Raw genomic sequence first — 125,442 nt, 5'->3', positions numbered from 1 at the left:
TATATTTTGGAAATCTAATCGGGGGATTGCATGTTCTATATTGTCTTAACACGCATGCCAATTTTTATACTATTTAGATTTAATTTACCATTTGATCTATAAACTCATCTTTTATGCATTATTTTAAACTACAAAAATATGAATTTAGACAATTGATTAATGACACGCCTATTAATCTTTGATCACATTGAAATTTTGTAAGCATAAAAAATATATGAATATAATGTAATCTAATGGTACGTTTATCAAAATTCACATCGAATTAAGAAATATAGGGTTGAGTTCAAGTTACACTTGACGTAACTGTAAAAAATGTTACACTACACAATAACTTATTATTGAATTCATATTTTTAAAATAAAATTGTTGGATTAGATGTTCTATATGGGCTTAACATTCATGCCAATTTACATGCCAATCAGATGTAATTTACCATTTGATCTACAAACTCATCTTTTATGCATTATTTTAAACTACTAAAACTTGAATCTGTTGAGGTCTAAAAAGGATCATAGTAAAGGAAGCCCAAAAGAATAAGTCAAGCCCAAAATGATAAGTCAAGCCCAAAAGGAAAAATCAAGCTAAGCCCAAAGTAACAGACGCAGGAAACCCATGAAGGAATAAAAAAGCCCAGGGGATCCTGAAGCCCAGACAAAGAAGCATCCAAAAAAGAGGATCATGGCAAGGGATAAGAAGCAAGGATCCTCAGGAACCTTCAAGAGGCGCAGACCCCTTCAGGCACAAAGACAAAGGAAGACTAGGACAGCTCGATAGAAAAAGACAGAAGAAGGAAACAAGAAACAAAAGCAGAAAAAGAACACAAACGCCAGTATAACCCAGCGACCTGTCATGGCACAGACAGAAAAAGCCTCGAGGAACCAAAACGGAGAAGCATAGAAGAAATAATGATAACAAGTGGCTTTCAAAATGGCAAGCAGGATTCCACCCGGATGGGAAAGAAAAGGGAAAAGTGGAAAACGCTAGAAACGGGGATGCCGAGAAGGGCATACCTCAGCACATCCCAAAGAAGATGGCCAACCAGGAACTTTCAAAAGAATCAGAGCTGAAAGAAGGAAAGAATGAGAAAAAACGGAAATGGAACTTACCAAGATGATGGATACAGGACGTGCTCTGTTTACAAAAGGGTAAAACAGGGGAACCAACGGTTCCCCGGGAGGACCAAAAACTCCATTATAAAAGGGGGGAGGATTTTCAGTAGAAAGAATATCATAACAGAGTCATTAGAACTCTGTAAAATTTAAGAAAAACAGAGGAATGTCTCTCGGTATCCTAGAAACAGCCACTATAGCACATACTTGGATTCAAAAGGATTCAAACTTTGCAAGTCTTAGAGGCTTGAATAGCCATCAAAGTCTGTAATTTTTGAGCTTATTTGAACCTTGTATCACGTCTTAGTGAGCACATTTGTAATCCACAATCAAGAAAAATAATGAAATATCTCATATTGATTTGAGAATTTCTAACAATTACTTTGCATATTTCTTTACTGCTTCTTGCTGCTCAATACATATATATTCTTGCTTGTAAAGCTGAGTCCCTGCCCAAGCAAAGCCACTCAGACTTGAGTTCCAAATCCCACAAGTCTTGTGCAAAAGCATAAGCCTGTGAGAATTGGGGCCAGGATCCTCGTGGCTGAATCATCCTTATGAAATTCATTTACATATATGTATATGTATTAATATATATATATATATATATATCCTAATCTAAGAAACTAACAATTATTTGAAGATATGTGCATTGTATAGTTGTTCTTGTGCAGGACCTATAGAGGTAAAAGGAAAGGACAAAACTCCATTGCATAACAAGCATGGAGAAAGATTGTATAGTGCAAAGAACTAGAGATTCTGGGTTCTTACAGGCCTAATACGCCCTGGGATCCCACGACAGTACGTCCCGGGATCCCACGACAGTACGCCCGGGGAGGAATCGCATTTTTGCCTTGAGGAGATTTATGTGACTTGCGCACAACTTGGTTCGTAATCAGCCCCCATTTAGTTGCGGTGAACCAAGCCCAGTCCACCAAAACACAACTATTTGGCCCAGGATCCTTGGGCCTGTGTGCTAAAGAAAAAAACACTCTCACATTTTGGCGACTCCGCTGGGGACTGGGAAAAAGGAGAGGGAAAAAGTAGTCCCTTCGCAAGCATGGCTCCAAAGCTAGGAAACACCTAGAGGAAGGAAGGTTCCTCTTAGTGCGTTCAACATCAAGATCCTAAAAGTGTGGGTTCCTCCAACGAACGTTCTACCGAGAGACTCTATATGGAATTTTGGGGAATTTCCCAACACAAGATAAATTTTATGCGTTATTATTTTCTCTGCTTTACAATTTGAACATAATAAATCATTGCCCTGCTTTTTAAAAGAAAAACAGGGGGTCATGTAGTAATATTTAAACCATTATAATATTGTCTCATTACTTTAAAGAAAAATGGAGAAGTGAACAAATAAAATATATTGATGAAATGAAGATTGTATGAGCTACATAATAGAGAAATGGCCCCGCATTTGGGGGCTAATGTATTCTTTCTTAAAAAAAAAAAAAACTCATGATATTGTTTCATTTGTTTAAAAAGAAAAAGAAGAAAGAGAAATAAGTGAATCAAAGAGATTTGATGAAATGTAAATTACATAGCAAAGCAATTTCCTCACGTTGTGGGGCTAAATAATTTTGTAGCAACTTGATAATAATATCATATGGCGTAGGTTAACAAAATGGACAAGTTCCTTGGCTCCACCCACGGGTTTAGCAAAATGGAGTAGTTCCATGATCCCAGCAAAGCCTTGGAGATCCTTGATCCCAACAAAGCCTAAGAAATCCTTGGTTCCAACAAAGTTGAGGAGATCCTTTATTCCAACAAGGCTGAGTACATTCTTAATTCCAGCAAAGTCTAAGAGATCCTTGACTCCAGGAAAGCAAAGCCTGGGAGATCCTTGATCCCAGCAAAGCCTAAGAAATCCTTGGTTCCAACAAATCTGAGGAGATCCTTTATTCCAGCAAGGCTGAGCACATCCTTAATTCCAGCAAAGTCTAGGAGATCCTTGACTCCAGGAAAGCAAAGCTTAGGAGATCCTTGATCCCAACAAAGCCTGGGAGATCCTTGATCCCAACAAAGCTGAGGAGATCCTTTATTCCAACAAGACTAAGTACATTCTTAATTCCAGCAAAGTCTAAGAGATCCTTGACTCCAAGAAAGCAAAGTCTGGGAGATCCTTGATCCCAGCAAAGCCTAAGAAATCCTTGGTTCCAACAAATCTGAGGAGATCCTTTATTCCAGCAAGGCTGAGTACACCCTCAATTTCAACAAAGCCTAAAAGATCGTTAGTTCCAGCAAAGGCGAAGTATTTCCACGAATCCAGCAAAGTAAAATGGTTGTGAAAAAAAAAAATGGAGGCATCCGGAAAATGGATAGAAGTTCCATAATAGCATCAAGAAAAGGTGGATCAAGCATGATTCAACAACCGCCTCATGTCTTGGGAGCTAAAGCCTATTATGCAGTGGACCTTAAATATATTTTGAAGAAAATCAATAGAAACACTATATTGCAAGTCAGTAGCAAAATCAACATTATTGAAAGCTCAACAACTATACAATACATCTATCATTTCTTATAGCTCAATAATTGGGCTCACCTATGGAAATAACAAGATTTGGAGGAGATACAGAGACCACTGGAAGACACCTACAACTAGCTCTAAAGGCCAACCATGACATCACAACTATTGCCTAATCCTCTCAATGTATCACTAGTACGTGAAAGAGGGATTGAATGGGAACCCCACAAAAGTCACTGCCAATCTTAGTCATTTCATCCAGCACAAAGTAAACTTTGTGAAAAATATACTTTATGATGAATCGACTCCAGCTGAAGAATATCTCATTGTTAGGATCTCGGGGAGCTCCCATATTTGGGATCCCGGGGGTTCCTATCGCAGAAGAAGAAGAAACCTGGAGGGAAAGTAGAATATTGCTTATGAAGGCACGCGGGACCTGAATGTAGCTTACAAGAGGATCTCGGACCACCATCTTACATGATAGCACAGGAAGAGATCCTGGAGGAACCTGGGGATACGATGAGTCAGAATTTCCCATCTCCATGATCCCGAGGGGTTCCCATCCTAGAAGAAGGAAGCAATGCCCATTGTTTGAGGGATCCCTTGGACAAAAAAAGAAAGAAGGAGGAAGGTTAATATACTGCTTATGAAGGTCCTGGAGAAACTTACGGATATGGAAAGGAAGGCATAAATCCCACCAAAGAAAAAACTAGAAGAAGTGAACTTGGGGGCTGACCCAAGGAACCCAGGGCCTATCCTACTCAGCAGTCAGTTATCAATACAAAAAAGGAAAAAAAAAAGGAAAAAGATCATTTTTGGTGGGGCTCCTAGCCATCAGTCTACCATTGAAAGCAACCTTAGATGACTCATAAAAGAAGATTATTTCCATAAAGAATTTGTTCACAGCCAAGAAAGGATATTTTAGAAGATCCTTGGAGAAGAAAACAAATCCTCATCCCTTTAAAGAAAAGAAAAGAAATCAGTTCAGTAAGCCCACTTGAAAATGAAGGGCTATGAAGGAACTTTTTTTGAAGATTGAAAAATTCAATGGTCATGAACAAATTTTTCAAGTGGCATGGCCTAGGACTTGGGAAAAGGCAAATTTTCCATGTACCTAGCCCAGAACTTGAGCAGAACAGAATTTTTTCCAAGTAACATGGCCTAGGACTTGGGAAAAGGAAAATTTTCCATGTACCTAGCCTAGGACTTGATCAAAACAGAAATTTTCCAAGTAGCATGGCCTAGGACTTGGGAAAGGGCAAATTTTCCATGTACCTAGCTCAGGACTTGATCAAAAAAAAAGAAATTGTCCAAGTGACATGGCCTAGGACTTGGGAAAGGAAAAATTTTCCATGTACCTAGCCCAGGACTTGACCAAAACAGATTTTTCCAAGTGGCATGGCCTAGGACTTGGGAAATGGCAAATTTTCCATGTACCTATCCCAGGGCTTGATCAAAAAAAAAAAATTTCCAAGTGGCATGGCCTAGGACTTGGGAAAGGGAAAAACCTGTCAAAGTTCATGAACTGGGACCGTATCTCAAAAAAAAATATAGGAAAGGATACCAGTGTACCCAGTTCAGTACTTGCATAATAGATTACCGGGTACCTGGACCAGAACTTACAGTGAAGCCTGTGGAAACCATGGTCCAGGACTCAGGAAAGAAAAGAAAAAAGTCATAGGAAAGAAAAGGCAATATATCGAAGAGAAAGGCAGATTCACATACTAAAAAATGAGAAGCAGTTTTTTGAAACACAGAAAAAAAATAAACAAAGAATAGAGCAATGTTCAAAAAAAAAACTTATACAAACCCAAATTGTTTATGTAAATCTAAAATAAGCTAAGGAATGAAGCCAGCCAACAGGGAGGCATCCGGAGGAATAACAGGCACAATCAAAGCAGAAAGGATCCTCTGCCGCTTGACCTTCAAGTCTTGTAGAACCTTGTGAGCATGAGCCAAAGCTTCCTCAGCAGCAGCTATCTCGATGTCTATACTCTTGGATGATTGCCTCTGAAACAACGTATGGGCCAACAGACGCAAGTGATCCAACAAAAAAGACAAATTGAACTTGGCCTCCAGAAGATCTTGGACCACCCCTCTCCACTCCAGAAGTTTTTCTTCAGACAAAGAATCTACAAAAGAATTCCTCAGGGAAACCAGCACAGCATATAACAACTCCATCAAAATATTGCCCAGAAAAACGCCCCCCCTGAAGCCACTGGTGAAATCCCCGTGACTCTTGAGCAGACTCTCTAACAGCGGCAGGCCTTCAACAGGAACAGAGAAGCGCAGGAAATTGCCATAAGAAGACCCAAAAACATGGAAATGGCTGGCAGGAAGACTGTTAAATTCCAAGAGATCAAAGCGAGCCAGGAAGGAGGAAAGCCTTGAATCAAGATCTGAGGCAGCCACTTTCGAGGCGTCCCTCATCACTGTGTCACCACTTGCAGAGACAGGAGGACTTGCAGCCTTTCGCTCTGGATGAAGGTCAGCAACTTGAACGGGTCTCACAATTCCTTCAGGGATAACAGGCTCAGAATCTGCAAAGCCTATATCGATATTCAAAAAAAAAGAAAAAGAAAAAGGAAGAACAGATTTATTCTTAAAAAAAAAAAAAAAAAAAGAGAAAAGGGGAGAAAGAAGGACAAACCAATGTTGGCTTCTTGGGGGCAAAGCCTCCTCTTCCTGATCCCCTGACTTCCCCGAGGATTCTGGGAAAGAACATAAGGCAAGTTGAAGAAAGGGTGAAGAACCAATGGCAAAGTGGCTAAAGGAAGGAATAGATGCAGGGGGCTTCGTCATAAAAAAAAGAGAAGGGCGAAGGGAAGGAAATAAAGGAAAAGGAAAAACAATGAGAGCAGCTCACACTCACCTTCTGAGCTTTCTGATTCTAAAGAAGAGGCAACACTGGGAGCGGATTTCTCACTGGTTTAACCTAAAAGGAGAAGGAAAAGGAGGAACTCAAAAAAAAAAAAAAAAAAAAAAAAAAAACTGGAAAAGAAAATAGAGATCTAACGCTATTTCAAGGAAACAAGGCTTACCTGTTTGTTTAGATAAAGGAGTGTCTCCCAAAGCGTCTTTATCTGACAAGGTTTGAGGAAACACAGTCCTGATAGGACTAGGAATGCGTTCAAGATGGGGACTTTGAGATGAAGGGATCCTAGAGGCTTTGATATCCTGAGAACCTTGCATCAGTTGCCCGGTTTCCCCAGCCAGACCACCAGTAGGGGGCTCCTCCCCCACAGTAGGAAAAGCAACAGAAAGAGCTATGACAGTTTCCTCTCCCAGAGCCTTGCCAGTCATAGGAGGGGATACCTCCACCTAAAGGAAGAAGAAGAAAAGGCAATGCCAAGTAAAAAAATGGGGAAATGCTAACAACACAATGTCAAAAAAAAAAAAGGGGGGGGGGGGGAACACACGTACCACATCGTCACCAGAAGATTGGCTTTTACCCTTCTTGTGATCAGACTTGCGCTTGGACTGCAAAGGAAACAACCACTCGTCAGCAAAATAGAAATAAGTGCAACAAGGTGAACAAATGAAAAAGAGAGAAGAAGGAAAGAAGTCTTGCCCTTCTCTCTCTCTCTACAGATTCTCTGGAAGTCTTTTGCTTACTACGAGTACACCCAGAGGGTCCTAAAGGAGGCTGGGATACAAAACCAGAGGATCCTAAAGAACCATGGACTGAAGCAGTCATAGGAACCTGGGAAAAAGAAGACTCTACCTTGGTCTTCTTCCGGGTCCTTGAAGCCAAAGGTTCCCTGACATCCTTGCCTTCCTGAGATGCCAAGTGTGTTTGAGATTTCCCGGTTTTTCTTCTTTTTGTCTCAGAACCTATCTCCACACCCCCTGTACTTTCATCAACATCAACAGCTTTCATTTTCTTCGGCCTGACATCCTTACCTTTACTCGGAGCAGTGGCAGCACTTATCGTCTCCATTGCACCTTTCTTGATGGGCACTCTAGAGGAAGCGCCAATAATGAGACTATAACCCAGCCAAGTCTCAAGAAAATCCTATCCATAAGTCACCCAACCTCCCTTGGAGGCATGCCACACTACAAACCCAATCTTACTGCTTGTAGCAGCAGAAACAATCCCAGCAGTAGGAAGGGATAAACGCCTATTGGATGTCGGAGCAGAAACAATGCTAAGATTCGGGGCTTCCCGAACTGTACCAGAGCCAACATAGTCAACAAAAGACTTCTGTACTCTTCTCCAAAAATTGGTATAGCCACTAGAAGCAAAGACTCCTCTCTGGGAGTTAGGCACTGCAAATTGGGGGCTCCTCCTTAACCAATAAGAAAAGGCCTGCAGCCTCAGGAAAGGATCCAAAGAAGGAAGAGACGGCACCACGTCCTTAAAAACTGGAGGAATGTCTTGATCAAAACCAAACTGTCGGAGCACCCGGTGTGCTGAATAATGAGTATATTTTGGGCCACTTGAAGAAGGCACAGGAAGCCAAGAGGGGCTAATGCAGGCAAGATAAGCCAGACTGCCCCCATCACCACGGCGCAAGTCAAAGGTATTACCTGTAGAAGATAAAAAAGAAGACAACACAGAATCACACGCAAAGCCAAGGCCAAACTCACGAGGGGATCTCCAATGTAAGCTCCCTACTTGGTCAAATAACTCCACAAGATTGAGGCCACCACCTTTCAAGCTAATCCAACGTAAGATGATGGGAAAGGCATCGATAGAATTGCCACAAAGACCCTTCACTATGTCGGGGGATCCTTGGAACTTGTCCTTCACAAATTTCAAATTCCTGCACTTGGCCAAAGTAGCTGTAGAACAGTCCCACATGAAAATCTGAAGGATAGCACAGTGAAGAGATGAAGTGATCACATAACAAGAATCACCCTCAGTCTCATCTCCATGAAGCTGGTCCAATTGAGAGTAAACATTACCCAAAAACAGAGGGGCCAAAGGATACTGGGTACCTCAAGCCAACTTGATTGCCAACGGAAAAAAGGAAGACTTAACTCCGTACCCAGGGAACTCACTAAACAAGAACTTACTAAGCCAAAAAGCCAGAAAACTGACCCACCTCACTTCCTTATCCTTCTCACGAGAGAGGGTCATCACCCATCTCCCCATCCTAGCCGGCTTACCACCAAAAGAGGCAGCACGACCACCAAAATGACCAAACAATTTATCTTCTACCACGAGATCCTCACCAGAAAGGTTAATATCAAAGGGGCTCTCTTCACCAAACACCGGGAGGAGGAAGTTATTAACCACATCTTCCAAGGTGATCGTCAATTCACCAGCAGAAAAGAAAAAAGTATGAAGGGAAGGGCACCAACGACGTACCAGATGCCTGAGCCCTTTGGCGTCTCTGAAGCCCTCAAGGTTTCTGGAAATAGCCACTGCCTTTAGGATACCGGCGCGCTCCAAGTGACCCACAAACTCAGCATCAGACAATTCCTTGTCTGCCCATATAGGCCAGCCCTGAATCTTTCCCGGAACAAAATCAAAGAAAATAGGAACCGCCTCTCGAATTCCTTGTCTAATCTGAAGATCAAAAATCTCTCTAGGGTCAGGAACCTGGGCGGAACCAGCGAAACCCGCTTGGCTAGAAAACATCCAAACATGAGGGGATGGAGGAGCCTCACCATGAGATACATGAGGGAAAAATAAACTGGGAGAATACCAAGGATCCTGTAAAGGGAAGGCCGGACGTTCGGTAACCTCGTGAGAATCACTCGGAGCAGAACTAGAAGAACCTTCACCCTCAGAAGGACTGGGAGTACGCTCTCTCCTCTTTCGGGAAGAAGAAGAAGCCATCGGAACAACACGTACTATGAGAAGAAAGGAGATTGAAAGTGCGAAAAAGGAGAAAACCGGAGTAACAGAGAAGAAGAGAAAAAGAAAGAGAAACTCAAAGAGTGAAAGACTCAGAGAAGCAAAGTGATAAGATGAAACGGCTACAATAAAGGCGCCAATAGCAGTTGGGGAAAACAGTTTATGGAAAGACGCGTCAGTTGCCAAAAAAAAAAATTTAATTTGAAGAAGGGATTAATCAGCGGTTATTAATAAGAAGTAACGGGAAACGAGAAAAGTGGGTAGAGGAGTTTTACCTTAAATACCTAACTGCCACGTCCCGTGTAAAGAGGAAGCTGCAAAAAGTAATGATTATAAGGGAACACGACATGCAAAAAGGAGGTGACCAAAAGCAGCAGAAAAGGGTCGGGATCCCAAGTAAAAAGGAAGGGAACCCAGTAGAAGTTGGAGAAGGGGATCCTATGAAAATCTTAGAAAATCTAAATCACTCACGCGTGGGCTTCAGGCAACCCACGAGCTCGGGGGGCTAAATGTTGAGGTCTAAAAAGGATCATAGTAAAGGAAGCCCAAAAGAATAAGTCAAGCCCAAAATGATAAGTCAAGCCCAAAAGGAAAAATCAAGCTAAGCCCAAAGTAACAGACGCAGGAAACCCATGAAGGAATAAAAAAGCCCAGGGGATCCTGAAGCCCAGACAAAGAAGCATCCAAAAAAGAGGATCACGGCAAGGGATAAGAAGCAAGGATCCTCAGGAACCTTCAAGAGGCGCAGACCCCTTCAGGCACAAAGACAAAGGAAGACTAGGACAGCTCGATAGAAAAAGACAGAAGAAGGAAACAAGAAACAAAAGCAGAAAAAGAACACAAACGCCAGTATAACCCAGCGACCTCTCATGGCACAGACAGAAAAAGTCTCGAGGAACCAAAACGGAGAAGCATAGAAGAAATAATGATAACAAGTGGCTTTCAAAATGGCAGAGCAGGATTCCACCCGGATGGGAAAGAAAAGGGAAAAGTGGAAAACGCCAGAAACGGGGATGCCGAGAAGGGCATACCTCAGCACATCCCAAAGAAGATAGCCAACCAGGAACTTTCAAAAGAATCAGAGCTGAAAGAAGGAAAGAATGAGAAAAAACGGAAATGGGACTTACCAAGATGATGGATACAGGACGTGCTCTGTTTGCAAAAAGGTAAAACAAGGGAACCAACGGTTCCCCGGGAGGACCAAAAACTCCATTATAAAAGGGGGGAGGATTTTCAGTAGGAATAATATCATAACAGAGTCATTAGAACTCTGTAAAATTTAAGAAAAACAGAGGAATGTCTCCCGGTATCCCAGAAACAGCCACTATAGCACATACTTGGATTCAAAAGGATTCAAACTTTGCAAGTCTTAGAGGCTTAAATAGCCATCAAAGTCTGTAATTTTTGAGCTTATTTGAACCTTGTATCACGTCTTAGTGAGCACATTTGTAATCCACAATCAAGAAAAATAATGAAATATCTCATATTGATTTGAGAATTTCTAACAATTACTTTGCATATTTCTTTACTGCTTCTTGCTGCTCAATACATATATATTCTTGCTTGTAAAGCTGAGTCCCTACCCAAGCAAAGCCACTCAGACTTGAGTTCCAAATCCCACAAGTCTTGTGCAAAAGCATAAGTCTGTGAGAATTGAGGCCAGGATCCTCGTGGCTGAATCATCCTTATGAAATTCATTTACATATATGTATATGTATTAATATATATATATATATATATATATATCCTAATCTAAGAAACTAACAATTATTTGAAGATATGTGCATTGTATAGTTGTTCTTGTGCAAGACCTATAGAGGTAAAAGGAAAGGATAAAACTCCATTACATAACAAGCATGGAGAAAGATTGTATAGTGCACAGAACTAGAGATTCTGGGTTCTTACAGGCCTAATACACCTCGGGATCCCACGACAGTACGTCCCAGGATCCCACAATAGTACGCCCGGGGAGGAATTGCATTTTTGCCTTGAGGAGATTTATGTGACTTGCGCACAACTTGGTTCGTAATCAGCCCCCATTTAGCTGCGGTGAACCAAGCCCAGTCCACCAAAACACAACTATTTGGCCTAGGATCCTTGGGCCTGTGTGCTAAAGAAAAAAGCACTCTCACAGAATCTAAACAATTGATTGATAACATCGTTATTAATCCTTGATTTCCTTGAAATTTTGTAAGTATGAAAAATATATGAATATAATGTAATCTAACGGTAGGTTTATCAAAATTCACATTGAATTAAGAAATATAGGGTTGAGTTCAAGTTACATTGACGTAACTCTAAAAAATGTTACACCACTCAATAATTTATTATTGAATTCATATTTTCAAAATCCAACCGTTGGATTACATGTTCTATATGGCATTAACATTCATACCAATTTTCATGCCAATCGGATGTAATTTACCATTTGATCTATAAACTCATATTTTATGCATTATTTTAAACTACTAAAACTTGAATCTAGACAATTGATTGATGACAGCGCTATTAATTTTTGATCTTCTTGAACTTTTTGTAAGCATGAAAAATATATAAATATAATGTAATCTAACGGTAGGTTTATCAAAATTCACATCGAATTAAGAAATATATGGTTAAGTTCAAGTTACAATTGACGTAACTCTAAAAAATGTTACACCATCCAATAACTTATAATTGAATTCATATTTTCAAAATCAAGCTGTTGAATTACATGTTCTATATGGTCTTAACATTCATGCCAATTTACATACCAATCGGATGTAATTTATCATTTGATCTATAAACTCATCTTTTTTGCATTATTTTAAACTACTAAAACTTGAATCTAGACAATTGATTGATGACATTGCAATTAATCTTTGATCTCCTTGAAATTTTGTAAGCATGAAAAATATATGAATATAATGTAATCTAACGGTAGGTTTATCAAAATTCACATCAAATTAAGAAATATAGGGTTGAGTTCAAGTTAAACTTGACGTAACTCTAAAAAATGTTACACCGCCCAATAACTTATTATTAAATTCATATTTTCAAAATCAAGCTGTTGAATTACATGTTCTATATGGTCTTAACATTCATGCCAATTTATATACCAATCGGATGTAATTTATCATTTGATCTATAAACTCATCTTTTATGCATTATTTTAAACTACTAAAACTTGAATCTAGACAATTGATTGATGACATTGCAATTAATCTTTGATCTCCTTGAAATTTTGTAAGCATGAAAAATATATGAATATAATGTAATCTAACGGTAGGTTTATCAAAATTCACATCGAATTAAGAAATATAGGGTTAAATTCAAGTTACACTTGACGTAACTCTAAAAAATGTTACACCACCCAATAACTTATTATTGAATTCATATTTTTGAAATCCAACCGTTGGATTACATGTTCTATATGGTCTTAACAGTCATACCAATTTTCATGCCAATCGGATGTAATTTACCATTTGATATATAAACTCATCTTTTATGCATTATTTTAAACTACTAAAACTTGAATCTAGGCAATTGATTGATGACATCGCTATTAATCTTTGATCTCCTTGAACTTTTGTAAGCATGAAAAATATATGAATATAATGTAATCTAACGGTAGGTTTATCAAAATTCACATCGAATTAAGAAATATAGGGTTAAATTCAAGTTACAACTGACATAACTCTAAAAAATGTTACACCACCCAATAACTTATTATTGAATTCATATTTTGAAAATAAAACCGTTGGATTACATGTTCTATATGATCTTAACATTCATGCCAATTTACATGCCAATCGAATGTAATTTAGCATTTGATCCATAAACTCATCTTTTATGCCTTATTTTAAATTACTAAAACTTGAATCTAGACAATTGATTGATAACATTGCTATTAATCTTTGATCTCCTTGAAATTTTGTAAGCATGAAAAATATATGAATATAATGTAATCTAACGGTAGGTTTATCAAAATTCACATCAAATTAAGAAATATAGGGTTGAGTTCAAGTTAAACTTGACGTAACTCTAAAAAATGTTACACCGCCCAATAACTTATTATTGAATTCATATTTTTAAAATTCAACCATTGGATTAAATTTTCTATATGGTCTTAACATTCCTGCCAATTTACATGCCAATCGGATGTAATTTATCATTTAATCTATAAACTCATATTTTATACATTATTTTAAACTACTAAAACTTGAATCTAGACAATTAATTGATGACATCGCTATTAATCTTTAATCTCCTTGAAATTTTGTAAATATGAAAAATATATAAGTATAATGTAATCTAACGGTAGGTTTGTCAAAATTCACATCGAATTAATAAATATAGGGTTGGATTTGAGTTACATTTGACGTAACTCTAAAAAATGTTACACCACCCAATAACTTAGTATTGAATTTATACTTTGAAAATCCAACCATTGGATTACATTTTCTATATGGTGTTAACATGCAAGCCAATTTTCATGTGCGCCAATTTTCATGCGCATCGGATGTAATTTAACATTTAATCTAGAAACTCATATTTTATGCATTATTTGAAACTACTAAAACTTGAGCCTAGACAATTGATTGATGACATGACTATTAAATCTTTGATCACCTTGAAATTTTGTAAGCATGAAAAATATATTAAGATAATGTAATCTAACGATAGATTTGTCAAAATTCACATCGAATTAAGAAATATAGAGTTGAATTCGTGTTACACCTGACGTAACTCTCAAAAATGTTACACTACCCAATAACTTATTATTGAATTTATATTTTCAAAATCCAACCGATAGATTACATGTTCTATATGGTCTTAACATGCAAGCCAATTTGTCATGCGAATCGGATGTAATTTACCATTTGATCTATAAACTCATATTTTATGCATTATTTGAAACTACTAAAACTTGAATCTAGACAATTGATTGATGACATAACTATTAATCTTTGATCATCTTGAAATTTTGTAAGCATAAAAAATATATGAAAATAATGTAATCTAAAGGTAGATTTGTCAAATTCATATTGAATTAAGAAATATAGGGTTGGGTTCGAATTAAGAAATATTTTGAGGTTATTTCATGAGTTTTTGCTCATTTTAGAGATTTTGGTATATTTTGGTCATTTTAGTTTTTTTTTTTTTTGGCATAATTGGTGATTTTAGAGATTGTAGGAGTATTTTTGTCATTTTAAAGGTTTCATGGATATTTTGCTTATTTTTAGAGATTTTGAGGATACTTGGTCATTTTAGTGGTTTTTGAGCTTATTTGATGATTTTATAAAAATCGGCTTTGGGTAGGGTGTGGATATCTATGGATAAATCGACCGGGTTACAATTGGATATGGATACTAATTGAGTAAGGTAATCAGATATCCATGGATAAATTAATTTGGTCGGGTATATATGGGTATACCATACCCATGGCCATCCTTAATTATTTGTATACAATAGGTGACGAACACTTATTTCGTCACCAAAACCACCTCCATCTTAATATTGGATGATGAATTTGAAATTTCATCACATCAGGTTAGTCTTTCGTTAAACAATAGGTGACGAAAATTTATTTCGCCACCAAAAACACCTACATCCTAATATTGGGTGACGAATTTAGAATTTTGCCACATCTGGTAAGTCTTTGGTGACGCGAATATTTCGTCACCATAGGTTTGCCTTTTTTTCATGACCTATAGTGACGAAATAAATATTTTGTCACCAATTGGTACATCTTTGGTGACGAAATATTGATTTCATCACCAATTTTAAATTGTTTATAATATTTGGTGACGAATTCTTCTTTTCCTCACTAAATGTTATCATTTGGTGACGAAATTGTTTATCCTTACTAGATTTCGTCACCATAGCTCACTTTTGTTGTAGTGCTTGAACAACATGTTTCTTGAAGTACTAACCCCATCTTAGATCTACCCAATTACAAGTAAAATGCATTTTGTTAAAAAATTAGCCAATTATAATAAATTATGACCCTAACATTAATCATGAAAAAAAAATTTATGAATTATAATGCTTATATTTATTATCTTTAGGTAAATTTTGCTGCCCATCATGTGGGTTAGAGACTAATAATTTATAAAAATATTATGTCTATTGGCCCATCTATATATATATATATATATAACTGAAACCTCTAAAACTCTCACAATTTTCCATGCCAGCACAATATTTAAAAAAAAAATCATAAACACAAAAAAAAAAAAAAAAAACTTCAACGCAAAATCAAAGAAGCCCTAACACGCTCTACCTTCTCCTTCCTCCAAAACGCAAACCATGCTCTACCGTTCCCCCACACGCAAATCACAGCTCAATGGCTTCACCTTCAGTCCAAAACGCAGGCCACCATCAGTCCTTCTCTCCCACAACTCAACAGCTCCACCTTCTCCGGCACCACCCTTCTCCAGCTCTATATTTGTCGGCCACCCATAAACATTCTGTTTCTAAACATTCTGTTTTTGAAGTCCCATCATTTGATTATCTCTTCAGCCCTTTATCTATTAAGTATACTCATCCAAAACCTTCTTCTCTCTAACCACTTCACCCATTCCTAACGCAGACCTCTAGGTTTCATCCCTAATAAAAGTAAAACACTCCCTCTTTCAAAATCTGGGTATAATCCTCTCTATCATTCTCTCTAAGGTATTATCCCAAATTGCCGACTCTTCCAAAGAAGGTAACTCTTTTCTCTCTTTACGATTAAATCTGTTAGTACGAATCGCATCAGATAACTGTGAAACATTTTAACTTTTATTTAGTTTTACTAATTCGTTAATGTTTGAGTTGCTTTCAATTTGATTATTGTTGATTTCAATTAATTTACACCTAAGAATTTGTTAAATTAATTTTTTTTTTAATTTGATTTATTTCTCTGATTTCGTAGTTGATAAATCATGTTCTTCTTCATCTTTCTCCTCCAACCCAGGTTAGTTAACTTTCCTAGAATCAAAATAGTTTCACTTTTCATAGACGCACACCATCTGCTTGATATAAAGCTTCCAAAGTATTTTCACGATTAGACAAACTTAACCAAATTGAGCATCTGTTTAGGTGTTAAGGAAAAAAAAAACAATGAACCTTTGTGAATTGTGAATTTTGCTTTGTTAATTTGCCAATTGTGAATTACTTTATGTTATTTCTACTAAGATTTTTCTATGGTATTCTATTTTATTTCACTTTTGTTGCAGGTGCTTGCATTTTCTTTTTTCTTTTTTTCATGTTTGTAGCTGAACATGATTAAGGAGGGGTTACATATGATTCTTTGTACTACAAGTCGAGGAAAGTCAGGTATTTACCTTTTCTTTATTCTATTTTTTTTCTTGCATATTTATTGGTAATATGTTTCTAGAAAGAATTTGAAATTGGAATGTGATTGCATATTTAAGTTTCTTGGTTATCTCAAACTTGGGGGTATTCCTGAGTCTGTTGACTCTGTTTTGTATTTGTAGTTTTAGTTGTGTATTTGCACTAGCTGTCATTCTGTTTCATATATATATATATATATATATATATTAATAAAATTTTGAAATTGTTAATTGTCATAGATGTTTTTTTACCTCCAAAACAAAGACTCACGCCTAAACCCGCTCCCCAAACCACCGATCTCCACTTTTGAGAGACAAAATGCAAACCCTTTGACCTTCCTCAACCATTCCCCTTCTCCTTCGTCCAAAACAAAGACCAACAGCCACACCCACTCCCCAAACCACCATACCTTTGTGACATGAAATCAATTTTTTTTAATGATTGGGAAGAGCACCAATCTGTCTACAACCAAAGGAAAAGGAGAATTAAATCATGTGGATGGGTCTTTGGGTTTATTTCTACCCAAAATCAAATTAAATGGTTTCTGATCTTTGTTTTTTCTTTACTTTATCAATAAATATTATATTTTTATAATTAAAAGTGTTGTATTTGAACAAGCACAACAATTGTTTCAAATACATGCACAAACGATTACACTAGAAGCACTTGAGAACGTAAAGGCTGCCCTTGCAAGCAGTGAGATTGAGCACAATGCAGAAACCAAGAAGAAAGTAGTTCCTCACAAAGCTGCTAGCCAAGCTTGGGAGGACCCGACACTAGCAGATTGGTCAAAAAGTACAAATTATTCCTCCCTTCTCTTATTCACTATGTGTTGGTACTTAATTTATATGACACTAAGGCCAGATTTGCTAATCTATAATGGGTGCAGGATAATATTCATAATTTTCTAACCGATTTTTTTCACAAATTTTTTATAAAACTCAATTCCTTCAACTACCAGGTCTTACTCATGTTATCCTTTTATAACATTTAGTCTGATTCTCTTACGATGATACTATGATAGTAACGTGGGAATTAAATAGTAAATTTTATTGTCTTGATGCTAAGCCAAAAAATGAAGTTACTATGTCTAATTTTTATTTTAAATAAATTGATAGAGTTTATGTTTGATTGAACTTGGATCAGTTGAAGGTTTTTTTCACTAATTCAGTTTGCTGTGTATCTGCTATACTCAATTTTCTTTACTGAATTTAATGTGAAAAAAAAAAATGTTTTCTTACATGGTCTTGACATTGATTTGACTTAATTTATATTCAATTTATTTTCCATTTTTAAATTATTCAATCAAGCACACAAATTATAATTCAAACCCTGATATTAAATTCACTTACAAATGAACATGAATTTGCTATGGCTATCAGGAAAAAGAAAAAGTTCAACTATTTAGTTAGAATTCTTTTTTATCATTGGTTGTGTAATACTCTATTTTTAGTATTACATAACTAGCATTGCATACCATTCCTCTTTCTCTTTTGTCTTTTTTTTTTTTTTTTTTTTTTTTTTTTTCCAGAGTTTCCATGTCTTCTTCTTCTTCCTTTGGATTGGATTTCTAGTATTGGACTTTATTTTTCCCTTTTTCTTTGTATGCAATTTTTATTGGTTTTTAACAAGTATGTTTTTAACATGGAGATTGAGACTATAAACTAATGAGTAATGACCCCCACACACTAGGACAAAGTTTATTATTTCAACATGATTTGGTTATTATGGTGCATGCAAATCTGCAAATGCTTGCAATCATTTAGCAAACTCAATCAAAATATTAGCAAATATTTGTTGAAGCTCATTTTTGGCAAACCCAGTAAGAGAAAAGGCCCAACAACATGGGCAAACCAAAGTTAGCAAGCAAGAAAAAGCCATTAAGCCCAAGTGGCAGGAATGAATGGCTCACGGGCTCATAAAGTGCGTCCTAAAGAAGCAAACAAGCCTGAATGGGCCCAGAAAGAGAGAGGAAGCAAACCCATGGGCAATATGTAGAAAAGCGAGAATGGGCCACAGCAAGCCCAAAGTAATGCAAGCAAAGAAAGTAAGGGACTAATGGAAGACCCATCAGCCCCAAGGATGAAGTATAAAGTAATTGGGCCAAGGAAGCCCAAGAGAGTTAGTAAAGGCCCATGGGAAAGCAGGATTGGAAAATGGCCGAGGAAGCCCAAGGAAAGCAAATGGACCAAGGATGCCCAAGAGGGAAATGGAACACAGGAGCCTGCAAACAGTGTAAGAAAAGGCCTAGTGAACACACTGAGTCACTAGGAGGGAAATAAACAACAAGCCCAAAGAGGCCCAGCAAGATTGAGCCAAACAACATTACAGTAGGAATAGCAGAGTGGAACGGCAGGAAAATGCTAACAAGGCCACGGAGTGAACACAGAATAGGCCGGGGTAAGGAAGGCCCATGATCCAACAAGGCCCAATCCCCAAAAGAAGTAAGTCATAAAGAATGGCAGATCGGAAAACAACCCACGCCATAAAAAGCCAAAAGTGCACGACAAAACGTATAGACCAATCTCCAGAACACGACAAATGCATGAGCAGTGGGTGAAGAAGGTGAAGCACGCGCAAGACCCAGGCACCACCAACCTGTACCCAGCCAATATAGGAAGTGGTGGGTCATGGGTCAGAGGGCATGGTCTAGCGGTGGGGAGAGGGAAAAAACCTATTCTAGGGTTCTTGCTCAAGTTCTAATGTCCTGCTGGAATGACATGCCACCCAAAAGAAGCAAGGATGAGTTGGAACCACCAAGTGCATGCCATGAGGGATAAAGAGAGAGAGCACACACACTGTAACGAGTAGAAAAGCCACAACAAGAAAATGAACAAAATAGCCTTCTTTGTCTAGTAGAGGGGAGCGGCATAGCCAGCATAGGTAAGTGGTGGTGGCTGAACCACTGATGACCAATAAGTGGTCGGCAAGGACACCCACACCAGACAAAGGCAGTTAAGGGCTAAAACAGTAAATACCAGTCATAGCAAGCTCTATAAAGGACCCCTTGCTGTGCATTGAGAAAGAGAATTGAAAAATCACAATAATAAGAATTTCTAGAGAAAAACATAACCCAGAAGTAAACATTGAAAAGAAAAGGGAGTAAAACAAAAGAAAAAGAAAACTAAGAAGTAGGAAGGAGAGGAAAAGAAAAACAAAGAGTTTAGAACGGCAAGCTTGCACCAATAGGTTGATTTTCTCTCTCTCTCAACAGCCTTGCTCTCTATAAAAGGAAAAAGATCTGTATTTGGACATAGACCATTTAAGCCTGTTCTCTCAAAACAATTAATCTCTTTTCTAAGATTACTCGTGTTGAGGGAACGGTCGTCCCTTTCTTAGTTTTAATCCCATGTATTACTTGGCATGGCAGACTAACACTTTGATTTTGCTAACTCTGTTTATCCTTCACTTAGCCTATCCTGTGTACGGAGAGCCTTTTGTTGCTTACTTTTATTTATTGTAGTTAAAAGTAGTGACTATATTTTCTTGTGTTATCCATATTATATCTGGCTGCCATAACTTCTTTATAGCAGCTCTGCTTGTCATGGGCATGTAACCAAAACCTGGGAGACGTGGTGTAGTTTGTGCACAAGTCGAACCAAGGTGGGTTTCAATTGGACTGGTCCCAACTCTCTTATCAAGAAAAAACTTAGGCCTAGTGCAGTAAAAAGCAGTCCAACATTACAAACAACGCCCATCACCTTACAATATTATGTTCATACTAACAATCATATCATGGCTCTAATCCAACTTCAATTCTCTGTTTTTCAATGATTTTTACACTTTTTTTTTTTTTTTTGCTCAAAACCTAATTTCCCAATAGCAAGATGCAATTAGGCTAACTATATATTACAAATTGCAGATGATATGCTCCCATTTATGCAGATGATTGCTGTGGCTGATATTGATTTTTCCTTAATTGACACAAGCTCTCAATCCAATTTCTAAAATTAAAAAAATAATAATAAAAAAAAGAGCCATGGTTAATAAATAGAGCCTCAAAATTTATAATTGAGTAGATGACAGATGTCTTTAACTTATAAGACAATTTTCTCCTAAACTTCTCTGAGCTCAAGTGGGATGGTTTGAAGTAATTGCTGAGCTGGTAACCACTTGGAGTGGGTACTTTCTCTTTTTAGGTAGCCGTGGACTAGTTGCCCCATCAAGCACAATTATACTGCCCCGACACTAGGTGGATGTGATGTTGACAATAGGCCTATATTCTTGAAGCTAGCATGGTATTTTAACAAGTATGTTTGATTGACATTGTGAGTACAAGCACTAGAAATTTGGAACTTTACAGACTAATATTACTACTTCTTCCTAACATGGGTGTCCAGAGCTCCTCAAGCACACAACTATTTCTTTGGATGTGTTTAGTATCCCCATCTCTCTTACATGTACATAAGCTGTTTGATAAAATGCTATGTGATTTTTTTTTTTTTTTTTGGTAATTCTAGGAGTCATATTACTTGGAGATTGGTAAGGAAGAAGATAAGTAAAGAATGTAATGCTATGTTGCTGATTTAATCAGGTTGAGATGTGTTTGTCGGCCTTCTTTTTTCAATGTCATTTTTTGCGATGTAAAAAAATGACTGGCTAGGTTGCATATGCCTCTAGACGATTAAATAATTTTGAACAACAAAATTACCCAAACTCATGATTTGGAATTGGCTGCTGTGGTTTTTGCTTCAAATTTGATGGTAAAGTATTGAATGTTAATAATAGGCCCTTGGTTACAAAATTGTTATGATCCGATATGTAGGTATGACATAAAAAAGGTCCATATATGATTTTGGATGAGGGATAGCATGAATGGTTTATATAAATAGTGTAAAGAACTCCACTCATTTTTCTTATGCTTTTTCAATTGAACCAGGATGGATTTTGTTTCTCCAACTTAAAACGAATGATTGGCTTTTATGTGCTACACCTATTCTTTGAACTTGCTTTCAAGTTTCATATGATTGTATTGTTTAAGAAAACATCTATTAAAAATTTGTTGTTTTTTACCTTCTAGAATATGCTTTTACATCCTTTATGAGATTTTGTGTTACCAACATTTGCTATAGCTCAGTTTGTTATATAGTTTATATTAGTGGAACAATTGAGTGTGTATTTTGGTTTCTGTAATGAAAATAGTTGGTTTAAGATCTCTAAAGATGACAAGAATTATCTGCAAAGTTGTGAAGTTTGTTTAATTCTTCATATTATTTTTTTCCTATAAAGTTTTTTTTCCCCCAAATTGTCACCATTAGCAATTCATTACTATTTTTTTTTCTCAAAGTCATGATACATTTAGTGTTAATTTTGTGATTTTTCTTGGGTTTTCCTTGATTAATTTAAGTTGAATCTTTGAATTGAACAGTGATTTTTCTTGTTACATTTATAGTTTTGCAATGATTTATGACTATTATGCTACTATTTTAAAGTTGAGTATGGACATTTTTAATAATGTTCACTTTCATTAAGTGTTGTTTCTTTTACATGTACACAAGGTGTTTGATGAAATTTCTTATGAGTTCTAGAAGCCATAATACATGGAGAGTCGTAAGGAGGAAGATAGGTAAGAAATGTGATGCTCTATTGTTGATCTAATCAAGGTAAGCTATGTTTGATTCTTATTACTATTTATCAATTAAAAATGTAATGTATATAAATGTTTTTTTTTAACAAGGGGTTGCTGATATTTCCTAGAGGTATGAAAGGTTTGATTTAGCATTGACAAAAAGTAGATAACCCAATTCAATTATGATCCTGCTTTCATGGAGGAAATGAGTACAAAAAGACAAATATCTCATAAGTTTCACATCCACAATTGTAGAACCAATTCATAAACCATAGAAATATGGAATATGCAAATGGACAAATGTCCATGTACAATGATAGATTTGCTAAGAAGTGTTCATAAAAGAAATATTCAACTTGTGGTGGTATTCATAAAAGTAACGTTCAACTAGCATTGATAACACCTACTCTTCTAAGTTTATGAAATTTTACATGTATTACTTTTGTGATCTTTTGAAATTATGTTGTTTTAGGTTTCTATAAGTACTATGTTTTTTTTTTTTTTTATGTGAACTTTTATTTTGAACAAATTGTTTTTATTTTCATATATTTTCAAGTCAATACCTTGAACAAAATAAATATATTTAATTTCTATTTAACTATCCTGTGTATCGCACGGGTTAGCGACTAGTTTCTTTTGTTCTCATGTTGGCTCTTCATATGTTATTGTCTAAATTTGTAACTTTGTATACATTTCTTAATTGTCTCTTATTCGAGCCTTTAAACTTTAATCCTAATAGAAGATAAGTCAGCATTGAACAACCAATATCAATATTAATGGATAGGCATCGTTCTCATTTCTTAATAACATCGATAAAAATTAGGAGAAATGGTAATCGTAAGTTTTAAAAAGGTATTGCAGAAATTGATTATTAAGGATGATAACGTAAAATCAAACTCTAGGATGATACATAATAAACACGATAAAATAACAAACAATCATAAATTAAATCTTCGCATAACATTTGAGATATATATTATATACTAGAAACAAGGAATCCCTCAATATCGTAATGCATTTGTACTATGCAATAGCAACACAGGGGTCTAGGATCACACTTAGGTAATAAAACCACAACAAGTGTACCCGCTCTGATACCAATTGAAAGTTCAAAAACGTGTACAAAACACCTTTGAACGTTTAGACCCCCAAATTACAACTTAACCAATACAAGCAATATGTCAAACAACTAGTGTGCGGAAACTTAACACATGCTATAATAAGAAATTGGTTAAAGACTATCTAAGCCATAACAAAATAAAACCACAGCAGATAATAAAAAGGCAAAGATAGAGAGGAAGGAAGATGCAAACACAAAGACAACACGCGATGTGTTATCGAAGAGGAAACCGAAGTCCTCGGCGAAAAACCTTTCCGCCGCCCTCCAAGCGGTAAACAATCCACTAGAAAATACAGTTGGGATACAAGGACAGCAATAGACCCTCCAAGCCTAATCTACCCAGTGCACCTAAGCCCTCCAAGCTTCTTGCTCCAACGAGGTTGCGCCGAACCTTTTTCTTTTCTAGCTTCCCGGATTCCGCTACTAGACCGTAGCATCAACCAATGAAGATTGATTCCTTCCTAACTGCTTCCCAGAAATCCAAACAACTGTCTCTCAGTGATGATGATGGTGAGAACCAGGTTTGGTATAATGCCTCTCAAGGATTTGACAATGGAGAGGAAGAGAGTTGAGGAATTTGAAGAGACTCTAAGGTAGAGATTGTGGGTGAAACAATCTGGTTTTTCTTTAGGGTTTCTCTCTCAAAATTCTCTCTGGAAGCTCTCTTTCAATCGTGGGTAAAAGGGGTATTTATACTGGAGTGGGAGAGGAATGTGAAACGTCAGGTTTTACAAAACAAGGGTGGCTTGCGGCTTGACCTCGCGGCTTGACTAAGTCGCGAGATCCAGTCGCGAGTTAACCGTATAACCAGTTGTCCTGTTTTGTCCTGTAGTGCTCCAGCTAGCATGACTGTTCATCTTCCAGCATGCTTGGCACGTGTGCTGCTTCTGGCGGCTTGCAGCCGCGAGCCACCCGCGAGTCCCAGCCGCGAGTCTCTGTTTTCTTGCACACTCTTGAGCAATCTTCACTCTATCTCACTCACTACCCTTACAACAAACCCACCTAAATACAGGGTTACTAAATGCTGAATTACAAGCAAATTTGGCACGGAATAAAGCCAATTAGATGGTTGAATAAATTCAACCTTACAATCTCCCCCTTTGGCTATTCCGTGACAAAACCCTAAAACAGACTCTAGACTTAACATGTGAGTTAGGAACAGTTGAACAAAACTCACTCACAGCTAACTCTAGAAGCTGTGAAACACTTGAATCATATGAACATAATACTCCTGAAACACAACAATACACCATGATCATTGTAAGCAGAAAATTATAAATGCATATGAAACAGGCAATATGTGATCAAGCAAAGATGGAGTTAAGAAATAAACCATGGCTTGATCAACCAAGTGAACACCACAAGGTAGTGATCACAGTGCTCATTCACACTTGGAATGAACACAAGGACATACAAGTTAACAAGCACAAGGCAAGACACTTGTATGCTCAACACTCAACCAATGCATAACACACAAGGTATATGCATCTAGGAACAATCTTACAAGGGCACAAGAGTGACAATACATAAACCAAAATGCAGAACATTTAGATTAAAGTACTGATTTCAACATAGCATAAAGGCTGCATTAAGCAAGGTACATACCATAAAGCCTACAAACTATGCATAAAACATTAACCCTAAAAGCTTACAAAAGCACATGGGTACAAACAAAAAAACATCCTGAATAACAGTTTACAAAACACAATATATCAATCTTAAAGAGAAAATTGAAACTGAAGAAGAATGTAAAGACACTCCCCCTTAGGTAATGACACTCCCCTTTAGGTAATATCCTCCCCCTCTGATCATGCCTATCACTCCCCCTTTTTGTCATGGAATAGGCTAGTCATCCTCTTCCAGCTTTCTCTGAATTTGATCCAATTGAGTTTGAAGAGAAGTAAACTTCATATCCCATCGAGTGCTTTGGTGGTGTAGAGAAGCTGTGAGTCCAGACATCTTTGTATTCAACTCGTGGACAGAGGATACAATGCGATCAAGTTTCTCATCTAGGGAGAGAGTGCTAAACTAAGAGTCACTGTGAGATGCAGAAGTTTCTGGTTTGGCTCTCTTCCGACTATGTCCAATGCTTGCATTGAATGTACGCATGTTGATTGGACTTGGTTTGGAGATAGGAGATTCATCAGCCGTTGGATAAATTCCCTTGAGTTTCAAGATCCGTGAAATGAGACTGCAGAAAGGAACGCATATCCGAGACTCAGTTCGAAGAGCCGTTTTGCGCAGAACATGAAAGATATGAGCACAGATGTCTATTTCCACATCAGAGATTAGATCATGAAGAAACAAAGCACGTCCGAGGTTCATATACCCAGTGCTTGATAAAGGGTACAAATTGTGAAACATCACAATTGTAAGCACTCTCAGTTTTGGAGAAAGAGAGGAAACACTGATAGATTTGCCATTGGGTGAGAACTCCAAGTCTTGACCAAGACTTTCTTTGAGAAGCTCCTCATCAGGACAGAGATCATCATAAACCGGTGAATGTCGGAAAATGGGTCTGTTGATGTGAAGAATTTCTGCTAGATATGTGGGAGAGACAGAAAAACTCTTTTTCCGTACCCAGCACTTAAGTTCATCTCCTTCCACAATTGCGTTAGCATAAAATTCTTTTTCCAACTCTTCATACGCGTCATCCGGATAAGAGAGAAGGTAATTCCAATCCTTGTGAGCAAACCATTTCGGAATGTCAGTGTCATGAAGTGAGGACTGATCCAAAGCTCTTTCTGGTAATGGTTTGGCATGTAGAAAGAAATTCTCATAAGACTGATAGGCTGCATATGATCTGAACTTGTTGGGATCGAATCTCTTTGATGAAGAGCGAGTCCCTTTTGGTTGAGGTGGGTAATCATCAACATCAATTACTGGTTCCTTCCCTTTGGAACTACCTCCTTTCACAGCAACTTTCTTGAATGGTGACATGACCAGTCTGCATTATGAACAAGGGAAATGACAGAACACAATCCAACAGACTATACTAGCAGTGGGTTAGTGGAAATTTAGGGACAATGAAGAAACCCTAATAGCTGGATGAAAATGGTCAGAAAATAGCAATGAGGGACACAAATGGCACAAATTGAACTACACAGTAGAGGGAGTCCAAATAGAACCACATAATCAGCTGAAAAAGGATCCACATTCAACAACACATCAACAGGATACCACACAGGATCATCGTGAAACACGACATCAACAGCAGATCAGACAAAAATAGCTAACCCTAGCTAAGCACATGATGAAGAACTCAACCACCAAAATAAACTAGCACAAAAACAGAAACACAAGCTTCCATAAGCTAAGCATGGACAAAGAGTAAAAGTTGAGCTAAAAACCCATCACAAAATCACAATCAAATGTGAATAATCCAGAGGGAAAACCATAACAACAAGTAAGATAGAGTTCAAGACAGAAAAACCATACCTGTTAGTCGACGATTTTGAGCTGAAAAGAGGCAAATAATGGAGATAAAAAATGGAGGCACGGTGTGAATGGGTAAGAGCAGATGAGAAAGACAAAGAACAGTCACAAAAAGATCAAGGGAAAAACAAAAAGTTTAAAAACTGCCCCTGTATGTCCAAAACACGCGATTTTCGCGACTGAAACGAGTCGCCAAAAAGTCGCCAGATCAAGCCGCCAAAACACTCTAGGACAAAAATTTGAAAATTTTTCTAAGTGTTTTTCGCGACTGGAAGGTCTACCCGCGAGTGAGTCGCGAGCTGAGCCGCGAAAATCTCTGAGTAAACCACGCGACTGGACCTTCCACTCGCGAACAAGTCGCCAAAAATTACTCGCGAAGACGCGACTGAGGCACGCGACTTGACATACCTGCGACTGAGCCGCCAAAACAGGGCAAAACTAGATTTTTAAAATTTTCAGATTTTTCAAACAAAAGACTTTCCAAAAATACCTAAAACACTCAAAAATCTTTTTGTGCTTGAATTAACAAAGATTGAGCATGTGAAAACACATTTCATCAAGTACAATCACATAAATGAATATGGCATTTATTAAACATAAACTTGTGTATTGTGTGTGGATATCAACAATGAGATAGTCCTTCGTCTAATGTGAAACTTCAATGATCAATTCAACTAAGGCATACACAATTAGCACTAGATCATGTGACCCATCTCAATTATAGAAATATGTATATATGACCTCCCACACAACTTGATAACATAACTTGGAGCTTATCATTTGACTCCACTTTCAATCATAACATATGATCTTTTTGATCTTTTGAGGCAATCATCTCTCATTGTGAGAGTGATATATGACATTTCACTTTAAAGAACAGGCCTTTGGCCTTTTTGAATAAACATTCACTTTAATAAAAGGTCGCTTACCCTTTTTCCTAGTCAAATACTAGAATGTGCGACAGGCTTTTGCAACTCAATATCTCTTTTCATTTGGAGATTTACATTTGGTGAGCTCTTTATAGCAAAACAAAAATAAAGAGTGGGAAGATATATAGACACAAGTCTATGCATGTCTCAAGATCAACAAAACCATTCACTAATCATTCATGACAAGTTTGAAGATCTATTTACAACAATCACAAAGATTTCAAGATTTCTCCCACAGAGATATGAGTGCAAAGAAACAAGCAATGCTCGAAAATGCACAATGCCATTAGCACAAAGGTACAAGGCAAAACAAGTTTTGAAACAAAAACTCAACAATGTCAATCAAGCTTTCTGATTTTCTAATTTTTATGTGATATTTGGATTTTTGACACAAAAGAAGAAAATGATTGAACAAACATAAAAAAAATAAAAAATAAAAAAAAAAAAAAAACAACAGTATTCACAAATGGACAAACAAACAATAAACATGTTGCACAAAGAGCTAATCAAAGAGGTGTGTGCCCCAACACAAACAGACTTATCATATTATAAATATGTGAAGCACACAATACACAAGAGAGTCAAGGAATTGTACCAACACCAATGGTCTTACGGAGTGATTCAAACCGTGGACCATCGAGAGGCTTGGTGAAGATATCCGCCTTTTGATTGTCGGTGTGTATGAACTCAAGACACACAACTCTTTCCTCTACCAAATCCCGAATGAAATGGTAACGTATCTCTATGTGTTTGGATTTTGAATGCTGGACAGGATTCTTGGAAAGATTGATGGCACTGGTGTTGTCACAGAAGACACACATCGTTTCTTGAGGAATTCCATAGTCATGAAGTAATTTCTTCATCCAAAGAAGCTGAGTGCAGCAACTTCCAGCAGCGATGTATTCTGCTTCTGCAGTAGATAGAGACACTGAATTCTGCTTCTTGCTCATCCACGAGACAAGATTGTTACCAAGATAAAAACAGCCGCCTGAAGTGCTTTTCCGATCGTCTACACTGCCAGCCCAGTCAGCATCTGAATACCCAACAAGACAAGCATTTGAGTCTTTTGAATACCACAGACCATAGTTTGCAGTACCATTCACATATCGAATGATTCGCTTAGCAGCAGTCAGATGAGATTCCTTCGGATTAGCTTGGTACCTGGCACAAACGCCCACACTGAAAGCAATGTCCAGTCTACTGGCTGTAAGGTAGAGCAAACTCCCTATGATGCTCCTATACAATGTAGGACTTACTTCAACTCCCGATGAATCCACATTCAGTTTAGTGGAAGAGCTCATGGGAGTGGAGGCATGTTTTTTGGAGTCTAGTCCAAACTTCTTGACAATGTTTCTGGCATACTTCTCTTGAGATACAAATATACCCTCCTTCTGTTGTTTGACTTGAAGACCCAAGAAGAATGTGAGCTCCCCCACCATACTCATCTCAAACTCCTTCTTCATCTCCTTAGAAAATTCAGTAGCACGATCTTCGATAGTTGCCCCAAACACTATGTCATCAACATAGACTTGTGCCATAAGGAGATAATCTTCATCATTTTTGACAAACAGAGTTCAATCGGCATACCCTCTCTTGAAACCTCTATCTAGAAGATAATGTGTAAGACGATCGTACCAGGCTCTAGGCGCTTGTTTTAAGCCATAAAGGGCTTTCTTCAATCTTAATACATGATCTGGAAAATGAGGATCCTCAAATCCTTTTGGTTGCTCAACAAATACTTCTTCATTTAGATATCCATTCAGAAATGCGCACTTTACATCCATTTGATAAAGTTTGAAATTCAAAGTGCACGCAATGGACATGAGGATTCGAATGGATTCGAGTCTTGCCACCGGAGCGAATGATTCATCAAAATCCACTCCTTCTACTTGAGTGTATCCTTGAGCTACTAACCGAGATTTGTTTCGAATTATCTCTCCATCTTCATCAGTTTTGTTTTTAAAAATCCACTTTGTGCCTATAACATGAACGTTCTCAGGCCGTGGAGCAAGTTCCCACACATCATTCCTCACAAACTGATTCAGCTCTTCATGCATTGACTCAACCCAATTCTCATCTTGAAGAGCCTCTTCAACCCTTTTTGGTTCAAACTGTGCAAGATAACAGTGATATGTTACATGATTGGCTAGCAGAATGTTTCCTTTCCTGAGGCGAAGACCGTCATCAAGAGATCCTATGATATTACTTTCCGGATGATTCTTGATAACTCTTGAAGATGGCCTTTTTGAAGTGGAAACTTCATCACTACGAGAGATAGGAGGATGAACTTCTGGAGGAGTAAGAGGACTTGATGTTCTAGACATTGATCTCGTTTCCATTCTTGGGTTGATGGGAGTCGATTCTACTTCTGGTATAGGTTCTTCACCTTCTATATCCAAAGCTTCTACCTCAACATCGGGCTCTTTGCTGCTTGGCCCTTCTACATCATCAATCATTTCCACCCTAGGTAAGGCATCATCAATCTTGACATTTATGGACTCCATCACAGCCTTTGTTCTCTTGTTAAACACTCTATACGCTCGACTTGTAGTAGAGTAGCCAAGAAAAATACCCTCATCACTTCTCGCATCAAACTTCCCAAGATTCTCTCGATCATTTAGGATATAGCATTTACTTCCAAACACCCGGAAATACTTCACCTTAGGCTTCTTCCCATTCCATATCTCATAGGCAACTCGAAAGAAAATCCTATTGCCAATGTGACACGAGGTGTTGACAGCTTCTCCCCAAAATTTTTGAGGTATTTGCTTGTTAAGCAACATGACTCTTGCCATCTCCTGAATCACACGATTTTTTCTCTCTACCACTCCATTTTGTTGTGGAGTTTTGGGAGCTGAAAATTCTCTTTTAATTCCATTCTTCTCACAAAAGGACTCGAATCTTGCATTCTCAAATTCCCTCCCATGATCACTTCTAACTTTGGCTATCGGAATCCCTTTTTCGTTTTGTAGTTTCTTGCACAGAATCTCCAACCTCTCACAAGCTTCTGATTTTTCTCTAAGGAATTCAACCCAAGTGTATCTTGAGTAGTCATCCACAATGACCATAATGTATCTCTTCCCCCCTAGGCTTTCAGTTCTGGTAGGCCCCATTAGATCAACATGAAGTAACTCTAAGCACCGAGAGGTGGCTATCACATTCACCTTGTGATGACTTGCCTTAGTTTGCTTCCCCATTTAACATGCACCACAAACGGTTTTCTTCACTTTTCCAAACTTAGGAAGTCCCTCAACTGCTTCAAGTTTGGAGACTTTTGCTACTTGTTTGAAGTTGGCATGCCCAAATCTGTGATGCCACAGCTCCAACATATCCACACGAGCAATTCTACACGATATGGGTGCCGTGGGAACTATTCCATAACATTTATCTGTAGTCCGATTTCCTTCCAAAACCTGAATCCCCTTTTCATTGATGATCAAACATCCCTTCTTAGAGAATTGTACCAGGAAATCATCATCACAAATTTGAGTGATGCTCAGCAAATTCGCCTTCAGCCCTTTTATGTACAGCACATCTTTCAACAGAGGCAAACCAGGTATCTCAATGGTTCCTTTGCCTAGAACTTGAGCATGACTTCCATCACCAAAGGTCACATAGTCACCAACCTTTTCTTTGAGTGTCTTAAACAGTGACTTATCCCCTGTCATATGGCGAGAACACCCACTGTCAAGATACCACAAACACGCATTAAACACCTTCAATGAGGTATGCACAAATAGGTTCACATGTGACAGACATTCTTAACCTTCAAACACAAACTCATCACCAGTTTTCATGCTTCTTTCAGATTGATTTTTCATTTTCAGATTCTCAATCTTCTCACACAACATTCTATTCTTTCTTTTATATTTCTTAATCAATGATTTAGATTCAGATATGCTACTGTGTAAGACATGATTCTGATTTTCAAGATATTCCAGCATGTGAACAAATACTCTAGCATGTTTCTTAGTTTTTAACAACTCTACAAGATCATCAGTAAGACACCTTTCAAACATATGCATAGAGTCATTTTCACAAACACTTAAGCTACAATTCAGCATGGTATATACCAAAACAACAATCACAACACAGGGGTCTAGGATCACACTTAGGTAATAAAACCACAACAAGTGTACCCGCTCTGATACCAATTGAAAGTTCAAAAACGTGTACAAAACACCTTTGAACGTTTAGACCCCCAAATTACAACTTAACCAATACAAGCAATATGTCAAACAACTAGTGTGCGGAAACTTAACACATGCTATAATACGAAATTGGTTAAAGACTATCTAAGCCATAACAAAATAAAACCACAGCAGATAATAAAAAGGCAAAGATAGAGAGGAAGGAAGATGCAAACACAAAGACAACACGCGATGTGTTATCGAAGAGGAAACCGAAGTCCTCGGCGAAAAACCTTTCCGCCGCCCTCCAAGCGGTAAACAATCCACTAGAAAATACAGTTGGGATACAAGGACAGCAATAGACCCTCCAAGCCTAATCTACCCAATGCACCTAAGCCCTCCAAGCTTCTTGCTCCAACGAGGTTGCGCCGAACCTTTTTCTTTTCTAGCTTCCCGGATTCCGCTACTAGACCGTAGCATCAACCAATGAAGATTGATTCCTTCCTAACTGCTTCCCAGAAATCCAAACAACTGTCTCTCAGTGATGATGATGGTGAGAACCAGGTTTGGTATAATGCCTCTCAAGGATTTGACAATGGAGAGGAAGAGAGTTGAGGAATTTGAAGAGACTCTAAGGTAGAGATTGTGGGTGAAACAATCTGGTTTTTCTTTAGGGTTTCTCTCTCAAAATTCTCTCTGGAAGCTCTCTTTCAATCGTGGGTAAAAGGGGTATTTATACTGGAGTGGGAGAGGAATGTGAAACGTCAGGTTTTACAAAATAGAGGTGGCTCGCGGCTTGACCTCGCGGCTTGACTAAGTCGCGAGATCCAGTCGCGAGTTAACCGTATGGCCAGTTGTCCTGTTTTGTCCTGTAGTGCTCCAGCTAGCATGACTGTTCATCTTCCAGCATGCTTGGCACGTGTGCTGCTTCTGGCGGCTTACAGCCGCGAGCCACCCGCGAGTCCCAGCCGCGAGTCTCTGTTTTCTTGCACACTCTTGAGCAATCTTCACTCTATCTCACTCACTACCCTTACAACAAACCCACCTAAATACAGGGTTACTAAATGCTGAATTACAAGCAAATTTGGCACGGAATAAAGCCAATTAGATGGTTGAATAAATTCAACCTTACAAAAAGTCTCATGGCCTTTTCTTTACAGGCCTTAATTTGCTCCTCCCTAATCTCATTGTCACCTTTGGTGTGGTACTTACAAGTGCTTTCAAGGAAATCAATATTGTACCAATACTGGCCATACCAGGAAAATAAATCATACTTGCCATTGACTTGATACCGGTACTCATTTAAAATGTACCGAAAAAATATCAGGTCGTACCAAGCATATTTCAGGTGTTTCGGCCGGTATTGACGTTTTAGATGGTACAATAAAAAAAAATGTTAAAAATTTTATTTTTATTAAAGCTAATATATTAGTTAATGCACTTAGACTAATATTTTGGGTTATAAAATATGTGGATTTTAAATTTTATGCTGTTAAATATATATAAATTCATAACCACATAAATAAATACAAACATATATATGTATAGAAATATATAAATAGTTGTAATCACGAAATAGGTCACCAATATCAATTGGTAGCGAAATATTTCATTCCCTTGACTAAACCAAAACGACCTTCAATACAAAATTGACTCCTTAAGTGCTTTTCAAGATGGATCCTCCATCAGGCCACTAGCTTGATCTCATACAATATTTTTTTGAGTGTGTCAGTCAAAGCATCACCTTCAATCAAACTATAGCCATGTGTGAAGTTTGCATTGTCAATCTCATTTTGCTTCACATAGTTAAATTGGCTGCCTGCATGGAAAATCACTTGCTACTTTTTTTATATGATGCCATGAAAATAATATATGTGTGTGTATATATATATACATATATATATATATATATATAAACAGAAACCTCATGCGGGAGTGCATGATATCCTACCAAGTAGCGCTCTAATTTTGCATTTAACCTTTTTTACCTCTTTCATTAAAAAATTTTTTACTATTACCCAAAAGTTCACATTAACTTATATTACTATTATCTCATTAATATCTCATTAATTGCCTAAGCTTACACCACACCTTTCTCTATTTTAAATGTCTTTTAGCATACTCACTATTTTAGTTTTTTTTTTTTTTTTTTTTTTTTTAATGTAAGGACTATTAGTAATAACTAATCAAATAAGGCCCTAGAGAGAGATAGAGAGACACAAAAATACTGTGGATTGTTAAATAAAACGCACTATTTCACTATATATTACCAAAATAAAATACTAACAAAACATTTGAAAGAGAGAGAGAGGAATCTGAGGGGTCACCACCTCCGTTATACTGGCCTCCCACCACCATCAAGATGCCAAAACCCCTACGGGTATTTTCCTTTTTTCTTTTTTTCTTTTTAAATTAGGGGCTTAAATATGATTTAGGTTTAGGTAACTTGGTTGGATAGTTTTTGTTTTGGGTATATAAGTAGGGAGAATATTTGGTGTGCAATGTAAAGCCATATTCTACCATAATTTAATTTTAAATCATCTATAAGACACTTGCATATACACTTGCCCACACCATGTCTTAATGTCGCACTATCAATGAATGAAAGATGGTCAAAGAGTTGGGCATACTTTCATTTCATGGTATGAAATATGTGAACACAACACAAATTAGTTGATTTTCATGGTCCCGTTACTCTTCTGCATTTTTTTTTTTTTTTTTGGTTTCATTATTTTTTCTTTTAAAAAAAATTAATCTTACCTTAAAAATGCTACAAATATGCAGTGAAGCTACTAAACTAATTTTTAATATCTCAAAATGTATATGTTTCTTTTACTCTGATTTAGTTTTTTTTTTTTTTATATATATAATATATGTACAACATTATCCAAAACTGTCTTACATAAAACATCATAAAATTATCTGTGCATTGCATGGACAACTCACTAGTAATAATAATAATAATAAGAATAAGTAGCACATTGTTAGTAGTTTGTTAAAAAAATATTTTACATGGTCACATATGGTAATTTTTTCTCAAAATTAAGATAAGTATTTTTCATGAATGAAAAATTAATTAAACACAACAATGAACACAAGAACAGTAATAACAAAAAACTTCAAAACAACCCAAAACTATACTAGAAGGATAAGAAAATTACTTTAAAATTTCTAAACAAATATTCCACTTACCAAGAGGACTCCGGGCACATGGTCGGGACTGTTAGAATAATGGTCATCATCCATTTTGATTAAGTTCTTATTCAAAAGTTAAACATTCTACATATTAACTGTGGGGCCAAAGAATTTGTGATTCCGGCCCACTTTGCATTAGGGCCCAAGGCCCACGCCAAAGATAGGCGTTGCCGAGGACATGCAACGGAAGTCCAAATGGCCTAGAGATACAGCTGAGGACGATTCTGTCCTCGACATCCCAAAGCACTGTTAGAAAAAAGGGCGAGTACAATATAGGAGTGGTTCAAGGAATAGCTAAACACCTCCGCATTGATGGGGAAAGGACCCCTGAACAGTGTGGCGACAAAAGACAAGGGAAAGGCTGCCATTACCGCAATTAAGTACTCTGCACCTGACAAAGTAATGCTTTTCAGCTTTTACAACCACCCCCAACCACTTTGGGTATGGGCTGATAGGACAAGTATCAGCCCCAGAAAGCTAAGCCTACACGTGGACGTTAAGGGGAGGGTAAAGCCTAGTATAAAAGGAGAAGGAAGCAATCCAAAAAAGTGGCTGGGGAAAAAGGCCAAGAGCTAGAGCCTCCAAGGCCGTGCAAAGGAGAAAGACTTCTTGGGCAAACATGGTTCACCTCTGTGCGATTATCACGAATATCATGACTAACCACTGTCCGGTGATCAAGGCCTAGCCTTTTAGCCCACTCTCTGCAAATTTTATTATTTGGGCCTTTAACGTTCGAACTCAATAAACCAATTTGGGGTCGTCAAAAATCGAGTCCTTACAATTGGCGCCATCTGTGGGAAGGCTTGTGCGTTGGCACAGGCGGTAGTTAGTCATGGTGGGATCAAGCCCTTGTCGACAAGGGTCCCTCAAAAGAAGTAGTTTTGGCGGTGGGGCTAGCTAGGCGAAAGCCTCTCCATCATTTCCAGCAGCTGTTGTCCTAACTCAGCTCCCACTCAAGGCTACCCTTCGAAGTGCCAGTGGCACGGGCAGTTCTAGGGGCTTCCAACATCAAGTCAATGCCTCACACCTTTTTCAAGGGGCTAACCCTCGAGTCATCGGACTCAAACCTATGGGGAAATCAACTACTTAAAGAAAATCTAAGTTTTTGATAGAACCGAGGTATTGCATGGTCCTCGAACTCAAACCTATGGAGAAACCAACTACTTAAGGAAAAAATCTAAGTTTTGGACAGAACCAAGGTATTGCATGGTCCTCGGACTCAAACCTATGGGCAAATCAACTACTTTAAAAAAAAACTATAAGTTTTGGACAGAACCAAGGTATTGCATGGTCCTCGGACTCAAACCTATGGGAAAACCAATTACTTTAAAGAAAAACTATAAGTTTTGGACAGAACCAAGGTATTGCATGGTCCTCGGACTCAAACCTATGGGGAAACCAACTACTTCAAAGAAAAACTATAAGGTTTTGGACAGAACCAAGGTCTTGCATGGTCCTCGGACTCAAACCTATGGGCAAACCAACTACTTTAAAAAAAATAAAAAAATAAAAAAAAAACTATAAGTTTTGGACAGAACCAAGGTATTGCATGGTCCTCGGACTCAAACCTATGGGGAAACCAACTACTTAAAGAAAAAATCTAAGTTTTGGACAGAACCAAAGTATTGCATGGTCCTCGGACTCAAACCTATGGGGAAACCAACTACTTTAAAGAAAAACTATAAGTTTTGGACAGAACCAAGGTATTGCATGGTCCTCGAACTCAAACCTATGGGGAAACCAACTACTTCAAAGAAAAACTATAAGGTTTTGGATAGAACCAAGGTCTTGCATGGTCCTCGGACTCAAACCTATGGGGAAACCAACTACTTTAAAGAAAAACTATAAGTTTTGGACAGAACCAAGGTATTGCATGGTCCTCGGACTCAAACCTATGGGGAAACCAACTACTTTAAAGAAAAACTATAAGTTTTGGATAGAACCAAGGTATTGCATGGTCCTCGGACTCAAACCTATGGGGAAACCAACTACTTCAAAGAAAAACTATAAGGTTTTGGACAAAACCAAGGTCTTGCATGGTCCTCGGACTCAAACCTATGGGGAAACCAACTACTTTAAAGAAAAACTATAAGTTTTGGACAGAACCAAGGTATTGCATGGTCCTCGAACTCAAACCTATGGGGAAACTAACTACTTAAAGAAAAAATCTAAGTTTTGGACAGAACCAAGATCTTGCATGGTCCTCGAATTCAAACCTATGGGGAAACTAGTCGCTAGAAAATGGCTTAAGTCCTAGATAGAATGGAAATCCCGCACGGCCCTCGGATCCCCAGCTCTAAGGAAACTAACATAAACCGAGTGTTTAGACTCAATACAGTCATACCTCGGTCCTCGGACCGGATGCCAAAAAAAAGGTTCAGGCTATGAATATTGTCAGGAATGTGGCAAAGCACCCTAGTGCTCAGCGACCCCCACGGATAGTTCATTTTAGATTACCCATCCTCGGGTGATCACTCCATATGCAATACAGAACATTCAGCGGTTATCTCGGTCAGTCTCGTATGGCTAACCTACTTCAAGTCGGCATTATTGTGCCTGTTAGTTTTAATAAGTTCAAAGTAATAGCTCTTTGTTAACAAGGGTTTCGGCCCTAAGTATTGTTCAAAAGAAAAGAACACCAGCACATCCGTTCACAAAAAAATTATGGCAGAAAAGAAAGAACACGCAAAATGGGATAAAGTCATCTTTTATTAGACAAAGAAGCAGTACAGGGTACAATAAGGGGCTTAAACAAGCCTATACCAGAAGCTAAATACAGAAGCAAAAAGAAAAGCAAAAAGAAAAAGATACAGGGGAACGATAAATCCTTCAAAATTTTGCCCTAGCAATAACTAAGCACGTCAGGATGGCACCAGTGATGGAAGAGAAGAAGAAGCAAAGGCAACTGGGTGGCACCAGTGATGGAAGAGAAGAAGAAGCGGAGGCACCTAGGTGGCACCAGTGATGGAAGAGAGGAAGAAGTAGGGATGCCTAATCCCCGTACCAACTCTGACTGCAATCAAGCAGGTATCATATTAGCAGCACTCAAGAGAGAGCGGATGGTACCGACGATGAGAAACCTCAATGTTGTCGCACCAAAAATTTGATGTGACCTCCACCTGCTTTGGATTTTGGCTAAAGGAAGAAGGGGCTCCTTTCTTGCCTTATCAAGGGGAAGAAGTGTCTTGAGTCTTTGTCTCCCTTGCCCTGACCGGGTCATCTTGAGTCTCGGGGAAACCCAATGCTTCTGGAGAGGGTGTGGTCCTTTTGCCCTCATCCTAGACTTGACCATATCACTTCCTAGGGCTTAGTCACAATGGTAGTGGGGACTTTGAGCACAACTATAGGGTCAGGGATTTGAAAAGCTTAAAGGGTATGTACATAAAGGAAATGACCTCCCATTGTGCGTCTTATATGGAGGGCAAGCCCGGTGGCATTTAATATGTACAAATCTCCAAGAAAAACTATAAACGAGATAAGTCCCGCTCAATTCCCAAAGCAGTCTTCGGCCGTTGGATTTACGTCGCCTCGTAAAGAGACCTTATTAAAGGCGAGCTTCGTGTACCGAAACGGCAGGAGCACAGCGTGGGTAAACCAAAACAATGTCTTACAATCAAGAGCGTGTCCCAAGCAAACGAAAAAGCTCCGGCATTGATGAAGGACAAGACTTGGCAAGTCGTGACATAGGCCCGACGTTATCAAAACCCTCCTCTCCATCCGAGGAGCCGAGTAGCAGGATTTTGAGGGGCTATTGTGGGGTCAGAGAATTTGTGATCCCGACCCACTTTGCATTAGGGCCCAAGGCCCACGCTGAGGATAGGCGTTGCCGAGGAGATGCAACGGAAGTCCAAATGGCCTAGAGATACAACCGAGGACGATTCTGTCCTCGACATCCCAAAGCACTCCTAGAAAAAAGGGCGAGTACGATATAGGAGTGGTTCAAGGAATAACTAAACACCTCCGCATTGATGGGGAAAGGACCCCTGAACAGTGTGGCGACAAAAGACAAGGGAAAGGCTATCATTACCACAATTAAGTACTCTGCGCCTGACAGAGCAATGCTTTTCAGCTTTTACAACCACCCCCAACCACTTTGGGTATAGGCTGATAGGACAAGTATTAGCCCCAGAAAGCTGAGCCTACACATGGACGTTAAGGGGAGGATAAAGGCTAGTATAAAAGGAGAAGGAAGCAATCCAAAAAAGTGGCTGGGGAAAAAGGCCAAGAACTAGAGCCTCCCAGGCCGTGCCAAGGAGAAAGACTTCTTGGGCAAACATGGTTCACCTCTGTACGATTATCACGAATACCATGACTAACCACTATCCGGTGATCAAGGCCTAGCCTTTTAGCCCACTCTCTACAAATTTTATTGTTTAGGCCTTTCACGTTCGAACCCAATAAACCAATTTGGGGTCGTCACAAATCGAGTCCTTACATTAACATTGAGCCCCCCATTTCAATAAGTACTTTTTCTACTTGAACTTTAGGAATACTACTTTCTGCGCTTAACGATTAATGCTTTAAGTGAAACCGCCCTTTGTGATAGATTTAAGTCCATGCATGAGTAGTTAAGCACTAATAATGATTTAGCTAAAAAACATTAGAGTAAGAGTCGCCACAAACTACCACCGCGCACCCTTGGTGTGGTGGTCACTGCACAAGTATAAGTGATTGTAGGATGTGGGGGCAAAGGCCGAGGTTCAAGTCTCCAAGATGGAGTTTCACACATATATACACTTAAATTATGTTAAAGTAAAAATTCTATCTTGTATTAAAAAAAAAAAAAAAAAAAGTCGCCACAAACTATGTTACAATATTTTTACAAACTATTGATGTGTTAAATTCTTATTAATTCTAATATGGATCCACCACTAACATCACATTTATGTTTACCTATAATTATTTAAAAATTACTAAAGCCACATCAACAGTTTATAAAATTGTTGTAAATGTAAACTATAAAGTACTAATGCATTCGTTTGTCATATAAACAATTAGTTACCTTTTTTCTAGGGAAGATACCCAATTTGTTGAAAAGCTTGACTAAAATTACGGCCAATTTTGTTATATTAACTTCTAAAAAATTTTATTTTTCTTCCATGTGAGACTTTAGTTCACGCATTCATACTCATTAGCTGTAGTCTCAATCCTAAAGCCCAAAATAACAAGAAAAACTTTAGACACATCCTAATCCACAATATGCTTAAGCATTAACTAATGATTGGTGAACCTAATCCACTCTTTCACCTAGGTACCCATGGTGATCTATGTATAAGTGTTGTAATATAATAATAAGCTTATGAGCTGCATGATTAGCACTTATATGAGTTTAGAAATTATTTAAAAAAAAAAAAAACTACCTTTACCCCCCCCCCCCCCAACAACAAAAGAGAGAGAGATTTTGAAGCACTTGTATTTTGGATCTTAAAAGCGGGTTTCGTAAAATACCATTTGGACATTTTTTTAATAATACTTTCTATGAAAAATTGAAAGAGTTATAAAAAAAAAAAAAAAAAAAAATCAATTACTTTTTTTTTCATAAAAATTTTCCTAAAATGGTTCATTAACAAATGTCTTTAGAGCATCTATCAATAAAATTCTTGTAAATTAACTAATCCTTTTCAAGTATGACATAAATTTGGTTTAGTCCTTTCTGAGGTTGTAATGTTTGCACTCCAACAGGAATTTAGCCATTATATAATACAAATCCCACTAAATTCTCAAATTCACACACTTTTGGTGGGGTTGGGAGAGTCCTGCACACATCATTTGCAAGTAGTACTTTAATTTCAAGTTGATTTCATTACATTTATGTATTTATAGTGTAATTTAACATTCACTTCTAGCTCTTCCAGCTAAAATATCACATGAATCAAAACCAAAAAAACACCTTTAATTATTAGTAAGCCCAAAAGCAGGATTGGCTAAAAATAAAACATGAAAGCCACAAGATTTGCTCATGATTGAGGGGACAGATACACAACACAAGATTTAGTTGTAGGCATCAGGATGTGCTAAGAGGTAGCTCTCAATAGCCTTGAAAAGTCCCGCAGCCTTTTCTTTGCCTGCCTTAACTTGCTCTTCCTTGATCTCATGCTCACCCTTTGTGTGGTACTTGCTGGTGCTCTTCAAGATGGATCCTCCATCAGGGCTTGCCACAATTTTGATCTCATATGAGATTTTCTCGAGTACTTCACTCAAAGCATCACCCTCAATCACGCTGTAGCAGTATGTGAAGTTTACGTGGTCAATCTCATCAATTCTGTGCTTCACATACTTGAATTGGCTGCCTGAAAAATTTAAAGAAAACACTTTGTTACTTCTGTACAATATCTACGTACGTTGCCATGAGAGCCAAAAAATAAATTAGTAATTGTATCTGATCCATTTTATTACTTTGGAGGTAAAGTTCTTATTTTTGAGAGCCAAAGATCATACTAATAATTATACCTTAATTATGTAATTGAGAAGGAGGAAAAATTAACACACTGGAGATTAGAATACTAAATATATGATACATTGGAGATTAGGATATAGAAACTAACCTTCTCCAAAGGTGATCTTCTTGATGGTTCCTGGACCTCCATTTCCTTCAACGATTTCAGCACTCTTAATGGCATGAGGTGCAACCTTTGGGACGAGGTTGTCACCATCAAGGACAAAAGCCTTGAATAGTTTAGCGGGTGCAATGATTGAGGTGGTCTCAGTTTCATAAGTGAAAACACCCATGATGACCTTAGAGATAAGAGAAGTATGAAAGTGATCAAATGAAGAATGAAAGGAGTAGATGAGTTTATTGAACTACTTTAGGTAGTTTGCAAGCTTGAGTATCTGAGGGTGGTATTTATAGACTGAGAATAAAGGGTTTCGTTTGTAATAATGTGACCTCGTTGATCAAAGAATGTAGATAACGTGCTTTTCTTTTTGAATGTTCCCACCGTCCAAAGAGAATCGAAATTTTCAAAGAATATATTTTTTCATTTAGTCAAACAAAGAACCTTTAAGAAATTAACTTACATTCAGATCTCAAAACCAAAACTTTCATTCAATAATGGCAACCACCGACTATCATAGCCTACCAAATTTCTCTTGAATTCGCTTTGGTTTTCAGTGCTGACTATTTGGGTAACACCTTCTGTAAGTGTTATGAAAACTGTCTGCCATATCTATCATAGTTTGAGGTAGAGAGTTATCCACTAAATTGAAAAGTTTTATACTCATTAGCTGTTAACTTAAATTGGACATTACAACTTAATATGAATTATGTTGTTGAATGCAAAATTTTGAAATTTATGACACATATTGCATATACTCCTATTGTGTAGAGTGGATGATTGTAATTAACCCTTACATTGAGGAACAAAAATCTAGAGTTAATCACAGAAAACTTGCCTTTCGTTTGGGAGGAGGTTAATGAATAATTTTAGAACATTCCTTTTATTCCCTTGTTTAAGAGTTTTGATCTTATTTGGGAGTTTAAGTGAAAAAGAATGAAATGAATATGAGGTAACATCCATTCCTCCATTTTCCCTCATCAAAACCTCAAATTTTCATTCCCTTCAAAATTAGGAATAATTTAAGCAAACGGATTTAGATTTAATGATGATAAGGAATAAATTACAGCATATACCTTGTCTAAAAGGCCCTATTTGTCCAGGAAAGTTGTCCAAGGATGTCTCAGCCATCTAGGCATCAAGAACTACTACCCTACAATCATGCGACCAAAGCGATACTTGGTCACCACACCCGAAGATCCGCAACCAAACCACATCTTCTAAATATAAAAATAATCCCCGAAGATCACACTACCAATTACTGCATGCCCTCACTACACCTCCTATAAGAGAAATGGGTGAAATCACACTGTCAATAGGGATGGCAAAAAGTACCCGACTCGCGGGTACCCGGCCCGACCTGACCCTAATGGGGTGGGTTTACCCGACTCATGAGACAATAGGGCTAGGTTTGGATTCTAATAATTCAACCCATAGTAGGTTTAGGTCGAGTTCAAGTATTGTACATACCCACCCCGAACCCAACCTACATATATGCAAGTTTACTTAAATACCCTTAATATATATATAAACATCGCACACTTCCAAACCCTAATACCCTATCTCATTCTCTCAATCTCAGTTATCTAAGCCACCACCCTCTCTCAATCTCAATCATTCTCACCGACCCACACCAGCTCACCACTACCCCCCTCAATCGCTCTTACTCTCACTCCTTCCTACGTCTTCATCTCGCCATCGACGCCAATTAACCCTCTATCACTGACTCACCGTAACTCATTCTCAATGATTTGGATTCATTCTCCACCATTTTTTTTTTTTTGGGTTCATTGTCATTCCTATTTCTCAATGATATGTTCTTCTCTCCTTTTTTTGTGATTTCTGTGTTTGTGTTTGATTTTGAAAGGGAAAATCATAAATCTAAAATTTTTGTATTTGTGATTATTGTATTTATGTTTGTGTTAGGATTTTTTTTATTTTTTTTTTTTGTGTGTTTGTGTTAGGATTTGTGTTTGTGTTTGTGATTTTGAAGGGGAAAATCATAAATCTGAAATTTTTGTGTTTTTGATTTCTATATTTGTGTTTGTGTTAGGGTTTGTGTTTGTGATTTTGGGCTAGGCATGACAATATGGGTTTGGGGGTTTTAAAAACCCATTTATTAAACGGGGCAGGTTCGAGTAATGGGATCGGCCCGCGGGGCAAGTTTGGGCATAAAGAAACCCACCCCAAACTTGACCCGTTGCCATTCCTAACTGCCAATTTCAAAGGTACATGTGAAATATTTCAACTCTTGCATGTTTAGAGTTGTAAAAGATCTCTTAGAAGTTCTAACTTAAGTATCGGAAGGTCATTGGCAGACACCACATTGGTACACTCCATGAGTAATTTTTCTTGCAGGTCTTCCAGAACTCACATTTGGACAATCAGCTTATTGATTTTTCTTGCATTAACATTAACCATCAATAAATTTAGATAAAAAGTACAATAGTAATAATGTTATAAAATAATTCTATTTCAATCCATTTATCCATTTATGTTACTTCCAAGTCCCAAACAAAGTTTCTTACCTTCACAAAAATAAGTCTATCAACTGAGAAAATTTAAGATTTCTTTATACTTGGTCAATTTAAGCCATTTTATGGGAATGGTTTCATTATCATATTGGCTAAAATTTTAATTGTCAAAAAATACTATTGTGAAAACAATAGGATAAGGATGGCCAATGCTGACCGATGCCAGCCATATATTGCTGAATGAAAGTCAAGCTTCAAGTCGTTCTTAGGAGGGCCTGACTTTGAAAAACCTCAATGCCGTGCATTCTAGATATTGCTTACTTTCTAAGGTATGTTGTTTACAATTTCCAACACAACATTCATCTTTTTGAAGAAATTTCTAAATTCATCCTAGTGGGTTCCAGTTAGCTCAACTAGTAAAATCTCTGATGGTTGTATAAGAGATTTGAGATTTAATTTCCGCCTACACCAAAATCTTATTGGTGTCTTAGTCTGATGATAAAGAGCTATTATCTGGAGTGGACATCATAAATTAAAACTCTCTCTCAAAAAAAAATCCTATTTTAAATTAATTATTAGCATTTAATTAACTTTTGAAAATTGATACACTACATTTTAAATAGATAAATTTAATGTTCAGATTAAATCTTACAAATTTAAAGTATATTTAGAGTCAAATCAATTAAAATTCTAAATGACACAACAGAATATTTATTGTTCAATAAAAAAATTTTAATAATAAAACGAATTCTCACCAATATCACACGTATAATCCAGCTCATTTATTTTAAGAGTATATTCTTAGCTCCAAAAAATAAAAATAAAAATAAATAGATTCATGAATAAAATTCATCTACACCCTCATATATGGATTCTCTTCCAAGTCTGATCATTCTTGCAAAAATTTTGCCATGATTACTGAGATGTCAATTTACTTTGACCATTCCTCTGTTTTGAGATGCTGCAACATGTAGCTTACTTTCGATGATCTTACCTTGTGGCTTGTGTCATCCATCTATCTTTCTATCTAAAGTAACACTAAATGAATGATTTGTAATTTGATCATGAATCTACAAATTATATTCCAGAAGGCAGAAAGCACTAATATGAAGTTCTAAAAAATCCAAATGCTACTTAGGTTCCCTCACCTTGTTTTATTATCTTGTTACTGTGAGCTCTCAAGAGCCATAAGTTTGTTCCCTTCACATGTCTTTAGAGACTTTTTGTTACATATCTCGGAAATAAAATGTGGTCAAGACGGCATTTGGAATCAAATGGGGTGTATTTTATTAGACCAATTTGCAAATGTGCTTTCTTTGACTAAATTATAAATGCTTTTCTTAGAAAATTATCACCCTTGTCATAATGAGGTCGTCCAAAAAATAAAAGATAAGAAATTAAGAGAATTCTTTGATCTTGAATTCATTTAGGCTAGAAATACCACCCTCTAGTACTCACTTCTTGCCAACTCAAAAACTCCCAAGTTCAATCAACCCTCCTTTCAATCTTCATTTCATCATGTTAGAAATACTGAATGATTGTATTGTATTTCTTGAATAAAAGAATATACATCACTGCCTTTATATAGGAGGCATATGTGTGCAGTACAAGTAGAGTGTAGTACAAGTACAAGTGTGCTATACAAGTAACCTAATTGGGCCTAAAGCCCATAACACAATACACGTTAACAGCCCCCCTCAAACTCAAGGTGGATGTGAGACCAACTTGAGGTTGTCAACCAAATCACGAGTGCGTCCCTTAGGAAGTGACTTGGTGAAGATATCTGCAAGTTGATCTTTGGAGGAGACGGAGAAAAGCTTAAGAGCACCATGGACAAGATGATAACGGATAAAATGACAATCAATCTCGATGTGTTTAGTCCGTTCATGAAAAACATCATTATGAGCAATATGAATGGCACTCTGGTTGTCACAATAAAGGGGAGTAGCAGAGGAGGTGGACACACCTAAATCCTTAAGGAGCCATCGTAGCCAAAGGAGCTCAGATGTGGTATCAGCAAGAGCACGATATTCTGCTTCAGTACTGGAGCGGGCCACAAAGGTTTGTTTCTTGCTTCGCCAAGAAATCAAAGAAGAACCAAAGAGAAAACAATAACCTGTAGTAGACCTGCGATCAGTAGGATCTCCTGCCCAATCAGCATCAGAGAATGCACGGAGTACAAGAGGAGACTGAGCTGAGTAGAAAAGGCCATGAAAGAGGGTGCCCTTCAAGTATCGAAGAATGCGCAGAACAGCAGCATAGTGAGTTGATCGTGGAGCAGACAGATACTGGCTCACCTGATGAACAGCATAGGAGATGTCTGGACGAGTAACTATGAGATAAACTAGGCTGCCAACCAATCGTCTGTAAAAAGAGGGATTAGACAATGGTTTCCCCCCTGAGGGAGTCAGATGCGCATTAAGCTCAACTGGAGTGTCAACAGTCTTGCTATCAGTGAGTCCAGCTCGAGACAAGAGCTCAGAAGCATACTTAGCTTGAGTAAGATAAAGTCCATCAGTAGAATGAGTGATTTCAAGACCCAAGAAGTAGCTGAGATGTCCAAGATCTTTCATCTCAAATTGCTGACTAAAAAAATCCTTGAGTTCTTAAATGCCACTGAGGTCATCACCAGTTATGATCATATCATCCACATACAGGAGAAGTAAAATAGTGCCTTTGTCAGTGCGACGAAGAAATAAGGCAGAATCATAATGACTGGCCATGTAACCCAAATGAGAGATGGTAAAGCTGAATTTGGCAAACCAAGCTCGTGGAGCTTGTTTAAGGCCATAAAGTGCACGTCGAAGGTAACAAACCTTGTTTGAGTCAACAAAGAGACCAGGAGGAGGTTGCATATAAACTTCTTCATGTAAATCCCCATTAAGGAATGCATTTTTGACATCCATCTAAAAAAGATCCCATTTACGGGCAGCAGCAACAGCTAAGAGGGCACGGACAGATGAGATACGAGCAACCGGAGCAAAGGTCTCTTCATAATCAATCCCATACTCCTGTGTAAAGCCTTTTGCAACAAGACGAGCTTTGTAACGCTCAATGGACCCATCAGAGCGAGTCTTAATCTTGTAGATTCACTTACAACCAACCACAGATTTCCCGGGAGGGAGTGTCACCAAATCCCAAGTATGGTTTTTAGATAATGCATCAAGTTCCTCTTTCATTGCAATCTGCCATAAAGGGTCAGTGGAAGCCTCACGATAGGTGTGAGGCTCATGTAATGTAGCAAGAGCAGTGTAACAATGATAGTCAAGTAAATGTGTAGGAATAGATCTTACTCGAGTTGAGTGACGAGGTGGAATGTCTTGTGCAAGATCTTCAGGCGGAGCAGGAGCAGGGGACCCAAGCTCAGGGTTGGGGTTGGGTAGCTCGTCTTCAACCTGTTCATCTTCCACCTGTTCATTAAAGGGTGAACTAGGAAAGGGATCAGTGATATCTGGTGGTTGGACAGAGAAGTCTACAAGAGAATCAGGAGCAATTACAGGAGGATCAGGAGCAGCTACAGAAGGAATATGTGCCTCATCTGGAAAAAGATCTAAAACAGAAGAGGAAGATAGGGAGGCACGAAAGTGAGAGAGCTCGACAAAGAGGCGATGTTCCCAAAAGACAACATTGCGAGAAATACGAAGACGATGAGAGACAGGGTCATAACACCGATACCCCTTTTGAGTTTCGCCATAGCCAAGAAAGCAACAAAGCCTTGACCGAGGCTCAAGTTTGTTATGCTCATGTGGCTGAAGAAGAACGAAACAAGCAGAACCAAAGGAGCGAAGGTGGTGATAGTCTGGACATGACCCAAAAAGGCGCTCATATGGAGTTTGATTTTGGATAACCGGACTCGGAATGCGATTAATAGTATGAACAGCATGAAGAGCAGCTTCACCCCAAAAAGGAGCAGGAACTTTGGCAGAGAGAAGAAGAGCACGAACAGTGTCAAGAATATGACGAAGTTTCCGTTCGGCTCTACCATTTTGCTGAGAGGTACCTGGACAAGTTAGTTGATGAACAGTACCATAGGAATTCAAAACAGCTTGGAAAGCATATTGAGTATATTCAAGAGCATTATCAGATCGAAAAATTTTGATGCGTTTGGAAAACTGAGTTTCAACCATTTTTGCAAAATTAGAATATACTTGCAATAATTCAGAACGATGTTTCATATTAAAAATCCAGCTATAGCGAGAGTAATCATCAACAAAGACAACAAAATATCGAGATCCACCAATACTAGAGACAGAAGAAGGGCCCCAAACATCAGAATGAATAAGGTCAAAGATATCAGTGGATATTGATTCACTAGTATTGAAAGGCAAAGCTGGTTGTTTTCCTAATTGGCACGAAACACAATCAAAATTTTTTGTAGACACTGAACCTAACAAACCTCTAGAAGCTAATTGTTGTACCCGAGAGGAAGATGCATGACCAAGTCGAGCATGCCAAAGTGCAAGGGAAGGAATTGAAGAAGCAGTAGCAGCTGCAGCAACAGAAACTGGAACAACAAGTGGAAGACGAAGGTTGTCCACGGGAAACATACGCCCAACTCTGGGACCAGTCCCAAGCTCCTGTCCCGTCCTCGGATCCTGCACAATACACCCAGAATAATCAAAGATAATGCGATAACCCAACTCAGCTAATTGTCCAACAGAAAATAAATTATAAGAAAGGTCAGGAACATTAAAGACTCCAAGAACTGAGAGATTGGAGGTCGCAACAGAACCTATACTATGACCAGACATTGTGGAACCATTTGCTGTGCGAATATTAAGAGGGTGCGGTGCAGGTTTAAGGTCAGAAAATAAGGACGAGTGAGGTGTCATGTGATTGCAACAAGCAGAATCCATAAGCCAAGAGGTAGGAGACATACCAGATAAAGCTGAGAGAGAAGAGGAATAAGATGCATTACCAACCATACGAATGACATTGGCGATGATATTTATAAGGTCATCTCTAGAAATGGTGAAAGTGGATCCAGAAGACTGAGACTTTGTAGAGACGGGAGCCATAGGTTGGACACTCTCAGTGTTAGCAACAGTAGCAGCAGAGATGGAAACAGCTGATTTGTTGCGTTGATAGCAAGTCTCAATATTATGGCCAAAACGTTTGCAAAAATTGCAAAAACGTTTGTTGGATTGTCGGCGACGATTGTTGCAAGCGGAAGAAGACTTGTCCTTATTCTTCATTTTGAAGCAAAATATGCAAAAATAGACTGCAAAAATGAAATCTACGCGAAAAACTGGGTAAGGAGAACCTGGACTAAAAAAAAGTCAACCCTGGAAAAGTCAACGGTCAACGGCCAGTCAAAGTCAACGGTCAACCTGAAAGTCAACGGTCAAATCCAGATCAGAAGGTGACGTCAGCGGATGACGCAAGCAGTGACGTCAGCAAGCTATTAGGGCTGACGTCAGCGATGACGTCAGCGAGGCCGTTAATGCACGTGACGGCGCGTGACGGCGGGTGGAAGCGCTTGGAGGCGCGTGACGGCGAGTGATGGCGAGTGGTCGGAGCGTGAAAAGAAGATGTGGCGCGTGGAGGCACGTGATGGCACGTGACGGCGCGTTGTCGGCGCGTGAAAAGAAGCTGTGGCGCGTAATGGCGCGTGTAGCGCGTGATCGGCGGAACAGCAACTTTGAACGGCGCGTGGGGGCGCGTGCAGTCTCCGATGGCAACGAGGCTTCCACGAGTGTGTAGATCGGCGCTGGACGATCTCAGTGGTACCTTCAAAAACGTAATCGGAGCAATAATTGCAGCGGCGATGCAAAGAGCAGTGGTCTGTGCAGTGTGAAACTCCTTAACGACGGCGACTACAGGTCCGGAACCCAAGGACGACGACTGGATGACGTCGGAAGTTCAACGGCGAGAGGCTGCGGCGGCAGTGTGATAGCGGAAGCGTTGTTAAAAAGAAATTCACACTAATGAAGACAAGACTGCTAAGAAAAGGTCAGAGCAGTGGCTCTGATACCATGTTTGAAATACTGAATGATTGTATTGTATTTCTTGAATAAAAGAATATACATCACTGCCTTTATATAGGAGGCATATGTGTGCAGTACAAGTAGAGTGTAGTATAAGTACAAGTGTGCTATACAAGTAACCTAATTGGGCCTAAAGCCCATAACACAATACACGTTAACACATCACTTTCCAGTTTCAAACTCTCAAGGTCATCATGGGTGTTTTCACATACGAGACTGAGACCACCTCTGCTATCCCACCAGCCAAGCTATTCAAGGCTTTTGTCCTTGATGCTGATAATCTCATCCCAAAGGTTGCACCTCATGCCATTAAGAGTGCTGAAATCATTGAAGGAAATGGAGGCCCCGGTACCATCAAGAAGATAACCTTTGGCGAAGGTAATTCGTTTCTAGTACTCTCATCTCCAACGCATCATTAATTTGTTTAGCAATTAAAAGTACTTATCTTGTTTTTTAGAAGGGGAAAATTGCCATTACTATCATCTTTCATTCTTAAAAATAAAAATTATATTCTTTAAGAGTTTTGTGATTCAATGGCATTATTTGATTCTCTTATAAATGATAACCTGGATTTGAATCCCGGGGAAGAGATAAGTAACTAGTATTTTTACTATATTTTTTCAGGCAGTCAATTCAAATATGTGAAGCATAGAATTGATGGGGTTGACCACGCAAATTTCACATATGGTTACAGTGTGATTGAGGGAGATGCTTTGAGTGAAGTACTCGAGAAAATCTCATACGAGATCAAGATTGTGGCAAGCCCTGATGGAGGATCCGTCTTGAAGAGCACCAGCAAATACCACACGAAGGGTGAGCATGAGATCAAGGAAGAGCAAGTTAAGGCTGGAAAAGAAAAGGCTGCAGGACTTTTCAAGGCTATTGAGGCCTACCTCTTGGCACACCCTGATGCCTACAACTAAACCTTGTGTTTGTGTGTGTGTTTTGCATTCGTGACTATAAGGAGTTAAAGTTGTGGGTTTCATTTTGTTTTATGGCTTGCCAAGACTGCCTCAGGTTTGCAAATAAAGGAGTTTCTGGTTTGGGATCATCATCTGATTTTTTGAGATTTGGAAAAGTGAAACGAGAATGTTGTTTTACTTTTGTAATAATGAAAAATCAGTTGGAAATCTTAAAATTACTTGCAAATGATGGGTGCAATTTTTTTTTTTTTTTTTTTTTTTTTTTGGAGAGAGTTTCAACCTATGGCATCCGCTCTTAATGATAGCTCTTTATCGTCAAACCAAAACACCAATTGGTTTTTGGTTTAGACGGGGATTGAACCCAGACCTCTTATTCAATCATCAAAGATTTTACCAGTTGAGTTAACTGGAACTCACGCAAATGATAGGTGCATTCTTTTCTCTTTTTTTAGGTAAATTCTTGGTGCAAATGTTAGTATTAAAAATTGCTAACAACAATGGGGCATCAAGTATCATTAACAAACTCAAAAATTCCCCCCCACCCCCCACCCCTTCAAAAAAAAAAAACAATAAGCTTACATGTTATGTGTAAAGAGAATATGTCATTTAACTTTAACACCAAATCTATCAATATGCATGACTGTAGAAGGCAATGATAGGAACACAATTATTTTCAAAACCCTTTTCACAACTTAGGGATAGAAGACAATGTGGGTTTTGACAATGAAGGCAAATGTGCTAGAGTTTGTAGCTGAACATGATTAAGGAGGGGTTACATATGATTCTTTGTACTACAAGTCGAGGAAAGTCAGGTATTTACCTTTCCTTTATTCTATTTTGTTTCTTGCATATTTATTGGTAATATGTTTCTAGAAAGAATTTGAAATTGGAATGTGATTGCATATTTAAGTTTCTTGGTTATCTCAAACTTGGGTATTCCTGAATCTGTTGACTCTGTTTTGTATTTGTAGTTTTAGTTGTGTATCTGCATTGGCTATCATTCTGTTTCATATATATATATATATATATATAAATATATAAATATATATATATATGTATGTATGTATGTATGTATGTATATATATTAATAAAATTTTGATATTGTTAATTGTCATAGATGTTTTTTTACCTCCAAAACAAAGACTCACGCCTAAACCCGCTCCCCAAACCACCGATCTCCACTTTTGAGGGACAAAATGCAAACCCTTTGACCTTCCTCCACCATTCCCCTTCTCCTTCGTCCAAAACAAAGACCCACAGCCACACCCACTCCCAAAACCACCATTCTACACCTTTGTGACATGAAATCAATTTTTTTTAATGATTGGGAAGAGAACCAATCTGTCTATAACCAAAAGAAAATGAGAATTAAATCATGCGGATGGGTCTTTGGGTTTATTTCTACCCAAAATCAAATTAAATGGTTTCTGATCTTTGTTTTTTCTTTACTTTATCAATAAATATTATATTTTTATAATTAAAAGTGTTGTATTTGAACAAGCACAACAATTGTTTCAATTACACTAGAAGCACTTGAGAATGTAAAGGTTGCCCTTGCAAGCAGTGAGATTGAGCACAATGCAGAAACCAAGAAGAAAGTAGTTCCTCACAAAGTTGCTGGCCAAGCTTGGGGGGGGGGGGGGGGGGGCCCGACACTAGCAGATTGGCCAAAAAGTACAAATTATTCCTCCCTTCTCTTATTCACTATGTGTTGGTACTTAATTTATATGATACTAAGGCCAGATTTGCTGATCTATAATGGGTGCAGGATAATATTCATAATTTTCTAACCAATTTTTTTTCACAAATTTTTAATAAAACTCAATTCCTTCAACTACCAGGTCTTACTCATGTTATCCTTTCATAACATTTAATCTGATTCTCTTATGATGATACTATGATAGTAACGTGGGAATTAAATAGTAAATTTTATTGTCTTGATGCTAAGCAAAAAAATGAAGTTACTATGTCTGATTTTTATTTTAAATAAATTGATAGAGTTTATGTTTGATTGAACTTGGATCAGTTGAAGGTTTTTTTCACTAATTCTGTTTGCTGTGTATCTGCTATACTCAATTTTCTTTACTGAATTTAATGTGAAAAAAAATGTTTTCTTACATGATCCTGACATTGATTTGACTTAATTTATATTCAATTTATTTTCCATTTTTAAATTATTCAATCAAGCACACAAATTATAATTCAAACCCTGATATTAAATTCACTTACAAATGAACATGAATTTGCTATGGCTATCAGGAAAAAGAAAAAGTTCAACTATTTAGTTAGAATTCTTTTTTATCATTGGTTGTGTAATACTCTATTTTCAGTATTACATAACTAGCATTGCATATCATTCCTCTTTCTCTTTTGTCTTAATTTTAGTTTTTTTTTTTTTTTTTTTTTTTTTTTGCAGAGTTTCCATGTCTTCTTCTTCTTCCTTTGGATTGGATTTCTGGTATTGGACTTTATTTTTCCCTTTTTCTTTGTATGCAATTTTTATTGGTTTTTAACAAGTATGTTTTTAACATGGAGATTGAGACTATAAACTAATGAGTAATGACCCCCGCAAACTAGGACAAATTTTATTATTTCAACATGATTTGGTTATTATGGTGCATGCAAATCTGCAAATGCTTGCAATCATTTAGCAAACTCAATCAAAATATTAGCAAATATTTGTTAAGGCTCATTTTTGGCAAACCCAGTAAGAGAAAAGGCCCAACAACATGGGCAGACCAAAGTTAGCAAGCAAGAAAAAGCCATTAAACCCAAGTGGCAGGAATGAATGGCTCACGGACTCATAAAGTAGGTCCTGAAGAAGCAAACGAGCCTGAATGGGCCCGGAAAGAGAGAGGAAACAAACCCATGGGCAGTATGTAGAAAAGCAAGAATGGGCCACAAAAGGCCCAAAGTAATGCAAGCAAAGAAAGTAAGAGGCTAATGGAAGACCCATCAGTCCCAAGGATGAAGTATAAAGTAATTGGGACAGGGAAACCTAAGAGAGTTAGTAAAGGCCCATGGGAAAGCAGGATTGGAAAAGGGCCGAGGAAGCCCAAGGAAAGCAAATGGACCAAGAATGCCCAAAAGGGAAATGGAACACAGGAGCTTGCAAATAGTGTAAGAAAAGGCCCAATGAACACACTGAGTCACTATGAGGGAAATAAACAACAAGCCCAAAGAGGCCCAGTAGGATTAAGTCAAACAACATTACAGTAGGAATAGCAGAGTGGTATGGCAGGAAAATGTTAACAAGGCCACGGAGTGAACACAAAATAGGCCGGGGGAAGGAAGGCCCATTATCTAACAAGGTCCAATCCCCAAAAGAAGTAAGTCATAAAGAATGGCAGATCAGAAAACAACTCACGCCATAAAAAGCCAAAAGTGCACGGCAAAACGTATAAACCAATCTCCAGAACATGGCAAACGCATAAGCGGCAGGTGAAGAAGGTGAAACACGCACAAGACCCAGGCACCACCAACCTATACCCAGCCAATATAGGAAGTGGTGGGTCATGGGTCAGAAGGCATGGCCTGGCGGTGGGGAGAGGGAAAAAACCTATTCTAGGGTTCTTGCTCAGGATCTAATGTCCTGCTGAGATGACATGCCACCCAAAAGAAGCAAGGATGAGTTGGAACCACCAGGTGCATGCCATAAGGGATAAAGAGAGAGAGCACACACACTGTAACAGGTAGAAAAGCCACAACAAGCAAATAAATAAAATAGCCTTCTTTGTCTAATAGAGGGGAGCGGCACAGCCAGCATAGGTAAGTGGTGGTGGCTAAACCACTGATGATCAGTAAGTGGTTGGCAAGGACACCCACACCAGACAAAGACAGTTAAGGGCTAAAACAGTAAATACCAGTCACAGCAGGCTCTATAAAGGACCCCTTGCTGTGCACTGAGAAAGAGATTTGAAAAATCACAATAATAAGAATTTCTAGAGAAAAACATAACCCCGAAGTAAACATTGAAAAGAAAAGGGAGTAAAACAAAAGAAAAAGAAAACTAAGAAGTAGGAAGAAGAGGAAAAGAAAAACGAAGAGTTTAGAACGGTAAGCATGCACCAATAGGTTGATTTTCTCTCTCCCTCAATAGCCTTGCTCTCTATAAAAGGCAGAAGATCTGTATTTGGGCAAAGACCATTTAGGCATATTCTCTCAAAACAATTAATCTCTTCTTTGAGATTACTCGTGTTGAGGGAACGGTTGTCCCTTTCTTGGTTTTAATCCCGTGTATTACTTGGCATGGCAGACTAACACTTTGATTTTGCTAACTCTGTTTATCCTTCACTTAGCTTATACTGTGTACGGAGAGCCTTTTGTTGCTCACTTTTATTTATTGTAGTTAAAAGGAGTGACTATATTTTCTTATGTTATCCATATTATATCTGCCTGCCATAACTTCTTTATAGCGGCTTTGCTTGTCATGGGCATGTAACCAAAGCCTGGCAGACATGGTGTAGTTTGTGCACAAGCCAGACCAAGGTGGGTTTCAGTTGGACTGGTCCCAACTCCCTTATCAAGAAAAAACTCGGGCCTAGTGCAGTAGGAAGCAGCCCAACATTACAAACAACGCCCATCACCTTACAATATTATGTTCATACTAACAATCATATCATGGCTCTAAGCCAACTTCAATTCTTTGTTTTTCAATGATTTTTACAGTTTTTTTTTTTTTGTGGCTCAAAACCTAATTTCCCAATAGCAAGATGCGATTAGGCTAACTATATATTACAAATTGCAGATGATATGCTCCCATTTATGTAGTTGATTGTTGTGGCTGATATTGATTTTTCCTTAATTGACTCAGAGAGGGCAAAGATGCCAATTTCCAAGGTAAGCTCTCAATCCAATTTCTAAAATTAAAAAAATAATAATAATAAAAAAAAGCCATGGTTAATAAATAGAGCCTCAAAATTTATAATTGAGTAGATGACAGATGTCTTTAACTTATAAGACAATTTTCTCCTAAACTTCTCTGAGCTCAAGTGGGATGGTTTGAAGTAATTGCCGAGCTGGTAATCCACTTGGATTGGGTACTTTCTCTTTTTAGGTAGTTGTGGACTAGTTGCCCCATCAAGCACAATTATACTGCCCCGACACTAGGTGGATGTGATGTTGACAATAGGCCTATATTCTTGAAGCTAGCATGGTATTTTAACAAGTATGTTTGATTGACATTGTGAGTAAAAGCACTAGAAATTTGGAACTTTACAGACTAATATTACTACTTCTTCCTAACATGGGTGTCCAGAGCTCCTCAAGCACACAACTATTTCTTTGGATGTGTTTAGTATCCCCATCTCTCTTACATGTACATAAACTGTTTGATAAAAGGCTATGTGATTTTTTTTTTTTTTTTTTTTTTTTTTGGTAATTCTAGGAGTCATATTACTTGGAGATTGGTAAGGAAGAAGATAAGTAAAGAATGTAATGCTATGTTGCTAATTTAATCAGGTTGAGATGTGTTTGTCGGCCTTCTTTTTTCAATGTCATTTTTTGCGATGTAAAAAAATGACTGGCTAGGTTGCTTATGCCTCTAGACGATTAAATAATTTTGAACAACAAAATTACCCAAACTCATGATTTGGAATTGGCTGCTGTGGTTTTTGCTTCAGATTTTATGGTAAAGTATTGAATGTTAATAATAGGCCCTTGGTTACAAAATTGTTATGATCCGATATGTAGGTATGACATAAAAAAGGTCCATATATGATTTTGGATGAGGGATAGCATGAATGGTTTATATAAATAGTGTAAAGAACTCCACTTATTTTTCTTATGCTTTTTTCAATTGAACCAGGATGGATTTTGTTTCTCCAACTTAAAACGAATGATTGGCTTTTATGTGCTACACCTATTCTTTGAACTTGCTTTCAAGTTTCATATGATTGTATTGTTTAAGAAAACATCTATTTAAAATTTGTTGTTTTTTACCTTCTGGAATATGCTTTTACATCCTTTATGAGATTTTGTGTTACCAAGATTTGCTATAGCTCAGTTTGTTATATAGTTTATAGTAGTGGAACAATTGAGTGTGTATTTTGGTTTCTGTAATGAAAATAGTTGGTTTAAGATCTCTAAAGATGACAAGAATTATCTGCAAAGTTGTGAAGTTTGTTTAATTCTTCATATTATTTTTTTCCTATAAAGTTTTTTTTTCCCCAAATTGTCACCATTAGCAATTCATTACTATTTTTTTTTTCTCAAAGTCATGATACATTTAGTGTTAATTTTGTGCTTTTTCTTGGGTTTTCCTTGATTAATTTAGGTTGAATCTTTGAATTGAACAGTGATTTTTCTTGTTCCATTTATAGTTTTGCAATGATTTATGACTATTATGCTACTATTTTAAAGTTGAGTATGGACATTTTTAATAATGTTCACTTTAATTAAGTGTTGTTTCTTTTACATGTACACAAGGTGTTTGATGAAATTTCTTATGAGTTCTAGAAGCCATAATACATGGAGAGTCGTAAGGAGGAAGATAGGTAAGAAATGTGATGCTCTATTGTTGATCTAATCAAGGTAAGTTATGTCTGATTTTTATTACTATTTATCAATTAAAAATGTATTGTATATAAATGTTTTTTTAACAAGGGGTTGCTGATATTTCCTAGAGGTATGATAGGTTTGATTTAGCATTGACAAAAAGTAGATAACCCAATTCAATTATGATCCTGCTTTCATGGAGGAAATGAGTACAAGAAGACAAATATCTCATAAGTTTCACATCCACAGTTGCAGAACCAATTCATAAACCATAGAAATATGGAATATGCAAATGGACAAATGTCCATGTATAATGATAGATTTGCTAAGAAGTGTTCATAAAAGAAATATTCAACTTGTGGTGGTATTCATAAAAGTAACGTTCAACTAGCATTGATAACACCTACTCTTCTAAGATTATGAAATTTTACATGTATTACTTTTGTGATCTTTTGAAATTATGTTGTTTTAGGTTTCTATAAGTACTGTGTTTTTTTTTTTTATGTGAACTTTTATTTTGAACAAATTGTTTTTATTTTCATATATTTTCAAGTCAATACCTTGAACAAAATAAATATATTTAATTTCTATTTAACTATCCTGTGTATCACATGGGTTAGCGATTAGTTTCTTTTGTTCTCATGTTGGCTCTTCATATGTTATTGTCTAAATTTGTAACTTTGTATACATTTCTTATTTGTCTCTTATTCGAGCCTTTAAGCTTTAATCCTAATAGAAGATAAGTCAACATTGAACAACCAATATCAATATTAATGGATAGGCATCGTTCTCATTTCTTAATAACATCGATAAAAATTAGGAGAAATGGTAATCGTAAGTTTTGAAAAAGTATTGCAGAAATTGATTATTAAGGATGATAACGTAAAATCAAACTCTAGGATGATACATAATAAACCACGATAAAATAACAAACAATCATAAATTAAATCTTCGCATAACATTTGAGATATATATTATATACTAGAAACAAGGAATCCCTCAATATCGTAATGCATTTGTACTATGCAATAGCTTTTTCTTTTATTTTTGAGTATTGCAAACCCTGTAATTCATCTAAATTACCTGAGGAACTTAGACTAAGCATTTGTATTTGGGGTTTTTGTGATTGAGGGAATGGTTGGCAATGTTGGTTTTGACAGAGTTGGAATGGTAGGGATAGAAGAAAATCTGGGTTTTGACAACGAAGACAAAGGTGGTACTGGTAGTATTGGCTTTGGCAACTGAGGCAAAGGTTGATATGTTGGCTTTGGCAGTGTCAGCAATGAAGGCAAAGGTGGCAATGTTAGCTTTGGCAATGTTAGTAATGAAAGCAAAGGTGGCAGTGTTGCCTTAGACAACGTAGGTATGATTCGCAAGGTTTGAGTAGTGGATTGAGAAGATTGTAAAATATGGCAAGTTGTAAAGTTAACATCAATGCTCAAGATGGACATTGCAATGGATAAAGCTAAGATGAAGCACTTGGAAGATGTCATCACCATTGGAGTAATTCTTTGTGTTACAAGACTATAACAAAAAGTGTATGTTGTGTAATAACAAAAGAGGAGGTTATGATTTGTGTGAGGATAACAATGACGAGTGTTATATATATAGGGATTCTAATATAAAGTATAACTAAGAATATATTTTTCATTTATTGGATATGAACATTAGTGGAAAGTTACTAATGCCACTTATTAATTTAAAATTTTATTTATACAGATTATTTTATGGTGTAGAGCCTCAAGAGTTACAATTTTTAATGAAAAGGGTTAATGTAATGCTATTAAGCTTAAGTAATCGTCCTTTGGAAGAAAAAAAAAAGGTGAAATAAAAACAAGCTTTAGTTATAGGCATCAGGATTTGCCAAGAGGTAGCCCTTTAACAACCTCAAAAAGTCTCATAGCCTTTTGTTTACCGGCCTTAATTTGCTCCTCCTTAATCTCGTGGTCACCTTTGGTGTGGTACTTACAAGTGCTTTCAAGGAAATCAATACTGTACCGGTACTAGCCATACTAGGAAAATAAATCATACTTGCCATTGACTCGATACTGGTACTCATTTAAAATGTACCAAAAAAATATCAGGTTGTACCAAGCATATTTCAGGTGTTTCGGCTGGTATTGACGTTTTAGATGGTACAATAAAAAAAAATGTTAAAATTTTGATTTTTATTAAAGCTAATATATTAGTTAATGTACTTAGACTAATATTTTGGGTTATAAAATATGTGGATTTTAAATTTTGATGTTGTTAAATATATATATATATATATATATAAATTCATAATCACATAAATAAATACAAACATATATATGTATAGAAATATATAAATAGTTGTAATCACGAAATAGGTCACCAGTATCAATCGGTAGCGAAATATTTCATTCCCTTGACTAAACCAAAACGACCTTCAATACAAAATTGACTCCTTAAGTGCTTTTCAAGATGGATCCTCTATCAGGCCACTAGCTTGATCTCATACAATATTTTTTTGAGTGTGTCAATCAAAGAATCACCTTCAATCAAACTATAGCCATGTGTGAAGTTTGCATTGTCAATCTCATTTTGCTTCGCATAGTTAAATTGGCTGCCTGCATGGAAAATCACTTGCTGCGTACTTTTTTTATATGATGCCATGAAAATCAATATATATGTAAATGTGTATATATATATATATATATATATATATAAACACAGAAACCTCATGCGGGAGTGCATGATGTCCTGCCAAGTAGCGCTCTAATTTTGCATTTAACCTTTTTTTTACCTCTTTCATTAAATTTTTTTTTACTATTACCCAAAAGTTCACATTAACTTATATTACTGTTATCTCATTAATATCTCATTAATTGCCTAAGCTTACACCACACCTTTCTCTATTTTAAATGTCTTTTAGCATACTCACTATTTTAGTATTTAAAAAAAATAAAATAAAATAAGTAAGGACTATTAGTAATAACTAATCAAATAAGACCCTAGAGAGAGATAGAGAGACACAAAAATGTTGTGGATTGTTAAATAAAACGCACTATTTCACTATATATTACCAAAATAAAAGACGCACAAAATATTTGAAAGAGAGAGAGAGAGAGAGAGGAATCTGAGAGATCACCATCTCTGTTATACTGGTCTCCCACCACCATCAAGATGCCGAAACCCCTACGGGTTATTTTTTTTTCATTTTTTCTTTTTAAATTAAGGGCTTAAATATGATTTAGGTTTAGGTAACTTGGTTGGATAGTTTTTGTTTTGGGTATATAAGTAGAGAGAATATTTGGTGCGCAATTTATAGCCATATTCTTCCATGATTTAATTTTAAATCATCTATATGACACATGCATATACACTTACCCACACCATGTTTTAATGTCGCACTATCAATGAATGAAAGATGGTCAAAGAGTTGGGCATACTTTCATTTCATGGTACGAAATATGTGAATACAATACAAATTAGTTGATTTTCATGGTACCATTACTCTTCTGCATTTTTTTTTTTTTTTTTGTTTCATTATTTTTTCTTTTTTAAAAAATTATTCTTACCTTAAAAATGCTACAAATATGCAGTGAAGCTATTAAACTAATTTTTTGATATCTCAAAATGTATATATTTCTTTTACTCTAATTTAGTTTTTTTTTTTTATATAATATATGTATAACATTATCCAAAACTGCCTTACATAAAATATCATAAAATTATCCGTGCATCGCATGGACAACTCACTAGTAATAATAATAATAATAATAATAATAATAATAAGTGGCACATTATTAGTAGTTTGTTAAAAAAATATTTTGCAAGGTCATATATAGTAATTTTTTCTCAAAATTAAGATAAGTATTTTTCATGAATGAAAAATTAATTAAACACAACAATGAACACAAGAACAGTAATAACAAAAAACTTCAAAACAACCCAAAACTATACTAAAAGAATAAGAAAATTACTTTAAAATTTCTAAACAAATATTCCACTTACCAAGAGGACTCTGGGCACATGGTCGGGACTGTTAGAATAATGGTCATCATCCATTTCGATTAAGTTCTTATTCAAAAGTTAAACATTCTACATATTAACATTGAGCCCCCCATTTCAATAAGTACTTTTTCTACTTGAACTTTAGGAATACTACTTTCTGCGCTTAATGATTAATGCTTTAAGTGAAACCGCCCTTTGTGATAGATTTAAGTCCATGCATGAGTAGTTAAGCACTAATAATGATTTAGCTAAAAAACATTAGAGTAAGAGTTGCCACAAACTACCACCACGCACCTTTGGTGCGATGGTCACTGCACAAGTATAAGTGATTGTGGGGTGTAAAGGGTAAGGGCCAAGGTTCAAGTCTCCAGGAGGGAGTTTCACACACATATACACTTAGATTATGCTAAAGTAAAAATTCTATCTTGTATTAAAAAAAAAAAAAAAAAAAAAAAAGGTTGCCACAAACTATTTTACAATATTTTTGATGTGTAACGAAAATTTGCTAAGTTATCTTCTGTCCATGCGCGTCGTCCAAAGGATTGACGAGGTAAGTCATTGGTTACTCATCCGTCTGTCCTCAAGGTAGACGGGACAGACGAGCTTACTGACCTCCGTCCGTCCTTAAGGACAGACGGGCTTCTTAGCACTCGTCCGTCTGACAAGGACGAACGAGCTCGCTACCATTCCTCGTCTGTAAAAGACAAGAGGGAGGATTACTACGTCTCCGCCCGGTGGAAGAACGAACCGTCGCCAGCCAAGCCCAACCGTTGTGAAATACGAACTTCTACATCAGTTACGGAAGTTAATTTCCGAGCTTGTTGGATTCCCCAACTGTAGGAGCGGTTACTAAACAAGTAACCGCTTCCCGTATACTATATAAGTACACGTCAATGAAAGAGTAAGGCATTCTGTTCTTGAGAAACTAAGTTTACATTTCTTCAGTCAGAGACTAACTTCACCATCGGAGGGTTCTTGGCCGGCTACCACCGGTCTCCTCTGAGTTTTTACTTGTTTTCTCAGGATTCAATCGCAAGTTTACCAAGGCCCGGCATTTTCAGTCCACTGATATCCCAGAGTTCATCAATTTTTACAAACTATTGATGTGTCAAATTCTTATTAATTCTAATATAGATCTATCACTAACATCATATTTATGTTTACCTATAATTATTTGAAAATTACTAATGTAAACTGTAAAGTACTAATGCATTCCTTTGTCATATAAAACAATTAGTTACCTTTTTTCTAGGGAAGATACTCAATTTGTTGAAAAGCTTGACTAAAATTACGGCCAATTTTGTTATATTAACTTCTAAAAAATTTTATTTTTCTTTCATGTGAGACTTTAGTTCACACATTCATATTCATTAGCTGTAGTCTCAATCCTAAAGCCCAAAATAACAAGAAAAACTTTAGACACATCCAAATCCACAATATGCTTAAGCATTAACTAATGATTGGTGAACCTAATCCACTCTTTCACCAAGGTACCCATGGCTATCTATGTATAAGTGTTGTAATATAATAATAAGCTTATGAGCTGCATGATTAGCACTTATATGAGTTTAGAAATTAAAAAAAAAAAAAAAAAAAAAAAATTACTACCTTTACCCACCCCCCCCCCCCCCCCAAAGAGAGAGAGAGAGAGAGATTTTGAAGCACTTGTATTTTGGATCTAAAAAGCGGGTTTTGTAAAATACCCTTTGGACATTTTTTAATAATACTTTTATGAAAAATTGAAAGAGTGGCTGTAAAAAAAATTCAATTACTTTTTTTTTTCATTAAAATTTTCCTAAAATGATTCATTAACCAATGTCCTTAGAGCATCTATCAATAAAATTCTTGTAAATTAACTGATCCTTTTCAAGTATGACATAAATTTGGTTTAGTCCTTTCTGAGGTTGTAATGTTTTGCACTCCAACAGGAATTTAGCCATTATATAATACAAATCCCACTAAATTCTCAAATTCACACACTTTTGGTGGGGTTGGGAGAGTCGTGCACACATCATTTGCAAGTAGTACTTTAATTTCAAGATGATTTCATTACATTTATGTATTTATAGTGTAATTTAACATTCACTTCTAGCTCTTCCAGCTAAAATATCACATGAATCAAAACCAAAAAAAACACCTTTAATTATTAGCAAGCCCAAAAGCAGGATTGGCTAAAAATAAAACATGAAAGCCACAAGATTTGCTCATGGTTGAGGGGACAGATACACAACACAAGGTTTAGTTGTAGGCATCAGGATGTGCTAAGAGGTAGCTCTCAATAGCCTTGAAAAGTCCCGCAGCCTTCTCTTTGCCTGCCTTAACTTGCTCTTCCTTGATCTCATGCTCACCCTTTGTGTGGTACTTGCTGGTGCTCTTCAAGATGGATCCTCCATCAGGGCTTGCCACAATTTTGATCTCATATGAGATTTTCTCGAGTACTTCACTCAAAGCATCACCCTCAATCACGCTGTAGCAGTATGTGAAGTTTACGTGGTCAATCTCATCAATTCTGTGCTTCACATACTTGAATTGGCTGCCTGAAAAATTTAAAGAAAACACTTTGTTACTTCTGTACAATATCTACGTACGTTGCCATGAGAGCCAAAAAATAAATTAGTAATTGTATCTGATCCATTTTATTACTTTGGAGGTAAAGTTCTTATTTTTGAGAGCCAAAGATCATACTAATAATTATACCTTAATTATGTAATTGAGAAGGAGGAAAAATTAACACACTGGAGATTAGAATACTAAATATATGATACATTGGAGATTAGGATATAGAAACTAACCTTCTCCAAAGGTGATCTTCTTGATGGTTCCTGGACCTCCATTTCCTTCAACGATTTCAGCACTCTTAATGGCATGAGGTGCAACCTTTGGGACGAGGTTGTCACCATCAAGGACAAAAGCCTTGAATAGTTTAGCGGGTGCAATGATTGAGGTGGTCTCAGTTTCATAAGTGAAAACACCCATGATGACCTTAGAGATAAGAGAAGTATGAAAGTGATCAAATGAAGAATGAGAGGATAGATGAGTTTACTGAACTACTTTAGGTAGTTTGCAAGCTTGAGTATCTGAGGGTGGTATTTATAGACTGAGAATAAAGGGTTTCGTTTGTAATAATGTGACCTCGTTGATCAAAGAATGTAGATAACGTGCTTTTCTTTTTGAATGTTCCCACCGTCCAAAGAGAATCGAAATTTTCAAAGAATATATTTTTTTCATTTAGTCAAACAAAGAACCTTTAAGAAATTAACTTACATTCAGATCTCAAAACCAAAACTTTCATTCAATAATGGCAACCACCGACTATCATAGCCTACCTAATTTCTCTTGAATTGGCTTTGGTTTTCAGTGCTGACTATTTGGGTAACACCTTCTGTAAGTGTTATGAAAACTGTCTGCCATATCTATCATGGTTTGAGGTAGAGAGTTATCCACTAAATCGAAAAGTTTTATACTCATTAGCTGTTAACTTAGATTGGACATTTCAACTTAATATGAATTATGTTGTTGAATGCAAAATTTTGAAGTTTATGATACATATTGCACATACTCCTATTGTGTAGAGTGGATGATTGTAATTAACCCTTACATTGAGGAACAAAAATCTAGATTTAATCACAGAAAACTTGCCTTTCGTTTGGGAGGAGGTTAATGAATAATTTTAGAACATTCCTATTATTCCCTTGTTTAAGAGTTTTGATTTTATTTGGGAGTTTAAGTGAAAAAGAATGAAATGAATATGAGGTAACATCCATTCCTCCATTTTCCCTCATCAAAGCCTCAAATTTTCATTCCCTTCAAAATTAGGAATAATTTAAGCAAATGGATTTAGATTTAATGATGATAAGGAATAAATTATAGCATATACCTTGTCCAAAAGGCCCTATTTGTCCAGGAAAGCTGTCCAAGGATGTCTCAGCCATCTAAGCATCAAGAACTACTACCCTACAATCATGCGACCAAAGCGATACTTGGTCACCACACCCGAAGATCCGCAACCAACCCACATCTTCTAAATATAAAAATAATCCCCAAAGATCACACTACCAATTACTGCATGCCCTCACTACACCTCCTATAAGAGAAATGGGTGAAATCACACTGTCAATAGGGATGGCAAAAAGTACCCGACTCACGGGACCCGGCCCGACCCGACCCTAAATAGGGTGGGTTTACCCGACTTGTGAGACAATAGGGCTGGGTTTGGATTCTAATAATTCAACCCCGTAGTAGGTTTAGGTCGAGTTCAGGTATTATGCATACCCGCCCCGAACCCAACCCACATATATGCAAGTTTACTTAAATACTCTTAATATATATATATATATATATATATACACATCGCACACTTCCAAACCCTAATACCCTATCTCATTCTCACAATCTCAGTTATCTAAGCCACTACCCTCTCTCAATCTCAATCACTCTCACCGACCCACACCACCTCACTGCTGCCCCCCTCAATCGCTCTTACTCTCACTCCTTCCTACGTCTTCACCTCACCATCCATGCCAACTAACCCTCTATCACTGACTCACCGTAACTCAATCTCAATGATTTGGATTCATTCTCCACCATTTTTTTTTTTTTTTTGGGTTCATTGCCATTCCTATTTCTCAATGATATGTTCTTCTCTCCTTTTTTTTGTGATTTCTGTGTTTGTGTTTGATTTTGAAAGGGAAAATCATAAATCTAAAATTTTTGTATATGTGATTATTTATGCTTGTGTTAGGATTTTTTTTTTTTTTTTTTTTTTTTGTGTTTGTGTTAGGATTTGTGTTTATGTTTGTGATTTTGAAAGGGAAAATCATAAATCTGAAATTTTTGTGTTTTTGATTTCTATGTTTGTGTTTGTGTTAGGGTTTGTGTTTGTGATTTTGGGCCAGGCATGACAATACGGGTTTGGGGGTTAAAAAAACCCGTTTATTAAACGGGGCGGGTTCAAGTAATGGGACCGGCCCACAAGGCAAGTTCGGGCATAAAGAAACCCACCCCAAACCTGACCCATTGCCATTCCTAACTACCAATTTCAAAGGTACGTGTGAAATATTTCAACTCTTGCATGTTTAGAGTTGTAAAGATCTCTTGGAAGTTCTAACTTAAGTATCGGAAGGTCATTGGTAAACACCACACCGGTACACTCCATGAGTGATTTTTCTTGCATGTCTTCCAGAACTCACATTTGGACAATCAGCTTATTGATTTTTCTTGCATTAACATTAACCATCAATAAATTTAGATAAAAAGTACAATAGTAATAATGTTATAAAATAATTCTATTTCAATCCATTTATGTTACTTCCAAGTCCCAAACAAAGTTTCTTACCTTCACAAAAATAAGTCTATCAACTGAGAAATTTGAAGATTTCTTTATACTTGGTCAATTTAAGCCATTTTATGGGAATGTTCATTATCATATTGGCTAAAATTTCAGTTGTCAAAAAATACTATTGTGAAAACAATAGGATAAGGATGGCCAATGCTGACCGATGCCAGCCATATATCGCTGAACGAAAGTCAAGCTTCAAGTCGTTCTTAGGAGGGCCTGACTTTGAAAAACCTCATTGCCGTGCATTCTAGATATTGCTTACTTTCTAAGGTATGTTGTTTACAGTTTCCGACACAACATTCATCTTTTTGAAGAAATTTCTAAATTCATCCTAGTAGATTCCAGTTAGCTCAACTAGTAAAATCTCTTATGATTGTATAAGAGATTTGAGATTTAATCTCCCCCTACACTAAAAACTGATTGGTGTCTTAGTCTGATGATAAAGAGCTATCATCTGGAGTGAATGTCATAAGTTGAAACTCTCTCTCAAAAAAAAATCATATTTTAAATTAATTATTAGCATTTAATTAACTTTTGAAAATTGATACACTACATTTTAAATAGATAAATTTAATGTTCAGATTAAATCTTACAAATTTAAAAGTATATTTAGAGTAAAATCAATTAAAATTATAAATGACACAACAGAATATTTATTGTTCAATAAAAAAATTTTAATAATAAAACGAATTCTCACCAATAGCACACGTATAATCCAGCTCATTTATTTTAAGAGTATATTCTTAGATCCAAAAAATAAAAATAAAAATAAATAGATTCATGAATAATGATTCATCTACACCCTCATATATGGATTCTCTTCCAAGTCTGATCATTCTTGCAAAAATTTTGCCATGATTACAGAGATGTCAATTTACTTTGACCATTCCTCTGCTTTGAGATGCTGCAACATGTAGCTGGCCAAAAGTATTTCGATGATCTTACCTTGTGGCTTGTGTCATCCATCTATCTTTCTATCTAAAGTAACACTAAATGAATGATTTGTAATTTGATCATGAATCTACAAATTATATTCCAGAAGGCAGAAAGCACTAATATGAAGTTCTAAAAAATCCAAATGCTACTTAGGTTCCTTCACCTTGTTTTATTATCTTGTTAATGTGAGCTCTCAAGATCCATAAGTTTGTTCCCTTCACATGTCTTTAGAGACTTTTTGTTACATTTCTCGGAAATAAAATATGGTCAAGACGGCATTTGGAATCAAATGGGGTGTATTTTATTAGACCAATTTGCAAATGTGCTTTCTTTGACTAAATTATAAATGCTTTTCTTAGAAAATTATCACCCTTGTCATAATGAGGTCGTCCAAAAAATAAAAGATAAGAAATTAAGAGAATTCTTTGATCTTGAATTCATTTAGGCTATAAATACCACCCTCTAGTACTCACTTCTTGCCAACTCAAAAACTCCCAAGTTCAATCAACCCTCCTTTCAATCTTCATTTCATCACTTTCCAGTTTCAAACTCTCAAGGTCATCATGGGTGTTTTCACATACGAGACTGAGACCAGCTCTGCTATCCCACCAGCCAAGCTATTCAAGGCTTTTGTCCTTGATGCTGATAATCTCATCCCAAAGGTTGCACCTCATGCCATTAAGAGTGCTGAAATCATTGAAGGAAATGGAGGCCCCGGTACCATCAAGAAGATAACCTTTGGCGAAGGTAATTCGTTTCTACTCTCATCTCCAACGCATCATTAATTTGTTTAGCAATTAAAAGTACTTATCTTGTTTTTTAGAAGGGGACAATTGCAATTACTATCATCTTTCATTCTTAAAAATAAAAATTATATTCTTTAAGAGTTTTGTGATTCAATGGCATTATTTGATTCTCTTATAAATGATAACCTGGATTTGAATCCCAGGGAAGAGATAAGTAACTAGTATTTTTACTATATTTTTTCAGGCAGTCAATTCAAATATGTGAAGCATAGAATTGATGGGGTTGACCACGCAAATTTCACATATGGTTACAGTGTGATTGAGGGAGATGCTTTGAGTGAAGTACTCGAGAAAATCTCATACGAGATCAAGATTGTGGCAAGCCCTGATGGAGGATCCGTCTTGAAGAGCACCAGCAAATACCACACAAAGGGTGAGCATGAGATCAAGGAAGAGGAAGTTAAGGCTGGAAAAGAAAAGGCTGCAGGACTTTTCAAGGCTATTGAGGCCTACCTCTTGGCACACCCTGATGCCTACAACTAAACCTTGTGTTTGTGTGTGTTTTTGCATTCGTGACTATAAGGAGTTAAAGTTGTGGGTTTCATTTTGTTTTATGGCTTGCCAAGACTGCCTCAGGTTTGCAAATAAAGGAGTTTCTGGTTTGGGATCATCATCTGCTTTTTTGAGATTTGGAAAAGTGAAACGAGAATGTTGTTTTACTTTTGTAATAATGAAAAATCAGTTGGAAATCTTACAATTACTTGCGAATGATGGGTGCAATTTTTTTTTTTTTTTTTTTTTTTTTTTGTTTGGAGAGAGTTTCAACTTATGGCATTCGCTTTTGATGATAGCTCTTTATCGTCAAACCAAAATACCAATCGGTTTTTGGTTTAGACAAGGATTGAACCCAGACCTCTTATCCAACCATCAAAGATTTTACTAGTTGAGTTAACTGGAACTCATGCAAATGATAGGTGCATTATTTTCTCTTTTTTTAGGTAAATTCTTGGTGCAAATGTTAGTATTAAAAATTGCTAACAACAACGGGGCATCAAGTATCATTAACAAACTCAAAAAATTTCCCCCGACCCCCCCCCCCCCCATTCAAAAAAAAAAAAAAAAAGCTTACATGTCATGTGTAAAGAGAATATATCGTTTAACTTTAACACCAAATCTATCAATATGCATGACTGTAGAAGGCAATGATAGGAACACAATTATTTTCAAAACCCTTTTCACAACTTAGGGATAGAAGAAAATGTGGGTTTTGACAATGAAGGCAAATGTGGTAGTGTTGGCTTTGGCAACTGAGGCAAAGGTGGAAATGTCAGCTTTGGCAATGTCAGCATTGAAGGCAAAGGTGGCAATGTTGGCTTAGATAACGTAAGTATGATTGGCAAGGTTTGATTAGTGGATTGAGAAGATTGCAAAATATGGCAAGTTGTGAAGCTAACATCAATGCTCAAGATGGACATTGCAATGGATAAAGCTATGGTGAAGCACTTGGAAGATGTCATCACCATTGGAGTACTTCTTTGTGTTACAAGACTATAACAAAAAGTGTATGTAGTGTAATTACAAAAGAGGGGGTTATGAATTTTTTTCTTTTTTATAGATAAAGAGGAGGTCATGATTTGTGTGGGGATACCAATGATGAGTGTTATATATGTAGGGATTCTAATATAAAATATAACTAAGAATATATTTTTCTTTTATTAGATATGAACATTAATGGAAAGTTACTAATGCCACTTTTTAATTTACAAATGTGTTTATACAAATTATTTTATGTTTTGGAGCCTCAAGGGTTACAATTTTTAATGAAAAGGGTTAATGCAATGGCTATTAAGCTTAAGGAATCGTCCTTTGGAAGAAAAAAAAAGGTGAAATAAAAACAAGCTTTAGTATAGGCATCAGGATTTGCTAATAGGTAGCCCTCAACAACCCTAAAAAGTCTCGTAGCCTTTTCTTTACCAGCCTTAATTTGCTCCTCCTTGATCTCTGGGTCACCTTTGGTGTGGTACTTGTTATCGCTCTTAGGAAAGTCAATAGTGTACCGATACCAATCGTACTAGAAAAATATATCATACTTGCCATTGACCTGTGTACTCCTCTAAAATGTATCGAAAAAATATCAGGTTGTACCTAGCATATTTCGTGTGTTTTAGCCAGTATTGTCGTTTCAGATGGTACAATAAAAAAATGTTAAAATTTTAATTTTGATTTAAACGAATACATTAATTAATGTACTTAGACTAATATTTTGACTGATAAAATATGTGGATTTTAAATTTTATGTTGATAAATATAAAAATTCATAAATTCATACTTACGTAAATAAATACAAACATATATATGTATAAAAATATACACATAGCAGTAATCAGGAAATGGGTCACTAGTATCAACCAGTAGCGAAATATTTCTTTCCCTTAACCAACCCGCATCAGCCTCTAATACAAAATTGAATCCCTTAAGTGCTCTTCAAGATGGATCCTCCATCAGGGAATGCCGCTAGTCTGATCTCATACAATATTTTCATGTGTGTCAATAAAATCATCACCTTCAATCAAGCTATAGCCATGTGTGAAGTTTGTATTGTCAATCTCATCAATCCTTAGCTTCACATAGTGAAATTGGCTGCCTGCATGGAAAAGCACTTGTCACTTTTTTAATATGATGCCACATGAAAATAATAATAATAAGTAGTTGTAACTTATGTGTTAAAAATATTTAGCAAGGTTATAATTGTTTCTCAAAATTAAGATAAGTACTTTTTCATGAATGAAAAATTAATTAAACACAACAATGTACACAAGAACAGTAATAACAAGAACTTCAAAACAATCCAAAACTATACTAGAAGGATAAGAAAATTACTTAAAAATTTCTAAACAAATATTCCACTTATCAAGAGGAGTCTGGGCACATGGTCGGGACTGTTAGAATAATGGTCATCATCCATTTCGATTAAGTTCTTATTCAAAAGTTAAACATTCTTCATATTAAAGTTGAGCCCCTCATTCTCAAAAAAAAAAAGTTGAGCCCCTCGTTTCGATAAGAACATTTTCTACTTGAACTTTAGGAGTGCTACTTTCTGCGCTTATTGATTAATGCTTTAAAAACCGCCCTTTGTAATAATGATTTAGCTTAAAATAATTATATGTAAAATACTAATGCATACGTTTCTCATATAAAACAATTAGATACCTTTTTAACTTCTAAAAAATTTTATTTTTCTTTCTTGTGAAACTTTAGTTCACACATTCATACTCAATAGCTGTGGGTTTCAGTTAACTCCACTAGTAAAATCTCTGATGGTTGAATAAGAGATCTAAAGTTCAATCCCCGCCTACACAAACAACCGATTAGTATCTTGGTCTAATGATAAAAAATCTATCACTAAAAACAGATACCATAAGTTGAAACTTTCACAAAAAAAATACTCAATAGCTATAGTATCAATCCTAAAGCCCAAAATAACAAGAAAAACTCTAGACACATCCAAATCCACAATATGCTTAAGCGTTAATTAATGATTGGTGTAGCTAAATGTACTTTTTCACCAAATACCCATGGCAATCCTATGTGTAAGTGTTGTAATATAATAAGTTTGTGAGCTGCATAATTAGCACTTATGAGTTTAGAAATTATTAATAAGTTACAATGAAAACTGTCTTTACCCCCCCCCCCCCCCCAAACCACAATATATATATATATATATATATTGAAGCACTTGTATTTTAATTTGGATCTAAAAACGGGTTTTGCAAAATTTTGAACCAAAGCTACTTTTTGAACGAGGGTGAAGCATAGGGGTTTTTCAAAAAGATTTTATTTATTTTAAGTTTAATTTTACAAATTTTTTTTTCATAAAAATATGGACTTAACCTTGGTACCCCCAACTGGATTAAATATTGGATAGGATTAAATAATTGTATATGTTGCACAAGTGTACTAAGCCCCACATCAAATATTTACTAGGTAAATCGTGATCACAGTAACAATTATGAAGAATCCTAATTATAACTTGAGTCCAATTAACAAATACTCATTTGCTAATAAACTATTTTAGAAATTTTTTTAATATCACTTTTATGGAAAATTGAAAGAATTGTCAAAAAAATTAATTACTATTTTTCGTTTTTCATAAACATTTTTAATAGTTCATGGTGGGGTTGGGGGAGTCATGCACACATCATTTGCAAGTAGTACTTTTTTTTTTTTTTTTTTTTTGAGAAAGAAGTAGTACTTTAATTTAAAGATGATTTAATTACATTTATATATTTAAAGTGTAATATAACATTCACTTCCAGCCCTTCCAGCCCGAATATCACAAGAATCACAACCAAAAACTCCTTTATTAGCAAGCCCAAAACCAGTATTGGCTAAAAATAAAATATGAAAGCCACAAGATTTGCTCATGATTGAGGGGACAGATACACAACACAAGGTTTAGTTGTAGGCATCAGGATGTGCTGAGAGGTAGCTCTCAATAGCCTTGAAAAGTCCCGCAGCCTTTTCTTTGCCAGCCTTAACTTGCTCTTCCTTGATCTCGTGCTCACCCTTTGTGTGGTACTTGCTGGTGCTCTTCAAGATGGATCCTCCATCAGGGCTTGCCACAATTTTGATCTCATATGAGATTTTCTCTAGTACTTCACTCAAAGCATCACCCTCAATCACGCTGTAGCAGCATGTGAAATTTACATGGTCAATCTCATCAATTCTGTGCTTCACATACTTGAATTGGCTACCTGAAAATTTTAGAGAAAACATTTTGTTACTTCTTTAGAATATCTACATATGTTGCTATGAGAGCCAAAAAAATAAAATAGCAATTGTATCTGATCCCTTTTTTTACTTTGGAGGTAAAATTCTTATTTTTGAGAGCCAAATATCATATTAATAATTAGTACCTTGATTATGTAATTGAGAAGGAGGAAATTAACACATTGGAGATTAGGATATAGAAACGAACCTTCACCAAAGGTGATCTTCTTTATGGTTCCGGGACCTCCATTCCCTTCAATGATTTCAGCACTCTTAATGGCATGAGGTGCAACCTTTGGGATGAGGTTGTCACCATCGAGAACAAAAGCCTTGAATAGTTTAGCGGGTGCAATGATTGAGGTGGTCTCAGTTTCATAAGTGAAAGTTGGCCTTAGAGATAAGTATGAAAGTAATCAAATGAAGAATGAAAGGAGTAGATGATTTTATTGAACTTTAGGTAGTTTGCAAACTCGAGTATCTGAGGGTGGTATTTATAGACTGAGAATAAAGGGTTTCGTTTGTAATAATGTGACCTCGTTGATCAAAAAATGTAGATAACGTGCTTTTCTTTTTGAATGTTCCCACCGTCCAAAGAGAATCATAATTTTCTAGAAAAGATTTTGTCATTTAGTCAAACAAAGAACCTTTAAGAAATTAACTTACATTCAGATCTCAAAACCAAAACTTTCATTCAATAATGGCAACCACCCACTAGCATAGCCTACCAAATTTCTCTTGATTCCCTTTGGGTTTCAGTGTTGACTATTTGGGTAACACCTTCTTAAGTGTAATAAAAACTGTCTGCCATATCTATCATAGTTTGAGGTAGATAGTTATCCACTAAATTGAAAATTTTTACACTTATTAGCTGTCAACTTAGAATGGACATTACAACTTTTAATATGAATTATGTTATTGAATGCAAAATTTTGAAATTTATGGTACAAATTACAGATACTCCTATTGTGTAGAGTGGGTGATTGTAATTAATCCTTACATTGAGGAAAACAGACTTAAAGCTTCATTAATATTTTAAACTACAATTTTCTCCTTTTATAACTTGTGAATCATTTTAATATATATATAATCTTTATTTAAACTTTTCTATATTTAAATATCAAAAATCTAGATTTAATCACAAAAAACTTACCTTCATTTGGGAGGAGGTAAATGAATAATTTTAAAATATTTCTTTCATTCCCTTGTTTAGGAGTTTTAATTTTATTTGGAAGTTTAAGGTTGCGTTTGGAATTTGAGAAAATGTTAGCTTATTTTACTTTTTAGCTTATTTTTGCTCCTAAAGTGGGTCTCATTGCCCTCAGCTTTTAGCTTTTTTCTACATACTTTCAACAAAAAGTTTTCAGTTCCACCAAAATAAGTGGTTCTTAAATGGACCCTAAGTGAGAAAGAATGAAATGAATATGAGGTAACATCCATTTCTCCATTTTCCCTCATCAAAAATTCAAATTTTCATTCCTTTCAATATTGAGAGGAATCTAAGCAAATGGATTTAGATTTAATGATGATAGGGAATAAATTTCAACATATACCTTGTCTAAAAGGCCATGTCTATCTAGGAAGGTCATCCAAGGATGTCTCAGCCATCTAGGCATCAAGAACTACTACCCTACAATCACATGACCAAAGCGATACTTGAGCACCAAGCCTAAAGATCCTCCACCATCCCATATCTTTTATCTTTTTTTTGGTTAAAAGGAAGCATTACATTATCAATTCGAATCAGCAGAAGTATTGGCAGAGCGCCTTAGAGTGTACAAACCCTTTACATCAAAATCCAAAATATTACAAATTCATCAGAGTCGGGATAATCTAAAATAACAAAATCAAAAGTGGAAGAACATCCTTCCTTTGCAAGCTTATCCGCAGCTCTGTTGGCTTCTCTGAATATAAAAATGGGTCATGCTAACGAGTGCCCTAAGGGCAATTGTTAACAATTCATTTTAGGAAAGTTTTGACATCACTTTTATGGGAAATGAAAAAAGCTGTCAAAACATTAATTGTTTTTTTTTCTTTTCCCATAAAAATTTTCTTTAACTGGATTCTTAACTAGTGCCCTAATGGTACTCGTTAGCATTTTCCTATAAAAATAATCTCCAAAATCACATTTCCAATTATTGCACACCCTCACTACGCCTCCTATAAGGAAAATGGGTGAAATCACACTGCCAATTACAAAGGTACAAGTGAAATATTTCAACTCTTGCATGTTCAGAGTTGTAAAAGATCTCTTTGAAGTTCTAACTTAGGTATCGGAAGGTCCTTCACAGACATCATACTAATACACTCCATGAGCGATTTTTCTTGTAGGTCTTCTAGAACCCACATTCAGACAATTGGCTTATTGATTTTTCTTGCATTAACGTTAACCATTTATTTAAATTTAAAAATTAAAAATGAATTGAAAAAAAAAGAGTATAATAGTAATAATGTTATAAAATGATTCTATTTCAGTCCTTTTATGTTACTCTCAAGTTCCAAACAAAATTACTTACATTCACAATTAAAATAAATGTCATGTTAACAAATACCTTTAAGATAATTGTTAATAAATCATATTAGGAAAGTTTTAATACTACTTTCATGAGAATTATAAAAAGCTGTCAGAAAAACTAATTACTTTATTGTTTTTTTATAAAATATTTCTAAAAATAGTTTCTAAATTAATGTCATTAAGGCATCCATTAACATTTCCCTTAAAATAAAAATAAGTCTGTCAACGGAGAAAATAGGAGATTTCTTTACACTTGGTCAATTTAAGCCGTTTAATGGGAATGGTTTCATTATTATATTGGCTAAAATTTCAATTGTCAAAAAATACTATTGTGAAAACAATAGGATAAGGATGGCCAATACCGACCGTTGCCAGCCATATATTGCTGAATGAAAGTCAAGCTTCAAGTCGATCTTAGGATGTTTCTCAAAACAAAAAAAAAAACAAAAACAAAAAGTCGTTCTTAGGAGGGCAAGACTTTGAAAAACCTCAATGCTGGGCATTCTAGATATTGGCATATTGCTTACTTTCTACGGCATATTGCTTACCATTTCCGACACAACATTCATCTTTTAAAGAAATTTCTAATTCTTCCTATTTTAAATTAATTATTAACATTTAACTAACTTTTAAAAATTGATACTCTACAATTTAAATAGATAAATTTAATGTTCAAATTAAATCTTACAAATTTAAAAATGTATTTAGAATCACATCAATTAAAATTCTAAATGATGTAATAGTAATAATATATATATTGTTAAATTAAAAAATATTAATACTGAAATAAATTCTCACCATTATCAACACATATAATTCAGCTCATTTTTACTTTAAGAGTACATTCATCTTAGCTCCCAAAAAAAAAAAAAAAAAAATACATTCATGATTCATCTACACCCTCATATATGGATTCTCTTTCAAGTCTGATCATTCTTGCAAAACTTTTGCCGTGATTGCTGAGATGTCAATTTACTTTGACCATTCCTCTTGCTTTGAGATGCTGCAACATGACCGCCGCGCAACCTTGACGTGATAGTCACTCCACAAATATAAAGTTCTTGTAGGGTGGATGGGGCAAGGGTTAAGGGTCAAGTCTCCAAGAAAATGTTTCACACACATATATATCTTTTTTTTTAGATGCTGCAACATCATCACCGTGCATCCTTGCCGTGATGGTCACTCCACAAGTACAAAGTTCTTGTGAGGTGGGTAGGGCAAGGGTCAAGGATTAAGTCTCCAGGAGGAGGTTTCACATACATATATACTTTCTTTTTTAGAGTTTCAACCTATGGCATCCACTCTTAATAATAACTCTTTATCATCAAACTAAGACACCAATCAATTTTTGGTTTCGACAGAGATTGAATCTCAGATCTCTTATACAACCATCAAAAACTTTACCAGTTGAACCAACTGGAACCCACAACATATACACTTAAATTAAGTTAGAGTAAAATTTATATCATGTATAAAAAAAATAATAATAATAAAGAGGTGCTGCAACATGTAGCTGGCCAAAAGTATTTCGATGATCTTACCTTCTGGTTTGTGTCATCTATCTATCTATCTCAAGTAACTCTAAATGAATGATTTGTAATATGATCATGAATCTATAAATTATATGCCAGAAGGCAGAAAGAACTTATGAAGTTCTAAAAATCCAAATACTACTTAGGTTCCTTCATCGTGTTTTTTTATCTTGTTACTGTTAGCTCACAAGATCCTAAGTTTGTTCTCTTCACATGTCTTTAGAGACTTTTTGTTACATATCTCGGAAATAAAATGTGGTCAAGACGGCATTTGGAATCAAATGGGGTGTATTTTATTAGACCAATTTGCAAATGTGCTTTCTTTGACTAAATTATAAATGCTTTTCTTAGAAAATTATCACCCTCGTCATAATTAGGACGTCATTTAGGTTATAAATACCACCCTCTAGTTCTCACTTCTTGCCAACTCAAACACTCCCAAGTTCAGTCAACCCTCCTTTCAATCTTCATTTCATCACTTTCCAGTTTCAAACTCTCAAGGTCATCATGGGTGTCTTCACATACGAGACTGAGACCACCTCTGCTATCCCACCAGCCAAGCTATTCAAGGCTTTTGTCCTTGATGCTGACAATCTCATCCCAAAGGTTGCACCTCATGCCATTAAGAGTGCTGAAATCATTGAAGGAAATGGCGGCCCTGGAACCATCAAGAAGATCACCTTTGGCGAAGGTAATTCGTTTCTGTTCTCATCTCCAACACATCATTTGTTTAGCAATTTAAAAGTACATATCTTGTTTTTTAGAAGGCGAAAAAAAATGCCATTACTATCATCTTTCATTCTTAAAAATTAAAAAATATTCTTTAAAGAGTTTTGTGATTCAATGGCATTATTTGATTCACTTATAAATGGATAACCTGGATTTGAATCCTAGAGAAGAGGTAAGTGACAAGTGTTTTTACTATATTTTTTCAGGCAGTCAATTCAAGTATGTGAAGCATAGAATTGATGAGGTTGACCACGCAAACTTCATATATGGTTACAGTGTGATTGAGGGTGATGCTTTGAGCGAAGTACTCGAGAAAATCTCATATGAGATCAAGATTGTGGCAAGCCCTGATGGAGGATCCGTCTTGAAGAGCACCAGCAAGTACCACACAAAAGGAGAACATGAAATCAAGGAAGAGCAAGTTAAGGCTGGAAAAGAAAAGGCTGCAGGACTTTTCAAGGCTATTGAGGCCTACCTCTTGGCACACCCTGATGCCTACAACTAACCTTGTGTGTGTGTGTGTGTGTGTGTGTGTTTTGTATTCGTGACTATATGGAGTTAAGGTTGTGGGTTTTATTTTGTTTTATGGCTTGCCAAGACTGCCTCAGGTTTGCAAATAAAGGAGTTTGTGGTTTGGGATCATCATCTGCTTTCTTGAGATTTGGAAGAGTGAAACGTGAATGTTGTATTACTTTTGTATACATACATATAATGAAAAATCAGTTGGAAATCTTACTATTACTTGCAAATGATAGGTGCATTCATTTCTCTTTAATAACGATGGGGCATCGAGTATCATTAACAAACTCAACAATAAGCTTACATGTCATGTCTTGTCCGATTTGTGTAAAGAGAATATGTTGTTTAACTTTAACACCAAATCTATCAATATGCATGACTGTAGAAGGCAATGATAGGAACACAATTATTTTCAAAACCCTTTTTCACAACTTACAACACTAGCAAGTTGTGAGAGTAACATTGCTTTTACAAATACTGGTCACTAACATCATTTTTGTTAGGCATCAATTGCAACATATTCTGTTACCAATTGTTAAAAAAAATGTAAAAATTTAGTGTCCTTATTAAACTGTAAATGATCAACCACCATTTGTTGATCCATATGAAATTCTCAATAAATAATTTCAACTATTAATGTGATTTTTGTCAAGGTAATGACCTCTAAATATAGCTTTGTGAAGACAATCAATTTAAATAACCACCATATTACAGACAGGTAACAATATTACAGAAAGGTCATTAATTATTACAAATCTTGACAGATTGTAACAGAAAGGTAACAATATTACAAATCTTTCTCTATCATCTTTAAACATTACAAATTGATAACTTTGATTATTGATTTACTAACCATATGCCAAATTTTGATTAAAATGTATTAAAAAGAGAAAATTATAGATCTAATTTGGATATCTACAGATAATTACATTGATCTTGAGGGGTCAATTTCGGCTCTTCTGCATAGGTTCAACCAATTAAAACAAAGGTAGAGACAGTTACTTTTTTTCAAATTGAGTTGATTTTTTTAGCATCAACTAGTCCTAAAACTAAAGCACCACCCTATTGCTTGTCTTAAGTCACATGTACCCACCTCAGCAAGTTAAAGAATTTTTTTTCTAGTCTCTAGCATTGCTCATTACTCTTTGGAAATTATCTATAATAAATACATCAGCAGTCAATGTAGTAAGCCCTGTTCTATAGCTAATATAAGAGTTGAGAATTGAGATTGATGGTTCTATTCTGCAAATCCTTTTTACCCTGCTAGTTCTTAGCTTGTAACTGAGGCAGAGAGTCACTCTAAGTTCTGTAACCTGTTTCCTAGTTGTAGTTGTTATTTGTAGTTCCTAGGTTGTGATTTTGTAATGCAAGGACTTCTCAGGGTCTTTAATTTTAGGTGAAGGGAGAAAACCACTAAGATCAAATTTGTTCTTAAGGTATACAGGAATTTTAAAAAATAAAGCACCACGAAAAGGATAAAAACAGCCTTCTGTATTGAACAATACTTATTTTTATTTTGTTTTGTGGAGCAGTCTCATAACTCAGAAAACTTGGTTACACTGGAGATATCAATTTGGGCCATTATGCTTGAAACATTGAAACTCAGACAGACTAGTTTTGTTCAATTATTGTGAGAAAATGCATCGGTATCCACAAGAAAGGTCCTAAAATACTGTTAAACCATCAAAGAAATAAACCTGAGGAAAGCATACTGCAACAGCAGAAAGCTACGAATTTTTTCTTGCTTGAGCATCATTATTTCTCCAAGGATCAAGTGCTTCTCTGATAGCCTGAGCTTCTGGGGAATTCTCCCAAGCCCTCTTCTCTGACTCTAGAACAGTCACTTTGTCATCTGCACAATAACATAATAACATTGTTAGAATAAGAATCAATTGACAGAATGTAACAAATGATCTTTACAGAATGGGTCATTGAAGGAATAGACTAATGACAACAAATGACATTTGACAAGAATAATAGCTATATCACTAACAATAACTAAATTTTCTGATAAAAAGGCAGTTGGATAGGTGGAAAACTCATTCAATTGGTAAAGATGAAGCTTCATCACAAGCATGAAACCAGCAACCCATCATCGAATACTGTAACAAAAAATATGCGAGTGTGATGCCATATGCCAATGAGGCCACCTAACTTTAGTTATACAACTAGTTCTAGTTGAATTTCAAGGACTGAGGTTCAGTGGAAACAATACCTGTTTTCACTTTGACATTACGGCTCTAATAATTAGTAAGATTTGTCATTTATAATCAAACTATAATCTGGGCAATATAAATATTCAAAATCTGATTCTGGAAATTTTCAAATTATAATTACAGAAACGGGTGCCAAAAGATAAATGGGGATAAGGCTGCCTACAAATCACCTCTTCTAGACCCCACAAATGTGGAAGCTTTATGCACTGGATACGATCTTTTTAATTAGTGAAACAGGCATTTTGTAGCCACAAGTCTCTCGTTACTTGATGCAAACCAGTACAAACAAAATTGGAAAATAAAGCAGATTGCTTTATCAATCAAAGTAAGTTTCCAAGACTGTATAATACTCAATGCGGCCAAGTTTCACACAATCATAAACCAAATTTGCTTCTTAAAGAATTTTTCTAGCTAAAATCATACAATCAAGTTCATAGATGAAAAAGGAACACAAAAGGATAAGATTGTGCATAAAGAATTAAATGAAAAGGAGGGTTCTCACACAGAAGCCGGTTTTGATCATAAAAAACTCCATTGAAGCTCCAATACCAGCTGACACTAACGCAATCTTTAAGTACCAATCCAGAAACTTCATTTCTCTGCATATATGATCATAATTTGGTTTTTTAAAATATATATAATATAAACATAGAAAAAAAAAAAAATATATATATATATATATATAAACATAAAACCAAATTTTAGGAAGTTCCGGGGCACTTTTGGAAATAGATGTAAGATTTTTAGGAAGGCTGGCTTCAAGGCTCTATAATTTGTACTTTGTAGCAACTAGCAGGTGATATCTGTGCTACAAGACATTTTGTAGGGGTGGGGACAGAAAAAATGTTATTAAGAGAGAATTATAATATCTCACAATTGGTCAATAATTGTTTGTTAAACAATAAGACGGTTGTTATTGGGTTATTTGAATAGCTTATTATTTGCTTTACAATCCACTAGGAGGACTAACAGAATGAGAAATTGTAATAAATCATATATATTCAATGAGGAAACCAAGGGATTTTGAAACAAGGAGGACTAAAATGGGTAGACCACTTGTTTTATGCACTGGAAATAGAAGTTAGTAGTCTATAGACAACAGAGAATTGGCCCAACTTTTCTCACAAAATTGCAATCTAGATGATATTTCTAGAGAAATACAACTAAAAGAAACTCCCTGCCGTTAAACCAGGCACTATATGATTATAAGAATACAAAGTTTGAAAAAATAAAAGATTAAAATCATATATAGAACTGTATCTATCAAAGGGATTAAACCAGAAGTTTGTAACTGCAAACAATCAAAACCTTGACAGTGTATAGATGATTGAGGAGTTCACCGAGACACCGAATGCCATGTTTAAATTTTTAAGGTTTTAAAGTGTTTTAAGGACATTGACTTAGTGAAGCATAACAAATCATTCTACAAGGATTTGAACCCATGGCGTCCGCTCTATCATGATTTCTCATTACAAGGTCAACACACCAATAAGTTTCTTTTTTTGTGCTGGCGGATTCGATCCCAGGTTTTCTTTATTCGACGACAAGAGATTTTATCAATTAACCTGACTCGAACCCACAAAAATTTGGTTTGCAAGTACCAGAGAGACCAAAAAAATTGCAAATCTAAAACCGTCTTAAAACGTTTCTATAAACTTTAGAGAAGAGCAATGTATAACGAAACACAAACACTCATGCCCATCATCAATCATCAAAAATTTTACAACCATTCATAAGATATATCACAAAATAAATTGCAACAAAATATGGGCTAAACCCAAAAAAAAAAAAAAACAAAAGGGTACCTGTCGGTTTTGCAGTAATTTCAATCGGCGATTAAGGAGCAGGGACTACCGGCGTAAGGAAAACTAAGCCTCGGTAACTTTGCTCCTTGTCTTGCACTGTAACTGTGTGTCTGTGACTGTCTAAAAAGAAGAAGAGGAATCAGCTGTGTTCTAAAAAAATAAACTGCAACCCAATATGCCGTCTCATATGAGTGTGCCTTTAGAGGTGTAACAATTTTTTTTTTCTTTCTTTTTTTTCATTTTTTGGGTTGAGAAAGGATTTAACAAACCAAATCTTACAATATTCAGAAAAACTAAAAAATAAATCTTACAATTTTAGAAGTAATAAATTAAGCTTTTTGAAATTTCAAAAAATAACAAATTTAATCATGTTGTTTTGAAAGTAACAAATTAAACCTTAAGTTTTTAACTAGCCTCTGAGCACGTATTCGCATGCTCAGAGGCTTTTCTATTTTTTTGTTAAAGATTTATAATTTGCATCAATTATAAATTAGGATTACTACATTTTTCAATCACCAAAATACTTAGGAGATGTGATAAGTATTATGTGTTTGTACCAAATATTAAAATTATTAACCTGTCTCTACACATAACACTTATCACACTCCTAGGTTTTTTTGTAATTGGAAAATGTAGTAATTTTAATTTATAATGAATGCAAATTATTAATCTTTACCAAAAAAAAATAGAAGAGCCTGAGCACGCTCGTGAGCGCGTGATCAAAGACTAATTAATAATTAAAGACATGAAATTTGTGACATTGGAATAAAATCATATAACTAATTGCAGCACAAAAATAAAATTGGCAATGTCATCTTCATCTAACACATATATTAGGTATTAACACATATTAGGTAACTTTAATACAATGCTTTATTATGTTAATAATGAAAATCTTTACAGTGCTAACAAAAGAATTATAAAAAAATGATAAAGATAAAGATAATTTAGAAGAAAGCAAACCTGAAAGAGAAAAGACTTTAAGCAACATAGAGATAAGTTGCTCAAGTACATGCTCTTTCTAAGGATAACACCATCATTGCCTATATCACAGCCAGAGTAAGTCTCTCTCTCCCACCCTCTAATTTCATAGTGATTATAAAATTAAGAAAACAATTACAATATATGAAGTACACTATTAATTACATAAAAACAAAAGAAAAATATAAAATAAACTGATACAAACCTGAAGGAGAAAGAAGCCAATGATTTGAAATATTATTGACCATGGTCAATGTAGATAATGAACTCTTTAGATAGTCGGGTATAAGGAGAATTATACACATAAAAAAAAAAAAAAAAAAAAAAAATAGCAACTTGATATATGTAGAGAGTTGGAGATGGAAAGTAATTTGATAACATCATAACGGCTTAATAATTGCTTAATGATAATGGGGATATTTAAAATTGCTGGGTAAAAGTTTGGAGTTGTGTGTGACTAAAATGTGAGTGTACATTTTTTTTTTTTTTTTTTTTTTTGCATTAACAGCATATGTGGTTTTTTTTTTTTTTTATCATTACACAAAATATGTGTTTGTTTTAATTTTAATTTGATAACATCATAACAGCTTAATAATTGCTTAATGATAATGGGGATATTTAAAATTGCTGAGTAAAAGTTTGGAGTTGTGTGTGACTAAAATGTGGGTGTACAGTTTTTTTTTTCTTTTTTTTTTATCATTACACGAAATGTGTGTTTGTTTTAATTTTAAATTTTTTTTTTTTTTATAAATGGATAAAGCAATTTGAAAACCATGGAGAGTGATCCTCTTTTATAGGTAATGTTTTAGTGGGAGTTAAAGAAGCATTTTTACAAAGTTTTGCCCCTACTTAAACGTAGGCTATAGGGGTATTTTGGAACAAAAAAAAATCCGGTCCAAACAGAGGAAGCCCCTTAAATAATAGTATAGATATATATATTATAATAAATATAAAAGTTTATCATAAAACACTACCTCAATTCATGGTTTTAAACTTTAGCATCAACAAAAAGAAAAGAAAAAAAAAACACAATATAAAAGACAGAAAGCTTAATTGTTCGTTGCATACTAAGAAAATAAATAATACTAATATGTTAATGCAAGTAAATTACCATTCTACCCTTACAAAAATTCAAAAATTACAAAACTTAAAATAATTTTTTTTTTTTAAATTTTTTTTCTATACCAGCCGGTACACCCAAAATCAGTTGGTACGCCCGGTACATGGCCGGTATGCCCTCTATTTAAACTGTTATGAAACGTTGGCATTTCGATACCGGTACATGTACTGATATGGCTGGTACTGGTATGGTATCGACCACCTTGGTTTGAAATGTAGTTTTCCCAATAGGTACTTGACACATCAATGGGAGCATGTTCCCTGATGATGCCGGAAGTATACCACCAGTGAGTCACACGTTCTTTGTACGTCGCCAACGGTACCTGCGCAACGAAAAGGAAGAACCTAGCGGGGAGTACCGGTGTGGTACCGGCCAAATACCCTCCGAAGGTTAAGTTAGAACTATTCTCACTGCTCTAGAGTGCTAGAGAGGGTAAATTATGCGTACCTTAGGTCACGAGGGTGCTAAGGTTTTTATAGTAGCAAGGGTCATCCCTCTTTTCCTTGGAGTAGAAGTCTTTTCCTTATAGGAGTCCCTTTAGGCGTATTTTCCGGGATCCTTTCCTTATAGGAGTCCTTTTGAATATTCTCTAGCATGGGAAACAAGTCAACTCTTAACTCATAATGCGGGAAGCAAGTCAACTTTATGCTCGGTCCGTTAGCCTCAATTTATTTCCTTCAGTTTTTTGGGCGTCACCTAGTGAAACCGTCAATCTTGGAGGCCGTCAGCTATGACCGTCAGCTATCACTCCGTCTGTTTACGTATGGAAGACAGCACAAAACCGTCGATCTGAGGCTCTCCTTTTATCCTCATCAGTTGCCCCCTACTCTACATGTTCGACGCTTAAAACCGTCAGCATGTGGAGTTATTTCTGAAAAAGAAAATGAATTATGACTGACTCCTCGAGCCGCGAGCTATTTAATGCGAGGTCACGTGGCGCGCAGTCGTTGGCCTCGTTTCTGGGCACGGGCGTCGCCTCGCATTTCGTGCGCTTTCCCCCTATATAAATATCACGCCTCATTGTTTCATTTCGCCATTTCAACCTCGCAGATCTTTCAAGAGAGAAACCGTCGCTCTTACTAACGATTCGTTCCGTCAACTTTCATCAATACCGTCATTCTTAAGGTTGTTTCACTTATTCAAGATCTATTTCACCTGTAAGTTCCTCTTCCCTTCTCTTTGCTTCTCTTTTTATTTTTACTTTTGCCCAAAAAAATTTTTATTAAGAATGTCAGTCTAGGGACTTAGGGTGTATCCGTCACTTGTAGGTAGTCAAATGTCAAGTGACGCGTCGAGTGATCAGTCGTCAGTCCGCGACGGAGCGGGCTACGACGAAGTTTTTGGCTCAGGTCAAGAGTCCGACGGCTTTTCTGAGTCGTCAGGAAAAGAAACGTCAGCCCAATCCCTTAGTATTGACGTAGAAGACCGTGTCGAGGGAGTTAGGGAAAAGGTGTTAAGTGAGGTTGAGGTCGCCGGCATCGACGAGGAAATTGTTGATGACGGGAACTGGGGGGAAGGCGACGAGGAGATTGATAGTGACGGAGATAGGGATGACGGTAACGAAGCTAGTAGTGACGGGAATGAGGATGAAGGTGACGAAGAGTCCAGTGAGGGAACTTCAGGGAGTTCTGGAGGTAATCGTCCCTTCATCCTTCCAGAGGAATGGGCCGTAAATAAATTTCTCCCAAAGATGAGCAACATAGTTTTTAATGAGTTGCGTATTCGCTTCCAAATCCCAGACCACATTCCCCTCCGTCTCCCTAGAAAAAATGAGAAGTGTTATACAGGGAGGACTGCCGATGTGGGGATGTACGATGCCATGTTCGCAGCTGGCCTTAGATTACCACTGACGGCTTTACATCGTCAGCTGGCGGATTTCTTGGGGTTGTCCGTCAGTCAGATTGCTCCGAATGCCTGGAGGATCTTTATTGGTGCTGAGGTCCTTTGGGGTCGCTTGAGTGGGGGGAACCGTCAACTTTCGCTAGACGAGTTCTTTTACTGCTACAGACCCCAGCATAAAGTATCCGCCAAGGGGACATACCATTTTGCACCTCGTGAAAAGAACTTGAGATTAGTGTTTGATATGCCGGACTCAAATAGGAATTGGAAGAACAGATTTTTCTTTGTTAAGGGGACGGACTGGGTGTGCCGTCCGGATGAGTGGGATACGTTGCCCGGGGGTTATTTTGATAACACTTGGGCTTATATTAGGGAGTCAGGTTGCCCCCGTCCCTTTCTTTTTACCGTCCCTTTCTTTTTACCGTCCCTTTCCACTTTCCAGGGAGTTTTCACCGTCTCTTTTAACACCGTCCATCCCATTTTGTTTCAGCCATCGCCCGTCCGGAGGTGTCTGACGAACAAAGGGAATTCATCCGTCGGATACTCAGCATCCCGCTCGAGCAACGTAAGTGTAGGGATTTAATAACCCTAGACACTCTACATTTGTATTGTGGGGGTCCTGAGCCGACGGTCGAGGCTCGGAAGTTGGAAGAATTTTCTAGAAAACGTAAGTAAATGCATTATTTAATTCGTCGGCTTACTTATTCCGTCCGCTCTTACTCATCCGTCAGTTTACTTTGTGCAGAGATGGAAGCTGCGAAGCAAAGGGTGAGGGCCGCTGCAGCCCGTAAGAAGGAAGAAGAAAAAGTCAAGGGAAAAGAAGGAGCGTCAACTCCTCATTCCTCTTTGAAGGGCTCAATCAAGAGGAAGTCTGACGGAAAGGATGATCCTCCTTCTAAGAAGGTGGCCGTCACTCCTACGGACGTGCCCTCCCAGAAGTCACCCCCCAAGTCTAGTCACGGTGCTGGGAAAGGAGTGATGACTTCCTCTGGTCCTGTCATTGAGGGGCCCCGTTGCTTGCTGACTCACAAGGATTACGCTGTCGAGGGGCTGGAATCTCTTATCAAACAGACGGATCTGGATCCTTATGCTCAGCTAGGGACGGATGACCTGGGAGCGTCAGCCTTCTTCGATATTGCACGGGTATGCTTCCTACTTTGATTAATCTGATCTTTACCTTGCTTAATAGCTGACGGTTGTGTTTCCTTCAGGCCTTGGTTCGTGTTAAAGCACTTCAAGACCGATGCGTGGCCAAAGAAGGCGTCGTCTCTCGGGTGAGGAGGCACAATTCCAGCCTGATGGATCAGCAGGCGCAATACAAGGAGGTCGTCCGTCTCTTAAACTCAGATCTGAAGGACGTGAAGGAGAAGCTGAGGGCCAGCAGAAGAAACTTGAGGAGGAGGTTTCGTCTTTGCGTGCGCAAGTAGTGACGGCTGGGACTGACGCAGTCGAAAAATTTAAGACAACTCAGTCCTTCATTGACTCCTGTGCTGACTACTATGGCACAGGTTTCGATGATTGTCTGAAGCAGGTAGCGTCAGCTTATCCGGAGCTGGATCTGTCTAGAATCACCATGGATACCTCCGTGCCGATGACTCCTGCTGCTGACAAAGATGACGAACCCCTCAGTTTGGATTTTTTGCTTAATGATGCTGGGGTTGTTTTAGCCCAGCCTGCTGTCCCTACCCCTGTCGAGTCTTCAGATCAAATTGCCAAGGATAAAACCGACGGGGTCTCCAAAGATGCTCCTGCCCTTTAATCCTTGCTATTAATTGTAATTTTTGAACAATGTTTTTAAGTGCCCTTATGCTTGTTGGGCTTTTTATTTTTTATATGGTGCTTGTTATCCGTCATTTTAAACACGTATATTGATATTTTTATTACTTGGTTGACTTAATTTCAATGAGACCGTTATCTCTTTTGCTTTTTAGCCTTTTTCGATTAGCTCGTCATCTTTACAGGCTTGTTGGTTAGAGAAGCTCGTTTGTAAGCAGCCTCACCCTTTGGTCAAACCGTCAACAATTTGACCGTCGACCTTATAAGTCCCTTAATATTTTCATCTATTGGACCGTCAGATCTACAGCGTTGGCTTTTTTCGGCCCGTCACGCACTTGGCCTTCGCCTTGTTCTGCTGGTCCGTTAGTTTCTTAGGCATGGTCCATTTGATGATCGTCGGTTTTTTAGCTTTAGCTTTTCCGAACCATTATTTTCTTTGGTCATTAGCCTTGATGTCTTTTGACATATTCATTAGTCCGTCAGTTTTTTAAGTCCTGGTCCACGTGGTGATAGCTTCATCTATTGGACCGTCGGCTTTTTAGTTTTAGCCTTTTCGGACCGTTATTTTCTTGGCCATTAGCCTTGATGTCTTTTGACATCTTCTTTTGTCCGTCAGTTTTTAAGTCTTGGTCCACAAGATGATAGCTTCATCTATTGGACCGTCGGCTTTTTAGTTTTAGCCTTTTCGGACCGTTGTTTTCTTGGCCATTAGCCTTGATGTCTTTTGACATCTTCTTTTGTCCGTCAGTTTCTTCTTTAGTCCGTGTGTTATGGACTTAGTCGTTTGCAAACTTAGTGGACTGTCGAAAAAATACACTTCAGCAATTTCTGAATAAAACTCCTCTTATTGCCATGCATTTAAATAAAAGTAATTAAAACCAAATCCTGCCCCTTGGGCTAAAAAGTATTGTTGCAAAAAAAACTAAAGTAAATGATAAATCTGAGGAGTAAAACTATAATTTGCTGAAAATAGAAAAGAGGTTGGTCTTCATGCTGCCGTTCCTATTGGTAGTATTTTCGTAGGTGCTCGGTGTTCCATGGGTGTGGTAGTTTCTGTCCCTCCAACGTTTCTAGGTGGTAAGTACCTTTTCTCTGCCACGACGAAACTCGGTAAGAACCTTCCCAATTGGGGCCGAGTTTCCCTTGGGTAGGGTCCCTAGCGGTGCCCATGACCTTTCTAAGAACAAGGTCTCCAACTTGGAAGTCTCTGTGTCGAACCCGAGAGTTGTAGTATTTGGCCATGCGGTTCTGGTACCTAGCGAGCCTTTGTTCTGCTGCTGCCCTGATCTCATCCACTAGGTCGAGCTGTAGTCGCATAGCCTCATCGTTTCTGTTCTCATCATGGTTGTGTACCCTATAGCTTGCGAGTCCGACTTCGGCCGGGATGACTGCTTCGCCTCCGTACGCCAGGCGGAACGGTGTCTCTCCTGTGGGTGTTCTTGCCGTCGTCCTGTATGCCCATAGTATACTCGGCAATTCTTCAGGCCATATACCCTTCGCCCCCTCGAGCCGAGTCTTGATGATCTTAAGCAAGGATCGGTTTGTGACTTCGACCTGTCCATTAGCTTGAGGGTGGGCGGGGGAGGAGTAGTGGTTCTTTATTCCTAACTGGGAGCAAAAATCCCGGAAATGGTCGTTGTCGAACTGCCTCCCGTTGTCCGAGACAAAGACTCTAGGAATGCCAAACCTGCATATGATGCATCTCCAGACGAAGCTCCGTACGTTCTTCTCTGTAATCGTGGCCAAAGCTTCAGCTTCCACCCATTTCGTGAAATAGTCGATGCCTACTACCAGGAATTTCAGCTGTCGTACGGCTGTAGGGAATGGTCCCATAATGTCTAATCCCCATTGTGCGAACGGCCACGGGGCCGTCATCGGGGTCAGCTCTTCGGTCGGTTGTCTAATAATGTTGCTGAACCTTCGGCATTTGTCACAGGCCCTGACGTAGGTTTCGGCGTCCTTCTGCATGGTGGGCCAATAGTAACCTGCTCGCACAAGCTTGTGTACCAATGATCTGGATCCTGAGTGGTTTCTGCAGATTCCTTCATGTACTTCTCTCATAACGTAGTCTGCCTCTTCCGTACCCAAGCATCTCAGATATGGTCGGGAGAAACCTCTTTTGTACAGGACGTCTTTTATCAGGACGAACCTCGCCGCCTGGACTTTAAGTTTCCTTGCGGCTTCCTTCTCGTCTGGTAAGATCCCGTTTTTTAGGTACGAGACTAACGGCGCTGTCCAGCTGCTGTCGGAGCATATTTCCTGCATGTCACTAAGATCTATCAGCGAGGAAAGCTGTACGAAGGAGAGTACATTACCAGGGACGACCATTTGTTCCGCTGAGGCGGCCTTCGCGAGACGGTCTGCTCGCTCATTTTCTTCTCTGGGAATCTGGATGATTTTGGCTTCTAGGTCGCCCACTCTTGCCCTTACTTCATCAAGGTACTTCTTCATCTTTTCGCTCTTGCACTCGTAGTCTCCATTTATCTGGTTGGTGATGACCTGTGAATCGCAGTAGATGACTACCCTTGTGGCTCTTGCTGCTTTGGCGAGGTCGAGTCCTGCTATCAGAGCCTCATATTCTGATTCATTGTTGGTGGCGGGAAAGTTTAGACGGACCATACATTCAATGGTGTCTCCTTCAGGCGATAGCAACACAATGCCGGCCCCTGCGGCTTGCCTGTTGGATGATCCGTCCGTATGTATGCTCCATTGAGGGGACTCTGCTGCCCCCTTGTCCTCGTCATGGGTGAACTCAGCTATAAAGTCGGCGACAACCTGTCCCTTGATGGCGGTCCGCGAGCGATACTGAATGTCAAATTCGCTCAGCTCAATTGCCCATAATGCCAGTCGTCCCGCGGCCTCGGGGCTGCTCATTGCTTGCCGTAAAGGCTTGTCAGTCAGGACGTTTACCGTATGAGCTTGGAAGTACGGTTTGAGCTTTCGGGCTGCCATAACCAATGCGAAGGCAAGTTTTTCCATCGGCGGGTATCTTTCTTCGGCACCGCGAAGCGCTCGGCTTGCGTAGTATACGGGTTTTTGCACTCTTTCTTCTTCTCTGATCAAGGCTGCGCTAACGGCTACGGGGGAGACGGCCAGATAGAGAAAAAGCTCTTCTCCCGGCTGCGACGGGCTCAACAACGGTGGGGAGGAGAGGTAAATCTTCAATTCTTCGAACGCTTGCTGGCATTCGTTGGTCCATTCAAAGGATTTTTTCAATGTTCGGAAGAAGGGCAAACACTTGTCCGTTGCTCTCGACACGAACCTGTTTAGTGCCGCTATTTTTCCATTTAGGCTCTGTACCTCCTTTACACTTCTTGGCGGTGCCATTTCCATAATGGCTCGGATCTTATCCAGGTTCGCCTCGATTCCCCTTTGAGACACCATGAATCCTAAGAATTTTCCTGCCGTCACTCCAAAGGCGCATTTCCCTGGGTTGAGCTTCATATTGTAGGAGCGGAGTGTATCAAATGTTTCTTTGAGATCTCCTAGATGATCTTCCTCCCTCCGGCTCTTGACTAGCATGTCGTCCACGTAGACCTGGACATTCCTCCCAATCTGTTGCGCGAACATTTTGTTCATGAGCCTTTGGTACGTTGCGCCTGCGTTCTTCAGGCCGAAGGGCATGACCTTGTAACAGAATAGGCCTTGGCTGGTTACGAACGACGTTTTCTCCTGGTCGGCTTCGTGCATTCGGATTTGGTTGTATCCCGAGAAAGCGTCCATAAAGCTCAGCAACTGGTGTCGGGCCGTGGAGTCTACTAGGACATCGACCCTCGGGAGGGGGTAGCTATCTTTGGGGCAGGCCTTGTTAAGGTCGGTGAAGTCCACACACATCCGCCATTTCCCGCTCGCTTTCTTCACCATTACTACATTTGCTAACCAGTCGAGATAGTATACTTCCCTAATGAAGCTCGCTTCCCGTAGCTTTCTGACTTCCTCTGCTATGGCTCGGTCTCGCTCGGGGGCAAACACCCTCTTTTTTTGTCTGACGGGCGAAAAGGCGAGCGACACATTCAACTTGTGCACCATAACTGAAGGATCTATCCCCGGCATATCTTCATGCCCCCATGCGAATACATCTCGATTGCGTCTGAGGAAGGTTATGAGCTCCTAACGGACTGTAGGGTTAGCGAGCGTTCCAATTTTGGTCGTCCGGCCAGGATCGGAGCTGTCAAGGGGTATTTCTTCTAACTTCTCAACCGGCTCCGTTACCGTCCGGTGCTCTTCTATGCTTAAAGCCTGAAACTGATCCTCCATTTCCATCATGGCTATGTAGCATTCGCGTGCGGCCATCTGACTCCCACGTAGCTCCCCTACTCCGTAGTCAGTTGGGAACTTTATCATCAGGTGGTAGGTGGAGGTCACCGCCTTCCATGAGTTGAGCGTGGGTCGTCCGAGGATAGCGTTGTAAGCTGACGAGCAATCAACTACCAAGAATGTCACGTCCCTGGTTATTTGTTGGGGGTAATCACCCACAATTACGGATAAGGTGATCGCGCCAAGTGGGAATACTCGGCTCCCGCCGAAGCCAACAAGCGAGGCATTTGTTGGGACCAGTCGCCCCTTGTCGATCCTCATCTGCTGGAATACTGTGTAGTACAAGATATCTGCTGAACTGCCATTGTCGATCAGCACCCGGTGCATATTGTAATCTCCTACACGCAAGCTGACGACGAGTGCGTCGTCATGTGGATGGTGGAGGCGTCGCGCGTCTTCTTCCGAGAATCCGATTACGGGACCTTCTCTCCGTGTTATCTTCGGCACGACTCCCATCAGTTGAACATTTTGTATCATCCGAAGATAGGTCTTGCGGGCCTTCTTGGATGATCCGGCGGCAGTCATTCCTCCTACGATCATCCTTATATCCCCAATTGGGGGCCTCAGTCGCTCATTATCCCGTCGGGGGTGTTGGTCTTGTGCAGGGGGATCCGCTCTCTCCTTGCTAACGAATCTCTGCAGCTTTCCTTGTCTGATAAGGGCTTCAATCTGCTGCTTGAGGTCATAGCAATCAGCTGTGTCGTGGCCGTGGTCGCAGTGGAATCGACAGTACTTATCTCGGGAACGTTTGTTGGGGTCACTCTTCAGCTTTCCCGGGAATGTCAGTGACTCCTCGTCCTTGATCTGCATAAGGACTTGATCTATCGGGGCTGTTAGCGGAGTGAAGCTCGTGAACCTTCCTCCCAGGGGCTTAGGGCGTCTTTCGTCCCTTCGGTCTGCGGTTCTTGCCTTCTTTCGGCTTTGGTCCTGCCGATTGTCTTCCTGCCGTTCTCTTTTCCTAGGCCTCTCTTCCCGAGCTAACAGTGCATCTTCAGCGTTCATATACTTTGTGGCGCGATAGAGTACCTCTGACATGGTTTTTGGGTCGTTTTTGTATAGGGAAAACAAAAACTTGCCCTTCTTCAAGCCATTTGTGAATGCCGCGACAAGTATCTTGTCGTCAGCTTCGTCGATCGAGAGTGCCTCTTTGTTGAAGCGGGAGATGTAGGCTCTTAAAGTTTCATCTTCTCGCTGTTTCATACTCATCAAGCAAGCCGTAGACTTCTTGTATCGATGGCCTCCAATAAAGTGTGCGGTAAACTGAGCGCTGAGTTCTTTGAAAGTGCTGATGGAGTTTGGTGCCAATCGACTGAACCAAATTCTCGCTGCGCCCTTCAGCGTTGTAGGGAAGGCCCTACACATGATGGCGTCCGCTACTCCTTGAAGGTGCATTAGGGTCTTGAAGGTTTCTAGGTGGTCCAGTGGGTCCTTGACCCCGTCATAACTGTCTATCTGCGGCATGCGGAACTTACTTGGTAAAGGGTAGGAGTTGACGGTGGCGGTGAACGGCGAGTCAGTTCGGTTGACAAGGTCGTCAAGGTCGCTGGATACTCGTCCCTTGAGAGCATTCATCATAACCTCCATTTGCTCCTTCATGGCTTGCATCTCCACGAGAACGAGTGGCAGAGTGGTTTCCGCGAGGGAGGGGATGCTTGTGTTCTGTCATTCTGGTTTGCTTGGGGCGTTGCTGGCGTGGGGTCCTTCCTGGTTTCTCCTGTCGGCGCTGGTTCCTTCTTGATCTGCTCCTTGGTTGTTGGGAGGTGCATTTTTCTGTCTCAGTTGCTCTTCTAGGTCGTGGTTTTGTTTTGTGAGGCACTCCACGGCGGCGGCGAGCGTCCTTACCTGTCTTTCAAGCGCAGTCGTAGGGGTTTCTTCTTCCTGAACGTCGTTGGTGGTCGCCATTGAGCGAGTGAGTACCATGTAACTCTTTTGTCTTGGAAGCGAGAATGTGCTAAAACGCTTCCCACAGACGGCGCCAACTGATGATGCCGGAAGTATACCACCAGTGAGTCACACGTTCTTTGTACGTCGCCAACGGTACCTGCGCAACGAAAAGGAAGAACCTAGCGGGGAGTACCGGTGTGGTACCGGCCAAATACCCTCCGAAGGTTAAGTTAGAACTATTCTCATTGCTCTAGAGTGCTTGAGAGGGTAAATTATGCGTACCTTGAGTCACGAGGGTGCTAAGGTTTTTATAGTAGCAAGGGTCATCCCTCTTTTCCTTGGAGTAGAAGTCTTTTCCTTATAGGAGTCCCTTTGGGTGTATTTTCCGGGATCCTTTCCTTATAGGAGTCCTTTTGAATATTCTCTAGCGTGGGAAACAAGTCAACTCTTAACTCATAATGCGGGAAGCAAGTCAACTTTATGCTCGGTCCGTCAGCCTCAATTTATTTCCTTCAGCTTTTTGGGCGTCACCTAGTGAAACCGTCAATCTTGGAGGCCGTCAGCTATGACCGTCAGCTATCGCTCCGTCTGTTTACGTATGGAAGACAGCACAAAACCGTCGGTCTGAGGCTCTCCTTTTATCCTCATCATTCCCTATAGATAAATTATATAACCGTATTGAAGATTTTTCAAATGTTTGAGCTGATATTGATATTTCGATTGATACAAGAAAAAAAAAATTTTAAAATGCTATTTGGGCTTTATCAAATATATATGCCAAAGGTACATGATATCAATGAGTAGTAAAACATTCTATTCCCTTATGCAAATCGCATTGCTCTTTGACATGATATTTATAACGTTGCTTACGAGTGTTCCTCCCATTTTTTGGAGGAATGGAATAGAATAAATATTATCTTGCTAGTCCTTTGTTTTAGGGTAAATCCTCTCAAATTTCCAAGGATTTCAATCTTTGTAGGTAAAGATAATCCATGTCTATGGGCAATTGGATTCTCAATTTGGAAATTTATGAATTTCCTTTTTTAAAAATGGGCATCCACATTTCTATGGCTTAGAAGAATTTTATTTTCTAAAGTGACAATTATGCCCCTAAATTAATATCCTTTGACTAACTAAAATATAAAGATTTTTTTTGGCTACTATGCATATGCTATGTATTCAACTTTTCTTTTCAACTGTTGTTTCTAATTAACTCAATTCATAAAATCTTTGATAGTTAAATAAGAGATTTGAAATTCAATTCCTGCTTACACCAAAGACCAATTCGTGTCTTAGTCTAATGATAAAGAGCTATCATCATGAGCGAACGTCATAGGTTGAAACTCTCTATAAAAAAATAAAATAAAAACTTTTCTTTTCAACTTTTCCTCCAAAAAAAAATAAAATAAAATAAACATTTCTTTTAAGTTAATATTAAGTTGGAAATATTTAGTCTTTTAAGAAAATAAATATTTTTTTAATAGATAGAATAGAATTTCAACATATGGCATCCACTCCATGATGATTGATCTTTATCATCTGATCAAGACATCAAATGGTTTTTAATGTAAGCAGAGTTCGAACTTCATATCTCTTATTTGATGACAAGAAACTTTACTAGTTGAGTTAACAGGAATTTACTCTCATTTAGAATTTTTTTGGTAATATTATTACTAGTTGACAAGAGACTTTACAAATTTTGTAATATTGTTACCTTTCTGGTACTAGTAAATTTGATTGTCTTCACAAAGCTATATTCAGAGGTTCGTTCCCATGACACTTCTTAAATAAATAAATAAATGCATTCCCTTGACAAAGATCACATTAATAGTTTGTAATTATTTATTGAGTATTTCATAGGGATCCCCAAATGATGGTTGATTGTTTGTAGTCCAATAAGGAAACAAAATTTTTACTTTTGTTTTCTCAATTGGTAACTAACGTGAGAACATGACATGTTGCAATTGATGCATGACAAAAGTAATATTAGTGACGAATATATGTAAAAGCAATGTTATTTTTGTGGCCCAAAGTACCATATAAAATTTTGAATCTAGCTCCCAATTTACTTGTTTTGAGAGGTGTGGAATTTCCTACAATGGGAAAACCTCTGAAAACCAACTCAACAGCCCAAGAGAAAGTGTTTCAAGCCCAATTGGTATTCTATTACCCTGTATGTGTGCTTCCCAAGAAGACTCGAGATTAGTAGTGCTAAGTTTACCCCTTTTTTATGGTTCCTCTCTTTTCCCTCGTGTATCTCTCCTCCCCCCAAAATTGCCAACCCCCTCCTTCACACCCTCAGCCTCTATTTATAGACTTCCTTTAGTGGGGTCGTCATGATAAGGGGGTGGCTTTTTATGTTTGTCGGTCCCTTTGGGATATATTCCTGACCAAATGGGACCCACTTCTCTTGACTGATGTAATTCTCTTGAAACTTGCACTCGTCGCCAAACGGTGCTCGATAGGCAATTTACCAGACCCCGACCTAGTACTAGACCCCGACCAGGCATTGGTCCCCTGAATTGATATGGGCCCGGACCTGGCATTGAGCCCATTACCCTTAAGCATACAGAGGTTAATGGATTGGGTCTATACCTGATGCTCATACAATTTTAATTATAACTTTCCATTATAAGAAGCTGTGAAAATATTTGTATTCCTATCATTACCTTTTACATTCATACATTTTGATAATTTTGGCGTTAAACGAGATATTCTCTTTGCCCAAATCGGATGAGACATGACATGTAAGCTTATTGTAAATAGGGGCAGCGCTACGTTGTAGTCAAGGGGCTCAAATGAACCCCCTGACCCGAAATATATATAATTTTTTTTAAAATAATTGTTTTGAACCCCCTACTATAAACATTTGCACACCCTGAAAACCCAGTTGAATTCAGCTTTAGACTCCACCAAAAAAAAAAAAAAAAGTCCAACAGAAAATTTTGCTAAATAGAGTATTTATAGGTCTCGTGAATAGTGCAAGGGACCCACTAAAAAACGCACAACACAATTTAAAACACTTTTCAACTCTATCCAAATGTTCACTGAATCACGGTGTACATGTTTTTTTTTGGAGGGGGGGGGGGGGGGGGGGGGGTGTGTGGTGTTTTTGAGTTTTGAGTCTTTGACTAGTCAACCGTCTCCTTCTATGTGATTGTACTATTAAGTTTTTGTAGTGTTTGATATAAAGTATTGAGTTATGAGTTTTGTCTTTTTGGCACTTTTGAGTCTTTGACCGAAGTGTGTGGGAGTGGTTGTTGCTACGTGGGTGGGTCAATACCTTAAATGAAGAGTTGTAAAGAAAATATAAAATAATTTATCAAAATGTCTTGCAAATTCATAAAAAAATTGGTAAAGAGTAAAAAAAAAACTAATAAATTAAAGGATTCTAAGTAATAATAATTAAAGTTCACTTATAACAATAATTAATATGTTATTGTATTAGAAAAAATATGTCAAATGAACTTATAGTGTTTTTTTAATAGATTTTGTATAATTTATGTTTCTTATTTACCCCCTGAACAAAAATTCTGGAGTCGCCACTAATTTGTAAAGTGTGTTAATAACTCTTGATGCCCCATCGTTATTAACAATCAACAATATTAAGATTTGTGATTTGTACAAAGAATTAACCCAAAAAAGAGAAATGAATGCACCCATCATTTGCAAATCTATATATTACTAAAATCCGAAGTGTAGCATTTAATGTTACTACGTTCACGTTGAGCCACATCAGCAGCCACGTCATCATTTTTTGTTTCCAATTTTTCTTATATTTTTTAAAACATTTTCTCATTAAAAGTGACTTAAAAACTCCATTATTTAAAAATTAAAATATCTTTTAACCATTATTTTTATTATTAATTTTTCAACACTCTCCCTCCCTTTTACCTCTTCATCTTCCCACTACTTTTTACCTTAATATCATTCTTTCTCTACCTTTTTATCTTCCTTTATTTTGACTCTTCTTATTCTCAACATCTTACTATGAATTTGACATTTTCTTTTTCATTCTATGCGTAGTTTTCTCACACACAAAATGCTACTTCTCTCTCTCTCTCTCTCTCTCTCTCTCTCTCTCTCTCTCTCTCAATTTGTTTTTCATTTTTTGTTTGATTTTTTTATTTTTATTGCATCAATTCTTTAGGTTGATGAATTTTTGTGTTAATTAGAATTCTACTTTGGGTTGATACAATTTAGTTTTTTGTTTTAAGTTGTTATCTTTTATGTTATCTTTGATTAAATATTATCCTTCTGCATTATACATATAGTATATAATAATATAATGTTATTATATTACATAGAATAACTTAGATGACTTAATGTTTATTACTATATATTTTATTTTTACTCTTTTTCCCTCTCATCATATTTTATTCAACATGTAAATCCAATCAAATCCTCCATACTATTAAATTATGCAGCTCAAATCAAGAAAATGGCTAGACACAAACTTGCCTTCATTTACCATACATTGGGGGAATCAAAATATCTGTGTGATAAAGGATCATATAATTTATAATTTAGATAGAACCCTTTGAATGTGTCTAGACCCATAAATTGAGCAATTTGTAGACTTAAAAGGCTATTGAGAATGAACTTTTTGAATCAAGTCTAAAAAAAATATGAACTACCATATATTACTAAAACCTAAAGTGTAGCATTTAATATTGATACGCTCACATTAAGCCACATCAGCAGCCACGTCATCATTTGTTGTTTCCAATTTTTCTTATATATTTTTTTAAAAATTTTCTCATTAAAGGTGACTTAAAAACTCCATTATTTAAAAATTATAATATCTTTTAACCATTATTTTTATTATTAATTTTCCAAAACTCTCCCTCCCTTTTACCTCTTCATCTCCCCACTACTTTTTACCTTAATATCATTCTTTCTCTACCTTTTTATCTTAATTTATTTTGACTCTTCTTATTCTCAACATCTTACTATAAATTTGACATTTTCTTTTTCATTTTATGCATAGTTTTCTCACACAAAAAATGTTACTTCTCTCTCTCTCTCTCTCTCTCTCTCTCTCTCTCTCTCAATTTGTTTTTCATTTTTTGTTTGATTTTTTTATTTTTATTGCATCAATTCTTTAGGTTGATTAATTTTTGTGGTAAATAGAATTCTACTTTGGGTTGATACAATTTAGTTTTGTGTTATAAGTTGTTATCTTTTATGTTCTCTTTGATTACGTATTATCCTACTGCATTATACATATAGTATATAATAATATAATGTTATTATATTACATAGAATAACTTGGATAACTTGATATTTATTACTATATATTTTATTTTTACTCTTTTTCCCCCTCATCATATTTTATTCTACATTTAAATCCACTTACATCCTCCATACTATTAAATTATGCAACTCAAATCAAGAAAATGGCTAGACACAAACTTGCCTTCATTTACCATACATTGGGGAAATCAAAATATCTGTGTGTTAAAGGATCATATAATTTATAATTTAGATAGCGCTCTTTGAATGTGTCTAGGCCCATATATTGAGCAATTTGTAGACTTAAAAGGCTATTGAGAATGAACTTTTTGAATCAAGTCTAAAAAAAATCTGAACTAATATATATCATTTAGATATAAAACTTTTATCATAGATACATTAATATATTTTTTGCCACAAATTTAAATCATGCAAACTTAATAATTTTATATTATGTGTTAGCATCGTCTCTGCTTCTTCTTCTTCTTCTCAAAAATATTATGTATCATCTTTAAAGGATGCCAACAATATTGATCTTATGGGAAAAGTTACATAAATATTGAGAAAAAAATGTTTTATATTACAATCTACTAAAAATGTTTTTTAAATATTTAAATTTTTCAATTTTTCATATCACTGACGTGTTTTACTATTACCACATGTGTTAACTTAAGTCTTAATATTCTTAAGTTGTTTCAACAAAAAGAAAAAAAAAATTTAAAAGGTTGTCATAAAAGAGGAGTTCATGTAAATTTTTTTGCAAAATGAATATATGTTTTTTAAGGCCACCAAACTTGATAATTTGCAAATGATGGAACCACTCCTAACAATATTGGCATAGTTATATAGTTCCAGCTAAAGCAATCGTGTATACTTTTAGTCTTCTAAAAACACACATCTACCAGTGGTTAAACATTCATCTTGGGTAGATTTAACTTTTCATATAATTTTACCTTTACATATTCATCTATTTTAATTTAGATTTTTTTTTTTAAAAAAAAAAACTTTAATTTAGATATTTATAAGTAAACAATGAAATAATGATTCATGAATAATTAAAAAAAAAAATTATCTATACATATTTATAACTTTACATATAATTTTGTATTTATATATTCATCTATTTTAATTTAGATGTTTATAACGTAATAATGAAATCTATAAACAAGGTAATTAAAACAATCATATTTCTACAATTCAAAAAGTCACAATTTCTTTTTTCTAAAAAAAGCCTTTTACATTTCTTTGGAATTATTTTTAAATTTTTTTAAATAAAACCTTTGACATACCAATAACCTAACCACTTCATACATTAAAATAATTTAAGGCTCATTATTACTTCCGTTAATATATTATGGATATCTTAATTGATTGAGACCAAACTAGAGAAATGCCTTCCATATTTTCTTGAAAATTCAAAAGGAAGAAAAAAAGAAAATCTTTGACATACCACTAACGTAACTACATCTATAACTATTTAAACCATCCATGATATCTATTTCTTATTGATAACCATAAATTTTACAACTAGCAAGGGAAGAAAAAAAGAAATGAAATCAAACGTTGATTAATAACCGTTATTTGGAAAATAAAAAGTGGTCAAGAGGAGTACAAAATAAAATAGAGATGGCCATACAAAGGACATTGAAAACTTTATAGTACAATAAAATCAACCATTATATTCACTTAATTAAATCAACAATCAACAATTAAATATAATAATACAAAATTTAAACTTAAAACTAATCAAACTCTAACTAGGGAAGTTATATATATATATATATATATATATATAATCATAATCTTCATACACCATGACTTAATTAAAAAAAAATTAATGAATAGTTCTACCTCTTATTTAATGTCTATGTTATACAAATCATCAACCAATAAATATATAATAATGGTAAAAAAAACGTTATAGACAAGATTATGAAAAATATGATAAAATTATTTTCGTTTTTAATCTTTATTAAGTTTAGGGACTAAAATAATATTTTATCTAAAATATTATCATGCCCAATGCGCGAGTCTGCTACTAGTTGCAAGTAATAGTAAGATTTCCATCTGATTTTCCTTATTTGTATGTTTACAAAAGTAATACAACATTCACGTTTCACTCTTCCAAATCTCAAGAAAGCAGATGATGATCCCAAGCCGGAGAGTCCTTTATTAGCAAACCTGAGGCAGTCTTGGCAAGCCATAAAACAAAATGATACCCATAACCTTAACTCCTTATAGTCACAAATGCCAAAAAAAAAAAAAAAAAAAAAAAAACACACACACACACACGCACACACACAAGGTTTAGTTGTAGGCATCAGGGTGTGCCAAGAGGTAGGCCTCAACAGCCTTGAAAAGTCCTGCAGCCTTTTCTTTTCCAGCCTTAACTTTCTCTTCCTTGATCTCCTGCTCCCCCTTTGTGTGGTATTTGCTGGTGTTCTTCAAGACGGATCCTCCATCAGGGCTTGCCACAATCTTGATCTCGTATGAGATTTTCTCGAGTAATTCATTCACAATATCACCCTCAATCACACTGTAACAATATGTGAAGTTTGCTTGGTCAATCTCATCAATTCTATGCTTCACATACTTGAATTGGCTGCCTGAAAAAAATATAGAAAAAACACTTGTTTCTTACCTCTTCTCTGGGATTCAAATCTAGGTTATCATTTATAAGATAATCAAACAATGTCATTAAATCACAAAACTCTTAAAGAATAGATTTTTTATTTTTAAGAATGAAAGACGATAGTAATGGCATTTTTCCACTTCTAAAAAACAATTCAAGTACTTTTTAATTTGCTAAACAAATGATGTGTTGGAGATGAGAATAGAAGCAAATTACCTTCGCCAAAGGTGATCTTCTTGATGGTTCCGGGGCCTCCATTTCCTTCAATGATTTCAGCACTCTTAATGGCATGGGGGGCAAGCTTTGGGATGAGATTGTCAGCATCAAGGACAAAAGCCTTGAATAGCCTAGCTGGTGGGATAGCAGAGGTGATCTCATTCTCGTAAGTGAAAACACCCATGAAGACCTGTAGAGTTTGAAACTGGAAAGTGATGAAATGAAGATTGAAAGGAGAGTTGAGTGAACTTGGGAGTTTTTGAGATGGCAAGAAGTGAGTACTAGAGCGCGGTATTTATAGCCTAAATGAACGTTTACGAGTGCAAGTGTCCAGTTGCGGCCCTAGAATTTTTATTCAAGGTCAGTAAAAAACATAAATTGTATAAAATCTATAAAATATATATATATATATATATATATAAACTATAAGCTCATTTGACATTTTTTTTTTCTAACACAATAATATATTAATAATTGTTGTTAAATGAACTTTAATTATTATTACTTAGAATAATTTAATTTATTAGTTTATTTTTTTTTACTCTTTTACAAATTTTTTATTGAATTCACAAAACATTTTTATATTTTCTTTCAATTCTTTAATTTAATTTGTTAGTTTCTATCCCACCAATTAACTGTTTACAATAATTGTTTATTAGTTTGCAATTCTTTAATTTATAAGTTTACAATTCTTTAAATAAACGTTTCATATTTTTATTGTCTTTTATTTTTAAGGTACTAACCCACCCACGTTGCAACAACCACTCCCACTCACTTCGATCAAAGTCTCAAAAGTGCAAAAGACAAAACTCATAACTCAATGCTATATATCAAACACTACAAAAACTTAACAATACAAACCCATAGAAGGAGACAGTCAACTCGTCAAAGACTCAATACTCAAAAATAAAATATTAAAATACTATAACCCCATATACACACACCGTGATTCAGTGAAAGAACTCAAGAAGCCTATCAAAATACTAAAAACACACAAAGAAGTCTATCAAAACACTTTAAACACACTCTCACAGTGAAAGAATAAGAGAAAGAGAGATGAAAATACTAGATCAAGCGGCAATGGCGGCAAATCAAGGATATAGTCCAAGCTTCGATGATGCGGCGGCAGATCTAGGTTAGATGGTGGCAGATTGTTTGTGAGTGAAATGACTACCTTTTTTCTTTGGGTTTGGAGAGTGAAGAGGGATAGTGGGAGAGGACTAAATTTCTCTCTTAAGTTTGGTTTGGCCCTTTTTTATGATTTTTTAAATTTGATTTATGGGCTTTTTTTCTAAGATTAAAGACCAAAAATTTTCTGTTGGACTTTCTTTTTTTTTTTTTTTTTTGAAGTTTGTACATAACACCACTAAAGCACAGGAGAATGCATAAGTGATTGAATCTGGACTCTACACATGGAGCAGCTGTGAGGTAAGGGAGAGTCATTGATGGCTAAGAGATTTTGTCTTGGTTAGTGCTAAAGGCATGACTGCCTTGAGAAGAAAGTTAGATTTACACTTGACACGGTATTCAAGAAATCAACAAAAAGGAACATAGTGACTTTTCAGAGTTGAAGGCTATGAGGGCATCCCTTATTGGTTGAATGCATAATGAGTCACATTGGAGACACGTGTACCAATCACAGTATTTCTAATGTCCCTCTTGATAACCAAGACTTGTCTCCCAAACAATGGCAAAGCTACCTACCTTCGTGTCCCAGTGCCACGTTAGCGCAATTCTTATCCCTTAGTCAATAGATAATATCATGACTGTGAAAAGATGTCAAAAGAGAAAATATGATGACTTGACACTTGTCCTTATACTCAACCATGTTCCTTAGAGTATAAAAGGAACATGAAGTTATTTTGAGATGAAAGTGGAGAGTTGGTAGGAAGCAAAGGCAACTTCATTGCAAACTAATCTCTTTCTGATACATAATATAAGCAGAGCCGAGCAAGAATGTCATGTTCTTGCTCAAATCGTGGTTTTTTATCCCTTCCCTCACGTACATTCTGTGTTGTTTTGATAATCAGCTTCTTCTTTTTATCTATCTAAATGTGCGTCTTTTTCATGTCCTATCATCACTTTCTTTATTTTTTGTTTGAGTGTCATGTCAAAACTTTCATCTTTTCGAGCTTTCTCATGTAAATGTATTGTTAGATAACTTATTTCACTCCTATAAATAAGCTCAAATCTAACTTACACGTGCAGAGTTTAAAGCTGAACTCAACTGGGCTTTCAGGGTGTGCAAATTTTTATTGTAAGGGATTCAAAACAAATTTTTTTTACAAAAATATTATATATGTAATTTTTTTTTTTTTTTTTTTGGGGTCAGGGGGTTCATTTGAACCCCTTGACTTCAACGTAGCGCTGTACCTGCAAGTGTCCCTTCAAGATCAAAAATTCTCTTAATTTCTTTTTTTCTTTTTTTTGGATATCCTCATTGTGACAAGGATGATAATTTGCTAAGAAAAGCATTTGTAATTTACTCAAAGAAAGCACATTTGCAAATTGGTCGAATTTTTTTTTTTTAAACCATTTGATTCCAAATGCCGTCTTGACCATGAATTATTTCCGAGATATGTAACAAAATATCTCTAAAGACATGTGAAGACAACAAACTTATGGATCTTGTGAACTAACAGTAATTAACAAGACAAACAAAAAAAAAAAGAACAAGGTGAAGGAACCTAAGGAGTATTTGGATTTTTAGAACTTCATAAGTTCTTTCTGCCTTCTGGCATATAATTTGCAGATTAATGATCAAATTACAAATCACCACCACACCCTCTTGATGCGATGGTCACTCCATAAGTATAAGTACTTATGGGGTATGGGGGACAAGGGATGGGGTTCAAGTCTCTAGGATGAAGATTCACACACATATACACTTAGATTAGGCTAGAGTAGAATTCTATCTTGTATCAAAAACAAAAAATGATCAAATTACAAATCATTCATTTAGTGTTACTTTAGATAGATAGAGGGCACAAGCCACAAGGTAAGATCATTGAAATACATTGGGCCAGCTACATGTTGCAGCTTCTCAAAGCAAGAGGAATGGTCAAAGTAAATTGGCATATCAGTAATCACCGCAAAAAATTTTGCAAAATTTGTTATCATACTTGGAAGAGAATCCATATTTGAGGGGTAGATGAATGTTGAATATTAGCTCTGATATCATGTTAAATATGTTAGAATAAATGCAGAAACGAGACCTATGTCACGAAAGAAAAGTGACTATAATATATGTGTAGTACAAAACTACAAATACTGAATTATAATGAACCTAACACAAGGTTAAACCCTAAACTAACCTACACTGACTATAGTTAATAGGCTTGTAGAATAAGTTTGAGTCTTGACTAGAATGCACAGCATTGAGGTTTTTCAAAGTGGGGCACTGCCGAGAATGACTTGAAGCTTTGGCTTTCTTTCAACAATGGTTGGCGTATGTAGCATTGGCTATCCTTATCCTATGGCTTTCACAATAAGTTTTTTTGAAAACTTGAAGTTTTGGCCGTTATGTTGGGTGTTGGCAATATAATAATTTTTTGAACCTATCAAAAAAAAAAGAAAATTTTTTTTTGAAAACTTGAAGTTTTAGCTGTTATGTTAGGTACCGGTGTTGGTTGGCAATATAATAATGAAGCCATTCGCATTAAATGCTTTAAAATATCCAAGTATTAAGAAATCTTCTATTTACCTATAAAATAAAATTTAAAAAAAATCATCTATTTTCTCTTGACAGGCATATTTTAATTGTGATTAGGTAAACTATGCTTTCACATTAAACTATATCAATTTGTCATTTTCAGACAGAAGTAATATTTAATTGTGGATTACTTTTTTTTGGGAATATTTGTGGAATACTTATTTTAAATTAATAAAACATGTAACTTTTTTTAGATTAAAAAAGTATACCCTTTTCATAGATTTTATTTGACAACAAAAAAAAGCTTACCAATTGAGTTAATTTAAATCCACAATAAACATTCTTCTCAAAAAAAAAAATCCACAATAAACATATTACCTATTAAACTATATTTGTCCATAAAATTTTTACCATATATCTAGTGACACAAAATATTTCATAACTTCTGGCATGACTCATTATTATTGATGTCATTATAAAAGTGTTTTCATTTAGGGACCTATGTAAAAATATTGTTGCTTCAATCACAAAGCATTGTTATTTGTAATTTGATTTTTTTTTTAAAAAAAAAATATATATATATATATATAAAACAAAAGTAAAAAAAAAATTCTTCAAAAAAAAAACTTTTCACCTTAACAAGTTGTGAAAAATGTTCCATGTATATTTGGATATAGTTTTTTTTTTTTTTTTGGATTAAAAACTTATTTGTTAAAGCTAATTAAAGTATAATATATTATACATTTTTTAAAAATGAGGATTGAAAAAGTTATACATTAATATCATATATATAAATTCAAAAACAAAAACAAAAAGTTATTGCTAATTAAAAAAAAAAAAAAAAAAAGATACTGTCACCCTTTAGAATGACAGTGTTAATAAGAAAGGAATTAAGGAAAGCATCATTAAACTATAAGACTATCCTAAAGGAGACAGAAAGATTATACCATATGGAATCTACGAACTCCACTTCTTCTTTCTTTTTTTCCTTCTTTTTGAGAAACATTAATCTACTAACTCCACTTGGTCACAAAGCTAAATAGTCAATTCAAGACTCACCATTTCACAGTCCTCTTAAATCATTTTTATAGGAAAAAACTGAATAAATTGACTACTGGAAGTTCGAGTTTACCCTTTCTCATAGGAAAACCGGGTAATTTCCAACTCAGGACACATTACATATAATCATAATTGCAAACAGGTTGGTGAGAGTTCCATCAATCTATCAATTTGTAATTAATTAATACTTTGAAATGAACCTTATAAGTGATTGGAATATAGTCACGATGAACCTTATAAGCTATAGACCTGCCGGACCTATAGGGTCCGTTTGGATTGAGCTTATTTTTACTGAAACTGAAAACTGAAACTGAAAACACTGTAGCGAAATAATTTTTAAATGTGTAAATAGTACTGTATGACCCATTTTTAATGAAAAAGTTGCTGAAAATTGTAATTTGTGGGACCCTTGAACAGTACACGGGTGCACTGTTCACAGAAGACTTAGTCAAATGTTGCGGCTGACAAAAAAAAAAAAAAAAAGGCAAAACGCGAAAGCTGAAACGCAGTTGCAGCTTTCAGCCCAATCCAAACACATACATAGTCACAAAGCATAGACCACATTAGAAAACGCAGCTATAGACCAAATGGATCTACAGCCGCGTTTTTTGTAGTGAATGAAATAGAATTGGCATTCATCATTTTTCTTTCCCACTAGACTTCCAAAACAGAGAAATAGATAGTATATTGTCCTTCAAAAATTCATTTCATTCCACTCTCTTTCCCATAAGCTGGTAATATATGGATTCAAGTGTTTCTGATATTGTTGGTAAAGAATATAGGCTAAGGCTATTGGTTTTCAAATTAACAGTGGATATTATTTTTAAAGAAAATAAAGGTAACGAAATATAGCTTCTTTGCACTTTTAGAACATGTTTTTCAGTTTTTCTGACTTGTTTGTAGAAAAGAGTGATCAAGACATTGGGAATTTGGGACCCTTGCTTCTCATTGAAATGTATTCAAGACATTCCAGAAGTTAATCTTACTTAAAGATTGGGAAGTAGAACTGTAAAACTCTCTCTCTCTCTCTCTCTCTCTCTCTTGTGTGGAATTTGCATACCTAATTTTTTCTTGTCGTTTTTCTTTGATTGATTGACTTGAATTATTGGCAAAAATATAAATTGAACATTTGGGTCAAGTTCTAAATTTTAAAATTTTCTTTTTTATGGTTATGAAATTATAAACGTATGAAATTTGCCTTTATAATTCTTGCTCGTGTGACAAAATTTCACAAAATTATGTGTCGCTATATCATAAGGGTAGAGTTACGCAAGTATTAAATCGGTACATTTACACACAAAAATTAGGATAAAAAATTTTAATTTGAAGGATCAAAATTGAACCTAACCCAAATTTTGGGATCACTAGTATATTTAGGAAATTGAATTACTTAATTGCTTAGTTCCTTTGATGTGTGCTATTTATTTTTTAGGCCACCAAATTGAAGATTTCTCTCACAGACATACACAGCTCAAGGGTTTCCCTTTCTCCCAAAAAAAAAAAGGCTCAAGGGATCCCCCTACCCAAAGGCAATTAATTGGCAACCCCCGAATTGTCACTTTGATTCCACTATTTCTATTTGTATAACAAATTTAGCTCAATTAACAAAATGTGCCCATCTTTTTGTGAATGATATTAAAGATGTTACAAATTTTGTAACATAATCCTTACAAAATGATTTATTAAGTTTTAAACAAAATACAAAATATTTACTAAAAACATTTCAACATTGGCTCATGCAATCCGATGAACATTGCCCTCAAAACTCTTATTACCAGGCATTGGCTAGACGCCAGGAACATCAAAGGCACACCAATTTAACCAATGATTGAAAGATAGACACAAAAGACTCCTATCTCAAATAATACAAAGACATAACAGCCTCGACTTAATAGTCAGGGTTAGCCAAGAGGTAGCTTTCGACAGCCTTGAACATTCCCATTCCCTTCTCTTTTCCAGCCTTAATTTGCTCTTCCTTGATCTCTATGTCTCCAATGGTGTAGTATTTGCTTGTGCTCTTGCAAATGCATCCTCCATCTGGGGACGACTCGAACTTAATCTCGTTAGCAATTTTTTCGAGTGTGCTCATCAAAGCATCACCTTCAATCACACTGTAGCCAAATGCGAAATTCTCTTTGTCTAATGAATCAATCCGGTGCTTCATGAATTTGAACTGGCTAGCTGCAAACCAAAATTAACAAAACATGTTAGTTTTTGCTTAATACACGACACCATGCTAGGAATAAAAAAAGTAGTTGCTAGTTGAGTTAATTGAAACCCACATTAAATTTGTTTTTTATTAACTTTTTAAAATGTTATAATAATTTAATAGTGTAAACTAACCTTCACCAAAGTTAATTTGCTTGATTGTTCCGGGCCCTCCATTTCCTTCGAGTGTCTCAATACTTTTAATAGCTTGTGGGAGGATTTTGGGGATTAGGTTGTCGGAATCAAGGACAAAGGCCTTGAACATTTTGGCTGGGGGGATTGCAGCAGTGATCTCCAAGTCATAAGTGACAACACCCATAATTTCTTTCTAAGTTTGAAAATGATCCAAGTGAGAAGTGAGGATCGACAATGAGATGGAGAATAGGTTGCTATGTAAGAAGTTCTTGGGTTGGATAAGTCTAAGAACTAGAGGTGCTATTTATTGATAAGTCATAAGCTAATGCTATTCCATATGTGAAAGGGTTGAATTGTACTCCTACACTTTTTTGTGTTTATCTCCTAAAATGGCGGGGAAATGATGGTTATCTATTAGGAAAAAAAATCCTTGTATTTCAAAGAATTTTTGGAAATTACATATAAGGTGGATATTAAAGTTTCCAAATGTATCAATTTGAAGCCTCTATCCATCTACATTATTTTCATTTCCATTATTCGGGGCAGTAACGGAGTAGAAAAATAATCGAAAATTGTTAATAAAATTTTATGTTTCACTTAATTAACCAGCTTTTTACAATCATTTTCACTTTAATAAAGATTTTTTTCCTCTAAACAAAGTTTTAAATCTCTGTTCAATGGCTACCAAATTGATGTGAATAAGTACTAAGTGAAAAGCAAAGTTTAATTTATGATTTTGGTTTTTCTTTTTTTTTCCTTTTTTTCTTTTTTTCCATCGCTGCTATCCAGAATAATGGAAATGAATAATAGAGATTGACAAAAACTTCAAATTAAAACAATTTCATAAATCTAAGGCTTTAATTGACAAATTAAAATCTTGGAACTTAATCTAATTATTACCATATAAACTCTATACCTTTTAACATAATCTTTTCTCTAAAAAATTAGACAACACCATTCAGCTAGAAGGCTCTTTTTTTGATAAGCACTAGAAGGCTCTTTGTACATCACAAAGAACCTTTTGAATATATATAAATGATACCTTGTAGATCCTCGATGTTGTTATAATGCCCATCATATTATATATATTTGACAATTAACAACTCATGCAGAGGACAAAATGATGCTTTCCTAAATTTTTAGTCCATTATTAGGAAGTGTGAAACATTGAATTCAACCACTTGAAAGGGCTAAAAGTCTTGAGGGCATGACTTTTTGTGCACATAACTTCAAAATAGACTACTAGAAAAATCATAATGCAACGACCAAAGACTACCCGGTCAGATATTTACTTGATTAACTAGTGTCACCAAATTACAGATAAAGACTTTGTTATCATACTATTTGGTGTAATAGTCATGATAAATAAGAGATGCACAAACTTAATTGTGATGGCTAGCACAAGCCACATGCTTTCAGTCAATCCCCTCCTTAACAAGATGTATTTACAAATGTTAATCACTCTTTAAAGACTTTAAGAACCCCAATTAGGAACACTATTTGAGTATTTGTAGTAAAGCTTAAGAGGTACCTGTTTTTGCTAGTTTTTAAAAGTTTAAACTTTCTGTCTGTGTGAACTAGTGAACCGACGTGTTTGACAGTTTGAGGAGACTGAGGAAACTCAATAATGGCTGGCTACAGTGGTTCAAAATTAGCCATCAATTATCTGTTGCCCTCTCTATCCTTTTGTTTTGAATGTAAAATAATAGTATAAATTTAGGCTAAATTATTAATTTGTGCAGCAATGATTAATTTGATCTCCCAACTATAAAGGGTATCATTTTTTTTTTCAAATGATAATTGTGCAATTTAGTTTCTCAACTTTTAAAATCAAGTCAATTTCATCATTAAATCTTTTATTTATTTAAATTTTAACAAAATTGATTCTCAAAAAAAAAAATTAACGAAATTGTTAATATAATAAATGTTTTACAAGTTAAAAATTTATAATTAAAGGTGTAAAAATTTCAAAATCAAATCAATTTCAACTATAAATTTCATTAGAATTTAAACAGAGAGTAGACTCAGCATGAAAAAAAAAAAACATTTTTTTTTAAGATTCAAAATAGGTTTTCTAAAACAAAAACCTTAGATAGATTGTAAGGAAGATGGAATTTAAACCACAAACCCATGACTCCACAAAAAATGCCATTGTCACTAAACATCACCCCCCACACCCCCCCCCCCCCTCCAAAAAAAAAGTGATCTTGAAATTTCATAATGTAAAAAATTTAAAATCCAACAATGTATAGTCTATTTTTTTTTTTCAAGAAACAAACGTATATACACAAAAGAGAGGAAAATGAGTTCTAACACAAAAGCACACCATAAACTCTACTCAAAAGTCAAAAGTCATGATCGTATAGCCTATTTCGTTAAATGTTGGGTCTAATTTTTATTGTGTATTGACTTCTAAATAAATGTCATTACCAATTGAAAGATCTAATAGGTTCAAGGAAGTAGCAAGGAGTCGATCGTTCATACTCGGATGCAGACCGGTCAAGCCTTCGGCCCAGTGATCTGGGCTGGCCTCAATCCAAGGCCCATAAAGCCCAAATTCCCATACCTCTATCAGCTTCTTCATATTTGACATTTCAATGTTTAAATAAATGACTTTTTTACAGGTTTACTATTCCTTTCTCCCATAAAAGTAAATAAAAATAAAAGGCTTTGCCCCCGATTTCATCTTTACACTATTGATTATATCAATATAATTATGATTTGAAAACTACTTTAAAACTTTCCCCTCGATTAGAATGAAAAAAAAAAAAAAAAAAGTTAAAAAATGGACAGAAACTCAAATTAATAATCTTGAAGTTAGCCACAAAAGAAGCTTCACCTGGTTAATAAAATCAATTTATGTGGCCTACTTGATCCAAAAAAATTTAAAACTTACAATTATATCTCACCAGTATTTAACTTCTCATGTAAAAATTGAGAATATCATCAACAGTAACCGTGAACAGTATCTACCGACACGACAAAACAATGACAATACATCATAATGCATTTTGTACATCCCATTATGCAATGTAGTGCATTATTTCACTAAATATTTCACCAGTTGGCATAATCTACCAAGCAAAAGAAAACAAAGTACTCCACTAAGCAATTTTCAATATCATCCATTTAGACATTCAACAAAGAAAAAGAAGATAAAATCTCTCCACTTTCAATGACATCTAATATGAAAATGAAGATTTTCCTCCACATCCGAGAACAGCTTCAACATTATAAATAAGAGGTGAATCCTTGAATACAATCAGTCAAACCCATGGTAGAGCAAGTTTTTAGATAATAAATATATATATATATATATATATATATATATATTGGTTACACCCCAAAAAAGTAAAGCCACAAATTGAGTCAAATCCTACGACACTTTACAAACATGCTAGCACGGTAGCACCTAGTACGGCCTGAGCCCGTTCCATCCAAATTGGAGTATTGGACTGAACTTGTAGGCCCACATTCAAAAGTGGTGTTGGGTTTGGGTGGGATCAAGTCAGTTTGAACTTTAAACCGATGCCATTTAAAACAACAACAAAAAAAAATGGCGGAACTGAATGTTTCCAATTTGTGGGGTAGCTAATAAATACATCAATTACATGACTTTGGTTTGGAAGTTGGAACTATGAACCATGGATATTAACATGTTTCCAAAATCAACTAGAGAACCATGCCAATTCGGAGTGCAAGGATCAACTTTGGCATCAACATTGCTCTCCAACACTACATTGGCAGTTAGATGCAATGCAATGACTAATGTCCGACTCTTAAAACAAGAACCAAACACTCGAATAGATGTTCCCTTTGGCTTTGGGCACAATTTTATGTGACTGCAAGTGCCTTATCTATCAGCTCGAAGGCTTTCCAGATTGAGCATGTCCATTGGAAAGAAAATCATTGCTGAGATAGCTTAACTAAAGAAGGACATGAGTCCAATGCAGATTGTATTTTGCACTTTTATCCACCTGTTTCTATTGTATGTCAATTTGAGACTGATGCGTGCATGGGATGTATGCTATCCCCAAGATTATTTTTTTATATATAAAAAATAATTTTATAAGCTCTAATTTATGAATACTCTCCTTCAACAAAAAAGTACTGATAATCTAGATTCAAGTGATAGTTAGTGATATATCTAAAAAAAAAAGCGATAGTTAGTGATAGTTAGTGACAATAATATCTTTTATGGGCCCATGCCTGTAGTTTGGAGCTCATCTCCCCTTACCATTATCTATTTATAAAATAATAAATAAATAAATAACTATTGATACTCCCAATTTTAAACCAAGTAGAGAAAAGCAAGTGAGATAAACTTTAGTTGGGTTTACAATTCAATTGTTACCTTTTTAGTATTTTTAACGGAAACACATAATATTAAAATTTCCATACTAAGACACATATTTTCACAATTTGTTAAATTGGTAAATGTAATTATTTTAACATCACTTGTAAGCCTCTTGGAGCATTAGCATTGGGGAATGCTAATGCCAAATCTAAGGGAAATTTAGCATTTTAAGCCCCAAAAACTCTTGCATCAGGGAATTGTAAACAGCAGTATTGCAAAGTTTTTTTGCAATACTGCTACAGTACAATTCTAAATATAGAATTGCACTGTTCACAGTATTGCAAAAAAAAAAAAACAATATTTTACTTATTTTCCCCCCCGAAATTTCTCTCTCATCCCTCTCATTTGTTTTGTTCTCTTCTCTCTCTTCCTTCTCTGTTTCTCCATCTGCTCTCTCATCTCTAAAGCTTCATCGCTGAAATTTCTCACCCATCTCCGAAATTTCTCACCCATCTCACACGACCTCTGTCTCATCTCTCATCACACTGTAGCTTAACCGATTCACCCTCACCCATCTCCATCGCTGAAGCTTCACACAGCCTCTCTCTCATCTCTTATCGCACGGCCTCTCTCTCATCTCTCATTGCACCGGTGTTGGGTTTTGGATTTTTGAGGTTGGAGGTTGGATCAGTGTGGATTGGCGAGCTGGGTTTGGATCGTTGGGCTGGGATCAATTGATGGTGGGTCACTGCATGATTGGTTGGTTCTTTTGGGTTTTCGTGGGTTTTTTTTTTTTTTTTTCCTTCTGTTGTGACGCTGGGTTTTTTTTTTTTTTTTTTTAATATGGGTTTTTGTTCCAATGGGATTTTGGTGAGCAGTGGGCAGTGGTGGCTTGGGTTTTTCTAGGTTTTTGTTCCGATGGGTTTTTGTTCCGCTGGGTTTTTCTAGGTTGATCATCAACGTTTTCTAGGTATTTTTGACGGCTGGGTTTTTCTAGGTTGATCATTGGCTCCAACTGGTTTGATGGATTGTGTGTGTGTGTGGCTCTGTTTAAGGTTTGATGATTTGTGTTTGTGTGTGTGTGTGTGTGGCTGTGTGTGTGTGGTGATGGGTTTGGATAGGTTGATCGGTGTATAATGGGTCTGTGTGTGTGGCTTTATGTGTTGAACCGATGCTAGAGGTTGAGGGAGAGAGAGGAAAAAAAAAAGACTGTTGGAAAGCCCAGGAAAACCAAAAGTTACGGTTAGAAAAATATAATAAAGAAAAATTAAAAAATAATATTTTAATAAAAATAGAGTTTTGGGATGTTAGAGGTATTGTAAAATGGGATGGTATAATGATAAAGTGACTTTTTGAAATGGTAAAATAGAGTAGAATTGGAATTCTCTGATGTTAATGCTCTAAACGAAGAACAATTTTCTTATCCAATCATCACGACTTGCCACCTACATGACTCATATCAATAGTTTTTTTTTTTTTTAAGGTACAAAACTCAATGGAAAATCTAGCATATAATGATTATGTGTTAATGTATTTACAGCTATCAAAACTGACACAAAAAAAAACAAATGGACAAAAGCTTAGCAAAAAAAATACCACAAAATTTTAAACATTAATTACATTCAAATCCTTAAAAGAGTATTGAAAATTTTTTATCTTTAAACGAATTAAAAAATAAAATCCATAATAATTCATTTTCAAATTTCTTTCTCCCTCTTCTTAAAACAAAAGATAGACAAAATTCTTTTCTTTCTCCTATTGCCTTTTTCACATAAAAGCACGCCAAAACAAGATTCTCCATTTTCATTTCGAATTTCAATGGTAAACAGAGGTTTAAGTCAAAGTCATTATCTCTTCTTCGTACTTGTTTGGATTAAGCTTATTAGTGTCTGCGTCTGCGTTTTTTTTTTTTTTTTTAAGCATGTTTATGTGGCTGGTGGCTTTTTCAATGGGTCCCGTGCACTATTTACGGAATCTACAAATCTCTTTTCCAACAAAACTTTCATTAAAAATGGATCTCGCGGCACTATTCACATATTTAAAAATTATTTTGCTACAGTGTTTTCAATTTTCAACAAAATAAGCGATATCCAAACTGACCCCTCATTTTCTTTTTCTTGGAGGGAAGAACAAAAAAAAAATAACTCTTTGTCACTTTCTTCTCTAAGAAGTGCACCTGCTTTTCTTCAAAGGCGAAGCAAAACAATGATTCTGTCTCATGGATCTACAAATGCAGAGTAAGCTACAATTTCAATTGACTTCTGTGGGAAATAAAGATAAAGATTTATAATATGTCATAAATCTTTACATTTATTTTCTAAATTCATGGTTTTTTACATCAAGTTTGTGAAGAGCTTTGTTTTTTATTCTTCAATGGTAAATATAATTTGATTAATTTCTTCCATTATCCCTATGGTGATCATCGTTGAAAAGTTCTTTCCAAAGCCATCAATTTGATATTGATGTGATTATAACAATTTAGCTTCAATTGAATTGGTTACTTTATACAACCCACAATGATTATGCAAAAATCATGAAATATTAAACATGTTATTGGCATGTTAAATATAAGGGAGCATTGCTATGGAGATTTTTCATATGCCTAAAGTATTTTAAATATACAATAAAAATTTAAAAACTTATTAATTCTAAATGGTTTCTTTTCGAACCTCACTCTCTACAAATGCAAATGTAAAATGTATTGTTAGTTAATATTTTATAAGACACAAATTCAGGTTGCCCCCTCTACCTTTTTTTTTTTTGTTCATCAAAAAAAATATTTTATAAGTGATACATGCATTGGAAAACAAATCCAGCATTTTTATATGATTTAATAATTAATTGGACTGTCTTCATCTATTTATTAAATGTGTTTTAAACTTTTAATTCAAAAAATAAATTTAAACAATCAATATGAGAATAAATATCATATTTGAGATGGTCACGGTTTCTTTTGACAATGTTAGACTTCCAAGTATTGAACAACAAAATTCAATAATGAAAAAAAAAAAAAAAAAAAAAAAAAAAAAAAACTCTTAATTCTAATTTTAATTTTGATAAAGAGAGAAAGAGAGTAAAATTTTTAAGAGATTGTAAAATTTTTACACTTTTAAACTACCACAAACATAGTAAAACATATTAATAGAATGCACATCATTTGAAAGGAGTATAATCTTTTTTTAAATAATTTATATTCATTAAATTTTTGAGCCTTGATTAAAAATTTTACATTGTAAGATAAATGGACAAGGCTTTCTATGCTAACCATTACAAAATGTCTTTTCTCCTGTTTACTAGGTGAGAGAGATTAGTTTTTTTTTTTATTAATTTATACTATAGGACTAATAGATATATAATATATTCTATTTTAAGGGATCTTATTTCATTTAGAGGCACTAGACTTTGCCTAAATAGCCTAATGGTAAGTCTTCCTAAACTTATTTTGCGTTTTTGGACACACTTTCATAACGATGAAACATGTCATATTATATTTATAATAAAAATAGACACACCCGTGAAAGAAGCAAAATATATATTCAACTAGTCGGAAACCCGTGCAACGCACGGGAACTTACCTATTTATAATAGACTAAAATAATTTTATAAAATTTTAAATTGATTATGAAACTATACTATTGCGTGAATTGCTCCTATCTTTTTGAGTTACAATTTGATGAATAAGCCAAATTTAGATATTGAAAAAAAAATAACTAAAAAGTTCTGATGTTAAAACGTTCGAAAGGGAAAAAAAAATCAGAAAATTTATTGGCACTGCCTAGAAATTATTGAAACAAAACAAAATATATATGACTACCAAATAGAGAAATATAAGAGAAAGATAGGTTACCTTCAAGAGAATAATTCATAGTTATAACAGTTGAAATTTGCTAAACTGTTTCAAATATTGCAAAAAATTGAACCCAAAAATTTAGATGGTCAAACTTTCTAAAAACAATAAAATTAAAAATCAAAACATTCAGAACCTACAAATTATAAAAACAAAACAAAAAAAAAAAGTCATTATTGCGAGACAATTTCAGTAAGGATGGAAAGCTTTTCTAAGTTTTTTTTATCCAATTCTTCCTAATTGATGAAAAATTTGGTTCAAACATTGTCGAACACTTTGAAGATGCAAAGAATATAGGCTTCCAACATAATCTTTAATTAATAAACAAAAAAGCATAACACCATAAGAGAAAACATAAGATAACATATAGTACGTATACCTTACTCCACAGCTGTGAGAAAATATCCACACAAAAGGAATTGAAAACTTGTACATACGTCTCCGTAAGATAAAGCTTAAGGTTATATAATCTAAAATAATATAGAATATAACATCTTTGAACCACACAAAAAGTTAGCAAACTTACTACAATACTTGTAGTTATACTATATATTGTAAAGTACTACTCCATACAAAACAAAAGCAAAAAAAACTAATTCACAAAAAAGAGAAAAAGCAATAGCAAGCGTACCAAAGAAATTAAAGTTTAGGATTTTCTCTCTTAGTGGAGACGGACAGAGGAGATTGCTTTAGGGTTTTCAAAGATTTTGTCTTATATATATATATATATATATATATATATATATAAAAGAGACTCATGTTAGGACTCTCTCACTATTTAGTTTTAAAAATTAAAATTTTTTTAAATTAAAATGATGATATGGAAAATTGTGGGAGTTTCAAAGGTTTCGGTTTTATATATATATATATATATATATATAGATTATTCATCAATCATACAAAAAAATGGATTTTGGGTAACATGACGTATCCTATAATTCCTATTCCAAAACATAAACAGGCCTAGTAGTAGCAACTAAGTAGTAAGTAGGAACAATAGTACAAATGAGTCACCTCATAATCTAACTCCGACTAACGCATCACAGTAGTTAAAAAGTTAAACTCTTAAAGATTTCTAGAATATAATGAAAGTTTTACTGACGATTGCTTTTAGGGCATATGTTAATAAATTATTTTAGGAAACTTTTATAGAAAAGTGAAAAAATAACTAACTTTTTTTTTAAAGTTTTTTCAATTTCACATAAAAAAGTTTCCTAAAATAGATGAATAACCGGACCCTATAATGAACTACCGCTTCCAAAAGTCCTTTTGTCATCTCTTATTAGTTATTACCAAACTCAAAACTAAAATCAAAAGGGGCAATTTCATCATCCCAAACAAACATGACATGGATCTCTCTTGAAATATAAATAAAATAAATATTAAAAAAATATCATAACACACAAAAAAAAAAAAAAAAAAGTTAAAATTTTCCTTTCTCTTTAAACTCTTTCATTATTTTCTCAAATCATCACTTCCCCTTCTTTTTTTCTTATAAACCCATTTTTATTTTTCACTACACTACTTTATAATAAAAAATATTAATTAATTTCAAAAGAACCCTAACTTTCTAAAAGAATTGAAAGTATGAGCTCATGTTGTTTGTTTGCTTCTTCTTTGCCTTCAACGACCTTGTCTTTGTCGAAGACCGATTGTTCAGTTCCTAATTCGGGTTTGGGTTTGAGCAGTTCTAGAGCAATGAACTTGAATCGGTTCTTGGAGCACACTACTCCAGTGGTCCCAGCCCAATATTTATTGAAGATATTGTGGTGGGCCTTTTTGTGATTTTAGGCTGGACTATCTCCTGCTGTATTGCGGCCCAAATATTCTGGATAGGAGAATTGGGACCGGTTCAATTTGTAACCCACCTTGAACTGGCTTGTGCGCAAACTATGCCCTATTTGTCGGAACTTTAATCATGTGCCCACGGCAGACGCAATTGCTATAGAAGAGTTACAGCAAACAAATATGATAAAACAATGATGAAAGGAATAAGTTGTTGTTAAGGCAAGACAAGCAAGAAATCCTTGGTCAAAACAAGAAAAGAAAACACATTCTGGGTGAGGTTACAAAGATTAGATGAGAAGTAATAACAATAAGTGAGAAAATCGAAGAATGAAAGATCAGTTTGCCACGTTTGATTGTGCTATAAGGCTAATGCCAAGGAAGAAAACTCAAGGATGTCAATACCGTACCGGAGGCCATACCGGTTTGGCCACCGGTACGATATATTTCGGATACCGGTCAATACCGGTGTACCGTTTCGGGTTTACCGCTATTTTATATATTTAATATATGTATATATACACACACACACACACAAAATCTCTATTTACCATAAAACAATACCTCAAAAATTCATGTTTACTATAAAACATTACTTCAATTAAGAACAAATAATTCATAGTTTTAAACTTTAACATCAACTAAAAAAAAAGGTATATTTCATGTTTTGGTCCGGTATCCAATTACCGGTCGATATAGCCGGATTTTGCCGGTACGGCCGGTATTTTTTCCGGTACGAAACAGGGGGGTCGAGCGTACCGGATTGCTGGCCGGTACGGTATATTCCGGCAGCACCAGCCAGTACAGTACGGAATCGATAACCTTGAGAAAACCACTTCCTCAACGTGGACAACTTCACAGGATGATCCTGCCATGAAAATTACCCACTCTAAGGAATGGGCCTGAATGGCTTGCGCCTAAATGAGTCTTTTTTCCCTAACAGAGGGTAGGCTTTTAGAGGGAAAGAAGGAATTAGTCTATTGGTGTATGCTTGCCATTCTACCCTCTCTTTTCTTTTCTTCCTGATTCTCTCTTTCTTCTCTGTTTTTGTTATTTTTTATTCTTTCTCTCCTCTTTTCTTTTCCCAATGCTTACCCCTCTAATAATGTTATGATTCTCTCTTAGTGGTTACTATTATCGTGATCATGATCCCCTCTCGTGCACGACAAGGGTTCTTTATTTACTGCTTGTCGTGACTAGCTTTAACCATTTTAGCCTTTAACTATCTTTGTCTGATCAAGGTGTCCTTACCGACCACCACTAGTTTGTCAGCTATCCAACCACTACCACTTACCTGTGCTAGCTACGCCACTCTCCACCACCAGACAAAGAAGACTATTTTGTTTGCTTGCTCACCGTGGCATTCTTATCCGCCACGATGTGGGTGTTCTCTCTTCCTATCCCTCATGGCATGCACTAATAGTTTCAACTCATCCTTACTTCTTTTGGGTAGTATATCATCCCTGCAGGATATTTTCCCCAAAAGAACATGAACGGGAACCCCAAAATAGGCTTTCTCCCTAACGCCAAACCATACCCTCTCTTACCTCTGACCCATGACCCACCACTTCCTGTATTGGCTGAGTACAGGCTGGTGATGTCTAGGCCTTGCGCGTGCTCCACTTCTGTGTACATCCAAAACCTCTTCACTACTCAGGCGTTTGTCATGGTCTAGAGGCTCCTTTGTGCATTCTGCCATTCATCCTTGACCCCTTATGGCGTGAATTGCTTTCTGATTTGTCATTCCTTACAGCTTGCTTCTTTCAAGGGTTGGGCCTTACTTGATTGTGAGCTTGTCTTCCTTCAACCTATCCTTTGCTCCTTCCGTAATCCTGCTGCCATTTTCTACCATACCACTTTGCTGTTCCTGCCATGGTGTTATTTGACTCATGCCTGCTGAGCCTCTTTAGGCCTACTGCCTATTCCTCTCCCAACGACTCAATATAGTCATTGGTTTTATACTCATGCTACTATGGGCTTTTCTTGACCCATTTCATTACTTGTGGGCTCTTTTGTCCCATTTTTTTTTTCTTGAGCATCCTTCGCCCATTTGCTTTCCTTGGGCATCCTTGACTCGTTTTCTAATTCTACATACCCATGGGCTTTTACTAACTCCCTTGGGCTTCCCTGACCCAATTTTCTTATTCCTCATCCTTAGGGCTCATGGGCTTCCCATCAACTCCTTACTTTCTTACTTCATTACTTTGAGCCTGCTGTGGCCCATTCTTACTTTGCTACATCACATAATGCCCGTGAGTTTTTTTACTTCTCTTTCTAGGCTCATTTAGGCTCATTTGCTTTCCTCAAGGCCCATTTATGTACTTTATAGGCCTATGAACCACTGCTCCTGCCATCCAGGCTTAATGGTTCTTCTAACCATCCCTAACTCTTCTCTGCCCATATTGTTGGGCTTCTTCCTGCTATTAGGCCTCAAAATGAGCATCAACAGATATATAGTTTCTACTATTTTGTATAAAAGCATGCCAAAACAAAATTCTCTATTTTTGTTCTAAATTTCAATGATAAAACAAAGATCTAAGTTAAAGTCATTATATATTTTTCCTCCTCATTTTCTTCTTCTTGGAGAAAAGGGCTTCCAAGACATTAACTTCACAAAGAAAAAAATAAGCAAGTCGTTATTACTTTCTTCTCTAACAGGTGCACCTACTCTTCCTCAAATACGAAGTGAAACAATGTTTTTGTCTCATGGATGTAGTTTCAACCGACTTCCACAAGAAATAAAGGTAAAGATTTATAATATGTCGTAAACCTTTACATTTATTTTCTAAATTCATTGTGTTTAACATCGAGTTTGTGAAGAGCTTTGTTCTTGATTCCCTTAAAGTTAAATATAATTTGATTAGTTTCTTCTAATATCCAATAGTGGTCATCATTGAAAACTTCTTTCCAAAGCCATCGATTTTATATTGATGTGTTTTTAACAATTTAGCTTCGGTTTCTTTATACAAATACCACAATGATTATGCAAAAATCACGAAAAATAATCATTTTATTAGCATGTTAAATATTTTTCATCAAAATATGGCCACATTACTTTTTCATATGCATAAAGTATTTTAAATACAAAATAAAAAAATTATCAATTCTTAATGGTGTCTTTTCGAACCCTACTCAATTTTGCAGTCCACAATTATAGGGCCAGTCTAGGGCTAGCTCAACACATTTTTTAGGCCTAAGGCAACAATTTATAGTGGGTCTTTCTATTATTTTTAATTATTAATTGAATAATATTTATGTTTTGATATATTTTTTTCATTTAAAAATCTTTTTTTTTAACTTTTTGGGATGTGAGAGTACCACTAATTATGTTTTTGTGTTCAAATTATGTTAAGATTTCCTTTTCAATTGGTAATATAACTAATTCACTAATCTTTCTCAATTTCTTGTGACATAGTTGAGCTTATATTGAAATTTTATCAATTTTAATTTTGGATAACTTCTTTATGCATATGCAAATGTAAAATGTATTGTTAGTTACTATTTTATAAGTGATATATGCATTAGAAAACGAATCTAGCATTATTGGACTATCTTCATTTATTTATTAAACGTATTTTAAACTTTTAATTCCAAAATTAAATTTAAACAATCTTATGAAAATAAATATCATATTTGACATGATTATTGTCTCTTTTGACAATGTTAAACTTCTAATATTGAACAATAGATTTTAATAATGAATTTATGTGTAAAAACTATTAATTCTAATTTTAATGTTGATAGAGAGAGAAAGAAAAAGTATATGTTTTTGGAGATTGTAAAAATTTTACACTCTTAAACTTTCATAAACACAGTAAAATGTATTAATAGAATGCACAAAATTTGAAATAAGTATATGTAGGGGCATTAGGCCTTGGAGATCATCGTTTATGTGTGTCTTCGGCCCAAGGCCCAAGTCGAGGACTAAAGACCATCCGAGGAGAGGTGAACACCATCAAGGGGACCCGTGCTAATGGGTGATGCAATCGACTTTAGCCATAATGGCACAAGAGGGTAGGCCGAGGACAAATGTCACCTCGGACTGATTATGCCGAAGTCTGAACAGGTAGTCTGCCATCCAGAGAGGTATTCCCGAAAGTTCTGCGAGCACGGACAAGCATTGTAAAAACAAAGTACGGACAAAAGCCCTAAAATATCTGAGAAGGAATCCACTGCCACCGCATTTAAGGCTCTGCAGCTAACTTTCTAGCTGCATTAATTTGGAGAAGACCCCTGAACAGGGCTATGTTGGCCGTCCCAACGCACAAGGTAGCCTGAGAGGGTGTCCGATGGAACAAGCACTCAAGTAAGGGAATGGATGGCCAACGAGTGGAAGGCCAAAATCGTTTGAAGGGGACTATATAATAAGAGAAACTCCCCATAGAAGGAGGATGAAAAAAAATCAAGAGAGAAATACTGTAGCAATTAAGAATCAAGCCTGTAATCATACTTGCAGGGAATATATAAAAGCTAACCTCCTCGGACTCGTGCCGAGGACTGTTTTTCTAAACTCAATCCAACCATCTTCTTAGTTCCTGTGAATTGAGTTTATTTCACTTGCGATCCAATTCACTCTGACCCAATTTCACAACCCACTCTCTATAAAATCATTGTTCTGGGCTTTTTGGGCCTAACTCCATTCGATCTTGGGTTGGGTTCCAAATTTGGTCCTTACAGTATATATTTTTAAAAATAAATTGTATTCATTAAATTTTTGGGCTTGATTAAAAATTTTACATTGTAAGATAAAATAAAAAAAATATTCTATATTGAGCAATAGACCATTAGGAATATATATATATATATATATATATATTGTTTGCCAGGTAAGAGGCCTTACTTTTGCATTATTAATTTGTTGCAATACAATAAGAGTAATTATATATTCACAATATATCATTCTATTTTAAGAAATATTCTCTCATTTAAAACCTTAGACTTTGCCTAAATAGCCTAAAGTTAAGCCTCCCTCGCTTTTAGAAGACATCTTTTTTTTGCTAAACCGTTTTAGAAGAAATCAAATAGGGTTTTTGGACACACTTTCATAATGGCGAAAGATATCATATTATCATTTTTTTTTTTAATTAGATGTCATTTTATCATTATGATTTTGTACATATGTAACAAAAATGGACACACCATGAAAGAAGCAATATATATTCAATAAGAGATTAAATTCTATAAGAATGGGGTGTAAAACTCATGTTTTACACCATTCAATAAGTAATTGTCACATCAGCATTTTACTTAAAATTTAATACATCATACCACACCTAATAACATCTCAATAAATTCCCAATTTGATTGGATTTATATATGGGTGTAGGGGTAAGGGCCCAAGATCATATATTGGGCTTTGGGCTTCATCCGGGACATTGACAAGTCCGAGGAAGGGCAAATAGTTGTTAAAAGATTCCCAGTTAAAGTCACATAAGTAGGGAATGAATGGAAGATGATCCGAGGAGGAATACCTCCTCGAATACGATGAATGTAGTTCAAGTGTGTACTCTAGCAATTAGAGTGACCCTCAAAAAGGCTCTAGCGAGAGGAATGTGCCTCATAAACATACGAGAAAGAAGGAAACTCAAAATATCTAAGGAAAAACTGCTACCACCGCATTAAATGCATTGCAACTACTTTTCTAGCTGCATTTATGTGGAGAAGACCTCTAAACAGTACTGCCTTAGCTACCACAACTCATAGAAGGCTGAAATGGGTGTCTGATGGGACAAACACTCAAGTAGGGACTCAGATGATTAACAAGTGTAGGATTAAGATGACCCAAAAGGAGTTATATAATGTGAGAGACCCTCCATGAGAAGAGGATCAGAAAGGGGAGAGAAAAAATATTATAGCAATCTAAAC

At 36.1% G+C, this 125,442-nt stretch overlaps 8 protein-coding genes across 14 annotated transcripts; 2 read left to right on the top strand and 6 right to left on the bottom strand.

Moving 5' to 3' along the window:
* Window positions 1-40,848: 40,848 nt before the first annotated feature.
* Window positions 40,849-41,910, bottom strand: LOC126688961 (major allergen Pru ar 1-like). Its single transcript, XM_050383916.1, has 2 exons — window positions 41,626-41,910; window positions 40,849-41,370 (listed from the first exon to the last, which is right to left on the bottom strand). Exons 1-2 carry the CDS (start codon window positions 41,807-41,809, stop codon window positions 41,072-41,074), a joined length of 483 nt encoding a protein of 160 aa, XP_050239873.1. The 5' UTR covers window positions 41,810-41,910; the 3' UTR covers window positions 40,849-41,071.
* A 3,682-nt stretch (window positions 41,911-45,592) lies between these two features.
* Window positions 45,593-78,789, top strand: LOC126688962 (major allergen Pru ar 1-like). 7 transcript variants are annotated; one of them, XM_050383921.1, is made up of 5 exons: window positions 45,593-45,627; window positions 50,261-50,473; window positions 50,720-51,020; window positions 69,057-69,102; window positions 78,618-78,789. In XM_050383921.1, the coding sequence occupies exons 2-3, from the start codon at window positions 50,290-50,292 to the stop codon at window positions 51,016-51,018; spliced, it is 483 nt and encodes a 160-aa protein (XP_050239878.1). In that variant the 5' UTR covers window positions 45,593-45,627; window positions 50,261-50,289; the 3' UTR covers window positions 51,019-51,020; window positions 69,057-69,102; window positions 78,618-78,789. The 7 variants fall into 7 exon arrangements, 5 of the variants coding, with proteins under 5 accessions (XP_050239878.1, XP_050239876.1, XP_050239877.1 ...); XR_007644378.1 differs by lacking the exon at window positions 69,057-69,102 and having other exon boundaries at window positions 45,594-45,627; window positions 50,720-51,112; window positions 78,663-78,789; XM_050383919.1 differs by lacking the exon at window positions 69,057-69,102 and having other exon boundaries at window positions 45,594-45,627; window positions 78,561-78,789.
* Window positions 63,506-64,531, bottom strand: LOC126688964 (major allergen Pru ar 1-like). Its single transcript, XM_050383922.1, has 2 exons — window positions 64,284-64,531; window positions 63,506-64,028 (listed from the first exon to the last, which is right to left on the bottom strand). The coding sequence occupies exons 1-2, from the start codon at window positions 64,465-64,467 to the stop codon at window positions 63,730-63,732; spliced, it is 483 nt and encodes a 160-aa protein (XP_050239879.1). The 5' UTR covers window positions 64,468-64,531; the 3' UTR covers window positions 63,506-63,729.
* On the bottom strand, window positions 72,758-73,694 carry LOC126690247 (major allergen Pru ar 1-like; the record flags this gene model as incomplete). The annotated part of the gene is made up of 2 exons (XM_050385369.1): window positions 72,758-73,265; window positions 73,490-73,694. Coding segments are annotated over 2 exons (504 nt in total), but the record flags the coding sequence as incomplete, so codon positions are not given.
* On the top strand, window positions 77,743-78,789 carry LOC126688960 (major allergen Pru ar 1-like). The gene is made up of 2 exons (XM_050383915.1): window positions 77,743-78,016; window positions 78,261-78,789. The coding sequence occupies exons 1-2, from the start codon at window positions 77,833-77,835 to the stop codon at window positions 78,557-78,559; spliced, it is 483 nt and encodes a 160-aa protein (XP_050239872.1). The 5' UTR covers window positions 77,743-77,832; the 3' UTR covers window positions 78,560-78,789.
* Window positions 78,790-80,060: 1,271 nt separating this feature from the next.
* Window positions 80,061-82,791, bottom strand: LOC126688966 (uncharacterized). Its single transcript, XM_050383924.1, has 3 exons — window positions 82,595-82,791; window positions 81,294-81,388; window positions 80,061-80,425 (listed from the first exon to the last, which is right to left on the bottom strand). Exons 2-3 carry the CDS (start codon window positions 81,382-81,384, stop codon window positions 80,301-80,303), a joined length of 216 nt encoding a protein of 71 aa, XP_050239881.1. The 5' UTR covers window positions 81,385-81,388; window positions 82,595-82,791; the 3' UTR covers window positions 80,061-80,300.
* Window positions 82,792-101,795: 19,004 nt separating this feature from the next.
* On the bottom strand, window positions 101,796-102,877 carry LOC126688957 (major allergen Pru ar 1-like). Its single transcript, XM_050383904.1, has 2 exons — window positions 102,595-102,877; window positions 101,796-102,352 (listed from the first exon to the last, which is right to left on the bottom strand). The coding sequence occupies exons 1-2, from the start codon at window positions 102,776-102,778 to the stop codon at window positions 102,054-102,056; spliced, it is 483 nt and encodes a 160-aa protein (XP_050239861.1). The 5' UTR covers window positions 102,779-102,877; the 3' UTR covers window positions 101,796-102,053.
* A 6,058-nt stretch (window positions 102,878-108,935) lies between these two features.
* On the bottom strand, window positions 108,936-109,965 carry LOC126688956 (major allergen Pru ar 1-like). The gene is made up of 2 exons (XM_050383903.1): window positions 109,649-109,965; window positions 108,936-109,486 (listed from the first exon to the last, which is right to left on the bottom strand). Exons 1-2 carry the CDS (start codon window positions 109,830-109,832, stop codon window positions 109,194-109,196), a joined length of 477 nt encoding a protein of 158 aa, XP_050239860.1. The 5' UTR covers window positions 109,833-109,965; the 3' UTR covers window positions 108,936-109,193.
* Window positions 109,966-125,442: the final 15,477 nt, after the last annotated feature.

Source organism: Quercus robur, chromosome 6 (assembly GCF_932294415.1).
Source record: "Quercus robur chromosome 6, dhQueRobu3.1, whole genome shotgun sequence".
Classification (NCBI taxonomy): domain Eukaryota; kingdom Viridiplantae; phylum Streptophyta; class Magnoliopsida; order Fagales; family Fagaceae; genus Quercus; species Quercus robur.
Note: the sequence above shows the minus strand (reverse complement) of the source record. Positions and strands in the feature narration are given on the sequence as shown.

Bases quoted from the DNA above. Each gene is read 5' to 3' on its own strand.
- LOC126688961 (XM_050383916.1), bottom strand. From the start codon at position 41,809: ATGGGTGTTTTCACTTATGAAACTGAGACCACCTCAATCATTGCACCC. The intron at 41,371-41,625 runs GTTAGTTTCTAT...TAAATTTTTCAG, and splicing joins GAAGATCACCTTTGGAGAAG to GCAGCCAATTCAAGTATGTG.
- LOC126688962 (XM_050383921.1), top strand. From the start codon at position 50,290: ATGGGTGTTTTCACATACGAGACTGAGACCACCTCTGCTATCCCACCA. The intron at 50,474-50,719 runs GTAATTCGTTTC...ATATTTTTTCAG, and splicing joins GAAGATAACCTTTGGCGAAG to GCAGTCAATTCAAATATGTG.
- LOC126688964 (XM_050383922.1), bottom strand. From the start codon at position 64,467: ATGGGTGTTTTCACTTATGAAACTGAGACCACCTCAATCATTGCACCC. The intron at 64,029-64,283 runs GTTAGTTTCTAT...TAAATTTTTCAG, and splicing joins GAAGATCACCTTTGGAGAAG to GCAGCCAATTCAAGTATGTG.
- LOC126688960 (XM_050383915.1), top strand. From the start codon at position 77,833: ATGGGTGTCTTCACATACGAGACTGAGACCACCTCTGCTATCCCACCA. The intron at 78,017-78,260 runs GTAATTCGTTTC...ATATTTTTTCAG, and splicing joins GAAGATCACCTTTGGCGAAG to GCAGTCAATTCAAGTATGTG.
- LOC126688966 (XM_050383924.1), bottom strand. From the start codon at position 81,384: ATGAAGTTTCTGGATTGGTACTTAAAGATTGCGTTAGTGTCAGCTGGT. The intron at 80,426-81,293 runs GTGTGAGAACCC...GTTATTGTGCAG, and splicing joins TATGATCAAAACCGGCTTCT to ATGACAAAGTGACTGTTCTA.
- LOC126688957 (XM_050383904.1), bottom strand. From the start codon at position 102,778: ATGGGTGTTTTCACTTACGAGAATGAGATCACCTCTGCTATCCCACCA. The intron at 102,353-102,594 runs GTAATTTGCTTC...TATTTTTTTCAG, and splicing joins GAAGATCACCTTTGGCGAAG to GCAGCCAATTCAAGTATGTG.
- LOC126688956 (XM_050383903.1), bottom strand. From the start codon at position 109,832: ATGGGTGTTGTCACTTATGACTTGGAGATCACTGCTGCAATCCCCCCA. The intron at 109,487-109,648 runs GTTAGTTTACAC...TTTGGTTTGCAG, and splicing joins GCAAATTAACTTTGGTGAAG to CTAGCCAGTTCAAATTCATG.